Source organism: Ochlerotatus camptorhynchus, unplaced genomic scaffold (genome assembly GCF_037179485.1).
Source record: "Ochlerotatus camptorhynchus isolate MF236.1 unplaced genomic scaffold, CSIRO-AGI_Acam_v1.1 ptg000425l, whole genome shotgun sequence".
NCBI classification, from domain to species: Eukaryota; Metazoa; Arthropoda; class Insecta; order Diptera; family Culicidae; genus Ochlerotatus; species Ochlerotatus camptorhynchus.
The window spans coordinates 288,527-411,022 of NW_027040911.1; the positions used below are offsets into that span (position 1 = coordinate 288,527).

A 122,496-nucleotide genomic window follows, 5' to 3' on the forward strand; every position below is an offset into this window, starting at 1 on the left:
AGCACTGGCCGTGAAGCACCATACGTCAAACTGTCAGCACACTTGGCACCGTGTGTTGGGGCATCGTGACCATGAAGCCGTCCGTGAGCTGGTGACCAAAGGTATGGCAACTGGAATCGAGATGGAAGAGTGCGGCTGCCGAGTCGTCTGTGAATGCTGCCTTGAGGGCTAGCTGACACGTCTTCCATTCCCCAAAAAATCGAAGCCAAAGTCCAAGCAACCGTTGGACCTTATTCACACCGATGTGTGTGGACCCATGCGAACCGTGACACCCGGTGGGTGTCGTTATTTTCTCACCATGATTGACGACTTCACCCGGTTTACCGTCGTATATTTCCTGAAGCACGTCGACGTGAAGACGGCGTACCTACACGGAGAGCTGGAGGAGACCATTTTCATGAAGCAGCCGGTACGATTCCATAACGTGGTCAAGGACAACGTACTGCATCTACGAAAAAGTTTCTACGGTCTGAAGCAGGATGGAAGGGTGTGGAATGAAAAAATCACCGAAGTCTTGAAGCAGCTGGGCTACGTGCTATCTGAAGCAGACCCATACCTGTTCGTAAAAACCTGGAAGAAGAAGAAGACGTTCATATTACTATATGTGGACGACATGCTGATTGTGACTAACACAGAAGCGGAATACGAAGCCGTCCGGAAGCATTTAGCGGAGCACTTTACCATTACGTGCCTTGGAGACGTGCGACACTATTTGGGAATCCGAGTGACAATATCGCCGATACCGATGGATCCCGGGTACCCGAATGTACAGCAGAAGGAGGAGGAGCCCATGCCCAGAAACAACGAGTTCCAGAGCCTGGTGGGTGCTCTTCTATACATCGCGGTCAACACGAGACCGGACATCGCCATAAGCGCCTCAATTCTGGGCCGCAAGGTGAGTCGACCAACGGAAGCAGACTGGACCGAAGCAAAACGGACGCTCCGGTATCTCCAGTCAACAGTGGATTGGAGCCAACGTCTAGGTTCATCCGGACCGCTGGAAGCATACGTCGATGCAGACTGGGCTGGTGACAAGACAGACCGGAAATCAAACACCGGTTTCGTCTTCTGTCTTGGAGGACCAATCAGTTGGGCAGCCCGAAAACAACCATGCGTAACTCTTTCGTCTACCGAAGCGGAGTACGTGGCGCTTTCCGAAGCCAGCCGCGAGCTGATGTGGCTGATGAAGCTACTGAAGGACGTCGGAGAACCAATTCTGGCTCCTGTAGTTGTACACGAAGACAACCAAAGCTGTATTGCGATGCTGAAATCTGCCGGCGGTAGCAACCGAACAAAGCACATCGACACTCGCTATAATTTTGTGAAGGAGTTGGTCAACAATAGTGTGATGGACGTTCGCTATTGCCCCAGTGAACAAATGGTTGCCGATGGTCTAACAAAACCATTGGCTCGCGTCAAGATGGAGAAAATGCGTCTGAAAATTGGTCTACAGCCCGCCGAGCTTGGGGAGGAGTAATCGAAGCAACTCACCGAGCTTGAGGAGGAGTGAAGGAGATCGAAGCAACTCGGTGAAATTATAATAATCCTAGTATGCTATAAATGTCAGTACTGCATCAAAAAAGTATAGTTTAGTCTCATGTTTCAACCCAACCGGTCGTATTAACTCCCTCCTCTAAGATATTTGACAGGATTTCAAAGTTTTTCTTCAACCGAAAGCCGCCATCTTGAATTTTAAAAACGCTTCAGACATCGATTTCCGATACAACACGTCACCTGATTCCAAAAATACTAATACCAGTTTTTCTCTAGCCGGAAGTCGCCATATGGAATTCAAAATGGTGTCATACATGGGTTTCAGGGCCCTACATGTCATCCCGATTTTAAAAATACCCATATTGAGGGCCTTTTTGGCAGAATTTCCAATTTTTCCTCTACCCGAAGGCCGTCATATTGAATTCAAAATGGTGTCAGACATGGTTTTCCGGTCCCTACACGTAACCCCGACTCCAAAACTACCAGTTTTGTGGGGTATTTGGCAGAATTTCTAAGTTTTTCTCTAGCCGGAAGCCGCTTTATTGAATTTCAAAATGGCGTCAGACATTTCCACACGCGTCACCCCAATTGACCACTTTGTCAAGCAGTTTTGGCGTGACTTTCTACCAGCTATTTCACAAAACTGGACCAACTAATTTCTATTTTTTTATGAAACGCACAAATGTTGGCTACTTTTTTCGTGGTTCTAGAAGAAACAATCTCAAAATAATGTTTCGTTTCATAGTTCGAGTGGTAGTAAATCGGGTTCATCCCAAGTGACTTTTCTCACCTCACTCGCCAGCTGGAATCGGGTGACACGAGTGACTCGAGTCACCTCACCTCATTCGCCACGCAGAATAACCCTGATGAGCTTGAACATTTTCACTCTTGTTGTTTCGGTTGCCTCTTGGAGGGAAACAGAAAGACAACTGTACTTGTCCAGTGACTAATGCAAACTGAGTTATTCCCCCTTATTCTGCGAGTCACGTGACTCTCTGTCACCGGTGAGGTGACAATTGTCACTGTCGGTGGGGTATGTTTTACGGAGTAAAACTAAGGAGCGTGTTTCTCCTTTGAGTGACGACTACTGACTAACGTTTATTTGTTCTTGATGTGATCCATAGCAAAGTGTGTGAGTGTGCGTGTATGGGTGTTGTGTGATTGATACATCGATGTTTGGATTATGCACTGGGTGAAAATGTACTGCTGGAATCGGCATCGGTGTTACACGGTTGTGCAAACCGGCACTCCTCCTCAACGATGCTAGTTCGACGTCTCGGTTGGATCCTTGACGCCGATGGCAGTTCTGTGCCTCTCCAGCTTGACTCGCTGTAGGGGCTTCGTCATTAGGTCCGCCTCCATGCGCTCGGTTGGCATGTAGCGAAGCTCGATGATACCATGTTGATGCAGGTCCTTGGTGAAGGCGTACTTCGTGTCGATGTGCTTGGAACGCCTCTCCAGACGTTCTGATTCCACGATCTTCATGCAAGACTGGTTGTCCTCCCAGACGACGATGGGATTTACTTGAGCCTGCTGCAAGTCCTTGAGAAGTTTCCGGAACCACATGAGCTGCTGACATCCGTCCGCCAGTGCGACGAATTCGGCCTCCGTCGAGGACAAGGCGACACACGATTGCTTTCTTGTGCTCCAGTCGACAAGACCGCCGCCGAACTTCAGCAGGAAACCGGAATGAGACTTTCTGTCGCCTTCATCGCCGGCCCAGTCGGCATCCACGTAGCATTCCACTTCGTCGGATCCGGAACCCAAGTGCAGACGATGGTCGTTCGTAGCCTTGAGGTATCGGAGGACTCTCTTGGCTTCGGTCCAATCGCGGTTGGTGGGATTGGTGACCTTCCTTCCCAGCAGTGAAACGGCCACGCAGATGTCTGGCCGAGTGTTGACCGCGACGTAGAGCAAACTGCCCACCAAACTGCGATACGACGTGTTTGTGGGCAATTCACACTCCTCCTTTTGCTTGAGGTATCCGGGGTCAATCGGCACCTTCGATGGCTTGGCTTGATCGTGACCGAATCGTCGAATCAGCTTGTCGATGTAGCTTGCTTGATCGAGAGTGTATGCCTCCCCATACTTCTCCACATGAATCCCCAGGAAGTAATTGAGTTCGCCTACGCAGGAAAGCTTGAATTGCTGCTGCAGCTGTCGGCGAATCTGCTCGATCTCTTCCTCCGAGTTGCAGACGACGACCATATCGTCGACGTATATGAGTATGTATGTCTGCTTCCCGTCGCGATTCCGGGTGTACAGGCACGCGTCGGCGTCCGCCTGGTGGAAACCCATGGACTTGAAAACTCCGTCGATTTTCCTGTTCCATGCTCGAGCGGACTGCTTGAGCCCGTAAATGCTGCGCTTGAGGTGGCACACCATGCCGTCGTTACGGTCGAAGCCGGGGGGTTGCTTCATGTACGCGTCCTCTTGGAGCTCCGCGTACAGGTAGGCATTCTTGATGTCGAGGTGCTTCACCAACATCTTCTGTCTGTTGGCGAGTACGAGGACCGTTCGTAGGGTAGTCTGACGTACGACGGGGGCAAAAACCTCGTCGTAGTCCTGGCCGAATTTCTGTGCGAAGCCTTGCGCGACTAATCTCGCCTTGTGTCGCACCACTCGTCCGTGTTCATCCTCCTTCTTCTTGAACGTCCATTTGCAGCCTACCGCCTTGCGACCCACGCGGCCGCTTCGGTGCTTTCGATCGCTTCGGAGTAGCTTTGGGGTTCTTCGCTTGCATGTTTCGTTACGCTGGTGACATCATCGAAACGCTGAGGCGGGATGCCTCTCGTCGAGCGTGCCGATCCCCGTGGTGCGTGCGCTTCCATGCTGGCTTCTTCTCCGAGTATGGGATCTTCATCGCTGAAACCGAGCAACTCTTCGTCGGATTCGATCTCATCTTCGACCGCCGAATCGTAATCTTCCTCCGCTTCCTGCTGATCTTCCGGTACGGCCGGACTTCGTTGTGGAAAGAGATCGAATTCCACGTTTTCACCATTGGTGGTAGTCGATTTATCCGTTGGAATGGTGTCCGCACCGTTCTCGATGAACTTGACGTCCCAGCTCACGTAAACCTTTCGCGTTGCCTTGTCGAGAAAGCGATAAGCTTTATGCTCCGACGAATAGCCCACGAAAGTCAGCTTTTGTGCGGTGGCGTCCAGCTTCTTCCTCTTCACTTTCGGAATGTGAACCCACGCAGCGCAGCCGAATATTTTGAGGTGATCGACCTTGGGTTTCACGCCGTTCCAAACCCCGTAAGGCGAGCGTACCATTTCGATTAGGGAACGGTTCTTCCGTTCCGCGATCCTATTTTGCTGCGGGCTGTAGCCAGCGGTGTATTGGGCTGTGATCCCTTCCGGCTTGTAGAAGGAACGCAGCTGCTTTCCGCTGTACTCCCCGCCCTGATCAGAGCGGATGACTTTTGGCTTCCGGCCGAAATGTGTTTTGGCGAACGCAACATACTCCTCGATCCTTGCGGCGACCTCCGACTTCTCCTTCAGCAGGTAGAGCACGCAATAGCGACTGTTGTCATCGATCATGGTCATAAAATAGCGATAACCGCTGTTCGGCGACACCTCCACCGGACCGCAAACGTCCGTGTGCACCAGGTCCATTGGTGCTTTTGATCTAGAATGAGACTCACTCGGAAAAGGGTTACGTGGTGTCTTACCTTTCAAGCAGCACTCGCACTTTTCGTCGACGCTGCACCGGTGGAGCGTCAGACCGTCCACTAGTTCGTCCTTCACCAAATGGTCGATCGCTTTCGGGTCCCGATGGCCGAACGGGCGATGCCAAAAGTGCTGGCAATTCTTGTTGTGGCGGCCGCTTGCCACCATCACGGTATCCGACGGTTGCTTGATTTGGTACAGGCCTTCCTTCAAATGTGCCACAGCGACGACAGCATCCCCTCGCAGAATACGACAACCAGCTGCATCGAAAACAACCGTGGCTTGCTTCTGGATGAGTACCGGCACGGACAGCAGGTTCATCGATAGGCTGGGAGTGTACAGCGCAAAGCTTAGGCTCACTTCACGACGAAAACCGTGTTCATCAACGCACTCGACGACGCAGGAACCTTCACCGGCGACATTCGCTTGCTTCCCGTCCGCCAAATTGACGAACTTAACCTCACTTTCACGCAGCTCTCGGAAAAACGTTCGATCAGCGACGGTGTGTCGCGTCGCACCGGAATCAACAATCCACGGTTTGGTACTGCTGTTTCCCGTTGTTCCTCCTGCAGCCAGCGCGAAAGAAACGGATTCCTTCCTCTTGTTGGCCTTAGCTTGAGGTTTGGATCCCTTCTCCGAATCGCGGGCCAGTTTCCGGCATTCGTTTTGTTTGTGCCCCTCCCGCTTGCAGTAGTGGCACACGATCGACTTCTTCTTGCTACCGTGGCCGATTTACAGCGCCGAGCTTGAGGCAGCACCCTGCCGCTTCGCTGCTTCGTCCAGCAGCTTCCGCTTGACCAACTCTAGCGTGAGGTCATCGTCCGACCGACTTTCGAGGGCTGTTGTTAGTGTGTCGAACGAGCTGGGAAGGCTCCTCGAGATCATCGCGACCGTGAGGTTTTCCGCGAGCTCCTGTCCAGCGTTGGCTAGACGAGCAAAGAGCTCTTCCATCTCGTACAGATGTTCTGCCATGTCCTCACCTTCTGCGAACCGCTTGTCACAAATTCGCTTTAGCAGCGACACTTTCGACGTCAGGCTGGTTTTCTGGTGGTGATTTTGGAGTGCCGTCCAGGCAGCTTTGGCCGTCTGCGATGATCGAATCAGTCCGTGCTGATTATCTTCGATCAACAGCCCGATGGTGGCCCTTGCCTTGGCGTCTCCCGCGTTCCACACGGCGTCCGCTTCACTCCAGGCTCTACGTAGCGCCAGAGCTCCTCCCGCACGAGCAGCAACTCGACCTTGAAGCGCCAGGTCGGATAATCCCCCTTATTCTGCGAGTCACGTGACTCTCTGTCACCGGTAGGGTGATAATTGTCACCTCACCGGTGAGAGAGAGTCACGTGACTCGCAGAATAGGGGGGAATTGCTGTTGCTCAATTTTTGCAACGAAAAACGATTGCCGTTGCTCGCTTATCGACCGAAAAAAACGCGCACCGGCTACTTTCGCGACGATTTAAAACGCGAACGAAAAAAACTTCAATTTTTTTCACAATGGCGTCACTTTTTTCTCCGCCGCTGGGCCCATAACCTGTCGGTGGGGTATGTTTTACGGAGTAAAACTAAGGAGCGTGTTTCTCCTTTGAGTGACGACTACTGACTAACGTTTATTTGTTCTTGATGTGATACATAGCAAAGTGTGTGAGTGTGCGTGTATAGGTGTTGTGTGATTGATACATAGATGTTTGGATTATGCACTGGGTGAGAATGTACTGCTGGAATCGGCATCGGTGTTGTGCAAACCGACAGTCACCTCGTGTGAGGTGACTCTCCATGTAAATCAAATGGAGAGTCACCTCACACGAGGTAACTATTGTCACCTCACCGGTGAGAGAGAGTCACGTGACTCGCAGAATAGGGGGGATTATCTAGACTACTGTGATTGGACCCTTCAGTCGAGTTGCTTCAGCTTTCTCCTTCAATTGGAGCACACCAAATCGCTCATTACCGGAAAGCAAATCGCCATCTGAGGTCATGTTTGGTCGCCAAATCCGGAAATGCCTCGAGTTGCTTCGTCCACCAACAGTTCGTAACCAAGAATAAACAGTAAAACCAGACAAACAGCCAAGGACCTACAGCAAGAACGATCCAGAAACAGTTGGGAATAGGCACCAGGCATCGTTTTACAACGCCTAGGAGACGTCATGTGCAATGTGTGGATCATAGACCGTCGAATGCTGCGCTTACACATTAATCAGTTACGAAGCCGAACCGTGCAAATTCAGCACCTAGTCAGCAGAAATTACCCTTGGATGTTCTACTTGAAGCTTGGAACTTGCCTGAACCAGGTCCGAATACGCAAGCTCCACTTCCAGCTCCAGCAACACCATCGTCTGAGCAAGCTTCTTCATCAGCCAGAACATTGCAAGCTTCTACGCCGCAACGAGCATCATCTACTCCGCGGCATGACCAGCTGCGAGATCCTGTGATGAGTCTGTGGCATCGCCCGGCAACACTGGTCAGCCTGGCTTCCATCGGGTCGCCGTCGAAGAAAAAGAACTCAAGCTGTCAATCTTTGCTACGCAGCTATCAACGCGCGAACGTGGTTGTTTTTCTATTGAAAGTAAAAATAAAGATTTTAAGTATTTCGTAACTAATCGTTCTTTATTCCGTGTCCGATCACTACATTGGTGACCCGCGACGTCGCGAATCTAAAAGTTTCGGTCCGATTTCACGGTTATTCGCCGATATTCGATCTCAAAGCCGAAACTAACCTCAAAATGCCGGACGATAACGGGAGCAACGCAGCAGCATCTGTCGCGGTAAAACTACCGGATTTTTGGAAAACTGATGCGACTATGTGGTTTGCGCAATCGGAAGCGCAATTCCACCTTGCGAAAATCGTCAATGATGAAACCAAGTTTTACCACATCGTGGCCAAAGTGGATCAATCGGTTATATGTCACATAGCCGATTTGGTAGCTGCTCCTCCAGCGGAAAATAAATACAAAACAGTGAAAGATCGCCTAATTGCTCGCTTCGCCCTGTCTGCTGAAAGCCGCTTCGAACAGCTGCTGGGGGCCCACGATCTTGGCGATATGCGCCCAACGCATCTGTTAGCAAAGATGAGAGAGTTGTCGACGGGTTTGGGCGTGGATAACAATCTGCTCAAAATGATTTTCATTCAACGCCTCCCGGCAAACATTCGATCAATTCTCACATGCCACGATGGTACCATCGAGAAGTTGGCTGAAATGGCAGACAAGATCACCGACGCCTCCAACGGTCAGTCCTCCGCAGTTGCCATGGTGCACAACGAACCAACGTACAGCAACAGTGGTGAAAGGAAGCTAGCAGAGCAGATCGAACTTCTCACAGCGGAAATCCGACGCCTGAAGGCTCCCAACCCTGAGCGAGGCCGTTCGTTTTCGCGAAACCGAAGTGGTTCTCGTTCGTCATCACGATCCGGACTGTGCTGGTACCATAGGAAATATGGAAACGATGCTCAGCGGTGCCGAGAACCGTGTTCATGGAGCTCAAAAAACTAGCATCCTCCCCACCATCATCGGCGGTGGTGGCCGGAGTGTCGGAAAGTCGCCGAATGGTAATTTTTGACAGGACGAACAATACACGCTTTCTAATCGACACTGGATCGGACGTCACAATATTGCCTGCCTCCAGGAGAGATCGATTGAACGGTACCGTTATACAACAGCTCCACGCAGCCAACGGAAGTAGAATTCGGACATTTGGAACGAAATTTATTCCTGTTGATCTAGGATTGAGACGAAGATTCACCTGGAATTTCCGCGTTGCTGAAGTGACGATGCCAATAATCGGTGCTGATTTTTTGGCGCACTTCGGCATACTCGTCGATTTGAAAAACCAAAAACTGATAGATGGCCAGACAGGATTGAAGTCTTCTGGAGGTATGATGACTGCTGCTCTGCACAGTGTAACACTTGTTGGTGCCGATCATCCGTTCCACGATTTGTTAATGGAGTACCGGGAAATAACTCTGCCATCGACGCTTCGTTCTGTCACGCAGTGTGACGTAACCCATCACATAGTTACTCGTGGACCACCCGTGGCGTCTAAAGTTCGACGAATGCATCCGGACAAAGTTAAAGCTGCTAAGGAAGAGTTTCGCCTTATGTGTGACCTAGGAATATGCAGACCATCGAGTAGCAGTTGGGCAAGTCCTTTGCATTGTGTGCTGAAAAAGAACGGGAAATGGCGTTTCGTTGGTGACTACCGTCGCTTAAATCATATCACTACACCTGACCGTTATCCGGTACCGCACATCCATCGCACATGCATTCGCTTCATGGTAAGTCCGTTTTCACAACTCTTGAGCGAGCGTATCATCAGGTTGCGGTGGAGGAAGCAGACATTCCCAAAACGGCGGTCATCACATCGTTTGGCTTGTTTGAGTTCACCCGCATGCAATTTGGGTTATGTAACGCAAGTCAGACGTTCCAGCGCTACATGAACCGAATCTTTGGTGATCTTGATTTCGTTGTTGTCTTTATAGATGACATATGCATCGCTTCTGAATCCCTTGCTCAACACCAGGAGCATCTACGCATAGTGTTTGACCACCTACGCCAGCACGGACTCGTTCTAAATTTGGGTAAGAGCGTGTTTGCCCAAAAGGAAGTGGAATTTTTAGGATACCTGATCAGCAGTGATGGAGTGCGGCCGCTCCCGTCACGCGTCCAAGCCATTATGGACTACGAGAAACCGACAACAGTCAAGGAACTCCGTCGCTTTCTGGCACTCGCCAACGGCTACAAACGCTTCGTTCGTCATGCATCCGACATCCAAGCTGAGTTGCAGAAGCTTATTTCCGGGAACAGGAAAAACGACATACGTAAACTACAGTGGACAGATGCAGCTTCATCAAGCTTCGAGCGTTGTCAAAAATCATTAGCGGAGACAGCACTGCTTCACTATCCTGACTCGTCGAAACCATTAGCTCTGATGATCGATGCCTCAAATATTGCTGCGGGGGCTGTCTTGCAGCAGCTAAATGGTCAGAATTGGGAACCACTCGGATTTTATTCCGAAAAATTTTCGATGTCCCAAACGAAATACTCTACTTTTGGCCGTGAACTGACTGCGATGAAAATGTCTGTGAAATATTTTCGGCACTTCCTTGAAGGACGCAACTTCACGATCTTCACTGACCATCGCCCACTAACATACGCGCTAACAACCGATTCCAGCTCTCGGCTACCGCATGAAGAACGATACCTACGTTTCATCTCGGAATTTACTACGGATATACAACATGTCAGTGGAAGTGAAAATTACGTCGCCGATGCATTGTCTCGTGTGGAGAGTATACTAGCGCCTACTTCGGTGGACTATGAAGAAATCGGACGAAAGCAGAAAAACGACGCGGAGCTTCAGCAGTTGATGCAATCCAAATCTACTTCGCTGAAATTTGAAGCAAAACGGATGAGTGGTTGTTCTCAACCGATCTACTGTGAACCACGACCTTTCGTTCCAAGTACTCAACGGAGAACCATCATGGAATGCCTACACGGAATTTCTCACCCAGGAGCACGAGGCAGCAGGAAGTTAATCTCCGAGCGATTCGTTTGGCCAGCTATGAACCGTGAAATAAATGAGTTTGTCAAACACTGCGTCGACTGCCAACGGTCGAAGGTGCATCGACATACCGTCTCTCCGTTGGGAAAATTTGACCTACCGAAGGCTCGTTTCCAACACCTTCATATTGATCTGGTTGGTCCTTTGCCGCCGTCACAAGGATACCGCTACCTACTGACCATGATTGACCGTTTTACCAGATGGCCCGAAGCGGTTCCACTTGTCGATATGACTGCAGCATCTGTGGCTCAAGCACTGTACTCAACATGGATAGCAAGATTTGGAGTCCCAGAAAACCTGACAACCGACCAGGGACGGCAATTTGAGTCCGATCTCTTTCGGGAGTTAAAGCGAATGTTAGGTGTTCACCATATTCGTACGAATGCCTATCGCCCACAAGCGAACGGCATCGTAGAACGTTTTCACCGAACATTGAAAGCATCGATAATGTGTGTAAACTCTAAGAATTGGTACGACGAACTTCCAATGATTCTTCTGGGACTAAGGGTGGCATTTAGGGACGACCTGCAGTGCTCGGTTGCGGATATGGTTTACGGTCAAGCTTTACGGATTCCTGGTGAATTCTTTCAGTCTGCACCTGGAGATATCGACCGATCGGAGTTTGCCCAAATGCTTCACCGTACGTTCGACAATATAAAACCGCACGATACTAAACGTCATGGAGAACGACAAGTTTTTGTCAACGCCAATTTGAAAACATGTACACATGTATTTGTACGAGTGGATTATGTGAAGCGACCGTTGCAGCATCCTTATGAAGGTCCATTCAAGGTAATAAGACGAGATGATAAGTTCTTCGACGTACTTATTTCTGGAAAACAGCAGCGCATTTCAGTCGACCGAATAAAAGCGGCTTTCACTTGTAATCCGGATTTGCAGAAATATCCTCAAGATGATCATCGTACGAAAGTTACACAATCTGGACATCGCCTAAGATTTTTGGTGTAACTGGAGGGGCCCTGTGGCATCGCCCGGCAACACTGGTCAGCCTGGCTTCCATCGGGTCGTCGTCGAAGAAAAAGAACTCAAGCTGTCAATCTTTGCTACGCAGCTATCAATGAGCGGTTTTACGATGTCTTTTAGAATGTTTTCCATCACGACTGCGATCCCTTGGTAGCCCAACAGACGGCACATGGCGTGGAAATGGGAAGACCCAACGAATCCCGTGTACTGGCCATTGGTTGTTTTTCTATTGAAAGTAAAAATAAAGATTTTAAGTATTTCGTAACTAATCGTTCTTTATTCCGTCCCCATCAACGTCAACGTCAACATCAGTTTCAACCGAATTTGAATCAGCAGTTGAGGCAGATCCAGTGGTAACAGTTCCTCAGCGTTCTTCTAGGAATCGAAGACCGCCGATGTGGTTTGACCCGTACCACCTTTATTAAGAGGGGAGATGTTGGAGACGACTGTATTCGGTCGGAGTGCTAACACCTGCGAGTGCGCTCCCTGCAAACGCTGAGCTCTCGTGGAAGTACATGCATAGCCTACGTGACGGCTAATTGTGGACTCTACAAGAAATCACCTTAAAATCAAATAAGTTTTTACTTTAGCTCAGTTTTGACTCCAAAAAATCTAAAAATTTGAATTTCAACAACCCATCTAAGGACACCTCGCGACCCATAGATTGAGAAACACTGTGTTAGGCCATATTGAGTCAATTAACTAAATTGAATGTGAATCAAATTGTGTCAGTAGGTGGTGTTCAAACATTTCCAGCATCACACTTCCGTCACGAAAAGTAGCAGCAACTTTGTTTGTGACTGCATTATAAGTTGCATTCAAGTTACCACCACCATTTTGCGACAATTATCCTGCTTCTTAGTCTAATTCGCGGTACTGCTGAATCCCCATTTACGCTGCTCGTATCGATAAATTAAAATAGCTTCTAAGGGATGATTCGAAGAACGCTTCCGTAATATTTGTTTAAACTAATCTAATCGTAATATTTTTTGCAATAGCATTAAAGCAAAACTGTATTCGAACGATACATCTACATACTCGACTAATACGCAATCGATTGATGAATACACTAATGGAGAACTGCAATATGAAAATAAATATTTGTATAAAATAAAACTAAAACATAATAAACGCAAAAAATTTCCGTCGAAACGAAATGCCGAAACTTTCCGCATTTTACCTACTCTCATATGGGTATGTCGATAATAGTGTGACCATCATGATAGGAGCTTATAGTGACTAAAATCGAGAGGAAATGCTCGCGGCTACTTAGAAGAAGAAGAAGAAGAAAGCAGAAGGATGTACCGTACTGGGATAGTTACCAACTACAACCAGTGCCATGTCTTTTACTTGTTGAAAAGAAACTACCAAATTTACTGCGCCCGCAGCTTGTTCGGATCGTGATAGTGCGACGGCACGACCGTCGGATGCGGCGGCGGCGGGAAGCATCGCACGTGCTCCACATTCGAACCCTCCAGATCGTTGCTCTTCATATATTTATTCAGTATCGCAAAGATTTGCGAATTTAGCACCTGGAAGCGCCGGATCCGATCGACCATGCGTTTTAGGTTCTGTTAGCGGAAAAGGGAAATTAGTAACATTCGAAAGCTCAACTCGTTTGACAGCGGCGGCTTACGATTCCCTTCACGGTATCATCCTTTCCATCGACGCGCTGAACGCGCAGGATGTGGTAGCAAAAGTCGAGCGCTTCGAACTTTCTCTGCTGATTCAGGAGAACGATGATTGCACAACCGGCCCAGTGGAGCCCCTCGCCGAACAGTTCTCTGTGAAAGAAAAACATCCGCCAATCATCCGGAGAAAATACAGCAAATTCCTAGAAGGAGACTCACTCCACGGTGTACTCGGTTCCGGCAACTGGAATGCAGTAGACAAACTGGAGCGCCGACCACAGCCGATGGAACTCGGAGCACTCGTCGATGTGCATGACCCCGTTGACCGGTGGCGGACCAGCCCACACCGGATCGTCCAGGAATGATTTGACGCGACCGAGAATGACTTCGAAGATACTCAGGCCGCAGCAGAGCCGCTCACGGGTCAGCAGGTCCCCCTCGCGGGCGATCATTGCTTGCTGTCGAAGGTAGAAATGTGCTAAATTTTTAGCGGAATAGAAAGTCTGTGGCAACAACTCACCTTAGCCGTTCCGAGCTTCTCAATATTCGGCACAATCTGCAGCGATCCGTATTTGGATTCCAGTCGCTTCTGCTTGGTTTCCGGCTTTTCGCCCTCCTTGCAGTACGGTCTGGGCAAGATGTTCTGGAATGGTGCCGCATGCAGCAGATCGCACACTTCCTCCTGCGACAGAGCCTGCTCGATCAGCAGACAGAACAGTAGCGAATTGCCGAGCTCCCGGAACAGCTGGAACAGTTCCGTCTTCGCATCCGGATACTGGACGATATCGACCAGATGGGCCTGATAGTAGCTCAGCACACCCGGTGATCCGTAGTCGCAGCGGGGCAGTTTACACGACTTTGGCATAGCGGACATGAGAGTTTTGGTAAACTGGAGCAGATTGCCTTGGATGAGCGGTTTTACGATGTCTTTTAGAATGATTTCCATCACGACTGCGATCCCTTGGTAGCCCAACAGACGGCACATGGCGTGGAAATGGGAAGATCCAACGAATCCCGTGTACTGGCCATACTGGGTGGAGAAGGCCGCGTTCAGAGGCTTTGAGCCCCACAGATAGTAGTGGGACATAACCGGTGCCTTCTCGCGTGTGATCGCTCCCGAGAAGGGAATCTGCAGCTTATTGCGAACGAATCGGTTCGAAGCGGCGTTGTAGCAGTAGTTCGAGAGGAAGTCGTAGTTCAGTTCGACGAAGACGTGCAAAGTGATTCTTCCGTACGGGGCAAGAACGTTGTGGTTGGCTTCCTTCAACATGGCGTCAAAGTCGTCCAGGGCCAGGAATCGCGACAGCAATTTGTGGCAGAGCTTGTTGACCGCTAGCAGGGCTTCCATCTCGACGACTCCGGTGATGTCACTCGCTTCGAACCGGCAGATCGCAAGCTCCAAGCTCTTCTGCATGTCCGCATTGATACGCTGGGTGATGAGTTTGTTCAGATCGATCGAACGGCCCAGCAGCTGGACGTGCCGTTGCTTCAGAAGCGTTTCGTACCGATTGTTCTTCGGGTGCGATTGGAAGTTGAATCCCAGCACTTCGCACTCGACGCGGAAGCGCTTGTCCAGATAGATACTGCCGGCCAGCTGTTTGTAGTGGGCGAACACCTGCTCGCTCAGCTTGTAGACGAACTGATCGAAGCACAGGTTGACTTCGGCTTCTACTTCGTCGTACAGGAACTGCTTCCGGAAGATGGTCAAAGCGTACAGAGCGGAATCGTTGTACAAATCGAGCGGATAGAGCACGTACTCCATCATGGAGGGCTCCTTCGTCCGGAGGATGTGATCGGTGAGGATCCACGGCATCGACATCTCGATCGGGAACTGAATACGCTTTTCCATCGTGATCAGGTCGTTGCATTCCTCGTTGTGCTGATGCCGAACGAGACATTTCTGCAAGGAAAGAGAAGATTAGTCTCATTTTAACTCGAAGAAATCCGCTAAAAACCCTACATTAACTTTCCGTCCCATGGTCATTTCGAGATAGAACTCGCGGTACCACAGCTGCGAAAGATCGCAGCATTTTTGCAGAGTCTCGCTGAAGCTCAACAGAAACGTCCAGTAGAACGATAGCTTGTGGAAAGCATCAATCTGTACCAGGCAAGCTCCGTCGATGTCCTTCCGCAGCGTTCTCTTCCCACCCGACTTGTCGGCAATCAAAGACTCCAGCATGGTCCGCACCATGTACAGCTGAGTGGACGACGGTCCCACGTTCAAGCGGGGAACACTGATCTGGAAGCCCCCGTCCGGATCCTTCTTGCCTTTCAGGGCCGGATCGTGAGCCGGTTCGGTTCCCTTCTGCCAATCGGCACACGTCTCCCGAACAGACATGACGATCGACCGGATTAGGTCCTTCTTGTTCTTAACCGCCTTCCGCAGCGGCTCGCGTAACATCAACTGGACAAAGTCCTGCAGCTCGGAGTAGATGCTGCGACGAATCGCTTCACACAGAACGGTCTCAATCCGGGCCATCAACACCTGTAGGCCCTTGATCATGGCAATCACCTCGATCAGGGCGAACTTTTCGTCGTCGGTGTAATTGTACCGGGTGGCCCGTTCGTACTCCTCGGCCTCCACCGGGCATTCCTTGTTCTGGTGATGATCGGTTGGATGCAATAGCTTCCACGAGTACAGCTCGGTAACGACCGATGTCCACTCGGAGAGCAGCTGTAGACCTCGCAGGGCAAGGTCTGCGGTGGCTTTGTTTTCCGCGTCGGTTGCGTTGTCCTGCAAGAAGAGGAATTGTGAATGGTGCAGTTTGAATCAATGGCACTCAGTAAACGGAATTTTACTCAGAATTTAAACAAGACATTTTGCAAAATATAATCCGCAGCTAATTATCGCAGAAGAAATTTCTCAACATTCCAAAAAGGTATAATGTTTCTAATTTTTTAAGAGAAATTTCTACAGAATTTCAGGAGGAAATTTCCCAAAATTTCGAAACGAATAACAGTTAGCTCTCTCTTCTGGTCTCATTGCCGAGAGAATTCACAGAACTCCGTACCAGATGCCCCGAAAGCTCACCTCAGTGCATCAAACATAACTGCAACCAATCTTACCCCTACCACTCACCTTGTAGGTCGTCGTCACCTCGTTGCTGTAGCGCGACAGCTCCGATATGTACTTCACGTGGTCCTCCCGGATCGTGGGCAAATGCACCATCAAGTCTGCCTGCGGACTGATAGCCTGCGAGCTGGACAGTGGCCACTTGCTCGGATCGAAGTGCTTGCTCCGCTTGATGTAGTTGAACGGTGCAATTTGCATATCGCCGAACAGGGGCACCACCTCCAGGTTCTTGAAAATCCTATCAATCCGATCCAGCCGGAGCTTTTTCTTCTGATCCAGCTTGTTGATGTTGCAAATTTCCGAATCCATCAAGAACAACCCAAAGCCCATCACTTTGACGAGCATGTGCTTCTCCTCCGGCGTCATGTACATCTTCGACTCGTACATGTGCACACAGATGTTGACCACATCGGAGAGCAAGTCTTCATAGCCGGTGATCTTCTCCAGCGTGTCCTTAACCGTGTCTCGGATCTTGTTCTGCGTCGCCAGAAACATGGACAAATTCTGCGACTCCTGTAGGGTGTGGGAATCGCTCATCACCTTCAGAAATTGAGCCGCTCGCCTGTAGGTGCTGTAGTCGTTCTTGACGCTCGATTTCATGTTCTTCAGCTCGTCCAGCACGGCAAACATGTTGATGAATTTGCCCAACGTCAGAAGGTACGCCTCGGAGACAAAATCCTTGCGCTTTTCGGCGTGGCACAATCGCTTGACCTCGCCGGAAAACGCTTCGATTGCTTTGCGCTGGAAGTACATGAAGTTCAGCAGCTTGTTCACCTCCGGTGCTAGAACTTCGACGGTTTTCTCGTAGATTTCCACGCGGTTCGGTTGCTCGTTGGACTTGGGCTGCGGAATCGCTCGGGAGCAACACCGCCAGGTGTACAGCATAACCGCATGCTTCTGACCTTCGTCCAGCAATTGATTCTAGAACAAACGATAAATTGAAACAAATTGAAGCGAAAAAAATTATACATTCCTCATACCAAATTCGCATGGGTTGTCGCTTCCTCAATGTACTTGGCAATTCCCGTCACGAACCCATTCCGGTCTTCGAAGTTGGTATCGAAATTAGCCTGGTAGACCACCGAGCAAGGCTGCGCTTCGATACAGGGCTGCTCGTCCGGCAGAGGCAGCTCGTCCAGCACTTCCACGTTGGAAAGCGCATCGGCCAGGGTAATCTTCTCCTGAGCCATCTCCGTCGTCCGTCGTGCTCAGCACACTTTCAATTTGACCAATAAACTCTTCTTTTTTCGATCGCCTAACGCTCTGCACCGTGTACCTGAAACTGAAACAAACGCACATCACTTCATGAAATAATCTCCCCCCCCTTCATGAATGCACATAATCGTCTGGGACTGATCGCAATCAGAGCTAAACGAATTGATAATGAATTCCGGTATGGACAATGTGCACCCATTGAATCGTCTCGGAGCATTGCGCAGGGATGCAGCACGCGAATCAAATTCCCAAAACAAACAAAAAAACAGCTACGTAAATATTAAAAGATCTTCGCCAACCGAAGAGAAGGTTTGTTTACATCCGCACTCGAACGGTCGAGGGGAGGTAAACAATCCGTGCGGGGGTGGAAGGTGTGGAATGCCAAAGTGCGGTGAGGAGAAAAAATGGATGACAAATGAATCTCCGGATGTCTCATCGGGGATGGTTTTGTTTTGCGTTTTACGGCCAGGATCGGGATATTTCGCGGTGAATTTTATGCTACACTTCCGCTCGGCCACCGACACTACCCTTTGAAAATATTTTTCACGGGAACTTTTACGAATTTCACGCAATCAAAGGCAAAAATCGGTACCTGCACACGAATCTACGCCCTCCACTCAATAATTTTACACATCAATCAATGACATGGGACTGTGCGCTAGACGGGGAAGATAGAAGTGCTCGCCGGATGATGGCGCTTTGGGATACAGCAGGGATGCCAGATATTTAAAACAAAATTACCTGCGATTACATTAAACAGAGCAAAATGAGAAAAAGTTTAATTTATCAATGTATCGAATGATTAAAAATTAATTATCCCCGCATAAACGATAACCATAAGAAGCGCCTAACCACCAATTCGGGATATCATCCCAACTTTATGTGGTATGGTCGTACCATCTATGATAGCGTTAGTATGGTATCCGGTTATTAGGGTCTTGCTAAAAAATAATCATCTGATATAAAACCCAGTTTATTCATGGTCGATTGAATTGAAAGTTATAGACCTTTGGGTCCATGGTTATACCATAGAGGTAACTCTAAGACCACTGGGTCCCGAAGAAAATCATTATTATTTTTGGCTCACTCAGTACCAGAACAACGGTCCCAAGCAGTCCCAAGCTATTTCACTCACCCCTGCATGTTCTGCATGAATCCACACACCCCTGATGTTATCTGTCAAACTTTCATAGCGAATCAAAACAAACATAGTGTAGTAATAGAATTTCAACTAGAATAGGGTACGTTAATCGTTTGCTTGGGACCAATAGGCTACTAAAGTGGTGAGCCAATTTAAAATCGTTAGTTTCGTATTGATTGTTGGTATTACGGTTTAAATACAATGCACACATTGTGATCATTCCCAACCAACATTGACCGCTGAAAACGGACATATTCAGACAAAAATATGCTTCTTCAGCTTTTAATCAGCTCAAATTGTTTGTTGGGTTTCCGGGTCATTTATTGTAGGATTCCGTCAATTGACCACTTTGTTAAGCAGTTTTGGCGTGACTTTCTACCAGCGATTTCACAAAACTGGACCAACTAATTTTATTTCCAAGTTCGAGTGGTAGTAAACGTCATTTTAACCTGCTCGAATGAAGTGGATAATTAATCACTTCATTCGAGCAGTTAAAATGACGTTTACTACCACTCGAACTGTGAAATAAAACATTATTTTGAGACTTTTTCTACTAGAACCACGAGAAAAGTAGCCAACATTTGTGCGTTTCATAAAAAAATAGAAATTAATAGATCCATTTTTGTGTAATTGCTGGTAGAAAATCACGCCAAAACTGCTTGACAAAGTGGTCAATTAGATACATTTCGATTTTTCTCAAACGCGCATTTGCACAAAATTCCCCGTGGCCTTTGGTTTGTGAAAGGAACGGCCGCGTCGAGTGAAACGCCGCAATGTTATCTCCCATAAGGCCGTTCGCAATGCTGAGTTTCAAAATTGTTTCAAAATACTCGTCAATTCTATAATTTGAAACTGTCAAAAATAAAACTGCAACACGATCAGCGCAACGCACAGTTCTAAAACATATTTGTAATCATCAAGTTCCATAAACTTTACTGTTCTCTATGAAGTTCTCCGTTTTTTTTTTGTGGAGCTCTTCGAAACATCTTCAACACATCCAAAGAAATTTGAAACAGAGTTCCATTCGTGTTTCAAACTCGCTCAGAAATAAAACAGAATAGTCGAGCAGTTGCAAATCTGGTGCAAAATAGTGCTCGAATAATGAAACTGCAACTCAGCATTGCGAGAGGTGCGTTTCTGTTCTAGTTTCAAATTGAAACAGTCCTTATACAATACAGCATTGCGAACGGCCTAAGGATTAAGTAAACTTGACGCTGAAAGTGCGGCGCGCACTTGCCTGAAGCAAACGCCGCGTGTCATTTAGTGCAAACGACGCAATACAACTGGTATGTTCGAAGTCCAGCCCACGGTCTGGACGCGAGTCCTGGACGAGGTCTCTGAATCTCAACAATGAGACCATTCTACCCCAATTCCCTTCAGCAATATACTTTTTAGGCCAGAATGATTAATAAACAAACAAAATGCAGCTTGAATCATGCAGATTTAGACATCTAAAGAAGCAAGTTTAGAAAGTATGGACAAGCTTGATTCACAAGTATCAGAAGCATGTACCACTTTCGCTTTCAACGTTTTCTTCACACAGTCAAAGTAATCAATCTGAGTAAATTTCGTATGGAAAGAAAATTCTCTGAGTCAATTAAACTCAGTCGCTGAGTTGATATGATTAGCCGTGTAATCACCACACTTGAAAAACATTGAAGCGCTTTGATTAAATAAATTTGTGGAACAGAATTTTTCATTCGATTTATGTTTACTCAAGTGGATATGTACCGCATAGTCACTCAACGGTTTGTACAGTGCTGTTCGATATAATAGCAGCGCATGCCTATTTTCATACACACTTAGAGAAAGTCATGTAAATTTAGGTGCTCTGAGACTGACATATACGAGCGTCAGTTTTGACAATAAATTGAGTTATAATAGACGCAAAATTCAGCTCAATCAAAAGTACTTTTCGTTGAGTAACGAAATTTTCAGTCTCGGATCACTTAATTTTTTAAGGTAAAAATCGCCAAAAAAAATTTACGTAATAAGTGCTTGGTTCCTTATGCTTTTGCATGCCTATTATGTTCTCGACCGAAAGCACACAGAGAGAGAATTGAGCAACCAACGAGCTATAGCCGAACTTTGGCACTCAATCAGCCGAGAAGAGAGACAAGGGCCGGTGCACTCTCACCCACCGAAAATATTGCTCTCAATTCTCTCCAGAGTTCCGATCGGCACGGATTCACAGCTCTCGCCTAGCAGACGTTTCGACTGCTACACATTTCTCCCGCCATTACAATCACCCATCTACCTTCAGTACCCACTCTACTCGCCAGTCTGTGTCCGCCGGATGGCATATTTTGGATTCATATGTTTATCCCACACTTTAACGAACACGATTTCATAAAGAGGCGAACCGCAATGGCGAGCAGTGACTGACTAGGTATATTTTCTTATAAAACTGATGGTGCTGCCGTGCTCGATTATTGCCATCGTCGTCGTCGTCGTCCGGCTGTTGTGTTGTGTTGCAATCGATGCGAGCCAAAGTTTGTCTCGGTGCTGCGTGGACGAAATCCTTTTGATTTGCGGGGTGGATTAGTTTGTGCAAAGTTTTCCGATAGCAGTAATCGCTTTTTGATACGAAAAGACGATAGAACGATAATAATTGTTGCGTGAAGTGGCAGAAAAACAATCATTATTTCGGTGTTCATGCTTGTTAGTATTATACAGTGTGTTGATATATTTAAGGAGTGCGGTACAGTTGTATATTGGATGGATACTTGAAATAGGCTGTTGGCAAAATATACAGGCTTGTTGGATACGGAGAGGTAAGAAGAAAGACATCTTGTTCGTTTTCATCAGACAATTTTGATTTAATTGATTCATCGTACGTCTCGCTGTCGATTTTTATTTTTCTGACGTAATGCTAGTGTAAAAATTGGTAGGCTATGAAAAAAAAGTGGTTTATGCGACGGATCAAATCGAAAGGGATCCTTCTGGGAGAAACTTATTGATAGATTCCTATAAATATATCCATGGAGATCTACCTGGTCGTCGGTTTCTCGAATGGGTAGGTACAATCAAGTTGAGCAATCTGTTGCTTGAAAAATTCTTCTCCATACTGCTTACAATGATTGCTTAAGTTATGACTCACTTTGTCGAACCAGCCTTTCTATGCATATGGTAGAGGCAGTGGGTTTTATTTAATCGTGGAATGAGTAATGATCGCTAATAGCAGTATATTTACTTCATATTTTCTTAGGTAGCTGTGATCCGGAATACTTGTGGAACTGTTTTGAACTATAGGTTATGATTACTAAATGCATCTCAATTCTTTGCTGAAGCGGTGTATATATTTTCCTTATTTGGTAGATCACAGTTAATCATGGCGTTTGATTATTGAAAACAATGTGAATGAAAAAAAAGCTGTCATGATTACCTGAGATTTGCCATATAATGCAAAGATTTACACCGCATGCACCGAAGAATAGAGCATAGCAATTAAGCTAGACTAAATTATTTCTTAGAAACTTACCTTAGGATCATTTCAAAATGTCTTCAGAATTACTTTTACTTTCAGGATTCCCCTCAATAATCTTATGTTTTTTCCTTAATCCCTAGAAATTTTCTCCATGACATATTCTTGGAATACTCTTGAAACTCTCCGTAGAATTCCTTTGGAAATTTCCCTAGGATCACTTGAAACACTACTCAGAGTTTCTTTCGAATCCTCTCAAACTTTCACACATAGATTGTTTACCTAGATGGGCACTACCGAGCAGCTCAGAGGTTTATTTTGCTGGATCTCAGTGAAAAACTTACCGAGATTTCGCAAAATTTGTGTTTGCTAGCTGAGATCTCGCCAAAATTCCCGTTTGTTAGGTGAATCTCGGCAAGTTTTTCACTGAGATCCAGCACAATAAAATGCCGAGCTGCTCGGCAAAAAATCTGAGTGTGTTTGATATTTCTTCAAAATTCTCAAAAAATCCTTTGGAAATTTTCTTGAAACTAACTCAAATTGGCTTTAACTTCTGCAAAAAATAAATTAAGCTATATTAAGAATTAGATTCTCTTGGAATTACTATCCATATTTCGTTGCAGCTCTTCAGAATGTCCCTTTGACTAATCGATCGATCAACATTTATGATGCTTAAAAAACAGTCAAAAAAGTAAGCTTCCATTTAATTCCACTTTATTAATTTGTGTATCCATACGTATTTCGACTACAATGTGCAGTCCGAGTGTCAGAATCTTAAAATGTTGCTATAGTCCAAGAGCCATATTTTTTAATGAGTGTCAATCCCACTAATGACTTATCAAAATCTAACTCCTTTAAGTGCTCACCACTAGGTAAAACATGTCAAGATCACAGGTATAAAAATTAAATTTAACGTGCAGAATCGGAATCTGCCTAACTAATAACCTAAGAATTAAGTAAAGTAAAGAAGAAAAATCTAAACATTGATCGTTAGGTGTTGTTTCAGGATTGTAGTCATAACATCATTAAGTTTTCTTCATGGTTAATTCTCTTAGAATCCCCTTCTAAATTTCCTTGGAATGCTCCTCTAAAATCTTCCCGATTTGTTTTTGAGTTCCCTTGAATACTACTCATAATCCCCATAATAGCCTCTTCAGATCTACCATAGAAATGAACCTGTAGTTCACCTTACAGCTTTCATGGAATACTTCTCAAAAGTACCTAACACTTATATTCAAATAGCAATGAAATTCCCCCCAGAATTCCTTTAAAATCATTCCTAGAATTCCTGTACAATTCTCCTCAAAACTTATTTTGCTCATCATAATTCTCTATCCAGACTTCGGAGTGTCACAATCTTAAAATATTGTCCATTTCCAAGTGCCAATTTTTAAAATCTGAAACAGTCTTGAAAACTGTCACTGTAGAAGTCACGAAATGATTGATCATAGTCACCCTTTTTATTTTTTATTTTATCACCCTCGAATCGGACGCTCACTCAAGCAACGTACCTGTTTGCTTTTGACAGTTGACAATGAAAGGTGGTCACTCACCGCTCCACTCAATCAGTCGTGCTGTTTACACTCTTCTTCGTAGTGAGTGTCATCTCAGCAGCAATTTTTCTATCAATCAGTATTCTGGACATTCGTTTACCAATCTCTGATGATAATCGTGACATTCATAGTAGCCTCCGGTCAGACCCCCTTCACTCTTTGCACGGCGAATGAGAATGACCCAAATTTGAGATTAGTTCACTCATAATCGCCAAAAGTGCAGGAACTCAGCGATGAGTAAATTTGCCTCATGTTTTCCCAGCTTTTTCCAGGATTTTCCAGGGAAAAAATCCCGAATTTGAGAAAAGTAAAGATTGGATTCACTCAGTCTATTGGTACTACTCCGAGACTGAATAAAATTTTCGTCAATTTCCTCATTTTCCGGCTGATTTTGTAGGTTTTCCACAGTAAACCATGAGACAAATTTTACTCATCGCTGAGTTCCTGCACTTTTGGCGATTATGAGTGAACTAAACTCAAATTTGGGTCGTTCTCATTCGCCGTGTACCTGTTTGCTTTTGACAGTTGACAATGAAAGGTGGTCACTCACAAATGAGCTGCATTACCGAGGTGAAGCAATCGGTTAAGTTGTGTGAGTAAAACCCCTGTACGATTAGTGACGTCAATACTTGCGTTTACGTTGATTTTTTGGTTTACTAATCAACAATATTTCATGATCTGCTTCACCTCTCTCTGTACTACATTGGTCACTCACCACTCCACTCAGCCAGTCGTGCTGTTTACACTATTCTTCGTAGTGAGTGTCATCTCAGCAGCTATTTTTCTATCAATCAGTATTGTGGACATTCGTTTACCTATCATTGATGATAATCGTGACATTAATTTTTTTTCTATAGAGATTTTCACGACCGGTTGTATTAATGCGATTTGTGAGAGCGTGTTAGTGAATATCTGAGGAAAATACATAACAAATCGATGTCAAACTCATTTTGACAGATCTACTTTCATACATTTTTTAGGTTAGCCAGAGGAAAATAATAAACAACTTTACACGGCGTTGCCCCCGCTAGTGTGTGTACGTTAAACGTCACTAATCTCTATAGTAGCCTCCGGTTCTAGCGCACAGTTGTTGTGGTCTTTCCACGAAGAAGCTGAAGAAAAAAGGAATATTTCATTGATTAATATCACCTGAAGGATTCTGCTTTTTCACGGCTGTTAGAAAAAGTACCGATCGCAGAGACTTTCACACTTCGCTATGGGATATCAGCTAACGTCTCTTCGCTATGGGATATCAGCTAACAAACAGATATATCAGCAAAAGTAAATGCCGAGGTAATCGGCTGCTGGAAATTTTACCGAACTAGATTAAAGGGCCACCCACATTAGATCCGTTTGCGTTGCGTTGACGTAAATTTGACAGTTAGACAATAGATTTAGCTGTCACTTTGCCGCAACGCGTCCGATCCGGATCTAATGTGCGTGGGACTTAAGTGTGTTGATCAGGTCGTGGAGCATTGAGCTGCTCAGGCATCAAAATTATCCCTATCCATTATCCAATCTATCATTGGACATCATCCCTATCCTCATCGGGATAATTTTAAAACATAATATCCATTATTTATGTTTAGAATAGGGATGTTTGATATCAAATATATATCCATAAATATGGGTATTTTTGGAATCGTGGTGATGCCTAGAGTTTGGAAATTGATATCCGACGCCATTTTGAAATCTAATATGGCGGCAATTGGGTTAAAAAAAAAAGTGGACAATACGCTACAATATGGGTATTTTCGGAACGGGGACGAGGTGTACATGCCGCAAATTGATTTACGAAGCCTTTTTGAAATCCAATATGGCGACCATTGGGATCAGAAAATGTGGCAACTAGCCTACAATATGGGTAATTTCGGAACAGTGACGACGTGAAGATGCCGAAAATTGATGCCTGACGCAATTTTGGAATCCAATATGGCGGCCATTAGGTTCAGAAAAAGTGGTATACCCTACAATATGGGTATTTTCGAGATAGGGACGACCGGTAGATTCCGAAAATCCTTGTCCGACATCATTTGGGAATCCAAGAAGGTGGCCATCGGTTTCAGAAAAGTGGCAAATACTCTACAATGGGTATTTCCGGATAAAAAGCGACGTATAGAGGCTAAAAATCGTTTTCCGATTGAAGTCCAAGATGGCGGCCATTGGTTTATAAAAACCTGTGAAATGCCCTGCAATATGGGTATTATCAGATATGGTCGCCATCCTGAATTTCAAATAGACGTGTGACATCAATTTTCGGCATCTACTCGTCGTCCCCGTCCCAAAAATACCCATATTTTAGGGTATTTAACACTTTTTCTGAACGCAATGGCTGCCATGTTGGATTTGAAAAGGGCGTTGGACATCAATTTTCGGCATCTACACGTCGTCCCCGTTCCGAAAATACCCGTATTATAAGGTATTTGCCAGTTTTTCTGAACCCAATTACCGCCATATTGAATTTTAAAATGGGGTCGGATATCAATTTCCGGCCTCTAGACATCACCCCGATTCCAAAAATACCCATATTGATAAGTATTTGACAGTATTTACCACTTTTTTTTTATGAAAACGGAAGCCACCATCATGGATTTCAAAATGGCATCGGATATCAATTTCCGGACTCTAGACATCACCCCGATTTCAAATATACCCATAGTGATGGATACATATTTGATATCAAACATCCCTATTCTAAACATAAACTGTTCGGAGTACTCCGGATACTATCCGGATCGAAGGGGACGACTACGCTGCAGGAAAGATTGTGTTGTGCTGTGGCTAGCTGCTCGCACGCTGAGTAGATAGAAAGAAGATTGATGACGATTCTGAAGATTTCCTGCAAAAAGATGATGCGCGATGCATGTAGATGCGAGAAATGCAAGAAGATTTTTTGAAGATTGATTCGCTAGTGTGAGATTTTTTGAGGATCTAAAATTGAGATTTAGATGTGTCGCCCCCCTCGATCCGGATAGAAAAATAATGGATAATATCCAAGTTAAAATTATCCGGATAATTTTTTACTTGCATATTATCCGGAGAAACAGATATGTACATAGAGATTAGTGACGTTTAACGCACGCACACTAGCGGAAGCAACGCCGTGTAAAGTTGTTTATTATTTTCCTCTGGCTAACCTAAAAAATGTATGCAAGTAGATCTGTCAAAATGAGTTTGACATCGATTTGTTATGTATTTTCCTCGGATATTCACTAACACGCTCTCTCATATCGCACTAATACAACCGGGCGTGAAAATCTCTATACACTGAACCAATATGACATATTCCTGTTATGTGGAAATCTTATAAATTTGCGCTATAAGATAATCCATTGAAAATGATATGATTGAAAATGTGTCAGGTAAATTCTATATGAATATCTGGTACATTTACAATGCTGATAATTTGGTAACTTTTATGATCGTCGTATGATAAATGAAAATCGATCAAATTATAATAATTAACTGAAATGGATTTGAAGCCCATAAGCATAAGCTATACTTTTCACCACAATATAATATATGTGTCATAAATCAATCGAAGTAAAGTTTGTGTGAAAATCACATGAAATTTACTTCTTCTTTTGACACATATATTTAATCGATTTCTAAAAATAAATCGAAAAATAAACATCAGGCAGTGGGAGCTTCACAGTTGTGCCTTTTTTTATTGTAGCTGATTTGGGATTCGATCAAGGACTGTTGAGGTGTGATGCTTTCGGTGTCTGCACTCGATTCCACTGGGCCACGGCTGACTTCAAGATTGAGCTCGTTCAAATAGCATGAAGTAAGAACAGCTCTCCCGACATGGAATGCAGTGCAACGTTATGCTCGTTTTGCTAGAGTGAAGACAAATAGCACTGACAAATTTATGTTCCGTTTCGGTGGTGTGGTTTGTTCAAATCTTTCTTAATGCACCTGTGTGCAATAAATCAACGACTAAATTATATAAGTTGATGTAACTGGTTCATGAAGTTCGAGTACTAGGGCTGGAATATGAATTAGCCGTGTAGAAGACTTACAATTAGAATCATAGCAAAGTAAATATTGCTGTAGAATCATTTTTTTCAATCTCAATACATTCTTTTCCGGAAACAAACAAAGATTATTCAATACAGTATCATTGTTGTTAGTAGTATTTAGTTCAACTTATCATTTTAATGAGTGTACGATAACATCGTTGAAAATTGTTTCAATAATTTATAAAGAACAATCATGTAAGATGTATTTTATTGGGAGCGATATTCAGCCCAGAAAAACATGCAAAAACAAACGTTTGCTGTTGGATTTCTTAAAAGGCAAATCTATATGACTATTAAATGATTGGGATAGATCTGTTTACAATCTTTAAACCTCAAAAATCAAAGGAAGCTATTCCAATGAGATACAGTGGCGTCGCGTAACCTCACTTTTTACCTGTTCAACAACTTTGAAAACGTTATTTAGGGTCATGTTTACATTCAAATCAGTTTCAAAAGGCATAGGGTCTTCTAGTTTTACTGATTTGTATCCATTAGAACCAATATTGTTTATTTTGTTTATGTTTTGAGAGTTGCTGAACAGGTAGATTGAGGTTAGGGTGACGCCACTGATGAGATATACATGTTTTCTTATACTGCAAAGTTAAATGACAGTCCAATAGTTTCTTCATGTCTGTTTACACGCGACATATCAACAAACGTCAAAAATCATTAAAAGCAACTCCAATAAAATATACATCATTATCTTATAAGATATACATTTTAGTGAGCAATATTCATCATGAAAACAGGTATATTTTACTGGATTTTCTCATAGTGCAAACTTATATGATTTTCCATTAGTTTCTAGATGTTTGTTCCCACCCATGACATATCAACAGTTTTTCACCATGAAATATATCAGACAATATTCATATACTTATTACCTATCGCTAACCACGTTAGAAGCAAAGTATTATCAAGTACTAAGTATGTGAAATTACGATAGAAATCATTCCATATCGCAGTCATAGTTTTTAAGTGATAATCCAATGGAATCTATCAATCATCACATAGAATGAATAAATCTGCTGACATTGCTATGTTATAAGATGGATCCAATAAACGGTACATGTCGATTTGTTTCAGTGTAGGAATAAACTCCGTTATTATAGGTCTACCCGGATAATGTTGAAGCCTGTTTCGTATTTGTGCTATTTGTGTCAATAAATCTGGATAACTTTGTCATTTGGACGTATTTGATTTTGTAACCAAACACGCGAATCACCGTTTCCGATCAAATAAAAACTCGATCTCACAAGGAGACCATACCAAATAATATAGGAATCATTCCTCTACCTGGTTGTGGTGTATGCTTTCGAGGTTGAGATTTTATTTGTGAAAAATCGGTGATTGGCGTGTTTTGTTACAAAAGTAAATACGTCAAAATCTCAAAGTTCTCCACAAAAACGAAGCTCACGATCATCTGTTGGCACAGACCTTATATAAATGTCATTGACTCTTGACCTCTCATCATCACTATCACTGAACGAAAACCTCCGCCAAATATTGTATGATTATTGATTCGATGGAGCCCTATAACACTAATCATTCGATATTCGGATGATAATCTTTTGCTCTTTCTTACACCTTATCCCATGTGTTTCATATGCGTGTCATCCTGATTTTGGAATACTAGAATACAATTTTAAAATGTTCGCTTCTGAAAACCAAACGAAAATTCATCAGTAATGTTAATGCAAATACGCTTAAAACTGAACGAAATTTATCTCAAAATTTACATAATGCATATGATGTTGAAGTTTTCCCCCCCTAAAATGATTACTGCATGGTAGAAACATTTATAAAGACACTTTATTTTCCTTAAACAATAAAAAAATTACACTTAAGAACAATATTGCTCAATATGCTAAACCGGTAAAAGTCCTACGTGTCCATGTTGGAATTTGAACCAACCCGAATGGTTCCCGAGTCCCTGGCATGCACCGTGTTGTAGATGAGCTGCATAATAGTTTACGGTTGCACCAGGGTCAGGTGATGCAAGCGTGTTGTCTCGGAGTTGTCCTCGTGCCCACGGGATACCTGTGCCAGAGAATACTGCTCCTTGTTGGCACGAATTCACTATTTGATACGCTGCCGTTTCAACACTCGTTGTAGTCCGTTCTCCACCTGCTGGATCTGTTCCACATTGACGTCGATCAGGATATTGATTGGCAAGGTCGGTATATGCCTTCCTGTTGTTTCGTGCCCTGAGAAAATAAAATAAATTAATGTGGGAAGCGGCATCACTGGTGCCTTTCAAACTTTTTTAAGTTTTCCTGGTATTTGATGGAAACACTTTCTTTTTCGATCGTATGGGATCGAATTGTATGGGAATAAATGAAGGCTATATATCTTTCATAATAACGCGGTGGGAACTTTTTATTACTTACATGTTTGGATATAATCAGGTAATACACAAATTAAAGAAAGTTGTCTACAATATGTCTGACTAGGATGAGGACTAACAACATTTAACTTTGTAGTTCTACTTCTTATCACACACACCCTCACGAAAAGTGAATGATTTTCGTTATAGGGTGTTTTGATCTATTTATCTGTTGCGTTTGAGATGAAGTTCATTAGCTATGGTGTGCATACGAATATCAATCATGAAGGCATATACATATCAAAGGCATTATCATCTGCAAGCAGGATGATACGCATTTGATATACGTAATCTGTGCTGTTTGCTGCTGTTGTCATTCAAAAACGAACCGATGGCATTACAGAGCACTTTGAATGACGATTCATTTGGTATTTGGCATGTATTTTCGTTCAGTGTAGTCACTTAGCTTCCAAATGTCAGATATGAACGTCACTCTTTCGAAGGATTGTCTGATAGCTCAACAAGACTCGCATAACATTTGAAAAGGATCTATCTTCGTTGATCGATTCTCTTCATCGACTTTCTCGCAGCACAGTTCGACAGAAGATGATGTTAGCTTGCGCCTGAAACAACACACTCAACGTAAAATGCATTTACAGTCGCGTTATAAGCGAAAGAGAAAAACGATTAAGAGAATCGATCAACAATGATAGGCCCTTTTCTCGTGTTACGCGAGACTTCATATGCTAATTATGAAACCTAACATTTTTAATTACATACCGCGAGTTACTAGTCGCGTCACATGCGGGACGTAAAACGAATGAACTCGCTTTTGAAGTCCTCCCGATACGCCCCAACTTCACCAAACCTAATAGAAGTGCACTTCACCCTTCACAAAACTTCAGATACGGTCTTTAGGTAGTGTCATTTAATTTAGGAAATAACGGATTCACTTTTAAATGCCCCTGAACCTGTCTATATAGCCCTCTGAAGTATTGCTCGAGGTATTGCTGAATGTTCTAAGTGAGTCTAGGTTATTTATGGGGCCTCCCTTAGTTCAGTCGGTAAAGGCGCAGCTACAAAGCAAGACAATGCTGGAGGTGGCTGGGTTCGATTCCCGGTCCGGTCTAGAAATTTTTCGGGTTGGAAAATTACTCGACATCCCTGGGTAATAGAGTATGATTGTACTTGTCATACAATTATACCAACAATCAATACGAAACTATCGATTTTAAATTTGCTCACTACTTGACTAGCCTATTGGTCCCAAGCAAATCGATTAACGTACCCCATTCTAGTTAAAATTCTAGTACTGCACAATGTTTGTTTTGATTCGCTATGAAAGTTTGACAGATAAAATGAGGGGTTCGTGGAATTTCCTATATTTCGAGGGGTGAATCGATTAGCTTGGGACCGAAGATAGTACCAGAGCTGAGCCAAAAAGTAGAGCTCGTTTCTTCGGGACCTACTAGTCTTAGAGTTACCTCTATGATTATACTAATGCAAACATGGTATAGGCATCGAAACTATGGAAGTGCATCTAGTAGAACACTAAGTTGAGAGCACGCAATAAACTAATATGCGATATGCAAGAAGCTTGAAATGCGAAGAAGAAGAAGTCTAGGCTATTTATACGACCTGTTTTCGTGTCCTCTGATGTGTTTCCGAGCAATTTTTCTCCAGTTTTCCACGAAAAATTAGATGTGACTTTCGTGGGGAAGGTAATTAGAATGTAATCAAACAGTAGCGACCCTAGCGGTGATTCGATGAAACTGGTAGTACGAATCACGTTCATTTGTAGTTCGAACCAAGATCAAAAACTACAATCGTAATTTCAATAAAAATCACGTTCAAGAATTTTGTTTACATTGTGTAATGTTCCAGCAATGAAGAAATATGTTTTACAATTGTTTCAACTTTTACTTCAGTGGCAAAAATACTTGAAGACGGTTTAAACAAATAGCTCGAATAGGGACAATCCGAATCAAATTCATAGCTGTTATAAATGTATTTAACTAAACTACGTACAGTAATTCAAATTGTTAGCAAATAAAAGGGGTGTGGAGGGTAACGTACGAGGTAACGTTTAAACTTTACGTAAACATTATTTCATTTCAAAATCTCTGAATGCTAACTGATTTGTAGGGTTTTCACAAGAGTAGTTCGAACCACGATCATTGTGTTAACGGTTCGAATGAAGATCATTTACCATAATAGTAATTCAAATGAGATGAACTAGCCGACTGGTTTAAAATCCCAATAATAATAAAAAAGAAAAAACAGTTTTTTTTTTTAACTCTTTATTTGTTCCAAATTCAAAATAAATTACATTTCATTTTTAACCTAGGTGCTCCAGTTACTGCAGTAACGTACCAGCCTTAATTGTTATTATATATATCTAAGTGTTTTTACATTGTTCCTGTCTTGGAAATTCAGTATTTTAAACAGGTTTTTAAACCTGCATGTCAGTATAACAATTGATATCTTAAAACTAAAAACTAATACTAAATCTTATCTAAGTATAAAGGGAATTAATGGTTGCAATTGAGGATTGCAACGATTTTTGCCTGAAATTATTAATTATTTTGTTGGACATTTGTTCTAAAGTCTCAACATTCGAAATTCTATGTACCTCGGTAGTACTGTACCAGGGAGGCAACTTCAAAATCATTTTCAGAACTTTGTTCTGAATCCTTTGAAGTGCTTTTTTCCTGGTAGTGCAACAACAAGTCCATATTGGCACAGCGTAAAGCATGGCCGGTCTAAAAACTTGTTTAAATATTAGAAGTTTATTCGTCAGGCAAAGTTTGGATTTCCTGTTTATAAGAGGATACAAACATTTAATATATTTGTTACATTTGGCTTGAATGCCCTCAATGTGATCTTTAAAAGTTAATTTTTGGTCAAGTATTAATCCAAGATATTTCACTTGGTTTGACCAGGAAATTGGAACTCCGTTCATAGTGACTATGTGACTACTACTAGGTTTCAAAAAGGAAGCTCTAGGCTTGTGTGGAAATATTATAAGTTGAGTTTTGGAAGCGTTGGGAGAAATCTTCCATTTTTGTAAATAAGAAGAGAAAATATCTAAACTTTTCTGCAGTCTGCAGCAAATAACACGAAGACTTCTTCCTTTAACGGACATGCCTGTGTCATCAGCGAACAAAGATTTGTGGCAACCCTGAGGCAAATCAGGGAGGTCCGAAGTGAAAATGTTATACAATATAGGCCCAAGAATGCTACCCTGAGGAACTCCTGCCCTAACAGGTAGTCGATTAGATTTGGAATTTTGATAATTTACCTGCAGAGTTCTGTCAGTTAAATAATTTTGAACTAATTTCATAATGTAAAGTGGAAAATTAAACTTTTTCAATTTAGCAATCAAACCTTCATGCCAAACACTGTCGAATGCTTTTTCTATGTCTAGAAGAGCAACTCCAGTTGAGTGGTCCTCCGATTTGTTTGAACGAATTAAATTGGTAACTCTTAAGAGTTGATGAGTAGTTGAATGCCCATGGCGAAATCCAAACTGCTCATCTGCAAAAATTGAGTTCGTATTGATGTGAAGCATCATTCTATTCAAAATTATCTTTTCAAAAAGTTTACTTATTGAAGAAAGCAAACTTATTGGGCGGTAGCTAGAAGCTTCAGCTGGATTTTTATCCGGCTTCAAAATTGGAACAACTTTTGCATTTTTCCATTTATCAGGAAAGTATGCCAAATGGAAACATCTGTTAAATAATTTTACCAAGAAAGACAAGGTACTCTCTGGGAGTTTTTTGATGAGGATATAGAAAATTCCATCATCACCTGGAGCTTTCATATTTTGAAACTTTTTAGTTATACACCTTACTTCGTCCAAATCAGTCCCCCAGGAATCATCAAAAATATTTTCCCGAGAGAAAATATTCAGAAAATCCCTAGCAACCTGATTCTCAATAGGACTAGTAAGACCCAAACTGAAATTATGGGAACTCTCGAATTGCTTAGCAAGTTTCTGAGCTTTTTCCAAATTTGTGATCAAAATTTTACCACCTTCTTTAAGTGCTGGAATAGGCTTTTGAGGTTTTTCAAAATTTTTGTGAGTTTCCAAAAGGGTTTGGAACTCGGGTCTAATTTAGAAATATTATTTTCAAAAGTTTTGTTCCTCAGGGCAGAGAATTGCTTTTTAATTTGTTTTTGCAAATCCCGCCAGATAACCTTCATGGCAGGATCGCGTGTTCTTTGATATTGTCTCCTACGGACATTTTTAAGACGGATCAAGAGCTGAAGATCGTCGTCTATTATAATTGAATCGAATTTAACCTCGCATTTTGGTACTGAGGCAGCTCTTGCTGCAACTATAGAAGTAGTCAGAGATTCAAGAGCATAATTAATTTCATCTTTGGTTTGCAAAGGAATGTTTGGATCGAAGTTATATTCCATAAATGTTCGATACTGCTCCCAATCAGCTCTATGGTAATTGAAAGTAGAGCTGTTGGGATTACAAATTATTTCTTGGGATATTTCAAAAGTTACTGGAAGGTGATCAGAACCGAAGTCAGCATGGGTAACCAATTGGCTACAAAGTTGACATGAATCAGTTAAGACCAAATCAATAGTGGAGGGATTTCTTGCAGAAGAAAAGCATGTTGGGCTGTTTGGATATTGAATAGTGTAATAACCTGCAGAACAATCATCAAACAGAATATTACCATTGGAATTGCTTTGAGCATTATTCCATGAGCGGTGTTTTGCATTAAAATCACCAATAATGAAGAATTTAGACCTATGACGGGTAAGTTTCTGGAGGTCACCCTTGAGAAAATTCTTTTGCTGGCCTACGCATTGGAATGGCAATAGGCAGCTATAAACGTAGGTTGTCCAAATTTTGTTTCAACAGAAACTCCCAAAGTTTCAAAAACTTTGGTTTCAAATGAAGAAAGAATTTTATGTTTGATTCGTCTATGAATAATGATGGCAACGCCACCACAGGGTCCATCAAGACGATCATTTCTATAAATCAAGTAATTTGCGTCCTTCGTAACCTTATGGTCAGGTTTAAGGAACGTTTCAGTTATAACGGCAATATGCACGTTATGAACTCTCAAAAAGTTAAATAGCTCGTCTTCATTATCTTTAAGAGATCGAGCATTCCAATTTAAAATATTTAATGATTTAAAATCCATTACTGAATTTTAAAGTCATGACAATATTATTTGCAAATTTTACTCCAGTTTGAATAGCATCAAACATGGAGTTAGATTTAAGCATATCAGAAATCATGTCAATTAATGAATTCTGTAAAAATTCCATTTTGGGGGCAGTAATGCTTCCTAAGTCAAAATTGTCAAAATTTCCGTTAGAACGGTGGTTAGTATTTTGATTTCTACCCGCTGCAATAGCAGCATAGGTAGCTCCATTAACTCGCTGAACATTGTTAGCAGCGAGGGGAGTAGGTGAAACATTTGAAGCAGGGGAGATATTTGTACCTACGGGTACGAATGTAGAATTTGTTCCTCGCTGACCGTTGTTAACAGCAGAGGAATTTGTACCTGGTCGGAAACGTGGAGCGTTTCTTACCTGTCGGTTAGAACGAGATTGTAGGATCGCTTTGCGAGTCTTACATTCCCAAAAATTGGATTTGTGGTTTTCACCACAATTTGAACATTTAAATTTCTTAGGATCTTCCTTCACAGGACAGTCGTCCTTTGCGTGAGAGGAATCACCACAATTCATGCATTTAGCTGGCATGTAGCAATTTTTAGTTCCGTGACCCATCCCTGGCACTTACGGCACTGAGTAAGGTTTTGGAAATTTCCTCCAGTCTTCCTGAAGTGTTCCCACTTCACTCGGACATGGAACATAAGGCTAGCTTTTTCTAAGGCCTTAAGGTTGTTTAGGTCACTAGACTTGAAGTGAACTAAATAAAAATCATTAGAAATCCCGTTGCGCGAATCGCCAGGACGGGATTTCATTTTCATTTTGATTACTTGAAGTGGCACAACTCCAAGTAATTTTGCCAGTTCATCTTTGATCTGATCCAGGGATTCACCACTGGGCAGTCCTTTCATGACAACCTTGAACATACGTTCAGTTTTTGTGTCGTAAGTAAAAAATTTGTGCTTCTTCTCAGTAAGATACTTGAGAAGACATTTAAATCCGTCGAAGGTTTCAGCCAATACACGGCATTCACCCCGACGTCCAATTTGTAGAGAAAACTTAACTTTCACGAAGTTCAAAAGTTCCATGCGAAGAGCATGGAAATCGGAAGTGGTTATCACAATAGGGGGAATCATTTCCTTCTTGGCATTAAGCCGGGAAAGTTTACTAGAATTTTTCTTGGATGATGGATCATTCTCATCATCCGTGAGCAAATCAAATTGATTACTCAAATTAATTTCTTCAGAAGGGGGGGTCAAGAGTTTGCCCCTTTCTTTTGCGTTTAGGCGCCATGGTGGCAGTAAATTTTTATCCAAATCGACTTCCAAGCAGATTACTATAAGAATCTGAAGGATCGAAGAGGAATTTTCCAAATACCCCTCACCATCCCTCTTCAACGGGGGAGTTTGGCAAAGAGAGATGATCAAACCGATTTGTACCTTCCTAAAGTTGTTTCTACTCCTTCCTTGCTTGTATCGTACAGACATGCTTGGCATACACAGTTTTGGTCACGAACTGCTTATTTGCTAATAACTTTGCACACAGTTGATGGAACATAGTTTTTTTTAAGCAGTAGATAGAATAGAGTGTAAGCTTGTTATAGATATGTAAAAAAAGTAGATTTTAATGCTAGTAGTAAACTGTATTTGTTTTTGCGTTGTAAAAATGAGGTGACTACACATCTCGGAATTGAAGTGTTAAATTTATTAGTGTTGATTCAAATGTTAAGCTTCACCTAATTTTCGCATATCTATAGTAAACTATGAGCCTAATATATCAATTATTTTAATGAAAAATAAATTTCAAAAATTTATTGAAAAGTTATTACCAAATGAGCAGTTTGTGTGTACAACTGTGCATGCTAATCATGCGTACAGGGGTTTCACTCACACAACTTAACCGTTCTTTCGGTCGATGCGTCGTCGACTTTGGAAAGCAACCGTTTCGTGATGAGTGTGTGAGTGATGATCACGTTTTGCGTCCATTGCTGCAATGGAAGTGCTCTGCCCCGCGATAAAGCGATAATAAGCGGAAGATAAAGTGTGTATTGTGTTGTATCTTTTGACTATAGTTTTAATATATTTTGTATAGTGAACAAGAATCATCGGCTCTGTAGAGTTAATTCGATTGAGCCTTATCAAATAAATTAATAATACAAAAAAAAAACAAGGTAATCGGGGCAAAACAGACTAACATGGCAGTTTACAAGCTGAAACCATGTGCATTTAATCCCTCCGGGTGTATCCCAATAGCTGAGTTAAAATTAACTCGTTGTTAAAAGTGATAGATGGAAAGTTATCGATAAACCTTGATATCCGAACGCGATAATTTCCGCGACAGATTAAAATGTAGATTTTAACATCCGTTCTCGAAAACTGGTTGATCGATAACACACAGGGACTTTCGAACATGGAAAAAGAAATGTCAGTTTTAGCTTCAGATTGGATTTAACTTGCCAAATGGATCATAGCCAGATATGGGTTTCTGTTGAAATAAAAAAGGTTTTGTTGTTTCAGCATGATTAAAAGTTTCGTTAGATATATTCGTTCTAGATAACTTCTAGAAAAGTATAATAAAATTTCTAAGCAAAAAGAAGAATTTAGAGGAGTTCTCCAAGATAATTCTGAATAATATTTCAAAATAATTCTAAGGTGAATTGCTTGGGAATTGTACGGAGAATTCAAGCGATTTTTAAATAAAATCACGCTATTTTGCAATAGTATTGGTATGTATCGGTTTCTGTTATTGAATTGTAATCAAATGTTCAATGTTTTTTCATCATTTTTATTTTTTAACATTAATATAACATTCAATTGAATTATAGATAAATTACATCATCTAAACTGAAAAACCGCTCGATGCTTTCCACCGTATGAACTTCAGCACCAAAGTTCTAATACCTTGTACATACTATGGCATATTTGTATCATGTAATATTGGCTGTTTTTCAATGAGCACTCATACAACACTCATGGAACAGATGAGCCGTGTTTGTGCTACGATTTAATTGAAATATAACGAACACGCCATTTTGCAAAGGTTGATTGCTTTCCTTTATTTAGAAGATTTTCAGCTGCCATTTTTGAAAACTAAGGCAACAGTCAAAATGGCCTAATTCCCGCACAAACGTGGTTAATTACCCCTAGCGAACAATTCCAGAACAACATGTGAAAAGGGCATACAAGCTTTTTGTAAACAAACCTTTGTAGGCCCTTTTCTCACCAACCGAGGGTCGCCCACGCAAACCAGCAATATCATCGGGAAGGGGAAAGTGTCCCCTACCCGGTGATGTTAAAGGTTTGCGTTGGTGTCATATGAGTGGCGAGAAAAGGGCCTACAAAGGTTTGGGTACAAAAAGCTTGTACGCCCTTTTCACATGTTGTTCTGGAATTATGTGAAGTTTCATGGAACTCCGAGAGGGTAAAGTAAAATCGATTCGTCAGTTGGCGTGGATTTGCTCAGTTTTCTTTTGCAGGTTTCTATTTTAGCTCACAGCAAAGTTTAGAAATGTTGCTGGGTGTGAATTACATGTGTGACAGATAGGGTGATAGACTTTTGTTTTTGCTTTTGTAAGATTATTTTGTGAGAAGAATGTAAACATATTTCAAGGAAGAAAAACCAATTCACCAAATTAGTCTCCTGCATTTAGTCGCCGACCAAATTCACCGAATACTACTAAATAACGATGAAATCTCTGTCATCCGAGGCTCGCAGTTTAAAACAATTTTGAAATTGCTAAATTGCCTAAGCTTCCTGAATCATATCTTCATGTAAATTATCGTTTGAATCTATTAAGTCAACTTCAATTGAACTGTATTGATTGCATAATCTCGTTGACAAGGACAGATTCAAGCCAAATTACGACCCCTATTCTGTATTTCGTTTCGAACGAAATTCTCATACAAAAAAATATTTTTTTGTATGAGAATTTCGTTCGAAACGAAACACAGAATAGGGGTGTACATCTACCCAGAGTTTCAGCGATTAGATCCAAGATAGGAGCGAAGACCCAATGTTGATCCCGTGACCCTATACCTATACGATCCAGGCTGACGACAATGCTCACACGAACACATACCTACGTATAGTTTGTTGCCGATTTTATCGTCATTTCATTCCTGCCTGATGGCAGTGCTCAAATTATGCTAAACATGATTAGCGGATAATGCTATGAAGAAATAAACGATTAGGCCTTTTTCCACTCATCTATTTTTTTCCTCCCAATGCTGCTTCACCTATCCTCTGTGTGAGAGCAGAAGCAGAGTCTGGTCATTTTTAGGCGGAGAATGAGTTCTTTTCGAGCTTTTTGTTTGAGTTGCTCGCTGTGTGAATCGGCCTACTATCGGTTCATGGAAAATACAAAGCAAACCTTGAGTCTTGAGACCTGACTGGCTGACTGACTGACTGCTAAGCGAACGGAAATTAGGGTGGTTCAAATTGTTCAATTCACGCTACAAAGCGTAATCGATCCCAAGTTTGCTCATTCTCTTCTAACTTCCCCAAAACCCTTCTGGCTTATGCTGGAATTTCCTTCAAACTAGATCAGGTGGTTTCTTCTGGCTTCCATTTTCTCCAGGAAGCGTTTTCAGCTTCCACTGAAATGTTATTTTGACTTCTCCCAGTACTAGCTTTTGACTTCCTCTGAAAGTGTCTCCAGACTTGCCTGAAGGTTTATCCCAACTTATACGGGAATACACTGAACCTAATGAGCAACGAACTCGGCCACCGAATCAAAGTGGTAAGTAGACGAAGCGAGCGTGCATCATCAGAGGAAACCGGTCCAGATGCTCTTCAGATTCTGATGAACGCTTCCGGGAGGAGTTTCTCCCGAAATCCATCGACTTATTCAAAGATGCGTCGCCAGCGAGTGGGAGTTTCAACCGGAATCAGGCTCCCCTGGTAAAGGTGGGTTTAATATGGTCAGGCAATCCAACAATCGGACAAATGGAGAGAAGTATGATGTCTCTGACGAAAAGCACTGCCGGCCAGAGAACAGTTGCAAAAGCTGGGGCGCTGTCGATGGTAGGAAAGCAAACACCGGTGAAGATTCTACCTCCGAACATGGTGCGAGTGTTACGATGAGGAATGAGTCATAGAACTGAATGTCGGTTGGAAGATCAACGAAGTGGTGAAGCTTTTCGGAATCATACATGGTAAACAACCACTGATAAAACTACTGCGGTCAGATGGTGGCCTTTGTATGGACACCGATAATCAATTCGTACCTCATAGAGTTCGAAAAGCTGCGTTCGGATCAGTTCTACGAGGATTATTGCAAGCATCGCGATAATGAAATGCTAACCGAACTGCTGGGCACCATGGAGAACATCGGCCACTTTACACTTCGCCGGGACTTATTCTCCGTCAAGCCTATAAGCTATTTCAAGCTCTGGGATTCCAGGGTCGTGGCCGAGAGCTAAGCCTAACCTTCAACCAACTCATCGATGTCGACTTTCAGGAAACTTCAAGCCCAACAACTAACCATTCAACATCTTACAATTCCGCTTAACCTCTTTCGGCTGTGATTTCAGCTTTTCAATCAGCTTCCGGAACGATGGCACCTCCTTCCCAACTTCGATCAAACTGTTCTGAAACAGCAAAGCCTTCCGCACCAAATCCTTGAACAGTTCGATCGTCTTGAGTGGAGGTTCTCCGATCTCGAAGTCTTCCGATAGCGACTCCAGCACGATCTGGAAGAATTCCAGTATCACCCCCAGATTACAGTGGTACTTGGCAAAAATTGGATTGTGCCAACAACAATGATTAACATTTTGACACATGCACAGAGCAGGCGCAGATGTAGTACTGTGTTGCCAGTAACTTTAAATGTCATGAAAATTTCTAACCATGGCTGCCAATGAAAGTGCCCTGGTGTGCCCATCTGTATTTTTGGCACACTGTGTGGAGTGACCACCCAACAAACAATTTTAGCTGCAGACTAGCTTATACAGGCAAAAATTAGCTGTATAAGCCAATTTTTGGCTGTATAAGCTAATCTGCAGCTAAAATTGTTAGTTGGGCAACCCCTTGGAGGTAGACTTTGTATTTTTTTTTTCATATTCGAGCACATTTTTGAGGAACAATTTATTACTGATCCACATAAATTTTTTCATATGACGGAGAAAAAGAAGAAGAAGAATAAATATCAAAACCGCAGCTGTAAAATTGCTGCACACTAAACAAAATCGAAAACAAACTTTAAATAATGTTAATGTTAATGACCTAAGATGATTGTTATAATCAACACTCCTCGTATTTATTCCATGGGAGGGATGTGCTGCCAAATCCGCCTACTGAACATCTATCAATGCGATGTAAATTTGTAAGGCCAGTGAATTTATCAGTCAGTCTTTCGTTCTTCCGCCTTTTAACCGGTTGACGATTGTGACGTCAAACTCCGTCATGCTTTTAATCAGCGGAAGAACAAAGTTTAGTGGGCCTCACCTGTTTACGCTCATTGATTTTCCATATGTAAATTTGGTTCCAAACATCAACAAACCATCGTTGCTTATGGCTTTGTTGTCGTTTGAAACCAGTTTTGCAAGGTAGGCGATGATTGTTCGCATTTGACAGTCATCTTTATTCGCGGAATTCACATCACTAGCGTAGGAAATCAATTTGGCAAGGAAATTTGTGACACACAGCATACACTGCCTATAATCGCATATCAGTCCCATAAGGATTTTCGTCTATTTCACGATAACAACGTTTTCCACTATCGATTGGCATCTACTTTCATATTACGTGATTAAATTTCGTACTTAGATAGTTAAAAATGTGAAAACATCATCAAGTCAGATAGCCCCATCAAGCAAAGTAATCGCATATCAGTCCCATTCTTAAATTCAATCATCCAGAGGTGAAGTTACAGTTCTGATTTTCGAGTTGCCATATTTCCGTGTATGCTAAATGTTCTAAGATTTCCAAATCGATATTTCGATACTACAGATATTATTCAGGCTTTGTTGATCTAGTAAAACAAATCATCTGAACTGCAGGACGATTTGGAGAACCTAGATCATCTGGTATACGTGGAAATAATTAAACATTATCCATATAGACATTATATATAGACATATTTCGATACTACAGACTTTATCCCAGGCTTTGTGGATCTAGTAGAATAAATCATCTGAACTCCAGAACGATTTCTTCTTCTTTTTCTTCACATTTCAAGCTGATTGATTAGTGCATATTAGCTTATTGCGTGCTCTCAAACTTAGTGTTCTAAATGCACTTCGACAGTTATTAATTGAGAGCTTTCGATGCCAATACCAATGCATGAATTCGTATATTGTGTGGCAAGCAGGCATGGAAAATCATTTACGTTCATTTCATACATTCATTTACATTCATTTGTCTCTAACTTTTACCATCAATAGAATTCCGTAAAGTAATGTATGAAGCTTTTATAGATTTTATAATTAGCTACAACTTTTGTCAACGATTCAAATCTGTATCTCTTATGCATGATGAACCAGAGCAAACTGTACCCATCATTGTTTTTGAGTGAATGTAAATTACATTCACCGAAAAACAATAACATGTTCTGCCCGCTCTAGTTCATCATGCATGAGAGATACAGATTCAAGTTATTAACAAAAGTTGTAGTTAATTATACAACCTACAAAAGCTTCGTGCATAATTTTACGGAATTCTGTTGATGAAAAAAGTAAGAGACAAATGAATGCCAATGAATGTCCAAAATAATGCAAATGATTTTCCATGCCTAGTGGCAAGCACAATGATACTCTATGCCCAGGGAAGTCGAGAAAAGATTCCCTCGACCGGACCGGGAATCGAACCCGCCGCCTCCAGCTTGGTAATACCGTGCCTTTACTGACTAGGCTATGAGGCCCAGAATGATTTGGAGATCTTAAAACGTCTGGTATTCATGACAATATTTCATGCATGATCCACATAGACACAGTGCATCTGTATGGAAATATTTCGATACTAAAGACATTGTCCCAATATCGGTTGATCTAGTAGATCAAATTATCTGAATTCCAGGACGATTTGAAGAACCTTGAACATCTGGATTACTCGGAAATAGATCATGCATGATCCACATAGACGCTTCGAATCTGATTGGATATCGATACTACAGACATTATTGCAGTCTTGGTTGATCTAGTAGAACAAATCAACTGATGTTCTGGAGGATTTGAAAACCCCTATAATTTCCGGTATACATAGTAATAAGTCGTGCATGATCCACAAAGTCACATATATTCGATTCGGTTATGATTTGACAACGAAAAGTGTTAGGTTCATATTAGAAATAAAAAAATATCATGAAAATGTCTCACCATTGAACAGACCCCAAGAATAACCGTGTAAATACACAATCGCGACGTGACCAACAAGCGTGACTTATGAAACTCTGGTAATCATTTGATTATGTGCAGGGTGTTTGGTTTGAATCTACAACATTTAGGACAGCAAAATACGTCAGAGACGCAAAGGTTAATTTTCAAGAAAATTTGCATTTCAAATGAAAATGCCTTATTATTTTTTAAATAATGTTTCATCAAATCTAGGCCGGTATTATTCAATAGAATCTCATAATGTAAGAGTGTTTTATTATGTTTACTAATTAAGTTACGTTAAGTTTTCTTTCTTATGGATGCTTTCAGCCTGAGGCTGGTTCGCCTCCGTGTTCACTAATTACTCAGAATTTATACTATAACTGAAGATGATACAATGTTATTAATAAAATTCAAAGGCTACAAACGATTCAGTCGGTAAAGGCGCAGCTACAAAGCAAGTCCATGCTGGAGGCGACTGAGTTTGATTCCCGTCCGGTCTATTATTTTTTCGGGTTGGAATATTTCTCTACTTCCTTGGGCATAGGATGGTACAGGCATAGAAAGCTCTCAATTAAAATGTGAAAGTACTTCAAAGAACATTAAGTTGAGAGCAGGTAAAAATCTAATATGCTATAAGCAATAAGCTTAAAATGCCATGTAGTAGTATAAAATGCTATTTTTAGGCAATGAAAAGAGTTTTTTTTGTCGCGGATTAGTATTTGAAGTCGCGGATTTCTTTTGAGAAATCGCGGATTTCGCGGATCAAATTTAGAAAATCTTGTAACAGCCCCGCATATGGGACTGATTATGGATTATGGGCACTACACCTTCTGGTAGTGTGGAATAGGTCAGAATATGTCCAAATCCGCCCGTAAACTTTTTTGTTTTTGCACCGTTTATGGCAAAATAATGATCTTTTCATTAACGGCAAATAACTCATCAACACTAGCTGACCGTGAGTTCCAAGCCAACCTGTAATTATCCGCCTTGGCACAGTACTCAAGGCCCAAGCGAAATGCCAGCGGAAGCGGAGAAGCCCGATCTGAGTAAGCCTACTACTTGTCGGATTAAAAACTAGTTAGATCCAAATCGACTTCTGTTCGGCATCTTGATGTCATTTGTGAAAACTGTCAAACTTTCCGTTTCCGTTCCGCTTCCTGCGCTTGGGCCTGCACGGTCCGCTAGTTATTGATTATCTGCTTCATACGACCGGAAGGTGTATGCTGGTCACATATGCCGTGCCAATTAATCAACCTTTAATGTGAATTTCGCTAATAAACACGAGGAGCATTTCTTATAGCAAAACTTGCCATAACAAAATGGGCATAGTTCATTTTAGTAAACAAACTATCACTTCTTCCTACTGTATTAAACGCCTAAATCTCGGACTTGCATCATGATTTTTAAATCAAAATTCAAAGCAAAATAAGCTCGCTGCCGTACAAACTAGGGGTGTTAAGATGGTGGTTTTTTGTCAACTGGAATCGCACTTAATTAAAATAGTTCCAGTGCCCAAAATTGATGAAATTTTGGGAGAATATGCACTATCCTCAATACCGCGTAAAGAACCCATTAGAGGACGGGGACCGAGCTAGGCGGGAAATATCACAGGTGGGCAGGAGCTCCCGGTCTCCCAGTGTTGGTGAGTTCTTTGCCGTTACTGTTCATGAAAAGTTGACTATTTTGCCATACAGAAATTGGGTTGTTTAGCTTCGAAAAATATACAGATTTCCGTACATCATCTGATAGAGCTTCGTTCTCTGAGCACAACGATATTTTTATCGATCCCGTAGGCATTCATCTCGATTTTTAAATCAAGATTTAAATTTTTGATCGTTGACACTAAATCTATTCGTTGACAGCTCGCTCCCATACTGAGTCCCACCAAGGGGCGCTAAGATGGTGATTTTTGATAATGTAATCGTAGATACTTATTTAAAATAGTTCCAGTGTACCAAAATTGATGAAATTTTGGATTTCGGTTCCATTTTTAATGCAGATAACGAATATGTATTTATCTCAATACCCCTAAACAACCCAATTAAAAAAAAATGTATAGGCGGATTTGGACAGTTTTTGACCTGCTTCATACGACCGGAAGGTGTTTGCTGGTCACAAATGCCGTGCCAAACTGATTTCCTACGCAATTAATCAACCTTTGATGTGAATTTTGCTAATAAACACGAGGAGTATTTCTCATAGCAAAATGGGCATAATTCATTTTAGTAAACAAACTATCACTTCTTTCTACTGTGTCACCTTTCTATTTTCCGCCTAGGGGATCGAGCATGCATAAACGGCGTTGTCCACTATTATTTAGTCTTGTGTTTGCACTATTCGATGGAAAACTTACAAAACATGCTTGTGCACAGCGTTGCCAGGTCATTTTCTGAAAAATCTGGACCAGTCTATATATAAAATCTGGATAAATCTGGAATGCTCCAAAAATTCTGTTTTAAACATAATGCTACTGAAATCAAAGTGATGTGTCAATCTCCCGTAAAAATCGGTCAGTATGGTCATCTGGAATTTATTTAAAGTCTACCAGAATGTTTATGAAATTCATGTTAAAAAAAAATATAAAGCCAACTTGTTAGCATTGCTAAAATCATCCAAAAGTTAAGAAAAGTATTGACACAGTGTTCCCAAAAAGTTTTACTATCCATTACGCAGCATTTCAAAATTGGTTTAAATTGTTGGTAAAATACTGCAGAAAATATTTTTAGGATTCTGAAGCAGCAAAGAGTCAAGCAAGTTTGATGGGATGATTTTTTTTAAAACTAATAGTCGATTTAGTCCTTAATATTTGCTGCAGTACCAGAATATGTTTTAACATTTTTATTAGTTTTAAATAATTTTAATAGTACTCTGCGATTGATCAGACTTCCAATTTCATTCTTGACATCATACAACTCACAACACTCGGTAGACCAGTAGGCAATTTTATTTTAAACTAAAATTCTCCTGGCTGAAGTGAGAATCAAAGCCTAACATCGTGGTACTCACGCACAGTTTTCCTAAACTACGGGTAACTCCACATGACCCAGAGGCGTCGCGTGTCTCATTTGTTTACCTGTGCACCATACTTTGTTCGTTATAGCTTACCACCACATATTAGTTTTTGTTTTATTTTTCAATGCTCCATGAATTCGAGGGACATATTCTCAATTATTATATTAATCATTACCTAACGTAACATTCGAGGGGCCTATCATCTTGTGTAAACAAGTTTTGTTTACACAAGATGATAGGCCCTTCGAATGTTACGTTAGGTAATGATGGCGCTTTTCACGCTAACCGAAGTAGGAGGAATTGCAAAACTTAACTAATTCTCGTTTTTATCACAAGGCTAACTTTTTCGACTGAAGTGTAATGAAGAATATCCGTCAAACACTTCCGAAAACGTTTTTTGATACAAAACAGTGCAAAATCTAGAGAAATTTCATGAAGTCCCCTGAGTAGCAAACTTGAATTAAGGTTCAATTTACTTTGATGCTTTTTGAAAAATTTCAAAAGCAGTTTTTTCCGACGCATTATTTCAGATTGCAAAAAGCTCGCACTATTCGATTCCTTTTGATATTTTACACAAAATGAGGCGAGCTTTTTGCAATCTAAAATAATGCGTCGAAAAAAACTACTTTTGAATTTAAAAAAAAAAAATGCATCATAGTAAATTGAACCTTAATCAACTCTTTATTCATCAGAACAACACCATCAGAATCAAACAGGGGAATCTCAAGTTTTGACAGGCGCACCGGCGCAACCCGCAACCATCGGTAATATTGAGAGATTTACAACTGACAAGAGATTTAGAGCGAGCTTTTGCGCTCTCTTTCTCCATTACTCTCTTTGCCTGCAATCAGATCTAGATAGAGCTGGAATTAGGGCCAATGTCGCAATGGGCTTGAACTGAGAAAAATGAACCTGAAGTTTTGAACAAAAATTATTAAATATAATTTAAACTATAAACCCATTCCTAGAAATGAACTGCTCCTAATTATTACATTATTGGTTAGCATTATGGTGAGATAAATAAAAATATTATTATTTTTATTTACAGCTCGATAAAAATGAATATGTTGCATGCGCCTTTTTGATTTATAGTATCTTGTATCGCCCTGAGGTTATTCGCCCGGCTGCGTTCACAGAAGCTATTTCGCCCCTATGTTTCGCCTGCTAGTTTTTGACATTGTCTGTTTCGCCTCAATGTTTACGTTCTTTTTCCTGATGGTTTGTTACTATCGTTACTATCGACCTATTGCAGTTTGTTGGATTCTAGATAAATTCATGTGTTGGGGTGTTTTCGCTTATTTTGATCAGATTAACCATGTTTTATTTTGATTACCAACCGGTAATTGCAAGGAGTAGTGAAAAGATTCAAAATATATCTTTCGCCTTGTATGGAGGAAATATGTCTGTTTCGCCCCATCTATGCATATGGGAGCAAGCGGCCGTAAGGGCCAACTCAATTTGTAAAAAAAAGTTGGTTTCGCCCTTATGTTTTTTGCGTTTTTTTAAGAACGTACATTATTTGTCCAAACATTTTTAGTATCGTTTTGTAGCATTTTAATAGTAGTATAACGTGATGTATTAACCTCAGTTTGTTTACACTTGCGACATTCGCCCTTATTCCAGCTCTATCTAGAGATATCCAAGTGCACAGCCAAAAATGCACACTTTAGGCACCCATACATCACAAATGTTCTTCTAATTTAAACTCACACATTCAAACCGGTCTGCAAGTATGATAACGTCCAAAGCGTACCAGACTGCTATTTCCGTGTTGCTCCCGTTTGACGCGTGACTGCTGAAAGTTTCAATTACAACTAGTGGTGCAAACCGCCATGTATTGCGGAAAATTTGTGATATGTTTCAAGCAGTGATAGAAGGTCTGCTTGGCTTACATCAGGCATTTGACCATTCACAAATTTACCACCGCCTCCCAAAAAAGCTCGCTTTTAGGTGCAATATTTAACGAGGTTTGTCATGGTAGTGATATCGAAATGCTTAGAAATCAATGCATTAGGGATTAGGCAGACTATCCGAACTGAATTCAATCCTTTTTGAAGCAAACCAAGGTCGAAGATTTAATTGAGCCACATTATAAAATAGTGTATTCATGGTCACTTGTGGTCTGGAGTAAAGAAGTACAGCTATAATGTGACCATAAAATCTATACAAATCTAAGCGTTTTTCTTTAAATCATTTACACCTGTGTCGTGCACAGGTTGCACATGTGGACGCGACGCCACTGCATGACCATTACAAATAATTTTATGCCAAAGAATAATATTATTATATCACTAAAATGAAAGTCTGAAAGCGTCATTTTTAAAGTCTCAGTATCTTGAATTTTTTCTAAATTCTGGAATTTATATTTTCCTGGGTCTCAGATCATAAAATTTGTTGAATCATACTAGAATATCATCATACTTCTATTCTGGATTCCCCTAAACTAATCTTGATAATATCCAAACTTTTTCAGTAACATTCTAAGAGTGCTTAGCATTATCTCTTGTAATCTCTTATAAATCGCTCTCTGATTCCACAATTCCCTCAAACTGGTAATAAATTCCAAGAATTGGCATAATTTTGTCTCAATTTTTCTCTATGAAATTCCTATAGAATATTCTTAATAATTTCCTTGGTACGCTTTTCAGAATGACCGTCACATTCTTCTCAGACCTACCGCCTTCAGTTTACTCTAAGTACTCAAGTACTTTGCCAAAATAACCTTGAAAGTCTCCCAAAAATTGCCAGATTTCTTAAAACTTGATAAAACCTAATCTCCATAGAAACATTGGACAGCATTCCATTGAAATTATTCTCACGATTCATATCAGCATTCTCCTTAAGTTTCATCTTAAGAATTTTCTATGATTTCTCTTCCGAATTCCAACTATTTCCTTCCTTGACAAAATCTCCATGCAATTGTCATCAGAGTTAGCAAAAGACAATTTATACCGTCTTAACTTCAATCAAAGGTTGCACAGACTGTGTTCCGGTGCGAGAGCCCCCAATTCTAATCGTACACCACATCCGCATCTACCTTGCACCCATCTGTCAGTGCAGAAGCGATTAGCACATGTTTTTTCCTTCCAAAAACATAACATGTAAAACCATCGAACTGTAAACAACAAAAAAACAGAGAAAATTAAAAAGTTGAATTCTCGCGTCACTTTTCAAATAGACCAATGTAACAAATGTAAACAAATCGAGTTAAGCGATACAAACTATTGCTCTTCTTTCATTGTATGTGATACAAAAACATCCATCCAAATTTACTTTCATTTATTTAAGATAATCATTGATCAAAAATTGTCCAATGTACAGTTTGAAATGATGGTTACTTGATTGTTACTTCGGTCATTCGGACTGCCTAACATGATTGGTGCTCATTTTCCAAAGGCGGGGCCAATCTAAAGTTAGGTACTATACTCTGAAATCTGTGAAAGGGAATCTAGTATCATGTGGACAAAACGTCCAATGTAACACTAATTGATTATGTCATTGAGAAAAATCGTCCAATGTAACATGTCCGATGTACAACTCGACTTGTCAAAACGTCCTATGTGATTTTTTCTATGTTGTAGCATGAAATTCAAAGTAAAATTGTGATTTTACCGTTTCTTCTGAATTTTCAACGTTATTATATGCTGACTACATTAAAAATAGTCATGCAAAATGTATTGTTTTTAAACAGTTAAAATAATAATCTGTCGAACTTCAACTTCGATTTTCTCAAAATGGTGGATATGTTACATTGGTCTATTTGAAAAGTGACGCGAGAATTAGCAAAGTGACATCGTCGGTTTTTTTCCTTGTCTCCGTGTTCCGTCGGAATTCGGTTTTGTACATTTGGTCCTTCGTCGTCGGATAACGTCGCGAATCGTGATGGATAAGTTGATCGGTCGTAGAAATGCTCAGTTGGTGCAAATGAAGGGGGAGTCAGCTGCAGCCGAAACAATCCACGAGCGAAATGCATCGCATGGGGAAGTGGAAGATCGGCTCGAGCAGCTTAAGGAGCTCGCAATAAAATTCCGGCAGACGCAAAGCGAGATAGAGGAGAATCAAACGGACCCGGAAGCAATTACCTCGGTGCATAACTTTCGGGAGGAATTCAACACGTACTATTATCGAGCGAAGGATGCCCTTGAGCGGTACATTTCCCAGGGCAACAACGAAAGCGACGAGGAAGGTTCCGTCACCAGTTCAAATCGGGGCTCCACTGCAAGCTACCGATTGGTGGCTGGTTCTACCGGAGATCTTCGGGAAGCGATGCAAATGCTGTTGGAAACTCAGCGAGCATTGATGGTGAACCAATCGATGGCAAGCAGCAGTAGAAATTTCGCGTATAATGGTCGTGGTGTGGATCCAGCTGGAGGAGAACAGGTGTCGAATCATGCACCCCTCCTAAATGTGCGACTTCCTCCGATCAGTGTACCAACTTTCGATGGTGAGCGAAAGAATTGGAGAGCCTTCAAGGATATTTTTGAGCAGATAATCCACGTACGCAACGATCTGCGCGATTCGTTGAAAATGCAGTACTTGGTGTCGTATCTGGCGGGTGATGCCAAACGTCTGGTAAGTTCATTCCCAATATCGGACGCTAATTACAAGGAAGCGTGGGCGGCTCTTTCAAGCTTCTACGACAAGAAAAAATATACGGTTTTTGCTCTTGTTCGTGAATTCGTTGACCAGCCTGAGGTCAACACCGCCACTACCGCAAGCCTATGCAAACTGGTCACAACTTCGGATGAGGTTGTTCGACAACTAAATGCTCTGGGAGAGGAGTACAATCAGCGAGATCCGTGGCTGATCCACCTGTTGTTGGAGAAGCTGGATAAGGATACCAGATCCTTGTGGGCTCAAAAGATAATCGACGTTGAGAATCCGTTCTTCGAGGAGTTCCTGAAATTTTTGGACAACCGGTGCGACGCGCTGGAAACCTGTATGGCCTTTTCGAAGCATGCAGCGGATCCTGTGAAGAAGATGTCTCAGCCGGAGAAAAGGATGCAGTCGTTGTATACGAACTCAGTGATACAAAAGTGCGCGAAATGCTCCAGTGAGCATCCGATTTATCTGTGTGAAGATTTTAAAAAGATGGACCTACAGTGCAAACGTGAACTAGTACAACAGGCGAAGTTGTGCTATAACTGTCTACGTCCTTCGCATTCAGTGAGAGTGTGTACCTCGAAATCGGTGTGTCGCAATGCGGACTGTAAACAACGGCACCATACGCTATTGTGCCCAAAGGGAGATGGATCAGATCAGCATGAAGAATGTTCTACCGAGCCGAAGCAGTCTGTACAAGGAGCGCAAGATTCAGATCCTGTAGTGAACTCACTGGTGGCTCAGGTTCCACCAGAACTAATGAAGGAAGCGTTTATACTACCGACAGCGCTTGTCAATGTGCAAACCATCGACGGTGGATTTTTGAAGGTTCGTGCTTTGATTGACTCGGGTTCTGGAGCATCATTGATCACAGAAGCCTGCGTCAACAAACTCAGTATTCCTCGTACAAGCGGAAAAGTAGCGGTCTCTGGACTAGGGCAGCAGCATGCAGGGACAACTCGTGGAGTCGTAAAGCTTATCATGGCAAATCGGTTCAACGAAACGGTAATTCTACGAACTAGTGCGTTCGTAATGGGTAAGCTGACGTCAACGTTGCCTGCTCAACGCGTCGAGGTGAACACGAAGCTGTTGGAGAAGGAGATTCAGGAAACGCTAGCGGATCCGGCATTCAACCAGCCGGGGCCAATCGATATAATTTTGGGTTCGGATGTCTTTCTTGCTATTCTCCAATCGGGGCAAGTCAAGGACAAATGCGGTAGAAGGAAACATTTTGGTGAACCTGGTGGCTGCAAAGACAAGGGTCGTGATCGCTGGAACCACGTGAGCGGTCAAGACAACCCAGCGGATTGTGCATCTCGTGGTTTAACTCCAGGTGAACTTGTATCGTTTGATTTGTGGTTTAACGGACCGCAGTGGTTATGCAAGGATGAAGAATTTTGGAATGCTGAACCCTACGATCCAGTCGACGATGAAAACCTTTTGGAAGTGCGGAAACTCAAGGTACTGCATACCAATCCGAAAGCTACTCGAGACAACTACGACGTCGAGCGGGAATTGATTGAACGGCGATCAAGCTTCAATTTGGTTGTTCGAGCACTTGCGTATGTAAATAGATTTGTGCAAGCTACCAAGGGAATGGAATGTGAACCTACGCTGACACCCGGCGAACTGTATGCGGCAAAGGCGCAGATAGCTAGAACTGCACAATTCGATGTGTACAAGCAGGAAATGGAATTACTCGCAAAGGAAAAGGAGTTGCCGGCCAAGAACAGATTGTCAGCACAACACCCTTTCCTGGACAATACTGGAACGATGCGCGTGGGAGGCCGTCTTCAGAATTCTCCCTACTCATTCGATGTGAAACATCCGATCATTCTCCCACGTGACCATCGAGTAACGGAACTTCTTCTGAGAGAACTTCTTCTGAGAGAACTTCATCTGCAAAATCTCCATGCGGGGCCCACTCTGCTTACAGCTACAGTAAATCAGCAGTACTGGGTGATCGGACTACAGGTAGCAGTACGACGAACAGTTTAAAGCTGTATTCGATGCGTAAGAATGAAGGGACACACGGCCAATCAGCTCATGGACAGCCTGCCTTGGAGGTTGCCAGTGATCTCTCAAGCAATGTGTTCATCGCCGCGCTTAAGCGATTCATCGCTAGACGCGGATATCCAAACGAAATCTGGTCCGATAATGGGACAAATTTCGTGGGTACCGACCGTTGGCTGCACGAATTGCAACGTACTCTGGAGAATAACAGTAAGACAGCAGGACATTTCCTCTTAAATCTGGGCATCAAATGGGTTTTCAACCCTCCGTCCTCTCCGCATCGAGGCGGAATATGGGAAGCAGCTGTTAAAAGCGTCAAGAAGCACCTCTTGGCAGTACTTGGTTCGGAAGCACTCACCTACGAAGAACTTGCAACGATTTTGGCTCAAGTCGAAGCATGCCTAAACTCAAGACCCCTCTGTCCACTATCGAGCAATCCTGATAGTTACGAAGCTTTGACACCCGGTCATTTTTTGATTGGTCAACCGTTGAATCTCATTCCGGAACCTGATGTGCAGCATATCCCGTCCAACCGCCTGGATAAATGGCAGCTTGTGCAGAAATACTCCGACGAAGTTTGGAAGCGATGGCGGGACGAATATGTGGCTACGCTGCAACCGCGTACTAAATGGCGAGTTACGGAAACGAATGTTATAGAGGATCAACTGGTGTTGGTATAAAATGAGAACGCTCCGCCGGCTCAATGGGAGTTGGCACGCATCGTTAAGCTTCATCCAGATGCAGCTGGAATCGTCCGGACTGTTACCTTGCGGCGTGGTCAAGCTCAGTACCAGCACCCGGTACAGAAGGTCTGTATCTTGACATCGGATTGAGGCACGTGGCCTCAAGGCGGGGGAGGATGTTCCGGTGCGAGAGCCCCCAATTCTAATCGTACACCACATCCGCATCTACCTTGCACCCATCTGTCAGTGCAGAAGCGATTAGCACATGTTTTTTCCTTCCAAAAACATAACATGTAAAACCATCGAACTGTAAACAACAAAAAAACAGAGAAAATTAAAAAGTTGAATTAGCAAAGTGACATCGTCGGTTTTTTTCCTTGTCTCCGTGTTCCGTCGGAATTCGGTTTTGTACAGACTGCATACCTACACTTCACTGTAAACTATTTTCTGAATAACCTTAAAATTCTGAAATCTAGGGCAATTCAGAATTCTTAAGTATTTCAGACTGCTAAGGTAACTCAATATTTACAGGTACTTTTAAACTCTATTTAAAAATCTGATTAATTATCCTCAAAAATATCACGAACATACTTCAATGTCCTGGTGGTTGTCTAGATTCAAAAGCCTTGCGAATTTTCCAAAGCTCAATTTATTGTTTTCAGTTCTGAACAGTTTTCGATTTCTCTAAATTCTAAAATTAGGAAAATTCCTTCCAGGATTCCAAAGTGGAAATAATTATAGTCAAAACCTAAACTAAATTTCAAAATAAAAAAAAATCCTGGCTCGATATTTTTGAAAAATTGAAGATTTTTGACAGCCAATAATATTTAGAGAATGTCTCAATTTTCATGATTCTGCAACCCATTGCAAACATGTTGTAACAACTTCATGTATGATGTTGCAATTATGTCCAACGTTGATGGCCTTCAGTAATTAAAGTATTAAGTTTGGCTTTTTATTTTTTGATTAGAGGGTCCATTAATTGCAGTGATATTTATAAAGTAACACATTTTAAAAATCTGGAACATAGGGGAATTTACGTATTCTCGTCAATCTAAGCAGCGTCCGCACTTCTATTAGCATTTTCACAGCGTCACGCACATATATGACGTGTCTGTTTGTTTCAATTAATCTGCTGCTTGCTTCTCTATCCATTCCAATCGACAGAATTCTTCAAAACTGTTTGAAAGCGTTTTTACAACGCTCTAAACTTCTCAGGTGAGTGTGACTATTGTCGGCAGCCTCTTTTTCTTCGGCAACCTTCCCATTAGAACTGCGTGTTAACCAGCTGTTCTATTATCGGCAACTCGATATCAGCCCCATTTTGTAGTACGTATGCTTCATTTGAAGAAAAATCTGGCATAACAGGATTGCTCGGTCCTACAAATATAATCAGATTGAAGCTGAAAGACTAAAGAATCATTTGGATACATTCAGGGAAGTGTGTTGATGGTAAAACATAGTGAAATTAACGTTTAAATTTTGGTTGCCGAAAACAGTCAATAGGTGCCGAAGCCGACATTTACCCTATTTAAAAAAAATCTGGAAATAAACGTGATATGGCAAGACGACTGCAAATCTGTAAAATCCAGATAAATCTGGAATACTAGCAACGCTGCTTGTGCATGCTATCAATTGACGTTTGAGCGGTTTTTATGATTTTTAAGCAGGAGTGAATTTGTTGCGTTGTGAGTGCGTGGGCTCAAAGCGTGAGATTTGAGAATGATTTGAGAATGAGCCCCGTAAATTTGCAAGACGAATCGTTCAAATTCGGTAGCATGTTCCGAGTTCTGATATGCGACAGCTGTGTTCAGTCAAGTTTTGCTGCAGTTAAAACATGAGGAAGATTACTCTTTGTGGATAAAAATGAACCGCCCTAACCGTGACATTTGAGACAGTGAAACGATGAACTAAACTGAGGGAATACCTCGCTCGTACATCGCACAGACACAAGTTGGCCAAGAAGAAAACGAGAGTACTGTTGTTGTTGTTGTTGTTGTTGGACAGCAAAACATATTGTGCTCGTGTCTCGTGTGTATTTTCCTCGCTACGGCTACGGTGATAGAGATAGGAAGAAGTCGATTTATATCATCTTCCACGGTTTAGAGAGTTTGTTTGACACATGTTTCATAATTGAAGCATATTTTGTCGTTTTTCGCGAACTAGGGAACTGTCCCCCAAGGTGGTGTGAAAAGTGTTCAAGTGATATACCGAAAAGAGCTACCGATACGGTTCGACAAGTGCAAACATTTGAACGACATCGAAAATAGGTTCTCGCTCTTGTTCCACTTCCTGGTTGGATGTTCGAATTCGGTAAGTTTCTGCTGCTCCGTTGATATCACCTTCAGCTACACAAGCTCAGCATAGAGGGGTTTTTCTTCCCATAACGTATGCGAATGCGGATAAAGATTAGATTTTTGCTTTCCATGTGGTGGCGTGGAGCGGCTCGGTCTTCGGTAGGGTTTACAGATAAAAATGTGAATACATGAACCTCGGTTCGGCCCGATAGACAGAGAGATAAGCGTCGAAAGTTTTATTGGCCTCTTTTCTGAACTTGGTACTGGTCACCACAATAGTTCACAGAGCTCAGCTGTGTCGTACATGTTATTGTTTCTCTTGCTAGAATGTGAGCCTAGATCACAGCCGAGTCGCTTGCATGTATGCACATTTCCCCTCTCGGATAGCTGTGCTGTCTAAGCACATTATTGAATGCAATAATAAGCTGCAGCGAACACGTCATGGATGCAACGGAGCTCGGACGGGGAGTGAAATATTTGTCCGTCGCGATATGGTGGTACAATTCTACTGATGTTTTGCGAAATGGGTATGTAAATTCAAGGCAGTATGAGCGAATTCTTAATCTTGCAGCTAAGCATGGTGTAATTACCGGTAATAAAGTATTTAGGCTCTGAACCATTTGGATGAAAAGATCAAAAGTTATTGATTAACCCTGCTATCCGAGTGTGGTTATTTCTGACAGACAAGAAGTTAAATTTTGACAACCTTGGCTCGAAAACCGGTCGATCGACAGCACGGGGATTTTCGAACATAGAAAATAACTTTCGAATTGTCACTTTTAACCACGAGTTAAATTTAACTCGCCAAATGGTTCACAGCCTGAGTATCAATCCTACCGACGCCAGGAAGACAGCTCCCACACCTGGACCTATCGACCCATCAAAAACTCATGGACCGTGGACCAACGCCGAAGGAAGGCGTGATCAGAGATTTTATGCCTCAGAAAATCCCGGCGGCGCCGACTGGGATTGAACTCAGGCCGTTTGGGGTGAAAGGCAATCATGCTTACCACTGCACCACAGGCGCCGCTCCTAATAAGATGTGTTTTAAGCTTTAGCTATAAACCTTGATGTCTCCCTTTAGAATCTTATCCAAAATGACATTCAGTTGACTGTGACAAAATTCAATAAATGCATCAATATTTCAAAACTTGATCGCGCATCAATTCTCTACAACTTATTCTCTGTTTCGAATCTTGTTGAGAGAAGCGTGGATTTTCCATTCTTTTTCGCTAATTTAGATGAAAAACGTACCAATCAATTAGTTGAGCAAAACTTAATTTCTAATCTAATCTAATCTAACACCAACATAGCCAGTTCTTGCAACCATCCTGGATAATGTTTCATATAACTTCATCATGTTTATTGTCTATTTGTATATGTTTCACTTCGAAGATGCGTCACACATACCAAAACGGTCAGGCCTACTGTGCAGCATTTAAGGGGCAAGATGATTCAGAAAACATAGCGCGATGCTTCAGAATCAAATAAATTGATGAAACGTGGACATACCGTACCGTACGTTCCGTTTTTGGTAATTATATGATGACTAACCACATTGGAAGCATCTAAGCTAGAAAGGTTAAGTGATACTCTTGATAAACTTGATCCACTTGAATATTCGCAGGACTTCACTAAAATCTTCGATTAGCTGGAGATCGTTTGAATACTTCCTGACCAACGTGCAGTTTTGGGAGAATATCTTCACAATAATACTTGATCAACTTGAAGCCTTGAAAAATATCCAGATGACTTTATTAAAATCTTCGATCAGCTGGATTAAGTACTTCCTGACCGACCTGCTATCTTGAGAGAGCCAATTGAATGGTTGACCAGTTTCAGATCTTCAGATTTCCTGATCAAACTGAATTCACTAATATCTGATCAAACAGCAATCTTGGGAGACTCTTTGGTGACGCCATTTGAATGTTAAGATCAGTTGAATATCTTAAGAATAATAATTGATCAACCTGAAGTCTTGAAAAATATCCAGAGGGCTTTAAATCTCCGACCAGCTGTATATCCTTTATATACCTTTTTCTTTTGCTTATTGATTTATTTGATAAGGCTCAATCTAATTAACTTTACAGAGCCGAGGATTCTTGTTTACTATACAAAACATTATAAAACTATAGTCAAAGGGTACAACACAATACACACTTTATCTTCCGCTATCCAATAAGCCTCCTCCATCAAAACGGGATCCACTTCCAGTGGTTTCATTGTATGGCAGTATCACCAACGGGAGGCAGAGTGCTTCCATTGCAGCACTCTGCCTCCCGTTGGTGATACTGCCAGTCGACGACGCATCGACCGAAAGAACTGCTGATGAAGAACAATGAGGAAGACCACAGACTACCGAGTAAACAGACGATCACGTGACACACATCGAGAGTGGTCTGCTTCTGTCACGTAATCACTGCTTTAAATACTCTCTCATCAAACTTCCGTCATGGAAGGATGTTTGAAAGACGTCTTTTGAATGTTTGAACAGCATGCTTGGCATGCACAGTTGTACACACCAACTGCTTATTTGTTAATAACTTTTAACTCAGTAGGTGAAATTTAGATTCCTTTAAAGTAATTGATAGATTAGGATCATAGTTTACTGTCGACATGCAAAGAGTAGGTAAATCTTATCATTTGAATCAACACAAATGAATTTTTACACTTAAAGTCCGAGATGTGCAGTGAGCATTTCTCACTTCATTTTTGCAACGCAAAATCAAATACAGTTTATTACTAAAATTAAAATCTCTTTTTTTACATATCTATAAAAAGCTTAAGCTCTATTCTATCGACTACTTCAAACAGAACTATGTTTTGTCAACTCTGTGCAAAGTTATTAGCAAATGAGCAAAACTGTGTATGCCAAGCATGTTGAACAGTTGCAGATCTTCAGAACATTTCTTAACTTTATCGATATCTCATCGAAAATCCATCAATATCAACAAAGTCCCCTGAATAAGTGGAGAAATTTAAGACTTCATCATTTTTCAAAATGTCACAATTGAAAATTGCACGAATGTGCAACTGTTGCTTTGATAATTAAAATTATCACCGGTTACCTGCGAAAAGCGATTTCCCTAACACAGATTTCAAAGTTGAATTCCATCCGGTCTCACCAAACGGTGTTTAATCATTCACCGCGAGGTGAGTGGCTCTGTTCTCCAGTACACAACGAAAGGCTGCCTGCAAGCAACAAGCTGCAGCCCACATAAGCATCCATAGAAGGAGGAAGAAGCCGCACCGCTATTGATCGGAATCAGTAGCTCTTCGTGAGTCGCTGTGGGCCATCTATGTCAAGCGCGTCATACTAAAGAGTATAAACAGAGAGAACCCCGCTCAAATTCCTGTTCCTACACAAAGCAGAAGCTCCTGCTGCAGTTAACAAATAAGATTTATTATATAAGACCACGTAGTCCTACGTCACCATTGCGTACAACCCCATAGGCAACTTCTACCGACTTCCGGAAATAATCTGAACCTTTCCTAGAAATTTTCCTGAACATATTGACGAAATAAAGCTCGCAAAATTACACAGTTTCCTAAACTGATACGAAATTTCTTGAGCTTCTACGAAATTACCTAACCATCGTCAAATTTTACCGAACTTCTACAATTTTTGCCGGAGTTTTTCGAAATTTCCTGATCTTTTGCAAAATTCCCTGTGACAGGGCTGGTAGCGAGTCACTTTTTTCAAGCCAGTCACTAAAAAGTCTCTTTTTTTAAGGCCAACACTTCAAGTTTTATCGTGGGTTTATAGTGTTCTACAAGTCTAAATCATGGTCTTCAGAACGCAAATTGCTACTTGGAAGGTCACTAAAAGTCACTTTTTCTTGTAATCAGTCACTATTTTCAACTTTTTTTTAGCGTGAACTTATTTCAAGATTGATTATTCTTCTTACAATGTCTAGGATCTGATAGTCCAATCCATTTTATTCTTGGATTTGGAGAAGTTCTGAGGAGTTCTGAGGAATGAAAGGAAATGCTATTAATTTCAGTGAAGCTTTTGTTTATAAAGCTTCACTGAAATTAATAGCATTTCCTTTCATTCCTCAGAACATAAGGGAAGTTAACACGCTGAAAATATGGGGAACTTATTGGAAGCTTTAAGAACCTCAAAGCGGTTCTTTTAGCACCCGGAAATTTTCAGAAACTTTTATGAAGTTCCTATAATTTCAGAGAACTTCACAGGTGTCAAGCAAATTCTGGAAATATAGAAAACTTTAGCACCTCAGAAAAGCTAGATCTAGAGATCTTTGGGGAATTTCAGATCTTAAGAGCAGTTCCCATAACTTTAGTCCAGACTTTTGGATCAGTTTAAAGATCTATAATCGTAATTTTTTTAAAATTCAGGATACTTTCATGATGTGCTGAAAAAACGAGAACCCTTAAGATGCTCCGAGAATTTCAGGGAAGCACAGAGACCTTCAGAAATATTTCAGGAACTTCACAGAAATCCAAACAATTTCAGGGAAATTTAAAGGTGTTAAAGGGAATTCCATTTATTTCCCAGCAGAAGCGAGATCTTCAATTGAATTGAGTGCTTCAGTGAAGCTTCGAGAATATCAAGACAAATCAGAGAATCAAAGAGCAGTTCAAATAATTTCAAGGAAATTGTAGAAACCTTAAAGCAGCTTTGAGAAACTCAAGGAATTTCCGGAAACTTCAGCAAAGCTCCGAGATAATTTCTGGAACGTGATAAAAATTATATGAACATCCGGAAAACGTGAGAGTATTTTTAAAATGTTAAATCATGGAGATTTCAAGAACTTGAAAAAATGCAAAAAATTAGCTATGTTGATTAGGGAACATCAACTAAGTTCCTGTGAACTTTTAGCAAGCAGCGATATCTGAAAGAAATTCCAGAGACCGCCTAATAAATTTAGATAGTTTTAAATAGTTTCATGATATTCAGCGATGTTCCGAGTACCTCAAGGATGATCAGATAGCTTCAAAATAGTTCCATTAATTTAAGCAAATTTGCAGCTACTTACAAGGAGTTCCGTGGAATTATGGGGTATTCCGAAACTTCTATGATTGATCCGAAAACGTCAGAAGCGTCAGGGAATTATGAATATATACAGAAAATTGGCCGGATTATCAAACAAATTTAGAGACTTTCAGGTAAGCATAGATAAGTTCAGGAAAATTGTTGAAACGTCAATGCAAATCAGTTAATTTCAGTAAAGTTAGAACTTTAAAGAAATTCAGTAATCGTTTCGGCAGTTTTAATAACACCAGGAAACTCTAGACTATTGAAGAAGCTTTAAATTATTGACGATAATTTAGAGGAAATTTCATGAACTTCAGAAAAATATTGAGAACGTTCTAATTCCATGAAAATTTTGGGAGCACAAAAGTTCCAGAAATTTAGAAAACCTTCGAAAGCTTAACGGAATTATTTCTAGAACTTCATAGAAATGAAACCTTATGGAGCTTAAGGGGAGATCCGCGAACTTCAGGAATTATTATGAACATTAGCAAAATGCGGGAGCATTTGAAAGAAGTTTAGTAAGCTCCGAAAATTGGAGGAATTTCAGGGGGAGGTCTGTTCCATTGGTTTCAGAAAATTTGTGGGAAACTTAAAGCAGTTCCCAGATTTTCAGATAACTTCAGAGACGTTGAAAAGTTAGTTGAGGCCTTCGCATAAGTTAAGAAGTTCACGGAAGCTTAAACATTTTTAGGGCAGCTCAATTAAATTTAGCGCAAGTCAACAAGTTTCATGATAACTGCAAAAACTTTAGAGAAGTTTTGATAATTTCAGAAAAGAACACAGGACCGCAGAGCAGTGTCTTTAACATTCGAGAAGTCACATCAATTTTAAAGAAGTTTAGAGAACTTCAGCGAATTGTTAAACCTTTAGAGGAGATCCATGATCGTTCGGAAAATTGGTGAAACTTTAGGAAGTCCTATAAAGTTCAGGGAAGTTTAAGAATGTGATGACAAATATTGTGAGCTTCAGGCTGGTTTCTTAAACTACAAAAGAACTTCAAGGCAGTTTCATTAACTTCAGGAAACATTTGGGAACTTTCAAGTAGTTCTGAAGACCACAGTATAGTCCATTTCATATTCAACGGAGATTTTCATTGAAATATTCCTAAAAATTCATTTCAGATTTCCTTTTGAATCTCACTCCTACCCTTGGAATTCTACTCACATTGAAAGTCTCCTAAGAGTTCATTGGCATTTCTTCTCACAAATTCCTTAGATTTCTTCTCATAATTTGATTGGAAAAATCTTCTGAATTATTTAACGAATTCCTTTGAAGATGTCCTGGAGTTATTCTCAGATTTAATTGTAATCCTCCTGCTCTGTAATACTAAACTTCTATAAAAAATCGAAGGACTTATGCTCGGGATTCGTTTTCTCCCACAAACTTTATGAAATTATCTTCAAAATTCCCCTTGGAATTTTCCTTTGAAGTTTACAGGAGTTGTGCTCCTCAGAAATTCCCTATAGTTTGCATCAAAATTTACTTTTAATTCAGTTCAGGGTTTCTTGAAATTCTACTCATAACAATCAGGCTTCATCTAAAATTCCTCAGAACTATCTTGAAAGCAGATTGCATTTTATGTTTTTCTGAAAGATTTTTTCTCCCAGAACTCCCTTGGAATGAAGTCCTTAGAAATTAAAGAGCCTTTCAAACTGTGCATGGCATTTGACTCCGGATTTTTGAAAATTTCTTGAAGTATTATACCTTAAAAGTCCAGAGCGAGGAGGGCGACACATCTAAATCTCAATTCTAGATGCTCAAAAAATCTCACACTAGCGAATCAATCTTCGAAAAATCTTCTTTCATTTCTCGCATCTGCTTGCATCGCGCATCATCTTTTTGCAGCAAATCTTCTTTCTAACTACTCAGCATGCGTGCAGCTAGCCACATCAAAACACAATCTTTTCTGCATCGTAGATAGAGTCGTCCCCGTCGGTCTAGAGCTATTTCAAATTTGAAATTTCTTAGATAGGGGAAATGTCTCTAATGGTGGCCAATGGATCTAAGATTGGGCCCATCGCTAAAAATCTGCTATTAATCAATTTTATCCAGATGAACGCGTTATTGGGACGTTACTAATGGATATTTTTGGTTGCTATTGAAAATTTAGTCGATTGCTGAATTTATGTATGGGCCCAAATTAGGGACACTTCGGCCCTGTCTTTTTTATACTGATGATTAATTTACTGTGCATTTATAAAGTTCAAAGTGTGAATGTAAATAACGAGAAAAATTATATTCTTTTATTTTAAAACTCATTATTTTCTTTAAAATATCCTTAGTAAGAAAATGACAAAATTCTCTGAGACTTCCAGGTATTGTAAGGAAAAATAAAATGTCCTGAGGATTCCCAGTTTTCCAGACGTTTGCAGTTAGTAGACACCTTGACTAATACCAAAGACTTCATATCAAGAAGACTGGCAACTTTGCCAGAATCCAAGCGACAGATACAATAGCGCTGCAATTGAATGAAGGTCCCTAATAAAAATAACCATAAAAGAGAGCTTAACGACGTGTTCGGGGTATCATCCAAACCATTTGTTGGATAGTTTACCCATCCGGGATACAGTTCGTTTATGGTACTTGTTTATTAGGGGTTTATTAGGGCTTCCGCAACGCATAAAAAATTGAGCAAATACACAAACCATTCTTCTGAGGATGTAATCTTTGCTATCAAATTCGTTCGAAGCATTTACCTTTGAGCGGTAGATGACGCGATTGTACCTGTCTCATAGCGTTCGTATGAGAAAATGGAAGAGTTGCCAGTATTCTGGATTTGTTGTCTTCGCTAATATCGTGGGTTTGTTCATACACTTTCTATTGAATCTTTCGCTTTAAAGGTTCATATCGTACATAAGTGTTTATGCGATACTAATTGGGTTCTTTAATTTTGAAAAATATATCATCTGAAAGAGCTTCGTTTTTTGAGCACAGCGATATTTTTTTCGAACCCATACACTTTTATCTCGATTTTTAAATCAAGATTTAAAGCAAAATAATAACTTCACTGTTTGACACTAAACTGACAAACTGACAGCTCGCTCCCATACAAAGTGACACCGAGGGGCGCTAATAAGGTGATTTTTGCAAATGTAATCGCACTTATTTAAAATAGTTCCAGTGTACCAAAATTGATGAAATTTTGGGTTTGGGTTCCATTTTTAATGAAGATTACGAATATACATTTACCTCAATACCCTTAAAGAACCCAATTGAATAAGTCTAAAACATCAAACATTTATTTGATGTGTCATCTTAACGACTACTTTCCTTCTCTTAGGTCACTTTTTAGTCACTATTTTTAAAACTATAAAAATTCTGGTCACTTATTTCTTCAACATGGTCACTAAAATTACTATTTTGACAGCAGTGATCGCTACCAGCCCTGCTGTGCTAAACTTCTACAAAGTTCACTGCACTATTATAATGTTTCTTAAACCTTTAGGATTTTCGGTGATTTTTTGCAAAGTTTCGTGAAATTCTACAAAGTTTCCTGAACTTCTACGGAATTGCAGTCTTCATCAGTGTCATTCCCACTAAAGACTTATCAAAATCTAACCCCCTTAAGTACTCACCCCCTAGGTAAAAACGTCAAGCTCACAGGTATAAAAATGAAACTACAACGTGTAGAATCGGAACTTACCTAACTAATAATAAACAATGAATTGAGTAAAGTGTTAGCGGACCCGAGCAAAGTAAAATAACAATCTGATATCATCTTGAAAACATGTCTTGTTATTCAGATATCAATTTGTTTTCAGTTGTTATCGCATAACTAATTTAGTTATCAACCTCGACTTATTTTGTTATCAGTTGATATCATGAAAGAATATGAAATGATGCAAGGTTAGTTCAAAACTTCAAATATTCCACATGGTGAGAAAAAAAAAACACTGCCAATCATATTTCAGTTATCAGCGTAAGGCTTTAATACCAAATCGATAAAATAATTTGGAATTTTGTTGAAAAAATTAACATGGATCACAAAATTTGTTATCAATGATAACTAAATAAGTTATTTTTGTGATATCTCAGAAGTATTATTTTGTTATAATTTTTGTTATGTTGGCTTTCAGAGAGGGTATCAGAACTTGTTATCAATTTGGTGTAATCCTTTGCTCGGGGAATACTTAAATAAAACAGCAAAAAAGGTTACCACAGACAAACAGACATAACTCTTCGAAGCAAATTCTTCAAAAAATATCGTCAAGTGTATTTTGCATGCGCACTAGCACCATCTATCATCCACATTCCCAAGCCTTGATGTGCAACTAGAGCATCCCTCGTTCATGCCATTTTTTCACCAGTTGCTTTTCCGTGTTGAATAAAAACAAAACAGATGGAAGTCAGTGATGTCGGTTCTACTAAATTTTCCGTAGATCTATAGAATTGATTGAATTCTGCAGAAAAAAGGATCCGTAGGAAAAATTCACAAAAGCTAAGACTTTTTTTTAGGGATTTGGTTTGTTTGTTTAGTATGCTTTTTTCTTTTGCTGGAAACAAGTTTTTAAACGAGGTAATGCATAACTAATTAGTGCCGTTTCTACCACTGCTCATAACTTTAATGTGTGTACAGCAAAAAAAATATAATATGTATCAATCAATGAAATTCATGATGAAGTATTGAACATCAATAACTGGTAAAAGGGGTAAAAGTTGATAGAATAGTACAGTCATCAACATGATTTGTTCTCGAATTCTGTGTTAATCGTACAGCGTAATATTAGGAATGGAATGACTAATGTGCAGCACTTTTGATGTAATATTCTACAACTTTTTTTCTGTGTTCGTCAGATGTGGTATGTGTCTCCAGTGGGATTATCATTTTCAAGAGCTGACATCTACTAACTAGACGTGAAAAAGAACTGGCATCACTGATAAGTTCGAAATTTGGTGGCTTTCTCAATGCTTCAGTGGCGCCACCATGACAAATGCAAACACATTCCCAACTAAAACATTATTTGCGATGAATGTGATTGCGAGTGTTATGTCTGTTTGTCTGTGAGGTTACCTTCCATTTCTATTTTTAAATATATCCACTTTCGATTCGATATTTTGCAACAACAGTTCAATCGGTTCCGAACGATAAACTAATAAAGCGTTTGGCCTTCATAAAGTTCATAAATTAATTGCGAATGGTCCGATTCCCCAAATGAAGCAGACAAACTTCCATATTCTCGCCTTCCAATAATGTCAATTTCTTCCGTATAACATTCCACACGCAGTGTTGTGTAGTTCACCTGCTCTGAAAATACTCCTTCGTTCATTTTTCTCGCTCGTGAGAGTTCGAAAAAAAAACAAACAATTTGAGTGAGCAGTTACTTTGGCAGGCAAAGCCTACTATGCTCTTCTCGTATTTACCCACAACATCACTTCAGTCTTTCGGTCGCTTTCGTTCGTGTCGGTTCGTTCCGTTTGCCAGGGGTTACATTCCACGTTGTGTTGTTACTCGCGAGTGCTTCTGCTTAGCAGCTTACTGTGTTCAAGTGGCCGTGCAAAGTTTGTTCTTATCCAAGGCTGCTGGTTCTCTGTGTGGTAATACAGGTCGAAGTAGTAGACGGTACGGTAACAGAAGTGCAGTGCATGCTCATTGGGGAAGGAGAACGCGTGGCGCTAACAGTTGCCTACCGTGCCGTTAAATTGTGTTCCACTGGTTAGCTGTATCATCATCATCATCTTCATCGTTGTCAGTCGGTGGTTTATCATAAACGCCAAATTGCAAATTGTTAGTATTTCCCCCTTTGTGGCAAGATTTTATGTACTGATAGTTTTTCTTTTATTTATTTTGGATTTGGTGTGAATTCAATGTTCGAACTTGTTTCGGCTAGTGTAGTGGTGCTGGGTACTGCTTTTCTGTGCTTACTTAACATTCAACACCGCCAGTCGATTTAACACAAGTTGTTCGCAAGGGGAACGAGAGAGAAACGGTTACCAAAAGCAGTAGTGTGCACAGAGGGTAGAGCAAAAAAAAAAAGTTGCCATACGGGCATCAAGTTTAAGTGGCTTTTCTAAAAATGTCACGCGCTGACGAAACTGGTCGATTGTGGAATCCCAGTATCTCGGGAAGTGGACGCTGGTCATGTGGTCGATGAGTTCTTTGCATATCGTGTGTAGTCGAGCAAAGTAGGCGTTTGCTCTTTAGAATTGAGTCAACTAAACATCGCATTAGAGCGAGAGTTACCCACCACAATCGAGTGCAAGTGTTACTGTAGTGATGATGTAAGGCTTTCCGTCCTGTTGACTGCGACAACGATTATGTACAGTACCCTTCGCAGTGTCAGTGTATCGATCACGTTGAAGTTGAAGTGTTTGGCTCGATTCCAGATTCCCGTGAGAGCGGATTATCGAACTTGTCGAGTGAAGCATATTCGGTGCTTCAGCCGATCGTAAATTGACATGGAACACTGTTCAGAGTGTGTTACATGGAAGGGAAAACCACGGCACACTCACACCTACACACACGCCCAATGCAACATGGAGCTCAGCTTCCCTCGGGTCCGGATGTTCGTCAACTGTCGGGGCACAGAAATAAGATTTTAATGAGCGACCGTGGGTGGAAAAAAGGACTATGTTGCGCCATTCTGTGGTTGAGCATATTTAAAACAGCCACGAAGAAAATCATGTTCGCTTTAATTGAAAGTGCATTACCGATTAATGGGGTCAATTAAGTGGAGAGTGCAAAAGTAATTAATGCGATAAGTTGCATAAGCTAACGAGAGAGTGTAACCATCCGTGGAAGAGTCATAGGCATTCGAACAAGTGGATTTAGTGCTAATCCGAACGAACGGAAATATATGATGAATCATTCGTAGCACAATACCGGTTCTTTTTTCAAATCAAACTTAATAATGCCTACACACTGTACAGGCATTGGTGGCATTGCCAAAGAAGTTCTACACAGTTCATGATTCTCTAAAGGTTTATTTGTGCGATTCTCATTTTTTTTTCTCGCCCTGTAACGGGGATGGTGGACGTGAATAGTGATTGGAGCTATTTTTAACCGAAGTGCTAATTACACTTGAGGCGGCTATTAGAACAGCACGAGATAGGCAGCAGCTCGAGAACGACGGAACGAAACTGTTGCCACAGTTTGACGTTATTTGGCTAAATACATGAGGTGGATGAAATTGTGGTGTTCGTGTGACTGTGTGATTGGTGATGATAAAGAAGATAGTGAGAAGAAACTCCAACAGCAGTTATCAGTGCGTAATCAAGACAAATGTGTGTGCATTAGCAGGTGATGGCTACAGTTTCTTAAAATCTCCAAAGTGTTTGCATTATTGTTCATCATGATGAATCGTTTTCCTATATAATGTTTTTTTTTTGGTTGGGGTATTCAACGTATGAAATGTACCATTGCAGCGTCGTAGTGAGGCTTTACTATACTTCCCATGAAAGCATAACAGTCCCATATGGATTTTGATCAGAAATGAGTTATCCATTAGAATCGATTGTTAGCTACCTGTATTTTACACTGTGCACTCTAAAAGTACCTCAAACGGGGTCACTTGCAACACTTTTCAGGTTTCTCTCTTCACAACTTTTCAAAAACAAGTTTTTTTTTTGTTCTAGAACTATGCGATAGTTTTAATCAGTGTTCATACTCGAAAATAAAAATATACAAAAAAATATTGCATTTTATAATTTACTAGAAAACATCAAAACGGTGGGTGTTGCAAGTCACCCCTCCTGCGGGGTGACTTGCAACACTTTTGTTAGTTTAATGAAAACAGAACTTTAAAACAATTTGATCATGGTAATGTTTGGTCTAGGATTTTTCTGAGATGCTTTTGGTGCCGGAGGATGAGCTGAAGGCACTTGTTGCTTAGTCTGTTTCCTGTTGTTGTTAGTTGGTCCAACTTTGGTTGTCTTTGCGCGCTTCGTTGTTGTTGAAGAGGAATTCAAACCAGTCTTCTCCATCACGTCCTCGGCAGTCACGGTCTGTCCAGGTTCAGGTTCCTTATTTCCTTGGCTGTTCAGAAACCCCTTGACGATCAATTTAAGATCATTCCTTTGGAAAGGCATTCCCCACTCCGCTGCAAGCAACAAACCATCTTCCAGTATCTGCTCCTCTTGGCTAGTAAACACTGTTTGTCCACCGTAAGCTTTCTTTTCAATGTCTTCCTTTTTCAAGTAACGGGAAACCGTTGAAGGACATAATTTGTACTGCTGGGCCGCCTACCGGATAGATGATCTGTTCTTTTTAACTTCTAGCGCCGCTTTTTCCAAAGTTTCCTTTGAGAAATTAGCATACGTGCGACTTCCAGCAGGCTTCTAGTAGGTTCTTGGCATGATTCCGGATTTAACAGAAGCCCTGTAACATGAAACATGGTTTGGTCAAAAAATATGGTGAATAATACCAAAACTGATTGTCCCATCTATAATGCTGGGTTTAGACTAGGCAAGTCAAATGATCAACTCAGCATGAATTCAACTGAGCTGATCATTTGACTTGCCTAGTCTAAGCCCAGCTTAAGAGTCGACAGGCAAATAAATTTTCAACTGCTTTTTTTCTCGGCGTGCTGTTTTTCCAGTATAGACTGATGTGCTTTTATGGGCAGTATACCCTTGACAAACAATGTAATTGACGTCTATTTTTTAGTGATTAAATCAAACGCTAGGTCCCTAAACCAAGAGGGACATTAATTTTTATTCGGATTTTCGATATTTTTCACGACTGGGTTTCGAATCGCTCAAGATCTTATGCATTCTAATGATAAAGTCAATTGTTTTAAGTATAAATTAACAGGGAATTCCGGGCAATTATCGGGAATTCTGCCTGCACCAGTGGTGTAGGGGTAAGCGTGACTGCTTTTTCACACCCTAATGGGTATGGGTTCAATCCCAGCCGAAGTCGGTGGGATTTTTCTGAGGCATAAAAATCTCTGGTCACGTCTTCCTTCGGAAGGGATGTAAAGCCGTTGGTCCCGGCCCATGTGTGTTTAATGGATGCGATATCCTACGCAGATGTGGAAGCTGCCTTCCTGCCAGTGTTCGGAAAATCATTCTCAAATCTCATTCATGGAGCCTTTCTGCGACAATAAACTCGCGTGCGAATGCGGCAAACAAAATTCACGCTTGAGATTCTCATGCATATTCATGCACTCAAACTCACAACGCCGAAAAATCATTCCACTCAAATGTCAATTGATATCATGCCTATGCATGTTGTGTTAGTTTTTCGACCCCTGATGCACAAACAATAGTAATAACAATGAATAACAAAAAAAAAAATATAAAGCAATGAACTTTTGAACCTGAAAACTCATCGGTGATTTTTGCGACGTTGAATTTTGCAAGGCAAAACTCATAGGCGCATAAACTCATGCATGAGATTTGAGTTTTTGTGTTTTTCCGAACACTGATTCCTGCACATTCGATTGCCGTCAATCGATGACAATGGATGTCCGTCGGTGATTGGAACTAGATTACGGAATGAAGACCGGGCCGAATTCCCAGGAAAAATGCGCGAAAAACCAAATCGCACCAGGACAGATCATAAATAAGGTCACAATTTTGGTTTTATCATAGTCTTGTAGGCCATAATGTAGTCTTTAAGAATATTTTAAACCTTTATAAATCTTGCAATATTATTTGGAAGCGATCGATTTTATATCACGGTAAACGGCGATTTTGCCGTTGTTCCTAGGTTCCTACCACGATAGCTTACAGAGTATTTTTTTATATTTCTTTTGGTGTCATTGGAGTGTTGTTTGAAATATTTTGCTACAGTTTTCCGAGTGTAGAAGTTTGTTGTTTATTAATTTATTTGATAAGGCTCAACCGAATTAACTTTACAGAGCCGAGGATTCTTGGTCACTATACAATACATTTTAAAACTATAGTCAAAAGGTACAACACAATAAACACTTTATCTTCCGCTATCCAAAAAGCCTCCTCCATCAGAACTGGAGCCGCTTCCAGTAGTTTCATTGTATGGCAAATTGTTGTACGCCAACGAGGGTCAGAGCGCGTCCATTGCAGCAATGGACGCAAAACGTGGTCAGCACTCACACACTCATCACGAAACGGTTGCTTTCCAAAGTCGACGACGCATCGACCGAAAGAACTGCTGATGAAGAACAATGAGGAGGACCAATGAAAGTTTGGTGGCCCTGAAAAGGGCCGTTTTGTTGGGCTGATGTTGTTGACAATGAAGGAACGGGCGACCTTGTTGGACGCTTATATAGTAGAACAGAAAATATCAGAGGCGTCAGATACTCGCATACGTACGTTAAACTCTTTCTTGATAATGTTGTGGCCAATTCTTTCTTGATAATGTTGGGGCCATTTTTCCAACGCGCTCGGCGTAGTTGCCCTTGCGGAGCAGACGGTGAATACGACCGACTAAGAACTGCAGCAGCTGGGCATTCCATGACGGCGGCCCAGTATACCGGAGCACTGGCACCAACGCACTCGGCGTAGTTGCCCTTTCGCCCCCAGGCTCTGCTGCCGCTGCTCTGCTGCCGTTGCTCTGCTTCCGCTGCTCTGGTACTGCAGTTCTGCTGCTCTGCTGCTCTGCTGCTGGGTCGACGTTCGGATAGACAATGATGGAACGGGCGACCTTGTTGGACGCTTATATAGTAGAACAGAAAATATCAGAGGTGTCAGATACTCGCATCTGATGTCTCGGTTGGAGAAAGTATAAGCATATAAAAAAAATCAATCGATTTTCACCATCTTTAGACAATGGTTTACTTTTAACCATTTTTCAATAGTTTACAGAATGAAATCAATAGTTTTGAAACATTCAGCAAATTGCTAGAAATATTTCCAATCGATTGATGTCATTATCTCGTAAATCTATCGAGAGACGGTTGAGTTATTATCGTTCAAAATCTTTTAATTTTTCGTAACGCATCCATAATGACTGTTTTCAATTTTGTACCCCCGTATGTCGCCGAAAGACGTTATCCAACGTCAAAATGATCTCCAACTCTTTGCATGCCCGACACTCAACACAATCAATGAACTAAAAAAATCCAGAGATAAATTACAAATTAGTGTCTGAATTTTGTGCTAACACTGGTACACAAGATTTGTCAGGACATCGTAGAATACCTTGGTTAGTCTGTAAAACAAAAGATCTGAATCCATACCTTTCACGCCAAAGTTATGAGTTCAAATCTCACCCGGATAGGTCCCGAATAATCCAAGTGTGTTTAATACAACGAATGAAGAAGTAAGCAAACAAAGTCCCGTAACGTGGGTAGATCACCTTTTCGTGGTACGTTACGGGATGTAAGATCTACAACCGATTCCTAGTCCTGACTACTTCAAACTAGGGGAACAGGATTTTTCAGTAATCCAAGGAACACATCTTAGTCCTTGTTACTTGTTATGCCTTTTTGATAGTGACAAGACTCGGCTTAGTCTACCGAGGATGATCTTGAAACAAGGAAAAAATGAGTTAGTTGTCTTCATCTTTGAATTCCTAATCTTCTATTCGTTGTTCCCTAGTTTGAAGTGGTTAAGACTAGGGTTCTGATGCATGGTCATTATCGGTGTCATACCTTAATTTTGTTGCTAAGGAATCCAATTATGACTGACAGAGGGGCACGCCTTTGGAGGGTGTTTCAACACTCCAAAGGGTATAAATAGCGGGACCTTTCAATTAGAGTCCTTGCGATAAATGCAAGAGTGGCAACTGTAAAAAAAATCGAATACTTCATCATTTCTCAATAGTGATGGAGTAATACGACATGCACTAAACTAAGGGCACGGGATATACTACACATACCACACATATAATTATTCATAAAATACCCTATTGAACCATGCAAGTTCCTTAGCGTTGAAAAAGCATTCACTTCAAAATGGTCCTGAAATCTTACTCAGAATTGTCTTGGAAATCTTTAGAATCTATTGAAACTGTTGAAGATGCTAAGTTTCAAATAAAAGACAAGGTGGTAATTTTTCTAAAATTCCCCTAGAAGTTCTGGCTAATATTTTCTTCATATATAAATGGATTTTCTAGGAACTCTTCTCAGAATTCCCTTGAAACTCTCCTAAGAATTGTGTAGCAATTTATGTTGAAATATCTTTAGAATACTCATTTGAATTGTCTCCTGAAATTCCTTGAAAATCCTCTGAAAAATTCTTTCCTCTCCAGAATTTCTTTCGAGTAATCTTGAAAGTTTGATTCTCTAACATGTCTGCATAGTTTTTCTATAATTTATCATCAGCATTGGCTATATATTCTTTCAAGAGTTCCTTATAAATTCTCTTCAGAAGATCATTAACGTCTCCATAAAATTCACCTAGAATTCTCAGGGTGTCTACTACCTGCAAAAACCTGGAAAACCGGGAATTTACAGGGAATTTTATTTTTTTCTGGAAAAACCTGGAATATTCAGGGAATTTTGGTTCCACTCAGGGAATTTTTCAATTATCACTTCATTCGTAATTCAAAAGAAGTTTTTCGTTCAGATGGCCAAACGTTTCTTAAGGGAACTGAACTTGACAAGCATCTGACAGCTAAGACAACGTGTGCGAACGAGACAAGTTCATTCAGAGAGTCTTGTCACGCTCGCTCTTCGCTGATTTGTATGTGGAGGATCAAAATCGTCGTAAAAAGGAAACAGTCGAAGAAGAGAGACTGGCAACCGTCAAAAGGAAGCATACGAAGCATGTATTGTATAAGAATAAGCATGCCAGACAGCAGGTCTGAGAGCCAACATAGAATTTTTTTTTGAGCTTCAGAGAGGGTCGGAGATCGAGACGGTTTTATGACAGGTGGGCAGGAACTCACAGTCTCCCAGTGTTGGTGAGTTCTTTGCCGTTAATGTTCACGAAAAGTTCACTATTTTGCTATACAGAAATTCAAAACAAAAATTTTATCTGCGGATTTGAACAGTTTTTGTCCTGTTTCATACTACCGGAAGGTGTATGCTGGTCACAAATGCCGTGCCAAACTGATTTCCTACTCAATTAATCAATCTTTGATGTGAAATTCGCTAATAAACACGAGGCGCATTTCTTATAGCAAACATGCCATAAGAAAATGGGCATGGTTCATTTAAGTAAACAAACTAACACTTCTTCCGACTGTTACACCTATGTATTAGCCGTCTCGGTCGGAGATCTACTGAGAAATGTGTTGAGTTTCAGGGTAGTTCGTAGATCTTGAGAACAGAACTACAAACAAATTAAAAGTAATTAATAGAAATTCATAAAAACAAAATCACAAGAGAGGACGTAGATCTTCAGATTAATGTTCAAAGAAATTTTCAAAACTTCAAGCAAGCAAAAATAATTTCAAATCAATTTGTAAAACTATAAGCGAAATTTTGCAAATCTTCAGGGAAATTCACATAACCTTAGACAAAACCCAAGAATCTACAGTGAAATATAAAGTATTTCACATAAGTTTGGAGATCCTCGAAACATTATTCAACATCAGAAAAGTTCGTAGATCTTCAGAACAAAGCTACAGAACTTTGAAAAAAATTACAGGACTTCTGAAATAATCACAAGAATCTCAGAAATGTTATTGGACCTTCAGTAAAAAATGCAGAACTTCAGGGAAGTTCGGCAATTAAAAAAAAAATATTTACACGATTTCAGGAAAAATTTTAGATTCTGAGAGAGACATTTAAAACTTCAAGGAAGCTCGAATATTTTCAGATAAATTTTGACAATTTTAGGTAATCTTCAAGGAAATTTTCAAATCTTCAGGGTAACCCGAGAGGAATTTACAAAACATCAGAGAAGTTTGCAGATCTACTGAGAAATTTATTGTGCCTCAAGTTTTTTTTTTGTAGATTTTGGGAATAGAGCTACGGAGCTTAAGATAACTTTACAGAACTTTAAAGATATTTGCAGGAATATGACAGAAAGTTTCACACAAATTGTGAGATCTTCAGAAAAATTCGTTAAATGTCACAAAAGCACCTCAATTCCAAAAACAAATCGCAGCGAAGTACAAAAGTACAATATTTTGCAGAACTCCATGGAAGTCGGAAATAGATAGATCTAAAGAACTTCAGAGAAGTCCGTAGACCTTAAAAGAAGTCTGTAGAACGTCAGAAAGTTCGTACGTTTTTAGAAAAATTTGCAAAACTTCAGCAAAACTAACAGATCTTCGGGAAAGTTCACCGATCTTTAGATCAAGAATCCATAAAGAAATTTAAAGAACTTTAGAAAAGTTCGGAGATCTACTGTGAAATTTATTGAACTTCAGGGCAGTTCGTAGATCTTTAGAGCAGAAATACAGTACTTTAGAAAACATTACAGAATTTGAAATAAATTTTAGAAACTTCAGAAAAGTTCAGATGGTAGATCGTAAATCTACTCAAAAATTAGCAGATGTTTAAATAAATTTTCAGAATTTTACTGTGGTTCTTGGATTTTGAGAGGCATTCACAGAACTTCAGGTATGTTCGCTGATCTTAAGAGATATTTGCACAGCTTGAGAAAAATTAGAAAAACTTCAGAATACTTCCTAAAACTTCCGGAAAGCTCAAAAATTTCTAGATAATCTTTTAATTCTTTAGAAAATTGTATAGATGTTCAGAGATATTTGCAGGGATTCAGAAACTTTGTAGATTCTTAGGAAAATTTGCAGAACTTCTGAAGAACACACAGAACTTCAAAGAAATCTGTAGAACTACGGAGAAATTTGCAGATCTTTAGGAAAGATTGTTGATCTTTAAAGAAATTTTATCGGAGAACAGAAACAAAACTTCAGGGACGTCAAAAGGTTTGAAGACCTTGCAGAATTGCGTTGTTAACCGAAATTTTTCAGAACTCAAGGAATCATGTAGATCTAGTGAGAACTTTTCCCACTAGCTTGTCTAAAGTTGGTATCGACATCCTGGCGAAGTTTTGAAATCTATTTTCATCTTCATATCGCAGCTCTTGAAGGACAAGATGAGCCAGATCCCTGCCGGTGTTCCTCCTGAGCAACCATTTCCTACTCCACAAAGTTCACCTTCTCCTTCTTATTTTATTTAAAATAATAAAAGCAAATACGTCTGTCGAAACTAGAGCAATTTTCCGGTAATTCATGATGGAAGTATTTACTTTTGATTCCTGATACAGTTTTGTTTTGAAATCTAAATTGACAGTTCTTTCGACATGTGCAAGCAGTGTGAACACCAGCAAACAGGGAGGGTTCGACAAAGTGTGTCGAAAGTAAATTTGAGCAGATTTTTCATTATGGCGGCGGTCAAAATCAGACCAAGAAATTAGATAGTCTAAACGGACCTTAAGAGATTGTAGACATGTGAAACCATGATTTATTCTGTCTTGATCTTCCAAACAGAGTTGGACTAAAACATATTATTAAAATGATATTTTGTTTTTGACAGCATATTGTTATCAAATTTTGATATATCGTTTTATCGAATAGTATAGACAGGTTTCTTACGTGTATTTATATTCTTGAATTAAAAAAATACTACACAAATACCAAAAAAGCATGCAATATTGATTGACGTAATGCATGCTACTGTATGAATAACTAATATGATTGCAAAAACCAAATACAATATTACACCCATGGATATAATTTCTTTTCGCAAATTATGTGTAGGATAAATGCACCAATAGTGGAGGTACTTTAGTGCAATGTGTTCCTATGGTGGCTTATAGAGTCTCCCTAAGCCGCTGTAGAAGTACATTGTACTAACGTACCTCCACTATTGGTGCATTTACTAAACATAAATTGTACAAATTAATATTAAACAACCTATGTGCATCTGTTCTACTGTAATATTCAATAACTTTTTTGCTGTGCCGAGTTAAAAGTACCAACGCCCAAGTTTGAAGAATCGAAAATAACATAAATCAATAAGTACATACAAGGGATTCCAGATGGATAAATATATAAAATAATAATGTGTATAATTTGTATGCACCTGGAATTTTTTTCATCCGACCTGGAAAAACCTGGAAAACTCAGGGAATATGATTCCTTGGATTGAGTAGACACCCTGTCCTAATCACTATCCAAACTTTCTTCAGAATATTGAAATGTCCAAGATCCAGTATATTAAAAAAAAAATTCTAAAATCCAAAAATCTTAAAAAAAATAAGTATTCCGTGTAGGGGAAACGCTCCTATAGTTGCGGTACGTTAGAAGCGTTAGGTTCCTATAGTTGTGTACGGAGTCTCCATACACAACTATAGGAACCTAACGCTTCTAACGTACCGCAACTATAGGAGCGTTTACCCTACCTATTTCAAAATCCAATCGTTTACATTCCGGATTTCAATCTTATAAACCAATCAGTTCGATTGCTTGCGGTAGATGTCATTGGGGTAATTTCGATTCGGTTCTACCATAGAGGTAACTCTAAGACCAGAAGGTCCCGAAAAAACATGCACAACTTTTTGGCTCAGCTCTGGTACTCTCTTCGGTAATCGAGCTAATCGATGTACCCCTCGAAACATAGGAAAATCTACGAACCCCTCATTTTATCTGTCAAACATTCATAGCGAATCAAAACAAACATAGTGTAGTACTAGAATTTCGACTAGACTGGAATACGTTAATCGATATGCTTGGGACCAAGAGGCTAGTGAAGTAGTAAGCCAATTTAAAATCGTTAGTTTCCACCGGTTGGTAGCACTGTCGTACGGCGAATTATTATCGGAATCAGAATAGTCAGGATCATCACTTCGGTTTCCCGCTTCTCTATCCAAATCAACAGGTGGCAACACCGGTTCAAGCACTTCAGCATTCGGGAACTCATCAGACGTGCTGCTACTGGCCATTTCCTCTCCCACTCCATTCAGTTCAAGGAATGTTACGTCCCTGCTGATCGTGACACGTAAGTGTCCACCTTACCCCTTTAAAGTGTCCGTCTTACCCATATCATGGGTCCGGCTTTCCCGAACATTTGAAAACTGCCCGATAAAAGCATGTTTTTTTTTTATTTGATGATTAAGTTTAAGTTGAAACAAGTTCATCGAACCAAGATACAGTTATTTTAAAAGTACAAGATGAGAAAGGGTTGGGCAGGCCTGATTTAAAGCATGATTCGCACAAAATTTGTGATCAATGCATAAATATATTAGTAGATTTTCCAACTTAAGCTTAAGGTGTCCGTCTTTCCCTACTTTCCCCTAAGATGATAAAAATGGAATTTCGGATGACAACGATCGATATCTCGCCTGTTGCTCACACTTGAAGTCTGCCTCAACCAAATTGGTATCAGTCACATTTCATTTATCAAAATCTAGCAAGCATTATTATTCGTAGAAGCAGTCCTCTTCCACCGACATTACGGTCGCCTTGTTTTCATGCTATCTATCTGCTAACAACTTTAAAAGCACATGTTCATCGGTCGATCCCTATGGCACGCGGGCAATTCGCACCCCTCCCACCATCTACACTCTTACTTTGAAATACCCAATCATGAGTACAATGGGTAATATTGATGGATTTTGAGAATAAGTGGTTGTACCCATTAAATGGGTAATTTTGTTGCCCATTAATGAGTAACTGTTAGCCATTGATGAGTGAGTATATTTTTACCCATTTAATGGGTTAACACGCTTCGAGTCTAGCCAGTGACTGAGTAGGTTCCACTCTTACTTGCGTGAAGTGTGAAGTTGTCACAATTTGAGTAAATAAATTTTGTTCTGATGAGTAAAAGCTACCCAAAATCTGGGTAAATGGATATAATAACATCTCCCAAAATTCAAAATGGCCTATGAAAGAATAAATATGTTTTGCGCTGTGTCTAAATGAAACGTTCAGATGTGATACAACCGAAAACAACAACTACGGAATTTTTTCAATGGTGGAACATGGCAACAGCTTGTTGGTAAATATGTTTAAAGTTTTCTAACTATATACTTCCTATAAATTCTTAATTCTTCATGCATCTAGTGCAGTTTTTGACCTTTGCACAAGTCAGCGACTCATTCATCTATATTGGTTTTGGATACTTCAAGTCTTACAAGTCATTGATGAAGGAGTCAGCTGCTAACCTTTTAAATTAAAATTAAAATTTGATTTATCCAATGCACTGTATGATTTTTATAAATATACTAGCTGAGTGCCCGGCCTTGCTCGGAATTCAATACAAGCTTAAGTTCATGCGACAATTAAAAAAAAAAGAAGCATGCTATATTGTACGTAGATTTCCCCCCCCCCCCCCCCCTTATCTGGGTGGCAAATTTCGTTCCATTTGCTTGATTAGTTCTCGAGTTATGCAGAAATTTCTGTTTCATTTGTATGGGAGCCCCCCTTTGCAGCGGGGGGAGGGGTCTCGAACCATCATAAGAACCTTTCCCAGACCCAAAAACCTTTGCATACAAATTTTCTCGCCGATCGGTTCAGTAGTTTCCGAGTCTATGAGGGTCAGACAGGCAGACAGACAGACAGACAGACAGAAATTCTTTTATATATATATAGATAGATAGATAGATAGATAGATATAGATATTGATTGATTGTATCAATTATTATCCAAATTCATCTTAAAAGAAAACTAGTTCGAAAACTTGAGTATTTCATTTCTATAAACATAAGTAAAGGTGACCCAGTCAGTGCTGAGATTTGTCATTGTCACTGACAGACTTTTGCACGATATTGACAAAATTGTTTTTCACATAGTCAATGATAGACTTGATCCTCAAAAAAATCTTTGTCAAAATCTCATTCATTTTTTCGTCAATGACAAAGATTCACCTGGTAACAGAAAGTGTAATTTCTTGCATTCTGAGACACATTATTGTAATCCAAGCGGTTCAGGACGTAGATCCTTATTCACTTTAATGGCTCCATGTAATTGTTTTGCTTCAGCCATTTAATTTCATTTCAAATTTAGCTTATAATCAAAACAGCACATGTTCGTCACTGACAAAAATGGTACTGACAATTGACATGGTTTGCCTTGACGATGACTGTTAGCTCAAACGAGTGACCAAAGCAGAATTTTGAGTATCACCGTGTATTGTCGAAATTTTGCAGCACTGGACCCAGTACTCAAACGTCAAAATCTGAGTAAATTCTTCCCAGTGTACACCGCAAGCACGATTATCCAGATTAAAGCAAATTGGAGTAATGATTTACCCATTTTTGGATACCTCCTTTTAACCAAACTGAGCGATTTTCAACTCAAAAATGAGTAGCCCCAGAATAGCGTGTACCCAGCTTTCTCCAAAATTGATGAAATTGTTCTCATTAACGGGTACCTTCAAGTTACAGTGTACTTCTATTTAGTATAACTACATTTTTAGCTTCCACTTAACAGTATCGTGCGACTAAACCCGAGAGGGCATTGCAAGAGAGCGAAACTCGTTAACGAGCCAATAGTGAAGCGATATCAACAAACGTTCGCAATTCCGTGATAACAGCTAGTAGTTAGGATTTGCTGAATAGGCAGCCAGCAGCCATCGGCATTGTTCACTCACTTGCTGGTGGCTTAGCTGGAGGCTGAGTAATTCAAGAACAAATCCATTCATGTGAAATAACGATTCAAGGAGTTCTCTTCTCTCTAGTCTACCAGCCCGTTCTTCGCCGAGTGTTGGAACAGGAAATATTATACCGAGCAAACCTCCGTGTAGAGAAGGAACACCAAAAAATGCCACCGATGAAGGACTTTTGTTAGGTACCTACCTACATATTTGTAGTAGGAAAGCATGTGGTTGAAAATGTGTATGGAGAAGCAGCACACCGATGAACGGAGCTGTGCACAGTGGGGTGACCCTATACAAAAACCGGTCGTAATGTAGATTTTAGTTTAAAATCGTATCCAACATTGTGAGTAATTTGATGCTCCTGAATCCACAGTTTGTGTTCAAAATGATGTAGTACTAAATCTAATATGTTAGGGTGGCTCTAATAAAAATTATTATGTGTTGGCATCTTTTTGTCTGGGTCGTTTTCTAGCATTCAGAATCATAAGGGCCTAAGTGCGATGATCGATTTTCTTCATCTATTTTCTCTTCGCATTACTTCAGTTAAGTGAACAAATTTTCCGAAATTTTATCAGTGTACTAAAAGGATGTATTAGCTAGCAAAAGGAACATCAAACTAACCGAAAAATGTTAAACCTACCGAGTTATTAACAAAAGAGAAAATCGATCATCGCAGTAACAGGGCTAGTAGCGAGTCACTTTTTAGTGACTTGGTCACTTTTTTCAAGCCAGTCACTAAAAAGTCTCCTTTTTTAAGGCCAAGTCACTAAAGTCACTTTTTCTTGTAATCAGTCACTATTTTCAACTTTTTTTTTTAACGTGAATTTATTTCAAGAGTGATCATTCTTGTTGCAGTGTTATAATTTTTGAACAATTTGAAGTTGACGACTTTGTATAGAGTTTTTGGACGTTTAATCGTTTTTCTCTATCTACAGGGTGTCCACTTATTTGGATAAATAAAGTTCCCTGAGTTTTCCATAGCTTTGGCGGATAATTTCTAGGTTTATAATAAGAAGCTATTTATGAAATGTGTTTAAAATATGTTTTTATATGTTGGTTTTAAATCTATAAGCGTTAGCTTAGACAAATTCAGGGTAGTTCCATGATGTGCTGAAATTAAATCGAGACCCCTTAATATGTTCCGAGAGATTCAGTACAGAGACCTTCAGAAAATGTATGAAAACTTCAGAAATATTTCACGAAATTCACAGAAATCCAGAGAATTCCAGGGAAGCTTGAATTCCATTTATTTTAAAGCAGAACCGAGATCTTCATTAGAATTATCAGCTTTAGGGAAGCTCCGGGATCATCAAGGCATATCATAGAATTAAAGTTAAAAAAATTAAATTAAATTGCAGAAACCTTAAAGATGTATCGAGAAACTCGTGGAATTTCCGGAAACTTCAGTCCGAGAGAATTTCTGGAACGTGATCAAAATTATATGAATATCCGGAAAATGTGAGAGTCTTTTAAACGTGTAATATCATGGAAATTTCAAGATCTAAAAAATTTCGAAAATTGAGCCAAGTTGATTAGAGAACATCAACGAAGTTCCATTAATTAAAAAAAGATAACATTTAGCAAGCACCGATATTTTCAAGAAATTCCAGAGAATTTCCAATAAATTTAGATATTTTTATATTGTTTCATTATATTCAGTAAAGTTCCGAGTATTTCGAGGACGATCAGAAAAATCCCATTAACTTAAAGAAATTTGCAGTGACTTACAAGGAGTTCCTTGGAATTATGGGATGCACCAAAAATTCTATGATTGATCTGAAAACTTTAGACGATTCAGGGAATTATAAATATATATCAGAAAATTTACCAAAACATTTGATCAATTTAGAGAAATTAAGGTAAGCATAGAAAACTTCAGGGCTGGACTTTCCAGGGAAAATTAGTGATTTAAGTCAAAATTCCGTGAGCCTTTGTAAACTTGTGGAAAGTTGTAGAACTTAAAGGCAATTCAATCAATTCCAGTAAAGTGGTGGTTTTTTAAATACTAATATATTCAGAGCAGTATAGGGAATTTTAAGGAAATTGAGAAATATTTTGGGCAGTTTTAAAAACATCAGGAAACTCTAGACTGTTGAAGAAATTATGAATTAGTTTCGATAATTTGAACTTCAGTCAAATCTTGAGAACTTCAGTGAAATTTGTAGAACAATATTAATTATTTCGTTACGGGAGCTTAACTAAGTTCCTGAAATATCAGAATAACTTTGAAAACTTCACATAAGTACAGAGATCGTCATGAATATTTCGAGAACTTCATAAAAGTCTATGGAACTTAAGGAAAGATCCGAGAACTTCAGGACATTTCGGGAGCATTTCAATAACTTATTATTATTATAACTTATATTAGTAAAACTCCAAAAACAAGGCGAATTTCAGAGGAGTTCAGTTCCATTAGTTTCACTAAATTAGCGGGAAATTTCAAGAAGTTACCAGATTTTCAGAGAACTTCAAGAAAGAATGGATATCCTCAGAGCAGAGATATTCCAGAGCAGTGAAATCACATAAATTTTTAAAAGGTTTCGAGAAATTCAGTGGATTGTTAAAACTTTAGGAAGTCCGAAAAAGTTTAGAGGAGTTGAAAACATTGATGAGAAGTATTGCGAGCATCCGGCTAGTTTCTCAAACTAAAAAAGAACTTCAAGGCAGTTTCATTAACTTCAGGCATATTTAGGGAACTTTCAAGCTGTTCTGAAGAAGTCCTTTACATATTCAACGGAGATTTCTCATGCAAATTCGCTTGAAGTTCTCCTAATCTAATGCTCGTATTCTTCCGAAACTCTCGTGGAATTATTTCAGAAATTCACTTGGAACACTTCTATGAATTCTCTAAAAAAAATATCGCAAGAATATAGTTGGAATACTTCTCGCAATTCCATTGAAATATTCGTCAAAATGTCGTTGAAACAATCCTACGAATTCAATTTGCTTTTAATTTTCCTCCTCAGTAAGAAATCTTATGGAATGATTCTCAGATTTTTCATTGATTTCATTTCAGATTTTCATATCAATCTTACTTCTTCCCTTGGAATTCTACTCACATTGAAATTCTCCTAAGACTTCATTTTCATGTCTCCTCACAAATTTTCTTAAATTTCTCCCCTTAATTTGTTTGGCAATCTCTCCTGGAATTATTTTCAGAATTTCTTTGATGATCGATCTCTGGAGTTATTCTCAGATCTAATTGTTATCCTCCTTTTAGCATGCCCTTTACCACCTAAGTATTAACCAAAAAATCCGAATTCATTGTTTTTCACAAACTTCATGTAATTATTCTCAGAATGCCCTTGAAATTTTCCTCTGAAGTTCAGAGGAGGAGAAATTCCTATGAATTTTCATTAAAATTTACGTTGAATTCAATTCCGGGTTGTCGTGAAAATCTATTCAAAACTATCTCAGGCTTCATATGAAATCTAAAATTCTTCAGAACCTACCATGACAGCAGTTTGCACTTGATATTTTCTCATAGATTTTTTCCCCCCGAACTTAGGTAAACAAAGCTTATAACGGATTTTAGGTCATTTTCTTTCATAAAGCGTTAGTTTTTCTCATTATTCAAGAGACAAATGATGCATTTGAAATTAACTATTCATATACGTCGAATTTCTTGAAAGATCACTGTGTCATACCTTGGTCAAAAATGTACTGTTTTTCAACGAATTTCAATTCAAGTCGGATCATCCTGAATTTTTCCATTTGAGGCTAAAATCCATCTGAGAATCAATTCAATTCCGACCGGCTTCGCCCCACTGTGACTCTGGTGCTACCCCCATCATCATGTGTATGTAATAATACGATCAAGTTTAATTTGCTGTCGTGTGCTCCGTTCAACGCCCGGTGCCTTGCTGCAGGTCCTGTCCGTCCAGTTTGAAACGAGGGGACGATGGAGCATTTGTCGGTATTAAGGACGACGATTGACGGAATCCTTTTTCCCATACAATTTGATCTGCCACTTCACATTTTCTCGGGTCCACATCTGGCGATCCACTTAATTTACGAGGTTCATAATGTATCTAAGTGGTTGCTGCAGAGCATCACGCACTGAGTTAAATTTTCAGGTCAGCACGACTTCTGCACGTTGAGATTAGTGCCTTCGAAAACGCGTGTGGAAGGATGCCGTCAATATTGTCCTTAATACCGAAACCTTTTAGGGGCGAGTCTCAAAATGGGGTGGTTTTAGTTTACCTCTAGCGCATATTATAATCGCTTTGCAGTTCTGTTTTGCGGAATCGATTTTACAACAATTGTCTAAACATGGTGGTGGGATTGTATACTACAATTGATCGTTAAAATTATTTTATTGCTGCAAAGTAAGACTACATTTCATTACTTTGCCAAAAGTGGTTGTTCGGCATTTTTTGTCAATTTTATAGTGGTCAACTTGAGTTCCACAGAAACCACTCATAGACGTCTTATAAGAATGAATTCGTAGTTGTGACCGGGATATGGACCCTGGGGACCACGAGATGGTCCATCGGAGGATCCGGACCATCTGTAGAAGTGGTCAGTTGATGAAACTGATCCTAATGCTCAGTTGTTTTTTTCCTTATCAGCACGAATTCGGTGACCGGAATATGAATCATGAACATTTCTCGAAAAAATATACTCGCTCAAAACGAGGTAATTTTTTTTTTGTTTATTTTATTGCTCCATAAAGTGCACAAGATGGGTTATATTCGTAACGTATAAATGACTAACTGTTACCTACAAATTAAATAGTTACGTATTTGAGGGCTAAAAATTACTCATTTGAGGAGAAGAGGAGAAGAAGAACGTTTATTTAATCAAAACTGTGATAAAATTATCACTTTTTATTTGTACATTTTTTAACAGTTTTTTAAGAAAAATTGGAAAAGGATTGTAACAGATTTTGAAAGTTATTTCCGTTCGATAGGTGTATTTTGATTTTAATTTCACCTGTAAATGACAAAGTTATAAGCGGTTAAAACCTGACACCTTTTCGTGACGGTCGTAATTTTAGTAATTTACGATTTACCCCCAGTACCTTCCCGTAAAACGTAGTCTACGTCAAAATACGTTACACGAGGGAACGCTGATAAATGTGGGTAACAGGTATACATTTATGGGAAATTTTGTCTATCCCATCCATTGAATATTTCACTTTTTGGAGGAATGGGTACTTCTGCATACACACTAAAAACGAGCCCACTTTTATTATATCAAAAGCAACCGAGGTTGGGAAAAACCAACCCAAATTTCACAACAAAATTGCACTTTCTCAATAAATGGGTACAGTTTTTAACGCTCAAATGAGCAACTTCCCAACTAACAATTTTAGCTGCAAATAAGCCAAGGGGTTGTCACTCTACACACTTGTTTTGCGCCAACTTTTTTCTCAGTGTACCTCAGTGTGCCGCAGCTGGCACCAGCGTTGCCAGATTGCTTTAAAGTTTATCGGTAGCAAAGGTTTTAAAAAATCGGTATTTACTATTTTAATTTATTTTATATTTTAGCTGGATAGCGGGCTACCGTATCAAAAACTTGAAAAGGAGCACATTTCATTTGAGGTTTGGAGATTAAGGAGGACAATGATTCCTTTTCTTAACGACAATTATTTTATATCAAATGTTTTAATAATTTGTACGCTATCACAAAATTCATGATTTGCAAAGGTTCAATTGAGATTGTTCATAACTTGTTATAGTTTTGAAAGATGCATCAAACTAGCCTTCATAATAATTCTACAGCTTTACAGCCTTAAAACCATCCCAACTTTTATCATGTCCAAACATCAGGATACATGTCATCGCTGATTGAAACCAACATGGAACATCTAAGCAACCTGTTAATTTTACCATTGATTCAGCACAGGACTCTAAGGCCGCTGCCATAGTGGGAGCGAAGAGGTGCGCTTAGTGTTCTATACAAAAGAATTCCTATTATTGATATTATTCCTTACATTCGATTTTACGGTTCGCGAGCCTCTTCGCTCCCAGTATGGTAGCGGCCTAAAAAAATCAAGCGTAACTATTTAAATCGACGTATGTATCTTATTTTGTAAACAATCCCTTCAATCGACGATCTGTCTTAACTGCTAACTCACTAACGCAAACAAACACCATCATCGGGTAGGGGACACTTTCGCCTACTAGCTGGTGTTGTAAGTTTCTGTGAGTGAGCTTGCAGTTGCCACAAATCGTCGATTGTTTACAAAATCAGATACGTCGATTTGAATAGTTATGCTTGAAATACCTTAAATTCCATAGAACCAGAACGTCAAAATCAAACACATGTTGGATTCAATCTGTGTGGCTGTGTTCCATTTGGTGAATTTTATCTTAAATTTAACAGATACGAAATTTTCGAATAAACCTGCTATTGTACCAGACTTATTTCTCGCAGACCAGGAATCAATTTTGACAAATTTCTTCTCAAAAATCACACGATCAACAACAGAGAGATTTTCGAACATTATAATTTATTTTCGAAATGTCAAATTTATGTAAAAATTCAGAAAAATGGAACACAGCCTAGGACTGTGTTCCATTTGATGAATTTTCACTGAGACTTCGAAAATAAATTAAAATTTTCAAAAATCCCTCTGTTGTTGATCGTTCGATTTTCGAGAAATTGTTAGTCAAAATTGATTCCTGGTTTGTCATAAATAAGTCCGGTAGAATAGCAGGTTTATTTAAAAATTTTCCATCTTTCAAATATAAGTTAAAATTCACCAAATGGATCGCAGCCTAAACGTAGGGGGGTTGACAGCTGTAGTATACTCCTAGTTCCTCCATCGAATGGCATTTGCTATATAAGATGAGGTTGTGACATAATTAAACAAATAAGCTCTGCAAACAACGCTCTTTGAAAACAATTTTATGAATATGATACTGGAAAAAAAAAATGCAAGGATTGAAGGAGGACATTTTTGGGTAAAAGGAGGATGTAGAAAAATTATTGAAAAAGGAGGACATGTCCTCCCTTAGGATACTATATGGTAACCCTAAGAAAGAAGCTCTTCTGGACGAAATTTGAGGAAAGTAATAAGAAAAGTCGGAGAAACATCCGGGAACTACCAAGACAAGAATTGAAAAACTTCTAGTGAATATTCAAAGAAACCATCGGAAAAAAAAATCGGATGTCACATCCAAAGGAAGCCAGAAAAGTTTCGGAAAATGGAAGTAAATTCCAGAAGTAGCCAGTTCTAGGAGAAGCCAGAAGAAGTTCGGAAAAACCTTCCAATAAAAGTCGGAAACCTATGGCTTATGGACACTAGACTGATGCAAAATTTGACTTTTTCGCTCCACAGTGCTTAAATGGTTTCAAATCGGGTCCTGATTAGCCTCTCAAAGTTACAACTCATTTGGTTAGAAACAGACTTTGCACAAGCCATTTGAAGTTTACAAATAAATTACTATGGGAAATCTCAACTTTTTGTTCATTGCCTTCTAGTCTTTTTCCTTATTGAGCTGCGAAACAGTTCTATAGCCATTCTTATAGAAAATTTTCTCAGCTACAACTTTGCTGAGAATTGTTTCTATGTTAAACGAGACAGGAAAAAGTTATTAATTATTTAAGAGATTGGTAAACTTATGACATGATCAAGCAGCTGCTCTGTAGGCAACACTGTATTTTGCAGTGTGACATAGTAGCCATGATTTTTGTGTCCTATTCAACGCCCCAGAAATACCAATGATGTTCACGGAGCTTTCCTAAAGTTCTCTCAATTCTCTGAAACAAATGAAACTTTCCTGAAAACCATTAAATTTCTCTAAAGTTTTTTGAACTTGTGAAGTTCCCAAAATATTTCTGATGTTTTCGTAAGTTCACTGGAGTTCGCTGGACTTTTCTTAAATTTTCGGGTTTTGGAATTTGAATAGAAGTTAATGAAACTATCTTGAATTTATCGGAACTTACTCAAAAGTCTAGACTTTTCTGAAGTTTCAGAACTTCTTAAAAGTTCCTGCAGCTAGTATGAATCCGCAATAAAAATCTGGAAACATCCCAGAAGTTCAGGGAAAGTTGAAAAACTGGTGGGAGAAGCATATGACATTTTCAAAGATGATTTTTTTCTTAAGAATTTGGAGGGCTCCAAAATTTTAGGTTATTCAAAAAGACACAAGTCGGTCAAAGTATTTTTCTCCGAAATTCAAGCATGGGTAGTAATAATTTTGAGCATTTAAAAAAATCGGTACAAAACGGTATACAATTTCAAAAATCAGTATTCTGAGGAATCTTATCTGTATATCGGTATTTAGTTCGGAAATCAGTATAAATATCGATAAATATCGATTTGAAATCTTGCAACGCTGGCTGGCACGGCAGTGCCGAGAAGTAATTGAACTGACTTTTGTTTGCTTGTGAATAATGAATTATTTGGCCACCCGGTATATTGACAACTCTTGATTTTGTTTTGTTTTTCTAAACCTGAGAACTCAATTGATGTCGACGATTTTAGGCCTTCGTCAAATGACCAAGCAACTGATATCACCCATTCGGATGAGGTCCCCTTTGATAGCGAATAGATACTTTTCTCATTTTCATCAAAAATGTTCAAATGATTTTGCTAATTTACAGCACTGGTCACAACTGTCGGATCTTCGGAATCGAAAGGCGCTAAGCGCAAAGCCATTTCAAGCGACGAACAGACGAAGAACGCCAACGGAAGATCAAAGCCATGAAGCAGCTGTACATACCGCGGACGGTAGAGGAAATCAATCGGTTTAAGGAAACACTGCTGTTTTTTTTTAATCTGTGCGTTCAAATAGCCGTAGGTAGGGGTGGTGAGCTTCAATGTTCGGAAGCAAATGTCGTGTTTTTAGCTGGTAAACACTTAGCGTAGCGTTGTATGGCTCTACGACGGTGGGGGAGACTTTGTGCGTTAGAACGACGGAGAACGGGTTCATGATGCGATCCGGGTATTCTTCTTGAATCTTAGAGATCAGTAGCGTGCCCATGCCTGTGGAGAGGAAGGTATTTTTGCTACTGAATTCTGCCAACGTTACAAAAGATTTAAAATTTACCTGAGCCTGTTCCACCATAGAGGTAACTCTAAGACCAGAAGATCCGGAAGAAACGTGCTCAACTTTTTGGCTCACCTCTGGTACTATCTTCGGTCCCAAGCTAATCGATGCACCCCTCGAAACATAGGAAAATCCACGAACCCCTCATTTTGTCTGTCAAACTTTCATAGCGATTCAAAACAATCATAGTGTAGTACTGGAATTTCGACTGGAATGAGGTACGTTAATCGTTTACTTGGGACCAATAGACTAGTCAAGTAGTGAGCCAATTTAAATTCGTTAGTTTCCACCGGTTGGTTCCACCGACGAGCGAGTGCGTAAGCTGAAAGCCCTGCAGGCAATCGCAACCCTCGGGTTCCTTACGGACAACATCCTGCACAGAATCCACCAGTTCGGCACCCTTGGTGTAGTGTCGTTTGACCCAGTTGTTACAAGCACCGGACTGTCCGGAAACAAAGTTATTCAGTCGGAACAGCTGTCAAAATGGTCCTGCTCGGACCGAATCCATAGTTCCATGCTCAAGGTTGATCAGAACCCCTCGTGGGACGTACTTTCCTTCGGTCACGGGAGTCTGAGTAACGCCTTTAATAACGGAACTGGAGCCGGTAATGTTGAGATTGATTGAGTGGTGTTGCTATGCGTGCGCTGACTGTACTTTGTGGAATTCAAATCGATTTTGGACAATCACTGGTGGGACTTGGTGCACTGAACCAAATCACCCTCCATTTATAGAATGAAACATCATTCAGTTGCATCCGCCCTCCCCATGGACATGGAGGTTGACGGTACTGAAGCAAAGGGTTATATTTAAATTTTTCTTTATATTTGCAACGATGATGATTTCCTATAGTGACACATATCACCTTCTTAATGTTTCGATTAATTCTTGGTTGTTAATAGAACTTCGTTGATGAAATCGGCTGCTTCATGCAGACTGAGCAATTCTGATTATAGTGTCAGATTTGTTCTGTATACAGAGGAACTGGGAGGGCTTATTAGAAACTTCTCACCAATAAAGTAATGATCTTCTAATAAATTTTGCATATAATGTTATTAATATTTTATTTTATTTAAGCATATTATTTTTGTCAATTAGCTAAGCATACGATACAAGAGATTTAATATTACTTGCTCGTTTTTGCGTAAGATAATCAATATTTATTTTACTTTTTTTTCAAGTTTTTTTTGTGATCTGAAATTTTTTCCAATTTGGTTAGAAGTTTCGAAGCTATCGCATGTCCACAGGCCTAATAGAAAGATAGGCAGAAAAAGTGTATCATGAAGAATGGTTGCATGCAGGGTTGCTTCCACTCACTTGCTATAGATGAGTGATTTTCGGAGTTTTGAATACGTTAGATGTTGTAATGGAGATTTGTGTTGTTGGATGCGGGAGGAGATTGGAGGGCGGATGTTTGACGCATAGAGCCTGTCAATTTCGCTTTCAGAGTGTCGCAGTCAGCGGTTTTATTATTCGTGAGCGCTCGCGATTCGTAGAATCATTGATTGTGACTGCAAGTGGATTTGGCGGGTTTTGTGTGTCGGACGCTTGCTTTTTGGCCTTTTCTTGTGTCTAACATGTGCAGAGTATCATTATAACGTCTAATGGTTTTGAGATTCCTGGTTGCATGAAATATATTTGTGAGAATATCTTTTTAGATTTTAGTAGTCACGTTTTGTTTATAGTTTATATTTTATTTCTTTCATGTAATTATCGTATATAATAGTTATTCAACAACAGATAGTTCATCCATATATTCGTACTTTGTCGCGAAGCGCTGTGGATTATGAGATGCTCGATGACGCAGAAGGGATCGATTTTGCTTACTGAGCAGTGATTTATTTCATGGATTTAAGCCCAAGCTCTTCCTCAGCACAATAAATCGCCACCATCATTTGTATATTTGATATTGAACATTAACCTCGGAAACTATTTGCATATCAAGTGAAAACGTAGTCCTGTATTGTCGCGAAGCGTTATGTTTCTGAGATGCTCGATGACCCTGGATGGATCGTTTTTGCTTACTGAGCAGAAAATCATGGGTTTAATCTCAAGCTCTCCGTCATGACTCTTAAAATTCATGATCACTAAACTAAATGAATATGTTCAACCGATAGCCGGCTATCGAGAGATTAACAATACATACTTTTGGTTGCATCGCCAACTTGAGGTGAATCCTAACCGAATACCCTACCCAGCCCTCCAACTCCGTAGCACTTATGAGGGTGTCGCTAAGTCGGTGACCTCTCGTTAAGTAAGTACTACATCAACATTTCCTTCCCTATCCCTAGTTATGGTAAAGATGGGCGTGGCCGGGAATAGCGACAGTCATGCTTCTGTTACTCTTGTTTAAATTGGAACCAATGTTTACTCCCCAGCATTATTCCTGAAAGTAGTCTAACTGAGAATTTCAGAAGAGACGTGAGTGTCGCTAGTAGGGTTAACTACCCCATTTCCGGCCTATTAAGGACAACCCGTACTTGGTCTTTCTTAATCTAGCGTAGTTCAGCACCAAACGGAATGTTATTATTTCTGATGGCTTCCAAATTTATTTACCTTTCCGTACGTACCGTAAGATTTGACAAAGAGAAACAAATTGTTGAGATTTTGTTAAAAGTCTAACACTTCTTTTTGACGCCAAACTCGGCCTACGGATTCTAAACTCGGCCTAACGCATTGAAACGCCAATGAATTCACGCCGGCCTATCGGATGAAGATAAAAATTGATTCGGTCGGAGCGCTTCTTTTGTTTTTGGGTATAATAGGTGCAAACCTTCATACCACGCGTTCTCATTGATTTCGTTCGGTAGCTTTTGAACTAAAGCAGCGTGCCAAACGCATAATTGACTTGTTAACTCTGAAACATTGGATTTATGTGATGTTTTCAGCTCGAAAGGCCTGAAATGGCCGATTAGGCCGAAGTAGTTCTCTACCCTATCGAATCTACGAAATATATCATAACAACGCTAACGCCAAATCTTTGGTGGCATGATAAAATACAAAACAGAAAAGTGCATTTTCTCACTGCACGCTGAACAACGTCAAACAAGCACTACACGCTCAAAGTAAAACAGGCAATATTGCTACGTCTATTTTGATTTGATTTCTCAATAGATCAAATTTTCATGACATAAAGAAAAGCTATAAAATCAATGCCGTGTGTGCTATCTGTGTCTCCCTTCTGACTATTGTCGGCAGCAGAGATGCAAAATATCATGACACTCACTCGACACTCGTCAACGCATCAATCGACTATCGTTGACAGAACGTTTTGTCAGGCAGTGAGAGGTAGAGCCATGGCAAACAACAATCACGAGTAATAAAGGACGAACACGAAATTATTGCGACACATTCAACAGGGCATAACTTTTTTACCATTGGGTAAAAATCAACCAAATTTTGCATACTTTCTCATTGATGTGTATTGTGTACATGCTGTCAAACTCGAAGTCGTGTTTTTCGATTCAACGAAAATGGAGGTGAACCAACGCGAGTTGAGAGAACAAATTCTTTCCAAACACCTGGAATTTCCTGACCTGTCGCACCGGTAGTTGGGAAAAATGTTGAACATTCACCATTCAACCGTCTCCAGAGTGTTGAAGCGGTTCCAGGAGCGGTTGACGTTGGACCACGGCAAAGGAGCTGGAAGAAAACCGGGACCGGAGAACAAAAAGACGGAGGGAAAGGTGAAGCGGATGATTAAAGCAAATCCCAACGTCTCAAGCCGTGATTTGGCTAAAAAGATCGGCATGTCGCAGAGCTACGTCCAGAATGCAAAGAAGAGAGCTGGACTACATACATACAAGGTACAGAACTTCCCAAACCGCGATGAGCGGCAACAATCAACGGCAAAACTCGGGCACGGAAGCTCTACGAGAAGATGCTGACAAAATATGGCTGCTGTGTGATGGACGACGAAACGTATATAAAAGCCGATTCTAAGCAAATTCCGGGGTTGGAGTTTTTCACCGGCAAGAGCAAGTTCGATGTGGACGACAAATTTAAGAAGAAGAAAATGTCGAAGTTCGCCTCCAAATATCTCATTTGGCAGGCCATCTGCTCTTGCGGACTAAGGAGTGAGCCTTTCGTGACAAAGGGCACAGTAAATGGCGAGATCTACAAATCTGAGTGCCTCGAGAAGCGCCTTTTGCCGTTCTTGCAGCAGCACGACGAAGCTCCGCTATTTTGGCCAGATTTGGCATCATGCCACTATTCTAAAAGTGTCCTGGAGTGGTATGAGGCCAATTTTGTCCATTTTGTTCCAAAGGACATGAATCCGCCAAACTGTCCGGAACTGCGCCCGGTGGAGCAGTACTGGGCAATAATGAAGCGGGAACTTCGTTTGATTCTAAACATTATAAGAAAATTGGCATGACATTTTCGGTGTCGCAATAATTTCGTGTTCGCCCTTTAATCGCTGCTCACACGCAAAACTTAACACTCGCTGCTGATGATGTAAAGCATAACGAAAACAATGAAGACTTCTGCAGTACGATCATGAGAAAAAGGGAAACGACAGAAGAAAATGAAAACAATGCCTACGCATTCCAACTTCGTCTCGGCACGCAAAACTGGAAAAATCAAACGGAATCAGTTGGGCTCGCTCACCACCACACTCCCATAAGCAAGCAAAGCAGCAACTGCTTCAAAACGAGCACAAATGAGTGTCGTGATTGTCGGGAATGACCAGATCGGTGATGGATCAACACCGAAGACGACATTCACCAGTTGCTTTTTACTTCTTTTGTCAACTTGATGGATGGTCAGGAGAGTGCTTCGACAAGACATTGATAGGAATGTACTAAGCGTTACTACCATCAGCTGTTTGACGATCGTGATTGTGATAGGTCGCAACTCTTCAGCAGCCTTTCCATTTGAACTGCGTGTTAACCAGCTGTTCTATCGTCGGCAACTCGAAATCAGCTGCATTTTGTAGTGCACAGAAATCTTAGCATGCATTGACATTTCACCAAGAAGAAGAAGAAACAACCGCAGCTGTCAAATACTCCAAAAACGGTATAGACACAACCACATTTCTGTAATAGAAATGTAGACTACGAAAATCACAACCTGAAAATAAATATCATTAACCGAAGGCTCAATTGAAGCCGGAATGAACTGGTTGATGTTTTCGACATGATTGTCTGGATTATCAGTAGATTATCACTCAGGCATAAGAATTTCATAAGAAACACTTATGAATTTTAGCCATAAGAAATGGTTGTGAATTTCATTGATTTGCCTTATGAAAAATAATGTTGTCAAAAAAATAATAAATCCGAGCAGACTGGAACCGGAAAATGGACGCTGAGGCAGGCTTACTTCCACTCACTTGCTATAAAAACATGATTTTCTGAATTTTGCAATCATTAGATGTTATAATCATATTTTATACTTGTTAGATACAAGAAGAGGTTGAAAGGCAAGTGTTTGACACATGAAACCTGTCAAATTTGCTTTCAGATAGTCACAATCAGCGATTTTACGACTCGCGAGCGCTCACTCTGAGTGAACGCTCACGAATCATAAGATCGCTGATTGTGACGCTCTGAAAGCGAAATTGACAGGTTTTATGAGTCAAACACATACTCTACACCCTTTTCTTGTTACTTACAAGTACAACACATCATTATATCATCTAATGATTGCATAATTCCGAAAAATATTTTTTATAGCATGTGAGTGGAAGCAACCCTGGTTGAGGATGACCACTCGCCTTTCAACGCTTGGGAAAATGAAATGGTTAACGGCGGATAAAGGCCCAAGCGCAATGACAGCGGAAGCGGAACGGCAGCGGCAGCGGAAAAGCCCGATCTGAGTAAGCCTACTTGTCGGATTGAAAACTAGTTAGAACCAAATCGACTTCGGTTAAGCATCTTGATGTCTTTTGTGGCAACTGTCAAACTTTCCGTTTCCGTCCAAATTTCGTTTGGGCCTTAACCTCAACCCGAAAATCATTCATAAGTCATGCTTATGAAATTCTAATATGTTGTTCATAAGTCGAGCCTTATGAAATTCTTAGGTCTATTTGCCTCAGTGTACGATCTGCGAAACAACTGTGAAGAGGGGTGCCACCATGGAATAAAGTAGTATAGAGGTGTTTATGGTGTACTCGCCAAGGTGTTTATGTGTGCTCGCCAACTAGCACGAATTTCAGTTAAGCTGGGTTTAGACAGGGCAAGTCAATTGATCAATTCAGTTGAATTCAACTGACTTGAACACCAATTGAACGTGTAACCATGCCATTCAACTGACTTGATCAACTCACTTGAATTGAAAAAAGTTGAACCAGGCTCAACTTTTCAAGCCAATTGAATTCAACTGAGTTGATCATTTGACTTGCCTAGTCTAAACCCAGCTTTACTCCTGAAATTTCATGCTGGTAGACGCTGATGCCCTGTTTACATTATGCTAGTGAGCTTTTTTTGCTAGCAGACAGGGTTACTTCTACTCACTCGCTATAAAAAATGTTTTTCGGAATTGTGAAATCATGAGATGGTATAATGATAATTAGAACTTGTAAGTTACAAGAAGAGGTCGTCAAGTATGTGTTTAACACATCAAATCTGTCAATATTGCGTTTAGTGCGTCACAATAAGCGATTTTACGACTCGTGAGCGCTCATTTTGAGTGAACGCTCACGAATCATAAGAAAGCTGATTGTGACGCCCTGAAAGCAATATTAACAGGTTTTATGAATCAAACACATAATTTACACCCTCTTCTTGTTACTTACAAGTACAACAAATCATTATAGGGTTAACTACCCCATTTCCGGCCTATTAAGCACAACCCGCATTTAGTCTTTCTTAATCTAGCGCAGTTTAGCACAAAACGGAATGTTATTATTACTGATGGCTTCCAAATTTATTTACCTTTCCGTATGTACTGTAAGATTTGATAAAGAGACACCAATCGTTGAGATATTGTGAAAAGTCTAACACTACTTCTTGACGCCAACTCGGCCTACGGATTCTAAACTCGGCCTAACGCATTGAAACGCCAATGAATTCACTTCAGCCTATCAGATGACGATAAAAAATGATTCGGTCGGAGCGCTTCTTTTGTTGTTGGGAATAATGGGTGTAAACCTTCTTATCACGCGTTCTCATTGACTTCGTTGCGTAGCTTATTCACTTAAGTATCGTACCAAACGCATAATTGACTTGTTAACTCTGAAATCATGGATTTATTTGAAGTTTTCTGCTCGATAGGCCCAAAATGGGCGATTAGGCCGAAGTGGTTCTCTACCCTATGATTGCATAATTCAGAAAAATATTTTTTTATAGCAAGTGTGTCGAAGCAACCCTGCTAGCAGATAGCTCATTAGCGCTAGTGAAATAGCATAAGAAGTGTAAACACCCCATTAGGTTGATCGGAGGATCATTTACGTTTGCGCTGGCAGGCAGTTTTCAGTTACTTTTCAATTAAAATAGCTTCAGTTTTCTACACTTTATCTTGTGAACTTCAATCTAATTTGTTATTGATTTTTGTAATGTTTTATGCGTTGTCATGCAAACAAGGTCTTCAAGGAAAGATTTTGGATCATTGCTCGAAATTCCCTAAGCATCATGTCAGTGGCGTTGTCAATTTCGGTTGTCAAATATGACGCCAAATGCTAATTTGTATCTTAATTGGCAATATTTCATTTAAAGAAAAAATATGGCATAACGGGATTGCTCAGTCGTAAAACTGAAATCAGATTGAAGCTGACAGACTAAGGAAACGTGTGAATGCATTCAGCGAAGTGTTTTGATGGGAAAATGCAGTGAGATTAACGTTTAAATTTGGGTTGCCGAAGCCGAATCTTAGTTACTTTTAGGTGACCGTCTTGTAAAAAAGTGTCTAAAATGTCATGCCTTTGAAGTTCTTTATAGAATTGACATAAGCTAAGAAGAAGAAACAGAAAAAGTTGAACATTTTCTTACGTTATTGGTAGTTTGCTCGGAGATGGGATTTGAACTCGTGACCTTTATCGTGAAAGGAGGCATGCACAAATGCCTACGCACAATTAAGTACTTCAATCAAACACCATAAATTATCATAAACACACACACACACTGGTCACCGCGACCTGTGCCGCAACCGACGGCAGTGGAATGGTAGAATGTTGCCAATTTGTTGTAGGTCAATCAATGCATTTTACCTATCACTACAACTACAATCATGTTCCCTACAAAATGTTCTTGCTCATAGTGCTGTACCCTCTCTTCGAAAATGGCATCAGCACTCGCTATGAATGAGATAGCAAGTGCATCACAAAAGCCAACGAATAGACAGGGAAACTGCACATAATCGACGAAACCATTATTTTGGGTCAACTAGACCGCATATACCTATCTACTCCTCACCTTATAGCTATATCTGAATAGCAGCAAAGAGATTTATTGTCCTGAGGGACTCGTACAGTGCGCGTTCCGCCCATGACAATATCGGATGGTGGTAATTGCAATAAGGTCACACGTCATTTGGGAGTTAATTATTTCGATGAAACGTAACCATTCTACTTTAATATTCACCAGAATAATAATAACCGTAGTTCGTAAATTCATTTGATTTTTCCATTCCTCTCCTTTCAGATTTGCCCTTTGAATGATCTGCAGTGGCGAAAATAGATGATTAATCCCCACAGTGACGACATTCCATCGTTATCATGACTTCCCGCACGATCACGTCTCGGCTAAAAACGAACACAAATATGTAATTATCGGAAAGCGATACGCCATCACAAAAGTACCTTACAGTTCAGCAACAAATCAGACCAAGCTACAGAATCAAAATGCGCTCCATCCGCAAGTCGATTGCCGAGTCGGATGACGACGCCACGCGGTCCTCGTCGGGTGGTGGCTCCAGCGCCGCGGCCCAGCGCCAAGTCGATTTGAGTCTACTGCGGAAACCGATCCTGACCGCGGTCACCGGGTTCGTGGAGGCACTCCGGGCCTACGAAGCCGGTACCGAAGAGATTCGGAAGCTGCTGGCCAACGAGTGCGACGTCCTGTACGAGTGTCGCGTGTGCCGGAACATTTTCCGCAGCCTGACCAATTTCATTTCGCACAAACGTGTCTACTGTCGGAAGCTGTTCAATGTGGCGCAGCATTTTCACTTCCAAAACGATGGCTTCCTGGATCAGGACATTGCGACGGTCTTGCAGGCCGAGCAGGACAGCCAGAGCAAGGCGAAGAAGGCCCATGCAGATATCCTCAACAAGGACCTTTCCAGTATCATTGAACGACTGCGGCGGAAGCAACATAAGCTCAGCACTGAGCTGAGTGTGACTGATTATTATGATAAGGTTAACCATAAGCTAACACAGGACGATCTCAGCCGGCAGCAACATTTGCTGCAGTTGGATCGGGTTCCCAGCACGGCGGCAGCAGTTTTCCAGACGGTAAGGCTGGGTGTGGTCGACAGCATGCGAGCGCAGGTGGGCGAGCTGGAAAATTTGAACAACAACAATAACGATACGGTGCTGGGACCGGATGGGAAAGTTATGCAGCCACAGTCCCGACCACAGTCTACGCTTCCAATCATACGGGGACCCTCGGAGCAGTACTTCCGGCCCATTGAGCTGGAGACGAAAGAAAGGGTGGAGGAGGAGAAACCAGCGGGCTACAACTGTCAGGAATGTAAGTACCTAAGGCGCTTGTGCTGGATAACTGGGAGTGAGAGTGCCCTTTTTCGTATTACAGGTAATCTTCAGTTCGATACGGAGAAGACGCTGAAATTACACACGGACCTGAAGCACACGCCTTCGACGTACGTTTACACGTGTCCGTCGTGCCCGCGGACGTTCATGCAACCGGGAGCGGTTATTCGGCATCTGTGCAATGATCACAAGTGAGTATAAGCGTCTTAACCTGGAATCTCAACCTAGAATTTGCTCAGCGTTGCAATCATGAATCTAAAATCACAAACAAATCCCACAATTCTGGAGAACCCAGAATCTCAGAGCAGCGAATATCCTAGAATTTCAAATTGTAAACTTGGAACATTACATACATTTATTTGTACAACATCACATTTAAGATAAGACATAATCAACAATAGTACGCCGCAATACTCGGTTTGCGACTGCCGCTCTCCATCCTCGGTCATGCCCAATGCTCGCTAGATCACGCTCTACCTGGTCCGCCCATCGTGCTCTCTGCGCTCCACGCCTTCTTGTGCCAACCGGATCAGTAGCGAACACCAACTTTGCAGGGTTGTTGTCCGGCATTCTTGCAACGTGCCCTGCCCACCGCATCCTTCCGGCTTTGGCCACCTTCTGGATGCTGGGTTCGCCGTAGAGTGCAGTGAGCTCGTGGTTCATTCTTCGCCGCCACTCACCGTTCTCTTGCACACCGCCGAAGATCGTCCTTAGCACACGTCGCTCGAAAACTCCGCAGGTCCTCCTCGAGCATAGTCCGTGTCTCGTGTCCATAGAGGACCACCGGTCTTATTAGCGTTCTGTACATGGTACATTTGGTGCGGGGGTGAATCTTTTTTGACCGCAATTTCTTCTGGAGCCCGTAGTAGGCACGACTTCCACTGATGATGCACCTTCGTATTTCACGACTCACATTGTTATCAGCCGTCATTAAGGATCCAAGGTGAACGAATTCCTCCACTACCTCGAAAGTATCCCCGTCTATCGTGACATTACTTCCTAGACGAATCCTGTCATGTTCGGTTCCGCCTACTAGCATGTACTTTGTTTTTGACGCACTCACCACCAGTCCAACCTTTGCTGCTTTGTGTTTCAGGCGGGTGTATAGTTCTGCCACCGTTCCAAATGTTCTTGCGATAATGTCCATGTCGTCCGCAAAGCACACAAATTGACCGGATTTCGTGAAAATCGTACCCCGGCTGTTGAGCCCGGCTCGTCGCATTACGCCTTCTAGAGCGATGTTGAAGAGTAGGTATGAGAGTCCGTCACCTCGTCGCAGTCCCCGGCGAGATTCGAATGAACTGGATAGTTCACCCGAAACCCTTACGCAGTTTTGCACACCGTCCATCGTTGCTTTGATCAGTCTGATCAGCTTCCCAGGAAAGCCGTTCTCGTCCATGATTTTCCATAGCTCTGCGCGGTCGATACTGTCGTATGCCGCCTTAAAGTCGATGAACAAATGATGCGTTGGGACCTGGTATTCACGGCATTCCTGGAGGATTTGCCGTACGGTGAAGATCTGGTCCGTTGTCGATCGGCCGTCGGCTTGATAACTTCCCACGAACTCGGTCATTTTAGGTGATAGACGACGGAAGATGATCTGGGATAGCACTTTGTAGGCGGCATTCAAAATGGTGATCGCTCTGAAGTTCTCACATTCCAAATGGTCGCCTTTTTTGTGAATGGGGCAGATTACTCTCTCCTTCCACTTCTCCGGTAGCTGTTCTGTTTCCCAGAACCTGACTATCATCCGGTGCAGGCAGGTGGCCAACTTTTCTGAGCCCATCTTGATGAGTTTGGCTGCGATACCATCCTTACCAGCAGCTTTGTTGTTTTTGAGATGCTGAATTTCCCTCCGCGTGGGAGTTGGGTCAGTTCCGTCCTCTGCTGGTCTCCCGTGCCTCTACGTTCTCCTCGTCATTCAGGTGCGCATCGAAGTGCTGCTTCCACCTTTCAATCACCTCACGTCCGTCCGTCAAGAGGCTCCCGTCCTTATCCTTGCACATTTCGGCTCGCGGCACGAAGCCGTTGCGGGATGCCTTGAGCTTCTGGTAGAACTTCCGTGTTTCTTGAGAACAGCACAGCAGTTTCATTTCCTCGCACTCCGCTTCTTCCAGGCGGCGTTTTTTCTCCCGAAAGATGCGGGTCTGCTGTTTCCGCTTCTGTTTATACCGTTCCAAGTTCTGTCGGGTTCCATGCTGCAGCATTACCGCCCGCGCTGCGTTCTTCTCCTCCAAAATCGCTCTGCACTCCTCGTCGAACCATTCATTCCGTCGACTTCTTTCCACGTACCCGATGGTGCTCTCGGCTGCGTCGGTGATGGCTGCTTTTAATGTACTCCAGCAGTTCTCTAGAGGGACCACATCGAGCACGCCCTCCTCTGGCAACGCTGTCTCGAGATTCTGCGCGTATGCTAAGGCGACATCCGGGTGCTTCAGTCGCTTTAGGTTGTACCGTGGCGGGCGTCGGTACCGTACATTGTTGATGACGGAAAGTTTTGGGCGCAGTTCGACCATCACCAGGTAGTGGTCAGAGTCGATGTTAGCGCCACGATAGGTCCTGACGTCGATAATGTCGGAGAAGTGCCGTCCATCAATCAGAACGTGGTCGATTTGCGATTCCGTCTGCTGTGGTGATCTTCAGGTGTAACGATAGGGGAGGCTGTGTTGGAAGAAGGTGCTACGTATGGCCATGTTCTTGGAGGCGGCGAAATCGATGAGTCGTAGGCCGTTCCCGTTCATGAGCTGGTGGGCGCTGAACTTTCCAACCGTCGGTCTGAATTCATCCTCCTGGCCTACCTGAGCGTTTAGGTCTCCTATGATGATCTTGACGTCGTGGCTTGGGCAGCGATCGTACTCGCGGTCGAGCTGCGCGTAAAATGCGTTCTTGTCATCATCAGTGCTTCCGGAGTGAGGGCTGTGCACGTTGATTATGCTAAAGTTGAAGAATCGACCCTTGATCCTCAACCTGCACATTCTTTCGTCGATCGGTCACCAACCGATCACGCGCTTCTGCATTTCGCCCATCACGATAAAAGCTGTGCCCAGCTCGCGTGTGTTGCCGCAACTCTGGTAGATGGTATGATTACCTCGAAACGTTCTCACCATGGATCCTGTCCAACACACCTCCTGCAGCGCTACGATGCCGAATCCGCGGTCCTCCAGTAGATTGGCGAGTATTCGGGTGCTCCCGATGAAATTGAGAGATCGACAGTTCCACGTGCCGAGTTTCCAATCGCAAGTCCTATTTCGTCGCTGGGGTCGTTGGCGTTGGTCTCGGTTCGTATTCCTCTGTTGCTGATTTTCCGTTGCAATGCTTTTATTACGGCTGGCTCGCAGGGCCTGACACCAACCCCCTAACTTTCCGGAGGACCAGGGTGCACAGTTGTGCTTAGAGTCCTTCACTGGCACTCGGACGTAGATCAGCCGCCCCTAACATGGGGAACAGACGCTGTTGTGAGCCGCTCCTCCTGGAGAACAGACGCTCAGGCTGGCCAAAGCAATCCCCCCCCCACCCCCCTTCCCTGTCAGCCTATGACCAAAGTTCCCACCGGGGTTGGTTACCCGATCTTCCCTAAGGTTGCTCACAGTTCCCGGCCGGTACCACGGGGAGGTAGGGATAGGAGTTGCTGGGAAGAGGCTAGTGATCTCAATGGGATCTGTATTGCGCATTACCCAGCATTAACCGACCAAACTTGGAACATCTTACCCTTGAAACAAGACTTAATCAGATGGGTTACTTTCGAAAGACCAGACATAATATTTTCACAAACCTCGAATATATTCCCTACTCGGGTCACTCATGATCGAGTGAGTGATCTTGCAGTGGTGTGGTCTTTGCTTGGTAACCCTTGAAGGGGTGTTGTGATTGGTGACCGGTGCGAACTTGAAATCTCGATTACTTTTTCGAAGGGACGTATCAACTTTTGTAAACAATGCATTTGATCGTCGATTTGGCGTAACTGGCAGCTCGCTTACGCATGCTAACACTACCATAAGACAAGGGAAGTTTTACCCTACCTGATAGTGGTGTTAGTATGCGTGTGCGAGCTACCAGTTACGCCAAATTGACGATCAAATGCATTGTTTACAAAAGCTGATACGTCCCTTCGAAAAAGTAATCGAGAAATACCTAGTTTCAACCTACATTAATATACTTCGATAGCTATACAAAACCAAAATCTCCTGTCTCGTAACATGCAAATCAAAACTAACGTTAGTGCATAAATGACAATGGATGTCAATACTGCAGCTGCTGAAGGTTATTCCTCGTTCGTTTGCCCTCGTCATCGCTCACACGATGTGTAGATGTTTGGGATTGTCCATGGATTCCTCCTCGATCGCTTGTTGACCCTTCGATCGGGCATTCTATGAATGAGATGAGAGGCGATTGTTTAACTGTAAATTACAAAAAACAAACGACTTCCCTGTTTAGTGGAGGCCGTTCACTTCCGCTAGCACGGTTGCGCTACCAAGGAACTCGACAACTACCCGTCCGATGGTGATGATTTTCCAGGCATACAACTTCAGGAGAGTTGACAATCGGATCGGATGTCCGAGAGTAGTCCGAAGGGGCATCTGGATAGCAAGACTTCTGTGCGACTTCGAGGATGAGCAGCAAATCAGTGTTGTACCCTGCTGACCAAATGGAATGGTGTTTGGTATCACGAATTATAAAAGGAACCGCAGGCCTCTGCAGCACCCGAAAGCGCTCACTGGGAAAGGAATGTATCCTTTCCGTGAGCTTGAGGTAGCTTCATTGTATTGTCAGAACTCAAATTTTGGATATCGCCCGCAAGAACTCTCCGTGCTTCGTGTGAACCTTGACGACACGGATGTTGCCCGGGTGGATTTCAATAACTCGTCCCATGCGCCACTTGAGGGATGGTATGTTATCGTCACTCACATAGCAGCACCATTGTTCCGATAGAAATGTTGTTCCGTTGGCTGCTCCATTTTGTTCGAGTTTGCAGATCAGAAAGGTACTGAGTCGACCAACGCTTTCAGATGTGTTGAAGGAAGTTCTGCATTCGCTGCCATCTCGAAAGTCTGGTCTCGTTGAGATCTTGAAGTGATGGTTCTGGTATTTCGGTAAGTGGCCTACCCACCAGAAAGTGTCCTAGAGTTCGTATTTCCATGTCGTTCGGGTGATTCGAGAGTGGCGTAATCGGCCTCGATTTGCGCCACCTGAGTTGCCATTTTATCAAATAAAATAACCGTGTTCCAAGGGTACGCTTCAGATGTCCTTTCATCGACTTCACGGCAGCTTCGCAAAGGCCACAAAAATTTGGAGATTTTGCCGGGATGAATTTAAAGCCATCGACGTCTCTTCAGCTACTGTCTTAGCCAATTCCTGGTTGTTGAACAGTTTCCGTAGTTCACCCAACTCAACCGATGAAGTTCGTTGCGTTGTCGCACATGAGGATTTTTGGTGGTGGGGTCTCCCACGACCTTCAGGTGGACAGCCTTCACTACAAGGCACACAAACGCTGCGACGAAGCACTTAATTGGTGCTCCTTTTCTGTACTGGTACTGGATGTAAAACAGACCACAGGAATCGACTCCTACCCGTAAGAAGGATGGTAAGACTGCCAAGAGTTGCTCGCGAGGTTCCGGTCGAGTCGTTACGCAACGATGAATTACCATGCGTGCGAGGTTTCGAGCAGCAATTGGCCAGTATGTTTCCCGCATGCTGGCGGTGATAGTCAGTGGCGATGATAACAGACAACGGCTGTTGATTGTCAAGAACAATTGGATGTTTCCGGCCAGCCGACCAGGATTAACCCGTTTACCAAGCTTGGAGTGAGCTGGTTGATCCACGATGAAGACTTGACTTCACCGTTTCTCTGCAACTGCTGGCTGCAAAGCTTCTGCTCTCTCCTGGTTCTTTATGAAATCTACTCTGCAATCTTCACGGTTCTTACTGTTGTGGACGAATCTTCGAAGGAGAGCTACGATTTGGATCAGATCATTTAAAGACGATCGCAGACCGAATATTGGACTAGATTCAACAACTTGAGCCGGGACTGATACAGTGGTTTTCTCATCAGCAAGAAAAGGATCCAGGTCCAGGTCATTAGGATCGATTACCGCGGTTCTCGGCCAGGATGTCTTATCCAAGCAAAGCCAGGGTGGCCTTTGCCACCACATCTCATATTCTTTCAACATATCAGGCGTCATTCCCCCTGATAGAACATTTGCGGGGTTCTCCAGCCCAGCGATGTGGGTCCAAATTCCTCCACGAGTGAAGTGTTGAATCTCCGACACTCTGTTGGCCACGAACATATTCCAGCGAGAGGGCGGAGAAGCGATCCAGCATTTGACGATCATCGAGGATACAGGTCAATAGAGTTGTTGTTATTCACATCGTCGTGATTTTGCGCTGCTAAATTTGTCATTTTTTTATCACACGGGCTATCGTTATTCGTGTTTTTCCGTTCGGTATACTTGTAATATTGTACTGGTTGTTAGTGGAAAGTATAGTTCGTTACGATAATCGGCTAATTAGAGCATATTTTGTGTTATGAAAACAGTGAAAACATTATCCAATCGGACATATTGTACACGACTAGCATTGGGGATCTCGAGAATCCAATTCCAATTAGAGCATCTCCACCGCTGTTTCTAAATCACTTTTGGAAACTGAGTCAGCATGACTGCCGCCTGTGACCAATGCGCTAAGTCAGTTAAAGGCGATGAAGAATCCGTCTCCTGCATGGCTTTTTGCGACAGGATGATTCACCTAAAGTGTGGCGGCACAAAGCTGAATAAGGCTTTTCTGAACATTGTACATACTAGCCCGAACCTGTTTTGGATGTGTAACGAGTGCGCGAAGCTGATGAAATGTGCTCGATTCAAAACTGCCGTCTCGTCGTTTGGCAGTGTGATTAATTCTATCACCGAGAGACAGGAAATCGCACACGCTGAGCTTAGGAAGGAAATGGCTAAGCAAGAACAGCAGATCGCTCAGCTATCAAAACGAATCGCATTGACAACTCCGACAAACTCTGATTTCATGCGTCAACCGCCATTAAAACGGCGCCGCGATGAAGGCTCGCTCACAGGCAAACCACTTGTTGGTGGTTCTAAAGCAGTAACAGGTGACAATGCCTTTACCGAGGTCCTTACTGTCCCTGAACCCACCGAGCTGTTTTGGCTGTACCTTTCTCGTATTCATCCTAGCGTGAAATCGGAATCAATCGAGAAGCTGGTGAAAGGTTGTGTACAGTGCGAAGATCCGATTAAGGTTGTGCCGCTAGTCAAAAAAGGATCCGACATCAGCCGTATGAGCTTCATCTCGTACAAAGTCGGAATGGATCCCAAACTACGCGAAGCTGCTCTTAGATCGGATACATGGCCGAAAGGAATTTTGTTCCGTGAATTTGAAGACGGTTCAAAAAACATGTGGTTGCCTCGTTTGAACACGCCTACCATCACGATCTCTCATATTACGGGACCTTCCGAGTTCTCAACTCCCATTTCCGGACTAGACCCAGTCTGCTGATTCAGAATTGGATTTGGCGTTGTGAATCGGAGCGCTGTAGACCAGAAACCACTCGATCCAGTCGCGCTAGCTGTTTCCCGCCAACAAAGTCGTTCTATTTCCTGCCATCAGAGTCGTTCTGGCCCTGCGGTCGAGTTCGGTGGTGGGGTCTCCCAAGCATCGTCTTCAGGCAAGTATGCATACATTAGTTACAGTCATTTGCCTGATCAGTTTCCGTGTTCCAGTGCAACGCTTCAAGCACCTGCCGGCTGTTTCCAGTTGAGAAGCACTTCTGATACTGCTTATTCACAACATCCGCTTTACTGTTCGAACAATCCTAATTCATCTCCGGGACGCACAATAGACCGCTCTTTGGAAGCTCCTGGTTAATCCAGCCCAGTCGTGCCGATTCCCGCCAGCGTTCAGCATAGTCGTCCTGGACCTGTGGCTGGATATGAATCAGGAGTCTTCCACCTTGCCTCTGCAAGCAAGTACAATCAATATATTAACTATTCACTGCCTGATGCCGATCAAATTTTCAGCAATTCTAACTATGTTAGTCATTGTGATGATGCCTCTGCAACTCCTAATCCTGGAAACCCGGAACGCGCCGTAGAAAGCCCCATGGAAGCCCCCAATCCCTCCGTCTCAGTCCTGCCATCAGCAGCCTTCGTTCATCATAGTCGTTCCGGACCCGCTGTCGGATGCGGAGAGGGGGTCTTCCAACCCACTCACTATGGCGAGTATCCAATGAGACTTGATGATGGTCAGTTATTGCCTGATGTATCTGTGATTTCCAGGGAGAGCAGTCGTTCGATTCCTTGCCGCAAGCAGGACGTCGTGATCCTCTACCAAAACGCCGGTGTAATGAATTCTGATGTTGAAGAGTACCGCCTAGCTGTATCGGATCGTTGCTACGATATTATTGTACTGTGCGAAACGTGGCTCGATTATCGAACGCTTTCCATTCAAGTCTTCGGTCCTGACTACGAGGTCTTTCGTTGCGATCGGAATCCTAACAACAGCCGTAAATCTACTGGTGGAGGTGTCCTTGCAGCTGTCCGTAGCGGGTTGGAGGCAAAGGCCATCGAGAACGATTCATGGAACAATGTGGAGCAGGTTTGGACAGCCATCAATCTGGGTGATCGCACACTATTTCTATGCGCTCTGTACATTCCACCTGATTGAGTCCGCGACAATAAACTCATCGATACTCACTGTCGGTTAGTTTTCACAGTTGTCGAAAGTTCCACTCCAGTTGATGAGATATTCATTTTTGGTGACTTCAATCTGCCAGGCGTTTCGTGGAGTCCATCTCATAGCGGATTCCTGTATCCAGATCCTGATAGCTCTACATTTCACGCAGGAGCTATTAGCCTTCTCGACAACTACAGCGCAGCGACGCTTTCTCAAATTAACCATGTAGTTAATGAAAATGGTCGTAGTTTGGACCTCTGCTTCGTGAGCACACAGGACAGGGCTCCATCAATTTCCTCGGCTCCTTGTGCACTAACTAAGCTAGTTCCACATCACCCTCCTCTAATTGTCACTGTTGAGGACAAACTCGTGCGTGATTTCGGCGACTATACTGCTACGGTTTCTTATGACTTCCGTAAAGCTGACCACCGTAGCATCATAGATGTGTTGTCTAGCATGGTATGGGAGAACATCCTTGATCCAGATGACGTTGAGGCTGCAGCGCAAACGTTTTCACATGTCTTGGCATATGTCATTGACAGACACGTCCCGAAAAGAACTCACCACAAAGTGTCTCACGCTCCCTGGCAGACGAGAGAGCTACGTAGGTTGAAGTCAATCAAGAGAGCAGCATTGAGAAGATTTACGAAGTATCGCACGCTTCCTCTGAAACTACATTATGTGAGGCTAAATCACATGTACCAGCGAGTCAGTCGTGAATGCTTTTCAAGTTTCCAACGAGGTATCCAGCGCAAACTTAAGCTACACCCGAAATCCTTTTGGAACTACGTGAACGAGCAACGCAGGGAATCCGGCCTCCCATCGTCTATGGAATTCAACGGAGAAGTTGCTGCCACTGTTCAGGATATATGCCACCTTTTTTCCGAAAAGTTTGCCAGTGTCTAATGAGACACTAACTGACGACCATATTAACCTGGCTGCCAGGAACGTTCCAGTAAACGATCAAACGCTGGGTGCAATTGATGTTAATGCAGAAATGATTTCTAAGGCCGCGACTCTGCTCAAGTCATCCTTCAATCCTGGACCTGATGGAGTTCCATCTGTATTTTTGAAGAGACATATTGCTAGCTTGTTAATTCCGCTTCTTCGCCTGTTCCGAATATCTCTCTCAGGTGGCATATTTCCATCTTGCTGGAAATTTGCGCACATGTTTCCCGTCCACAAAAAAGGAAGGAAACGAGCTGTGGATAACTATCGAGGAATTACATCGTTAAGTGCCGTTTCGAAGCTATTCGAGCTAGTGATTATGGAACCGTTGCTGTCCCATTGCAAGCAGTATTTGAGTGCTGATCAACATGGGTTTACTGTCGGCCGCTCTTCAACTACCAATCTGCTGTGTTTCACATCGTATATAACCGAAAGCATGTCGGATCGGGTTCAAACGGACGTTATTTATTCAGACCTATCCGCAGCATTCGACAAGTTGAACCATGCTATTGCGATTGCTAAACTCGGCAGGCTCGGTGTATGCGGTAATCTTCTGAGTTGGTTTCGATCATATCTTACCGGTCGGCAATTAAAAGTTGCCATAGGAGATTGCAGATCAGCTAGCTTCTTCGCCACATCAGGTATACCTCAGGGAAGCCACATGGGACCGTTAATTTTTATACTGTACTTCAACGACGTGCATCTGGTCATCGAAGCTCCTCGGTTATCATATGCAGATGACCTCAAAATCTCCCTACCAATCTGCTCCATTGCTGACTGTCACTTTCTTCAACGTCAACTGAATGTATTTGCTAGTTGGTGCAGGTTAAACAGAATGGTAGTGAACCCAGCCAAATGCTCCGCTATTACGTTCTCACGAAAACAACAACCGATAATATTTAGCTATGATCTGCTTGGCTCGACAATCGAACGCGTGAATCAGGTGAAAGACTTGGGTGTGATCTTGGATTCGCAGCTTTCATTCAAGCAACACATTGCATATGTTGTTGATAAGGCGTCAAGAACTTTAGGGTTCATTTTTAGGATAGCTAAAAACTTCACTGATATCTACTGTCTAAAATCTCTCTATTGTTCGCTTGTTCGATCGACGCTTGAGTATTGTTCAGCGGTTTGGAACCCAAACTACAACAACGGTGCCGAGAGAATTGAATCTGTTCAACGTCGCTTTCTTCGTTTTGCGTTGCGTAGATTGCCTTGGAATGATCCGTTGCGATTACCAAGTTACGAAAGCCGTTGTCAACTTATCGACCTTGAACTTCTCCGGACTAGAAGAGACACAAGCAGAGCCCTAACCGTGGCCGATATCGTACAAGGAAGGACAGATTGTGAGGCTATCCTGAGGCAAATTGACCTGAATGTTCAACCCCGACCGCTTCGTAATAACCTTATGCTAAGACTGCCTCTACGTCGCACAAATTATGGAGCGTACGGTGCGATTTGCGGACTGCAGAGAACATTCAACAGAGTTGCATCTGTTTTCGACTTTCATCTTTCCCGTGATGCGCTTCGTCGAAAGTTTTCTTCTGTTTTTCGCCGGCAGGAGTTAAGATATTGACTATAAGATATACGTTTTTTAATGTTTTTCATGTTATGACCATGCTTGAATGTATTTTTTTACCATAGTTGATAAGGTTTAAATCATTGGGGCTTCATCCAGCCTGTTGATGTAAAATGACAATAAATAAATAAATAAGTGCAAAAGTATGGTTGAGCTGTTATCTTAATACTTTGGACGACGACCTTCTCGAACAGATGAACGCCAGTGAGTGCGGACGACAGCTTCAATCGTGGGATTGAGGTTTGCTTTCGCTTCTTCTCTTCGAGTGGATTTCGCTACTCTAGATTTCGCTGTAAGGAAGGATGCTGTGAATCTACCATCGAACGACGTGCACCGGTGATAGATACAGGTACCGTATGCCTTCTCGTAGGCATCGCAAAACATAGTTCAGTGGAGATGGTATCGCTTCCAAAGGCGACCCAACGAGGGACTTACAGCTGACTCAATCCTTCCAAGCTATCTCGAAATTCTCGCCACCAGGTTTGAACCTCATCGGGAAGGGTTTCATTCCAGGAACACTTTGTCACACCTTGGCTTGGACTAACGTGGGTCCAACCAGGCGAGCTTTGCGAAAACGGACAATATGATCCTCTTGTTATTCTCAATAGCAGGATTCCACTGAGGTACAGTGAATCTGAACACGTCCGATCGAGGTTACAGGAATTTCCAGAAAAAATGGGCATGTGATTTTTATTGGATTTCAGCGGGAGGCATCGAAAGCTTTCAGAGAAATTCTAGTAAGGCTGAAGGGTTTACTGAACTAAAATCGTCCGTTTTCCTCACTTAAAATCAAGAAATAACCCACCAATCTCCTTCTATTTTCCAGAAAATCCATGCGTCGCATCAAACTGATGCGCGACTCCATCCTGAAGCGGCGTGTTCGTGCGGACGAAGTGGTCGTCAAGGGTCCATCTCGCGAACTGTCCCGCCTGATGCAGGCATCGACCAACGGCACCTCGCAGGACGGCACCGTGGCATCTGGCATGCCGGAGCACGACGAAGCAGCGGCCACCCGAGCCTGGATGGAGAACATGGAGCACTTTGACCAGGGACCGATGTGTTCGTACTGCGGAAAGACGTTCGATCGCAAGGCCGTACTCAGCACCCACATGCAGACCTGTGTGCACAAGCTACGGCAAACGGAGAACGGATCGGTTCCACCCGCTTCCTCGGCGTCATCCAATAGCAGTAGCCGGAGGAGCAAGGTGAAGGAAGAAGCTTCGCCACCGTCGGTTGTGGCACCGAAAATCAAACAGGAACCGGCCGATCCGGTGGCCAGTGATGACTCGAATTCCTATGATGTGCCGTTGTCGACACTGCAGGCGCGTATCAGCCAAGAGGGGAAGGAGAATGTGCTGACGATCAAGCCGGAAGAGCTGGCAATGCAGGAGGACGGGGAAACGAGCAACCGGCGCAAGAGGAAGAAGCCAATGATTATGCTGCGCAATGCGAGTGACGATATTAGCTGGGAAACGGACGAGGTGGTGGATCAGAGCGTGGTAGTTGCGACTGAGGAGATCGTTGCAAGTGTTGTTCAAATCAAGCAGGAAGTTGTCGAGGGAGGTGACACGGAAACATTGAAGACTAAAAAGGCTCCGAGGAATCGAAAAAAGAAGACCGATGAGAAGGACGAGACCATCGAAAAGGAAATGTTCGAGAAGCTAGAGTCGGGAGAGGAGATACTCTGTCGGTGTTTGAAGAAGTACAATGATCCTGAAAAGTACAAACGACACTTGAGGGTGTTCCATAGTCGGCAGAGGCGGTTCTGGTGCGCCGTTTGTGATTTCAAAGGTTACCGAAAAGTGGACACCATCAATCATTTGATGCAGGTAAATGGTCATGCTTCTATCAAATTTATCTCCGTTACCACATTTTCTTACCCCAATCTTTCAGGAACACGGATATCAAGGAGACGTTGAAGACATTAGCTCATTGATCAACTTCCAAGTGGTGGAAAAGGAAAAGAAAACTATACCTGAACCCTCTTCGAACGCCACCGAGCCGATCAACTCGATCATCGAGGCTGTGAGTAGAAACTGTGATACCAGCCGGACGGACATATCCTTCGTGGAGTCCCCGGCTAGCAATACCACCGCGCTGCTGCTGCTGGGCACTACTACAGTGTCGACGGCAAGTGTGACGCTTAATGAAAGTACCACCAGAGTGCCAAGTCCCGAGCCTAAGAAGCGGAGAAGACTTATCAGAGCTTCCCGCAATTCCATATGCTTGATGCCTCCGGAATCCGATTTCAACCGAAAGCCCAAACCCAGCGAAGATCCACCTGAAGACAGTGCTAGCCCTAGCTTGAAGCGACCCATTCGGAACCGCGTGAAACCCGTAGAAAAGGATTTCGTGTACGACCTCACGCATCTCCTTCACAAGGAGGAAGATCTCGATGATTTCCCGCTGCCGGAACTAGTCCTCGATAAGCCATCGCCTTCGACTAAACCCAAATCCGAATCCAGTCGACCGTCCTCCCAGAACGCCAGCTCACCCAGCAAGAGAGAATCGCTACGATCGCACGTTCCAAAACCCATCGCAGCGCACCTAGTCAAGGGGGCCGCCTACCAGATGGCACAGCGCCAGGTTGAGCTTGGCCATGCTGCTTTCCACCGGCCGCCGGACGTTCCCCAAGAGCGCACCTTCATTCCCACCCAAGTGACCCCTCCCCGCCGAATCACCACCATCCACGATTGGCCGGTGATCAAGAAAGAGCGCAAAATCGGGTCCATCACCAAGCAGCACTCCGACATCCAGATCAAGCGTCGTTACACGAAACGTGCCTCGTCCATCGCCAGCTCGTTGCTTCCGGAGCTGATTCGCGAAAAGCGCAAAACCATCCCCCGCCGGAACAGCGTTGTTCCCCTCCGGCAGAAGCTTTCCGCTTCCATCGAGATTCTCAACAAACTAAACGCATCGCGGTCGGCTGCCGGACTGGCCGTGGTCCAGATGACCGATATCCCCGTGATGGTGAAGTGCCCTACCGAGGTGGAGTTTCGGCGAATGATCGAGGCTAACTTGAAGGATCACCGGGCCACGCTGTCGCAGGCCAACCCGAACGGATCGACCGTGGAGGATTTGAGTGATTCGGCCGCCGATTCGCCGAAGAAACGCATTACTCTGATGCAGCGACTGCAGGAGAACCGGACCAAGCGGATGCAGGTAATTCAATTCGGATGGCTTTTCACTTAATGATGTTCGAGGGCGGATTCAGATTGATTTCAATTGCGGTACGGATTTCGGTTCCCACGGTTTTTTTCGATGGCGTAATTTTTAATTCATATTTACACATGACTTGGGTTATGCGAAGAGTGAGGCAGCTAAGTTAACCTCAGAAGCCTTACTTTTTGGTATTGAGCTGAATCCGGTGGTATTGGATCTCAAGACACTGTTAACGACAGAAGTATTTATTTCGTTATATAAAATTTACGATCCTATTACAGAACTTGTCTAGTCTATTTCCTCGAATGTCCCTTTAATCATAGGAAAATGTTAGCATTAGTCGAGCGAAATGTGAATGGAAATTATCACTGAGCATTCATAAGAGCCTAAGTCTGAGGCAAAGTTGTATATAGGAAACTGGATAACCTTTAAAAAATAAACATACCGTAAAACGGAGTGACATTGGGCCAGGAGGTGATTGAAAATTATGACTAAAATATGTTTCTTGAACTCCTGGAGTAAAGTGCAGATAACATTAGCCTGTTTTATTTAAATAGTGCGGTAAAGTTAGTAGCAAAATCACGTTTTTGAAAATGTCCACAGGCAGATATTTTAACCAAATTTATGTTTTGACCCGATAAGGTTTTACATTGGTCTATTTTTTTTATTTAATTTTATTAAATTCAAGATATCAATTTCAATCAATTAATTCCATGACAGTCGTAAATACAGTCACCGCAGTATTATGGGCCACTTCCATTTGATTAACACGTAGAACTGAGTGACCCATAATAGTGATTAGCTGGCCCATAATACTGGGGTGACTGTATATCATTGATAAACATATTCGCATGCTTAAAATTGATTTCCTTGCTAAAATGTGAATGTTGTAAGGTAAGAAACGACAGATATTTTGGCCCAATGTCACCCCCATTTACGGTACTGACTATTTAATGGTAGATTGATAAACATGTGACGGAGTCGGACTGAAATGACATTTATTTTAATAACACATTGCGAAAGCCCGAGGGAACCCATTTCAATTGTTAAATATGCAGAGCGATTGTCAATCGGGATTTTCTTTCAAATCAACAAACACACATTTCAAATCATGTCACTTCTTGCAAACATCTAAATTAACACATCGCCTACGTTTGCCTTTACTTGCAGGAGCAAAACGGAACCTCGCCGACGAAGGAAAAGCCGACACCGCCACCGACGCCGCCATCCCAACCGGCCGGCGAACCATCTTCCCCTAGCAGTGCTTCCAAATCGGTTCCAAACGTCGCCGAAATGCTGCATGCCAAACTGAAACGGTTTTCCTCGTTTTAATTACTTTAGAACCCTTCTGTTACCTTAAGGTATTTTAAGGTTTTCCTTTTCCTCGGTATTCGTTACAAAACTGAAACTTACCGCCCTTGAATTTGTGTTCCATCTTAAAGCATTTAGTCGCCCCGTCGCCTCCGTGTTATTCGATGTTCCATCGTGTTACCTTGTAGGATTTTAATTTGTGCGCCGTTTGTATTTCCAACTTCCAACACTACTACATAGGCATTCGGGATGCGGAACTGCGCTGGCTCTATTTTTAAGTACTTGATTGATACCAACTAGCAATAGCTTTGACTAAGTTTTTATTTTGTGATTTAACTAGTAGTATACGTAGGCTAATCCTTTTTGAACGGAAATGTTACAAAACACACAACAAAGACATTTACTGAGAAGTGGAATCTAGTTTGAGGCCTGACCATGATAGCATGTATGTACTGTTTAGCGGTTCGAATAGTTAATAGACAAATCTTCCCTATGTGTAAATAAACAGAAAAAGACAAATTTATAAACAGCACTTCCTAATTTTCCTTTTTGTTCCCCGAATCTATATCACCGCCGTCGCTCTTCTCGCGCTCATTTGCGTCGTCATTTCCCTTCTCCTCTTCCCTAGCTGCTTGCTCCAATGCGTCATCACCATCTTCCTCTTCCGCGTCCGAGTCCTTGGCCTTGGTCTTCTTCGTAGCAGATTTCACATCTTTCCGCTCCATTCTCTCGTACAGTTTGCCCTGGGTCTTCTCCAAATAGCTCGGCAGCCAGAATACCGCTTGGACCAACCTGCAATATGATCCGCTAGAAGTATGAATTCTCACAACATTTAGGATACCACCGTGTTACCGAAACAGGACCCAACCGGAAAACACCAAACATAGCACCGTACCGGATGTTTGCACCATCGCGGAATAGTCCGGAACCACCTGTTGATGCCTCATCGTGATAGCCCAACGGTGTCTAATTGGTTTCGCTCGAAATTTAGCGCAACGGTATTGCTTCAAACCTAATTCAAACTATCAATCAATCTTCAGCCAGTGGTAACAGATAGTAGCTATTTGGCACCACGTCATTCGGTGAGCATTAAAGCAAACGTTTGCGTGATTCTGTGGTGGATAATGTATGTTGTGATTTTATGGTTTCCAAGGATACGATGTGTCCAATAGATATGGGAGACGGCGCCGGTGGTGTAGTGATAAGCGCGACTGCTTTCTCACCCCAGTTTGTCTGAGTTCAATCCCAGCGGAGGACGTTGTGAGGCGAAAATTGTCTGGACACTTTTTCCTTCGGAAGGATTGGTCCCGGCCCATGTGTTGGGTACGATACCCGAGCAAAGTCTGAGATCAAATTGAAATCTAAATTTGATGTTGTGATTTCGCTGATAATGATTACTCATGTTGCTGTCGTTTTGGTCGCTTTAACGGTTAAAATATCAAAATTATTGAGAGTAAAAATATCTTCCTGTGACATCACATTGAAAACTAATTCTGCTATCAGTGAGAGCAAACTGTAAACCAAATTTTATATCCATTTTTCCTGTTGATAGCAAAACAAGTATTCAATTTGATGTTATGCTAAGTCAATGAAAACAAACCCGCAACAACATATTTCTGGAGAGCAAATGTACAGCAAAATGAAAACAAAATTAGGTATAAAATTTGTCAATTGTCTAAACTGAAATCAAATTATGATTTCAGTTTGATGTTGATATCAAAACTTGATTTCAATTTGCTGTCATTTTGATGCTGTACTTTGCTCGGGTATCTACCAGGTGTGGAAGGACGCCTCCATGACAATCGATGCACGTCCGCAAATGGCACTCGATTGCCGAACAGAGACCGATGTTAAATAAAGGAATTAGCAATACACAGTACTTATTACATCTTCTCCGTGTGTTCATTAACCTCGTCCATAAGCATTCTCGAGAATTCAACTGAGCAACTATTGAAAAACCAATTTTCATTTAATTTTCATTCAGCAGCGCCGGGTGGGGCAGTATGAGCGCAAGTAAATCCAAGGCCGATAGTAATGGGGTGCTTACATTTGTGCGGATTTGCTAGCGCTAGTGTACTAGCCAACTAACACACGAATTTCAGTTGCTCCTGAAATCTTATGCTGGTAGACGCTGATGCCCTGTTTACATTATTCTGGTGAGCTTTTTACTAGCAGCTAGCTCATTAGCGCTAGTGAAATAGCATAAGTTAGTGTAAACACTACATAAAGGAGGGACAATGGCTGACTCGACACATGATCGCCATGGGAAGGGATAAAGGCCCAAACACAATGTGGGCGGAAGCGGAAAGCAAACAGAAAGTTTAACAGTTGTTGCAAATGACATCAAGATGCCTACTCGAAGTCGATTTGGTTCTAACTAGTTTTCAATTCGACAAGTAGGCTTACTCAGTTCGGGCTTTTCCGCTACCGCTGCCGTTCCGCTTCCGATGTCATTGCACTAGGGCCTTAAGGATTAGATTGAGGTAGGTGGTATACTCACCCGATATTTTTGAAATACTCGACGTTTTGAAAGAAACATTGCCATTTTCAGACTTCGTGCTGATAGTTTTCTTGAAGATGCTTGATTCGTCTTTCGCTTCGTATTTCTACGAATTAGCTCTGTAAATAGATAAAAAAAACAACACTTCTCGCCCAAAAGCTCTAGACCGAGTGCAGAATCTTAGTGATGATAGTTTCCAAACGTGCATCCGTCAAAAGTCAACTGTTACGAACACCACCAACAAGCAGCGAAGAAGGAGAGCATCAATAGGCTACAACATCCGAGGGGAGCGACACATCTAAATCTCAATTTTAGATGCTCAAAAAATCTCACAAGAGCGAATCAATCTTCGAAAAATCTTCTTGCATTTCTCGCATATATTTGCATCGAGCATCATCTTTTTGCAGGAAATCTTCAGAATCGTCATCAATCTTCTTTCTATCTACTCAGCGTGCAAGCAGCTAGCCACAGCACAACACAATCTTTCCTGCAGCGTAGATAGAGTCGTCCCCCTCGACAACATCCACCAATCAGCGACGACCACATCAACGCTCGCCGCTTTAAAAGAGGCATGCATCACCGTGCAAAACAACCAGATTCTCTGCTTGATCGTCAAGCAGTACAGTTCGGTGTTAGCTCGCTCTCTCGAGTTGTTTGAAAAGTTCGTGGCGATAGTGTTCGTGCTCTCTCTTTCGCGGTTTGTCGTGCGTGTGTGTGTGCCACGTAATGGGGAAGCATCGATCGCGAAGCCCGACGAAGTTCCAGAACCCCGGTGAAGGACGCTCCGGTGTGCCTACCTCGAACAGGTTTGCTGTTCTCCCCATGGATGAGAATATCCAGCCAGCTGTGTTGGAAAAACGCAGCAAGAAGAGGAAGAAGAATCGCGATGTGACTCAGTGCCAGCGGTGTCTGAACTTCGGACACGGTACCCGCAACTGCAACATTAAGCCACGCTGCGGAAATTGCGCTCAAGACCATGCCGCCTCCGAATGTGCTGCGGATGAAGCTGTGGCGTCCAAATGCGCCAACTGTGGTGGTGCTCACCAAGGATCCAACAAGCAGTGCTCTAAACACGAGGATTTCAAGCGCATCCGAAATCAAGCGTCCACCAACAATCAACCAGCACGAAGGAAGGATAAGGCCCCGGCTTTCAGGACGGAGGACTTTCCGTCTCTTCATGGACAAGCGAATCCAAGGGTGCGATCCGCGCCCCCTCAAGAAACGTCTGGATCTTCTGCCGGACAAAGCTCTCCATCCCCCCAACCAACCAACCAACAGCTCAAATAAATAATCCCGATCTGTTCTCAGCAGATGAACTGATCGAGGGGGGCGACACTTCTAAATCTTAATTCTAGATGCTCCAAAAATCTCACTAGCGAATAAATCTTCGAAAAATCTTTTTTCATATCTCGCATCTACTAGCATCGCGCATCATCTTTTTGCAGGAAATATTCAAAATCGTGATAAATCTTCTTTCTATCTACTCAGCGTACGTGCAGCTAGCCACAGCAAAACACAATATTCACTGCATCGTAGATAGAGTCGTCCCCCTCGGAACTGATGGAGATTTTTATCAACATGACCGGTGCTCTACGTAAGTGCCGCAATTAGCCCGAACAGATCCAAGTGCTCGGTAAGTTCATCATCCAATATGGTGTCTAAACCGCTAACCATCGCTACTTGGAACGCTTGCTCTGTAAAAGCAAAACAGATTGAGCTTGCCGACTTCCTCCGCAAGCACAGCATCGACGTGGGCCTACTAACCGAGACCCACCCAACAAACAATCTGAAGTCACAAATAAGCATACACATTGAATAAATGCTGTATAACAGTGTACAATGCTGAATAAAACAGGATGTCGAATTATGTGCTGAAAAAAGCTCATTGAGATCGATAGATGCGGTTTTATACCGCCGTTTACTCTGATATGATTAATTTCCTTATTAAAAGCTTTATAAACGTTGACTGTCTTCCTTATTCAGAACCAGAAGTTTGATCTAATAACAAACTGAACAAGTGTTATTTGCACATACATTGTCGCTTTTATTCGACTGTTTTCAAATGATTGAATAAAATGCTTCATTAAACGTCTTATAAATGTTTTCTAGCTCCATTATTAGATTTCATTGCATTGCTTTACAATATTGCTGTATAAAGGTGAATACACTCAGCAAAATAGCTCTTATGCCACCCAACAAACAATTCAAAGTCACAAATAAGCATATATATTGAATAAATGCTGTATAACAGTGTACAATGCTGAATAAAAATAGTTGTCGAATTATGTGCTGAAAAAGCTCATTGTTCCACTATTTGCTTTGATCTGATTAATTTACTTATTAAAAGCTGTAAAAGTGTTAAATGTCTTCCCAATTCAACGCCAGAAGTTCGATCTAATAACAAACTGAATAAGTGTAATTTGTGCATACATTGACACTTTAATTCGACTGTTTTCAATTGATTTAATAACATGCTTTATTAGACGTCTAATAAATGTTCTCCAGCCCCTTTATTAGATTTCATTGCATTACTTTAAAATATTGCTGAATAAAGGTGAATACAGTCAGCATATAGCTCTTACACCACTATGCGTCCATGTTGTAATCACATGATTTGTAAATGCTTTATAAACGACGTATTAGATTCATTATTCGACAACACTGATTCAGTCTTACAACAAGGCGAAATCAGTAGAGTAGTGGTTACCGTTTCCGCTTTCCAATTAGAAGGTCGTGAGTTCAATCCCAAGCTCAACCCTTTTTTTATTTGTGTAGAACATAATTAATTTAAATAGTAATCATCGATCACATGACTCACGATAATGAATGCATTGATCTAGTTTGAAATATAACCGAGCATCCTTTCTTTCGACTTGGAGATGTGAAGAGGCAACATTGGTCTCATTTAAAACAACGATGAATGAATTAATCGTTCCCACAGAGCCTTGAAGGAGCTAGAGTTGCGATCGGGAGTGCTGATAGGTATTTACTTTCATGCAAGCTTTTATAAATTATTGAGTTGCCCATATGATGAATTCTAGGATAGCTCAGATGACAAGGCAAGCGGCTGGTGATCGGAAGGTACATAGTTCGATTCCCATACAACGGCATGTATGAGTATTTAATAAATTTTCTCATATCTGTGTGGTGCGAGCCACGTCAGAAATATTGAAAATACAATACACTTAAGGAAGAAACACACACACCCTTCCCCTGTCCTCTTATTTTCGGGTTAATTTTCCCACAGTTGAATAATCGTTTAATAAATGTATAATAATGTCTAATTAAACGTTACTTCACATGAGAATCAAGCGTATACAGAGCACCACTGTTTTAAGGAAGCAGTGATGTCTAATAAACGCTGAATAATCAAAAAATTTATCGTATAAACTCTGTTACAACTCATATAAGTCGAATAAAAGTTTCTCGTCATACCTTATACAACACCAGTAGTTCAATGTTGTGGTTGAATAAATTCTCCAGATTTGTGTGAACAAAGCCTGAACAGAAGTTATTATTAAAAATAGTACAAGTACTATTAAGCATGCAGTTGAATAAAAAATGGCCAAGAAGTCGTATCTTCAATAGACGATTGAGGACTTGGAGACCTGGAAAAAAACGTGATATGGCCGATCTGAACAGGCAGATTGCTTCCAGAATGGACTCACTCCGAAATGAAAGTTTCGGGCGTGTTGTCCAGAATCTGGACGACCGCTCCGGACCATTCTGGAAGGTAGCCAAGGTCCTGAAAACTCATCCCAAATCCGTTCCACGTCTCAGAGTCGAAATTGATGACGGCCGGCTTTTAATCACCCCACAGGAGAAAGCAAATGCGATCGGCAAGCATGTCGCTTCATCGCATTTGCTTGGCTCGACTATCCAAAGTCCGCTCGATGATCAGGTTGCGCAATGCGTTCAAAACCTAGATGCCTCCCCTTGTGTCGTGCCTCCGGCGGATAAATAATACCAATCCGCAAACCCGGTAAGGATCCAACATTGCCTTCAAGCTACAGACCAATCAGCCTCCTTTCAGCGATGAGCAAATTGCTTGAGAAACTCATTCTCAATCGTTTGCTCAAGTTTGTCGAGGAAAATAACATTCTCCTTCCGGAACAGTTTGGGTTCAGAAAGGGTCACTCCACCAATCACCAGCTGATGCGGGTGATGAATAACAACCGAAGTAACAAAGCTGTATCCAAGTCCACAGCCATGGCCTTGTTAGACGTTGAAAAGGCGTTTGACAATGTTTGGCACAATGGGCTTGTATACAAGCTTTGTAACTTCAACTTTCCATTACATCTGGTTAAAATCACCCGTAGCTACCTCCAGCAAAGGTCGTTTAAAGTATCGTTGAATGGTTGTCTTTCCGACACGTTTTTCATCCCAGCAGGAGTCCCGCAAGGCAGTCTGCTGGGCCCCTTGCTATACAGCATTTACACTTCCGACATTCCTCCCCTTGGAGACGATTGCGTGTTTTTCCTGTTCGCAGATGATACCGCATTAGCCGACAAAGGAAGGATGCCTCGCGAAATAACGAACAAACTTCAACGATGCCTTAACGCCTTTGCTGATTATGCCACCACGTGGAAAATCAAAATCCAGGCCTCCAAAACTCAAGCAATCATGTTCCTCCATGGGCAATCGCCGAAACTGAAACCGGCTCCATCTTGTACTGTAATCATGGATGGCACAAGGGTTGAGTGGTCTGCCGAAGTAACCTATCTCGGAATGTTGTTCGATAAAAAGCTCCTCTTCCGTTCGCATGAAGAGAAAACTGTAGTCAAGTGTTCTGGCTTGGTTAGGTGTCTGTATCCGCTGATTTGCCGCAGATCCCGCCTCTCATGGGTGAACAAACTGGCTGTCTACAAACAAATCATAGCACATCCTCTACGCAGCTCCGGTGTGGGAATCATGTGCACAGACTCACAGGAACAAAATCCAGGTCGCTCAGAATAGAGTGTTGATGATGGTTCTTGATCGTCCTTTCGACACTTGAATAACAAATTTACACGAAGAGCCAGGCATTGCTAAAATAGATTCCAAAATTAACGAAATTAGCACTAAATTTACACAAAAATGTATTTTATCAGAACATGCTTTGATAAGCAATTTGTATATAGTAGATTAGGTGCATATAGTAGTTGTAGGTTA

At 41.6% G+C, this 122,496-nt stretch overlaps 3 protein-coding genes and 1 pseudogene across 6 annotated transcripts; 1 reads left to right on the forward strand and 3 right to left on the reverse strand.

The window, feature by feature from the left end:
- Window positions 1-12,682: 12,682 nt before the first annotated feature.
- Sra-1 (Cytoplasmic FMR1-interacting protein Sra-1) lies at window positions 12,683-18,241 on the reverse strand. Its single transcript, XM_065233978.1, has 8 exons — window positions 18,214-18,241; window positions 17,387-17,688; window positions 16,413-17,327; window positions 15,294-16,067; window positions 13,854-15,233; window positions 13,553-13,791; window positions 13,339-13,486; window positions 12,683-13,273 (listed from the first exon to the last, which is right to left on the reverse strand). Exons 2-8 carry the CDS (start codon window positions 17,594-17,596, stop codon window positions 13,076-13,078), a joined length of 3,864 nt encoding a protein of 1,287 aa, XP_065090050.1. The 5' UTR covers window positions 17,597-17,688; window positions 18,214-18,241; the 3' UTR covers window positions 12,683-13,075.
- A 2,883-nt stretch (window positions 18,242-21,124) lies between these two features.
- LOC135711201 (uncharacterized) lies at window positions 21,125-115,372 on the forward strand. 4 transcript variants are annotated; one of them, XM_065233979.1, is made up of 6 exons: window positions 21,125-21,536; window positions 98,100-99,146; window positions 99,210-99,357; window positions 111,199-112,201; window positions 112,266-113,534; window positions 114,705-115,372. In XM_065233979.1, the coding sequence occupies exons 2-6, from the start codon at window positions 98,300-98,302 to the stop codon at window positions 114,864-114,866; spliced, it is 3,429 nt and encodes a 1,142-aa protein (XP_065090051.1). In that variant the 5' UTR covers window positions 21,125-21,536; window positions 98,100-98,299; the 3' UTR covers window positions 114,867-115,372. The 4 variants fall into 4 exon arrangements, with proteins under 4 accessions (XP_065090051.1, XP_065090052.1, XP_065090054.1 ...); XM_065233980.1 differs by lacking the exon at window positions 21,125-21,536 and adding an exon at window positions 55,874-56,164; XM_065233982.1 differs by lacking the exon at window positions 21,125-21,536 and adding an exon at window positions 66,554-66,872.
- LOC135711197 (tubulin beta-1 chain-like) lies at window positions 89,116-90,248 on the reverse strand (annotated as a pseudogene).
- LOC135711209 (uncharacterized) lies at window positions 115,368-115,800 on the reverse strand. Its single transcript, XM_065233991.1, has 2 exons — window positions 115,698-115,800; window positions 115,368-115,637 (listed from the first exon to the last, which is right to left on the reverse strand). Exons 1-2 carry the CDS (start codon window positions 115,790-115,792, stop codon window positions 115,382-115,384), a joined length of 351 nt encoding a protein of 116 aa, XP_065090063.1. The 5' UTR covers window positions 115,793-115,800; the 3' UTR covers window positions 115,368-115,381.
- Between the last annotated feature and the right edge of the window lie 6,696 nt (window positions 115,801-122,496).

Coding starts and splice junctions, on each gene's coding strand:
- Sra-1 (XM_065233978.1), bottom strand. CDS start 17,596: ATGGCTCAGGAGAAGATTACCCTGGCCGATGCGCTTTCCAACGTGGAA. Junction 17,328..17,386: donor CGACAACCCATGCGAATTTG/GTATGAGGAATG, acceptor CGTTTGTTCTAG/AATCAATTGCTGGACGAAGG. Junction 13,274..13,338: donor ATGATACCGTGAAGGGAATC/GTAAGCCGCCGC, acceptor TTCCGCTAACAG/AACCTAAAACGCATGGTCGA.
- LOC135711201 (XM_065233979.1), top strand. CDS start 98,300: ATGCGCTCCATCCGCAAGTCGATTGCCGAGTCGGATGACGACGCCACG. Junction 99,358..111,198: donor CATCTGTGCAATGATCACAA/GTGAGTATAAGC, acceptor TCTATTTTCCAG/AAAATCCATGCGTCGCATCA. Junction 113,535..114,704: donor ACCGGACCAAGCGGATGCAG/GTAATTCAATTC, acceptor CTTTACTTGCAG/GAGCAAAACGGAACCTCGCC.
- LOC135711209 (XM_065233991.1), bottom strand. CDS start 115,792: ATGAGGCATCAACAGGTGGTTCCGGACTATTCCGCGATGGTGCAAACA. Junction 115,638..115,697: donor TCCGGTTGGGTCCTGTTTCG/GTAACACGGTGG, acceptor ATCATATTGCAG/GTTGGTCCAAGCGGTATTCT.